This window comes from Leptosomus discolor, chromosome 1 (assembly GCF_034619465.1).
Source record: "Leptosomus discolor isolate bLepDis1 chromosome 1, bLepDis1.hap2, whole genome shotgun sequence".
In the NCBI taxonomy this organism is placed as follows: domain Eukaryota; kingdom Metazoa; phylum Chordata; class Aves; order Leptosomiformes; family Leptosomidae; genus Leptosomus; species Leptosomus discolor.
In genome coordinates this window covers 15,401,327-15,534,510 of record NC_141391.1, presented here as the reverse complement: position 1 = coordinate 15,534,510, position 133,184 = coordinate 15,401,327, and the positions used below count along the sequence as shown (strand labels likewise).

Below are 133,184 nucleotides of genomic sequence, written 5' to 3'. Positions count from 1 at the left end.
GCCCGCTCCTCCGCTCGGCCTCGCCGCCCGCCCGCCCGCCCGCTCGTTCGGGTAGCCGCGCGAAGGGGGGCAGGGCGGCCCCGGCCCCGTCAGCGGGGACGTTAGGTACTTTCCTCCCGGCCGGGGAAACCCGCCAGCAGAGCGTGCTTCCCCCGCGGCCGGCCCGGCCCGGCGCGGCCCAGGGCGGGGATTTCCAGGCGTCGTGCGGGGCTGGCGGGCGGCCCGGGCGGCCTGTGCTGCTACCGCCGGGAAGGGGGCGGCCGGAGGGGCCGCGGCCCGAGCCCACGGCCTTGCCTGCGGGACCTCGTCCTAGCGGTGGCGGGAGCCGGCGCGGCTGCTGCAGACGCGGGCCCTTCGGGTGCCGCGGATCGCAGCTCGGCTCTCGCAGGAACTGCTGTCCCCGCAGCGGTCGGCGACAGACACAGCCCGCTGGTACCGTTTTGCTGTCCTGAGGGGGTGGCGAGGACGGGACTTGCTTCAAGCGCCGCATTTTTACCTTTTCTCCTGGACACCGGCGTGAAACGCAGTTGCTTGGCCACATTTCCTAATATAGGCAGCTCTGCAGGCTGCAAGAGGGGAAACATCATCGATGGAAGACTTCAGTCATTGGAAGTCACAGGGGAAGAACAGGAGGAAGACCAAATACAATATAAATTTCCACTGGAGGGGTTTTAAACACTATCTCTGCATATAGAAATCTGAAAAACTTCCACAGCCAGTACCAGAACACGGACTGAAGCTCAAAATCTCCCAGCACAGTCATGGTCTGGCATTTCCTATAAAGAAACAGCAGGTACAAGATTCTAAAAAGCCCCATTTTGTGATGACAAAATGGTGGTAGGGTGTTTACACAACTGAGAACTGAAGAGTAAAAATAAAGGAAGCATGACTGAATAGAGCATTATGACACTAGCGGGTGATTTTTTGTAACAGAGTTCCAGTAAGATGAATTTGCAAGAGATTCATTCATATCTTTTCTAAAACTGTTTCAAATTTCCTGTCATATGTGATAACATTTATCATATATAACAATATAATCTGTCAAATATCGAACATCTAGCTGCAGTGGCAGCTAGTATAGTATAGCTACTACTGTAACGCCATTTAACTGCGTAATTATAGACTAGAAACATTTACTTTTCAGCAGTTGTACAAAAAAAAAAAAGTTAAAAACTCCTTTTAAGTTTAAATTGGTAATCAGATCGCTGATTTGTCATTTTAAGGAAGCTGCTGACATGGAGGAGACAAAGCTACAGGTTAAAAAATTGAGTCAGCTCTCCAAATACCCTAGCTGAAGAGTGATGGGGTGTGGGATTCAGAGTTTTATTTGACATAGGGAACTGTTTAATATCACATAAGGAACCAAGCTTTGTGTATGTACATGTGTGTGGCTTTAATTGCAACTGCTTAAAGATTTACAGAGCAAGCTGGCCGTGCTCCCAGGTTGGGGACTTGAGGCAGCACTCCCCAAATGAAGTTACGATGAATCTATTGTTAAGTTTCTTGACTTTTTAACCATACATTCTCCTGAGGCTCCCACGGCACTGGATTAATATCCAGTGTTCCTCCTTAACTCTCTGCAGCCTGCATCCCTCCCTCCCTTGTGCCACTCCACCCCCAGCCCCATATCTGCCCTTTGCCCCTCTGTACCCTTCATCCTCCTTCCAATCTAGCAACATAAGCTGCTCTTTCCTCCCCTCCCAGGCCTTCAGGCGAGCAGTTTCAGGCTCTCCCTTTCTGCTTGGCAAGCCTCGTGTTGCAATGAGGAGGAAGGGAGGGGAAGGAACAGAAAAGCAGGCTAAAATGCTGGTAATAACAGAAAAAGAGGTGTAGCTGCCCTGAGCTGCCAGGCTTTTTCTGCTTGCTTTGTCTCTTTGAGTGTTGTAGCAGCTCCCCCAGTGCTCCATTCCCAGCAATTTCTTTGCTTTTCAGAGAAAGAGGTAAGAGGGAACTTTCCCCACCCACTTAGCTGCAGTGAGGGATAGTCCTTTCCCCAAAGGACATGAAGTGAGGACATAACTAAAGGTTTCTTCTTAGGACTGAAATTCCTGAGGAACAGTGCATTATCATTAGCATCCTGAGTCTGGCTTCGACCTGCGGCCAAGGTAACGCTCCAGCAGCAGAGAGAGATGACAGTGGTGCTTAAGTCCTACCCAAGCTAAGTGAAGGCTTTGGCTTTGGTTCTCAGGCTGTGGCACATCACACTGGGACTGACCCTTATTCCAGCCCTTTCCACTGCTTCCAAGATCACAGTTTTGACCTCAAAACCAGTAGGACTGATAAATGGAAACCAGGCACTCTGCTTTGCAGACTCTTAGCTCTGGAGAGGGGTAAAGGCTGCATTCAGATAAAGCTGTCCTCACCGAAGGAAACTGCTTTCTTAATTAAGGACTCCCATCTAATCACAGAGGTCGAATGGCTAATAAGAGTGCAGCCGCCACATTACCAGTGCTTATGAAAATAAACCTATTGGCAGCACTGACTGAAACAGCAAAGGTGATACTGTGAATTTCTGGAGGTGGAACACAAGCCACCCTGCAGCGTGAGCGCATTATCAGTGCCAACATCAAGTAGCACAGACTGCCCTTGAGTACCTGATGTAACCCTGTGTCCAGGTGTCTTCTCCAAGAGGCCTGATGAATGTCAGCCTCCCCATGCTGTCACCCTTCTCTGATGCCTTCTCCAGTTTACCGTCTTCCACAGTTTTAAAACATCTGGCTTTAATGGCGCCTCTGTAACACACTCCCAAACATCTAAGAAGGGGAGAGAAGGAGAAAAGGCACTGTTACTTGCCTTTCCCTTGCTACTGCTTTTCTCCCCCATAAATTACAGGAAAAATGCTGTTACCCAGTTTCTCACCACCATAAGGGACTGTCAGAGTATCTCGCTAGGATTTCAACCTTACGAATTAAGCACACACAACCTTAACAACCTGACATGCACAAATATTAACCATGAGTTTTATCTTAGATGTTTTCTGGAGATACAACCAGCTCAAAGTGGCAAATTCATCATGTCAGTGCTACGGAAGATAAGATACAACATAATCTGCAGTTTCAGTAATACTGCTCTGGCCGAGAACGTAGCCTGTAGCTGCTTTTTTGTCTTGGGGACAAGCATTCGGGTAGGTGAAGAAAAAGTTCTCCCTAGAATGTTAAATGTATTACTACAACTGTACCTACAGCCTGCCTGGCTGTTGATATACAGCAATAACAGAAACCTTCATTCCAAGCTGCTTTTAGGAGTGAGAACAAGGCATTTCTCCAAGGCCTCACGAGGCTTCGCTAGGGAGTCATGCAACTCAGCAAGTGAACTGAGATGGACAGAGACTCCTGTAGCCACTCTTCCACAAATCTAAACCCACCTATAAAACCTGTATTAATAAAAACAGTTATCACTGTCTAGCACCCACACTTTTCAGCTTCCCAAAGCTATCAAACACCTCTGTAGAACATGATCTGCTTATTTTGAACTTTGGAGTGTTAGCTTCATTGCGAGCATCAACCCCCTTTCCAGCAGTAAAGAGGTAGGTTTCATCTGTTAAACTGATCTAAGATGGCAATTAGCATTCCACAAAAAACTACAGACCAAATTTTGCTTAGAAGATGTGGCTTATCAACTGAGAGAAATAGGAAAAAAAACCTCTAGTTATTAAGGAAAACCTAGGAAAAGCCAGCCTGAGACAGAAAATACTAGCTGTAGATAAAGTTGCACTATCTATTTAATTTACAAATAAAGCCAAGAGCAGAGTAGTTCTGACATCCTGTAAACACGAGATCGGACAAACTACGTTTTGATAACCTAGGTGGATGCAAACTGCCCACTTTGTTTTGACTAAACACAGCAACAGGGCACCTACATGCCTAGACGAGCAATCACTATTACTTTATTTTTTTTAAATAAGACTTTTTAAATTGCATTTGGGCATATAGCAAAAAGATGGGTAAAAAGCTCACAAGGGGCAAATATCATATCTAGACATGACTCATTGTAATAACCTCAAATGTTCAAGAGAAAAAAAACAAAACCCAGAGCGTACGTCTTGCTGCTCCCTTGCTGAAGGTCAGAACATTCACAACCTGGAAAGTTTCCATTCCTTTTGCACCCAGACAGAGTTTTGTTTTCCACATCCTCCTACACAAAGGAACACAAGTACAAATGTTAAAGTTTGCCTAAATCTGTTGTGGGTTTTCTTTTCTCACATTTAGTGCTCAGATAAATTCTCCCACAAGCCATAAATAGTCTCAGGAACATATCAAAGCCACACTGAATAAGTTGAGGCTTTTAAGTCAATCAGAAACTCTCTTTCGTTGTTATTTAGTTGGGAGATAAAAGAGAGTTGGAGTGAGTTGCAGGAACATCTTGGTAAATGTTGAGTTCAATTTCCTTTTTAGATCTGAGAATCTGCTCGCTTTTCTAAGTTTTATTCTCTGCTTCTAGGGAGACAATTCAAGATAGTACAAAAAAAGTTACATTCAGCAGGAGATTGGAACATGAAGAATGCCAAAACAGAGATGGTTGGACTAAAATATGTCACATTTAGGTGGGAAGAGGACCACTTATATATCAAGGAAATCAAAAGGCTGGTGTTCAGTTGCATCAAATTGTATACATTCAGAGCTCCACGTCCCTGGTTCTTCCAAAGGAGTCATCTTTCTAAACAGCAGGCTGCCTGACTACAAGTCACTTCCTGCTGTCATAGTAAGAAAATTTATCTAGATCTTATTTCCCTCATTCATTCCCCATCACTTGTCTGCAAATTTTAGATCCTTCCTGGGGTGTTTAATTTGCTTTCATTGAACTAGCTGTTGTTATTCACATTCTTGAGGAATCTTTTATGTCAATACTCCTTCAATTGAAAGAGAATCAGATGTGGCACTGTTTGATTTCCTGAGGATTACACTGGAGGTTCACTACTAACACTAGTATTAGGTTCAAGGAAGATACAAGTGGTTTGTGAATCACGCTAAATGTGATTGCGTCACACTTTACCTAGGAACTGAGTCATTGCTGTAATGAACTCTTCCATTTAAAAGGCCAGATAGCTCAGAAATTAAATCATCCGTTCAGAGGTTACAGGTACGGTTTCAGATGGCACAGAAGCACATGGGCATTCACTGACTTCCAAAAACCTGTGTGCAAAACGAAGCCTAAGTCTTAACGTTGCCACATGCAAAACAAGGCCCTAATTCCGAAAGCAAAACCAGAAATCTGAGCTCTGTGCCTGAGTTCCTGATGCAGCTAATGGGGAACTGATCTGTGGTTTACAGCAAAACCAAAAAAAAACCCAACCCTGTGTGCAAACTGAACAAGCCATAAATCATGTCTGCTTGAACAATGGTGGCACGAACATTGGTAGCAGACACGGGATTCAATCACAGGAGCGGGGCTGCTTAGGTTAATCCTGCTGCCACATGGCAGTGAAACTACAGCCTGAGAGAAGCTGGGCTTTTCCTTTCTGTGTTCTGCTGCACAATACTGTGTTTCTTAAGGATATTTTGAGAAATAACAGGAATCATAGTTGTACTGAAAACCCTTTGTGTTTTTATCACTTACAGGAGTAAATAAATGAAAAGTAATCTACCGTGCACTACTGAAAAAAAAAAAAATCCTTTAGACTTTACATTAAATGTGTAATATTTTCATAGGAGTATGTTAGAAGGAAAAGCAGTGAAAACAGGAAGAAGAGTGATGATCTTTGGTAAGGGGCTAAGCAAGTGTTTTTTGGCTAGCAGCTACAAATTGAAAATTAACCAACATACCAATACCCATTGGATACACATAAGGGCGGGGGTGGAGAGGAAGAGACAGCAAGTGCTAATTGAGTGAATGTAAGTAGCTATTTAGTGGAAAGGTTAAAGGACTGGGTTTCCAGAGTTTGTTGTCAAATTTTGACAAATCTGCTGTTAAATTGGTTGAACACTTGAAAAGTTATTGGGGTAGAGTGGACAGACAGATACACTGTGGGTCACAACAACCCCATGCAATGCTACAGTCGTCTGAACATGAGCCAGCAGTGTGCCCAGGTGGCCAAGAAGGCCAACAGCATCCTGGCCTGTATCAGCAACAGTGTGGCCAGCAGGAGTAGGGAGGTGATCGTGCCCCTGTACTCAGCACTGGTGAGGCCGCACCTCGAATCCTGTGTGCAGTTTTGGGCCCCTCACTACAAGAAGGACATTGAGGTGCTGGAGCGTGTCCAGAGAAGGGCAACGAAGCTGGTGAAGGGTCTGGAGAACAGGTCTGGTGAGGAGCGGCTGAGGGAACTGGGTTTGTTTAGCCTGGAGAAGAGGAGGCTGAGGGGAGACCTGATCGCTCTCTACAACTACGTGAAAGGAGGTTGTAGCGAGGTGGGGGTTGGTCTCTTCTCCCAAGTAATAAGCGATAGTATGAAAGGAAATGGCCTCAAGTTGCACCAGGGGAGGTTTAGATTGGACATTAGGAAAAATTTCTTCACCAAAAGTGTTGTCAGAGTTGGAACAGGCTGCCCAGGGAAGTGGTGGAGTCACCATCCCTGTAGGTATTTGAAAGACATGTAGATGTGGTGCTGAGGGCCATGGTTTAGTGGTGGATTTAGCAGTGCTAGGTTAACGGTTAGACTTGATGATCTTAAAGGTCTTTTCCAACCTGAATGATTCTATGATTCTTATACAAAAAAAAAAAAAAAAAAAGATTGCATAAATGAGATACCAAAATCAGTCTAAAAACCACACATTAGATATCATGCTGAATACTCACATCTCTTTTTTTTTTTTTTTACTGGAATAGGAAAGAAAATTGCTCCGTTCCTGGCGCACTCATTCAGAAGGACCACCTCAGACTCGGAGAACAAAGAACATACTGGCAGGGCTTAATTTAGCATCAACCAGTGGCTGCACTGACCTAAAATCCATCTATCACAGTACCAGCCCGTACCAGACATCCCAGGTAGCAGATAATCTGTTTCTGTGATGGAAGCCATCTGGACCTCTAATACAATAATCTGGGCCTATTATCTGAAGTTCAATGTTACTAATTGTGATAATCCAAAAGGTCACTCAAGTCCTTATTTTATGAACAAAGTTTTTTTGGGGAAACAAAAAAAAAAAAGAAAAAAGTTTGCATCCAAATAGAAACATTCTTGGGCCAGAAATTTGGAGTGCCTGTGAGCACAGCTGGCTTGGGGAGCAGGAGCTAGATGTTGAGTTCATTACCCCATGGTGCTGCTGAGACAGAGGATACAGTAGCCTTGGAGGAGCAAAGGGTCCTTTGTTGAGTAATTTCAGCAGAGAGAGACCATTTTCAGCTGGAAAAGCACCAACCTAAAGATCACTGGGATCAAAGAACGTGAAGAGAAGAACAAAGTAAGATTCTTTGTTCCTTCCGTTATGCAAGATTAAAGAAACGAAACAAAGCACCCCGTTGCTAACACACAAAAGCAATGAGAGCGTGTTTTCAACAAAAAAGGAAAACCTGGTAAAATACGCTTGTACGGCATCTGAAAATGAAGCCCCAGCCTCTGAGGCTTTAAGAAGTCATTACTTTAGAAAACATTAATGTCGTAAGTAGACATGAGATGGATTTTATCCTGTTCTGAGAGTAAGGCACATATTTAAAAAAGGCAAGACCACCAGTTCTGAGATTCAAGGTGCTGTGCTCTCTTCAGGCTCTGGTAATAGTGGAGATTAAATTGCCATCTAAGGGCTGGCACAGAAGAAGTCCATGTGTCTCACTGTCAAATGTTTCAAAGCCTTAAGCACACAGCATCATTTCTAGCACCACCCGCAAATTGAGAAGCACAAATGCAACGGTCTGAATAAATTACCAACATCTTGGGGTTTGGTAGTGGCCTCTTGCCACTCCCTTATGACTTCCTTGCTTTTTTTTAGAGAAAGTTGACTTTTATCCTATCTTGAAGCTCTTCCTAATACGGTTTTGAATGGATATCTATCAATCAACCTCGTTTGTGTCTGAGCTTTGTCAAACATGTGCTGCAGGTCTCCAGAATGCTGTCTCCTTCACTTGCTCACTCAGTTATATGCATAAAATAAGCTACTGTGAGAACATATCCAAAATTAAGCAGGTTATCTTCCTCTGTAAGAATATACAGCAGTTTGGCATCGGCCCAGGACTGTAGGAGTTTCTCTCTTTTCTGCGGGTCTGTTTTTCTTGCTTGGAAACAATAGTGGTGTTCCTGCCTGGGCAGTTCTGAGGCTACCGCTTCTGAAGCTGCGTTTCTCAATATGCAGCAATTGCTATAAAAGATGCAGCGTACTTCAGACCTCGGCACACTCAGTGTTACCGCAGTGATTTCCCTTCTGCTGGCTCCTATGGAGTAATTAAAACATTAATTTGAAGTGAAACATTAAGTGTATGTATGAAGCTGCTCAGTCCTGCATCTGGACATGCAGACCTACGAGCCAAGGCTTTGTAGATTGAAATACATATACATTGTGAATGCTGTTCTTCTGTTTCTGTCCTTTCAAATCTCTCTTTCCCCATCCAGTCTTTCTAGCCAGTGCTAATCTTCTGCACACAGAAAATGACCACATTTATACAATATCTTGTTTTTCAAACGCCGTTTTGTCCCTTTAGTTGTTATACGGAAGTCCTCTTCAGCTGACAAGTTGTCAGCTACATTGTTTGCAGGTTGTCAGGCCTCCCACATTACAATATATTTGCCCAGCCCCAGCAAGAAAGACTATGGCTTTTTCATAGACAAAGGTAAGCTATAAAATTTATTGTAAACCAGTTTCTTCTGTTCAATAAATAGTAGAACAACAGACAAGCCTCTGCAAAGCAATGCAGGTTTATCTTCTGTCATATAACACGATGACAGGCGCTATGGAGCGCTATAGAAGGCAGGCATGCTACAGCAGCTCTGAGAACAAAAAGAGCTGCTGACCAACAAAACTCTTAGGAAACACCAAAAAAGGGTGCAGAATTTGAATGTCAGGCAAGAGAAGGACAAAGGTTACAATGATGCAATTAGCAAGAGAGAATCATCTAGTAAAACGTAGAAGAGTTGTAGTGTACATATATATATATACCCATACCTATATATATATATATGTGAGCTGGTCAGTATTTACAGTTGAATTAAAAGAAAAAGGTGGTTTTGGGATATGTTTTGTATTAAATCCTGAAATAGGCGTTTTAAATGACTTACATGCACCATTCTCAAGTGCCTTTTTCTCTCTGTTAATGGCTAAGGAGGTAAGAATGTTAAGTCACTAGCGAGGCTGTTCTAAGGCTATTAGGACAGATAACGAACAATCTGCTTTTAATCTCAAGTTTCTGTAACATCATAAGAGGCTAGTGTAGCTAAAATCAGTGGACGGGGGAAAATGATAAGTGAGTCAATGCTTCCTCCAAATCTACATGCTTTTCAGCGCGCAGTTTATGTATCAAAAGCAGGAACCCAATAGTTGTTCCCTCAAACCGGACCTGTGGTCTGGCTGGGGCACTCTGCTGACGTTGCTAGGAGCAGCAGAAGGTACAAGAAATTCCACAGCAGGAAATTATGGATAAATACAGGAGATCTTCAAATACCTTTGCCTTTTTGTTTCTGTCCATTTTCACTTTTGTTTTCTCGAGGACAGGAATTGATAGAGCTGCAGAGAAATGAAAACTGAAATGTTCCCTTCTGGAGCAGGAGATCAGAACCCATGAGCTGTTTTTTTTTTAAAATGCACTGCTTTGGGGTGGGTTTTTTTTTAGAAGATAATCAGGAAAGGGTCATTGTTTTACTGAGATAATTACACAGAATAAGCTATGACAATAATATATTCCTAGTATGACACTAAAAACTATCTGTAGATGTCCATTTGGCAGGCGTGAGCTCATAAAACACCAGACCAGAAGGCCGAGACTGGGTAGCCACATGCACTGGTCCCAAAGAGCCTCTGCTCAGCAGTGAGCATGTTCTCTCGGGTTGGGCTGCTCCTCCCTGCGGCTCAGGGCACCACTGTCCCCACTGCGACTTCTGACAATGAAAATCCAGGTACCCACCGGTCGTATAAGCTGCCTCTCGTGCGTTAGCAGCAGTTCTGCCATCTTGTCCTCATTCTGTATGTCCAGCAGTAGGTGGCTGCTCTTCGGGCGGCCAGAGAGGAGGAGAAAGCGTAGTGATAAACTGCTCATCGGGAGGGTGGTCTTGCAGGAGAGCACAACAGTGTGTTTCACACATCAAGATTTTGGAAAGCTGAGCAGTCTACGGGCGGGTTCAGACACTCAGAAACTTTTAGCTTTTGACACACAGAGTGTGGCATGGTGCCAAATTTCACAAGAGTAGTCAAGCTAATCAAAATCATCTGGCTGTTCCCACCAAGGGCTGTGTTTTCCAGAGTATGATCTGTCATGTGGCGTGACAGTGGGATTTTATTGCCAAAGAGGCTTCACTGGATTCCTCAGTGAGATTTCAGAATGATTTCTGGGGAACAAGCTTTCTGGAGGGGCAGGAAATTTGGCAAGATTACCCTCAAAGTTTGTGGGAATTGTCTTTAAGGCTGAAGAGATGTGAGAGTTCATAGACTAAAGATGGATCTCCCTCGCCCAAGGAGCCAAGGACTCAGAGGAGAGAGGCACGCCACTGCTGCAGAACAAGAGTGTGTCTGTGGTGCTCGTCTGCTTTTCCAGAAGAAGTGTTAAGTCCATCCCTGGGGTTCCTTGGGGTAGCTGCAGTCACCACAAGCACTACAGACCACACACCTCAATGGGAAGCTGCTGTGAAGAGAGGGCAGCGACACAGCCAGAGACTCGCTCCTTTGCCTTCACCTTGGCATTCCACTCGCCTGCAAAGCCCTCACCCCATCACCTCATGCACCCAGCCATCGTGGAGCCCGCGAGGCCACGCGTCCCCATCTGTGCCGCAAAAGGGAGCCACAACCAGCCATCTCTTTCCCTGAAAGAGGAGAAGTTAGGGGGTCTTGTTGACTCACAGCACAGGAGAAGCCAGGATTCAGGTAAACCCGTGTTTCCTGGGCAGCCTGTGAACTGGAAGAGGTCCAGCCCTGGCAGAGCACAGGCACTGCCCGACTCAGTGTTACCCACACGCATCTGGCGTGGTAGCTGGTGCAGAGGACAACCTGGTATGTGGCCACACTCCTGGAGCATGAGCTGGTTCTTGGGCTCTTCACACACAATTTAAGCATTTCAGAGGTCTGTGCACATCAGCAGGTCATAAGCTATAAATTAGCCATTAACCCTCATCACTGCTTCTGGTCACAGGAAGTTAATAAGGTAAAAGCTGGTATGAAGAGGGAGAACAAAGGACAGCATTGTCTGCAAGGGTTTAACCGCCTGAGTGCTGGGGATGCCTGAAGTTTTTTCATAAAACGAGTTCAGAGATACTATTGCAATTGTCCACACAGAGTTATAGCACAAGAATTGATACAATAAATGTAATTGCATCACAAGCCATATAGATTTTTCTCACCGATTTTAACTTCAAGGAATCCTCCCCTTCAGACATACTGAGCCACTTGCCATTTTGAGTGTTGACTCTGAGAATTAGGGTTAGGAAATGTTTCTGGCTGGATACTTCTTGCTGTGTGCTGCTCCACATGGGATGGGCTCTGGGCTGGATGCTGGGGCTCAGACTCGTCTCACACACTGGTTTGAAAGTAATTGAACCTGAAGAGAGTGTGTCACAGACTAAACATTGGTTGTTTCACTGATCTTTCTTGTATCGGTTGATTAACAGAAAAATTATTTTTCAGAAAGCCAACTGTATCCTGGGCTGCATCAAAAGCAGCATGGCCAGCAGGTGGAAGGAGGTGATTCTCCCCCTCTACTCTGCTCTGGTGAGACCCCACCTGCAGTGCTGTGTCCAGCTCTGGAGACCCCAGCACAAGACAGACATGGCCCTGCTCGAGTGGGTCCAGAGGAGGGCCATGAAGATGATCAGGGGGCTGGAGCACCTCCCTACGAGGACAGGCTGAGAGAGCTGGGGTTGTGCAGCCTGGAGAAGAGAAGGCTCCGGGGAGACCTTACAGCGTCCTTCCAGTACTTATAGGGGGCCTACAGAAAGGTGGGGAGGGACACTTGATCAGGGAGTGCAGTGATAGGACTAGGCGTAATGGTTTCAAACTGAAAGAGGGGAGATTTAGATTAGATATTAGGAAGAAATTTTTTACTGAGAGGATGGTGAGGCACTGGAACAAGTTGCCCAGAGAAGCTGTGCCTGCCCCCTCCCTGGCAGTGTTCAAGGCCAGGCTGGATGGGGCTTTGAGCAACCTGGTCTGGTGGAAGGTGTCCCTGCCATGGCAGGGGGGCTGGAACTCGATGATCTTTAAAGGTCCCTTCCAACCCAAACCATTCTGTGATTCTGTGATTTTTCCCACAGACTTTGCCTAGCAGCATGAATTCTTCTCTGTCAAAATCTTTTTGAAAATAAAAGTAGGTTTGGTAGTGATGTTACCCCATTTGCTTTTTCTCTGAAAACAACACAGAATCCCAAATTAATTAAATTATAATCAACATTAGAGAAAAAGATCTTGGGTTTGCTAATCTCTTCCTATGTAATTAGACATGACGAATCTTTTGTGTTCCATTGGAAACGAAGCACCAGGGTACAAAGGAGCAACCCAAGGAGCTAATTAGGTTTCCTGGCTATTGGATTTGCAGAGGTAGTTTTTTAAAGCAGTGACTTGAACACCCCCAAAGAGCACAGACACTCTCCCTGACACACGGCAGTGAGAAAATGCCAAAAAGGGCCGGTGTTGTTTTAGCACCACCGAGTGGACAAATAAGGGAAAAAAAGTTCATTTTTGAGTCTGGATGCGCACGGGTGTTGTGGGCAGGCCCCGGGCAGGTGACAGTCTCACCATGGGGCTGGAGCCCCGAGCAGATCTCCAGCCTCACCCATGTTCTTCTTCTTATCGACAGGTACCTCAGGGAGTTTTCATACACCTGGTCACCAAATCAGGCTTTTTTGTTACACTGCACGTGGTCCTGGAGTACGGAAATTCGCTCCAGAAAACATTAGATCAGTAAATACAAACATAGTATCTGTAGTAAATATAACTGTAACATAAAAAACAAACAAAAGCTGTAATTTTTAATACAGAATTTCAGTTGCCTCGGAAATAGCTCAGATGCTTCTCAGTATTTTCTGCCAGTTCTGTGCCTCCCTTGAAATCAATGCCGCGTTAGGTAAATGAGGGGGTTGTTCCCTAAATCACAGGAAAAAAAAACCCTTAATGTAATGTTTCAGTGTTTCTTACACCCCAACAGTTCTGTGGGGCTTTTGGACAGTAGCTCTTGTGGGTGGCTGGCCTTGGACGGCTTTTGATGCTGTTCACAGATCTGTTAAGACACGTAGCAGCTGTAGCTACATAAGAACTGCTTTCCCCTGGCACCAGATAAGATAGTTTGTTGAATTAGATAAAAGTGCACTCGCTCCCCTACCTATGTTCTCTGTGCTTTACTGGCATACTTCTGCCTAAAGCTTTGGCCAGCTCTGTTTCCTGTGACTTATCTGTTATGGATCTATTCTTCGGATTACACTACAGCCTAGAGAGCCCTTTGTGCTACTCTGCAAATGCACACGCTGTCTCTTTACTGAAGCGTTTACCGTTGGCCAAGATAAGCCAGGAGAAAATGAAAGCACGGGCCACTTTTTTGCAGCACCGTGGAGGGGGTCTCAGTGTCCTCCCTCACCGAGCTGGTGGAAAGCAGGCAGAGATGGCCCCTTTCCAAGAGGAGATCTGCACACTGGTGTGGGAGACAAGGAGAGGCAACGCCTGAAATACATGCTATAAAAGGTTAACACTTGGATGACTGGTGAGTATCCTTTGGGATACCTGACCACACTGCTGCAGCCAACAGAGCTCTCCTGGAACCAGTGCAGGGCAGACTACACTCACCCTCTCTGGAAATTCCACATTTAACACCATGATTGCTGCTTGCTTATCACATACAGCCTGCTTAAAATAGAAGCATCAGGGAAACAGCTGACATCTCAGGTCCTCTCAGCTTTGAATGAAGGAGGAAAATATGTCCTTCAGAGATTCAAAGGCTATAAACTCTAGTTATTGCTAACCTTTGTCACATACTTCTCCTCCTTCATCCCACCATCGCATCTCTGAAGGTCAAACTAATGCTCAGAGCCAGGTCTGGCAGTAGATTTCTCAGCTGTTTATAAGACATCAGAGCACCTAAGTCCAAAATAATGCAGCCAAAGGCAACTAGTCCTGGGTCAAAAGAAAGCAGGAACGAGCCTGACTACTATTTTACTTGTTAAGCTAGTTTGGTGGAGGAAAATTCACCTTCTACCTACCTGTCACTGTACCGAGACAGAGGAGACGCTCATGTCTTCAGCCCCAGCACTCTATAACCCTTGGCTGCTTAATAGTCTGAGCATCTATAGGAGGATCAGCAAATTGTGGCATTATTCCAAGTTATCTATAACCCAGACATGTTGGTTGTACTCATTTAACCCTTCAGAGTAAGGAATTCACAACAGGTCCTCCACATGCTGGGCGTATGAGATGTGCAGCAGGCTACTAGGTCAGGTGGGCTAGCATGATGGCCCAGATGCCAGGGCTGGGTCACGTTCTTCAGCTGATGGGTGTGATTTGCACTTACAAGAGCACAACTTCTCGATCCTGGGCACTGTGCAGCTCTTGGGACTGGAGACCTGAACACATGGGGACATAGAAATTACTCAAAAATCTTCAGGGACAGGGAATAAGCTTGTTAGATCTCATGCAATATGACCTATCACGATAACCTCAACCACCTTCTCTCTTCTAAAATAAGCTCGAGCCTTTCTTCCAGGAGAGAAAGGAATTGCAAAGACATCTGAGCTCAAGAAAAGCTTCCAAGCTATGGACCTTAGGTAAAGGAAGGCAATGAAAACTGTGAAAAGCAAAACTTTAACCCATGCTTGTCCCTAGAACTTCTTGCTGGTTCATTCCAAATAGCTGCCCAAGAAACAGCTTACTATCAGGTGGCTCTTGCTCTACATGTTGGCATTTTGGGTCCTTTTGAGATCATCTGAATCCTCCTAAATGTTGCATGCAGGGAAGGTGGGTTCCTAGTGCGGGGTCCAGCTTCCGTTCCACATGGGAAGCTCCTTAAAGTCCAGCTTTGCAACATTCAATTTGTAAGCACATAAATCATCTTTTACGTCTGGTTCTCAACATCTGGGAGATCTATTACCGAGCTTGTTTAGAAAGTACATTTGATCTCGGTTCTGGCTGGAGCAGAGTGTCTGCATTTTGTCTCTCCTCATTCTGCATTGCCCAGCTGTTTGTGTACCAGCTTTCTGTGTAAACAAACCTGCTCCTGCCTGATTCATTCAGCAGTTTCACAAGCCGGCATCTGTGACCTTGCAGTTCCCAGGCCTCCCTTGGAACAAGGCTGATTAAAGGAGAGCTTGTACTACCCCACAGCTGTCCCGGTACCTCACAGTAATGGGAAAAGGGATACAGAAACCTAGGACCATGTATGCATTTGAATACAATGAAGACATTGTTCCAGCTCACCCAGCTGTGGCAATGACATTAAGGAAACCAAAGAGTTTGTGCTCTGATTTTCATACTAGGAGTAGGAAGGCTTTAAAGAGCGCAGATACCATGTATTGCTTGGGTCTCTCTTACCCCTCTTGCCACATGGCTGGCTGAAACCCTCGGGCTGACTGACTTAGGGCAGTGCTGTTCGAAGATGTAGCAACGTGTTTTAGTTCCCAGCTGACCTTCGATAGAAAGGCAGCCAAGAGAGCTAAACCCAGCTGGCTCAGCAGCACCCATCATCTCTGCCTCTGGGGACTGGCTTCTCACCCTGTCCCCTCCTGACCCTCTCTGGGCTCTGATCCTCCCCAGGAGGCACCAATGGACAATTAACCATTCTCCTTATGAGCCTGTTTCTCACAAGCGCCATCCAGTAATTGGGTAACAGAAAACAGACTTGGAAAGGAAACAGGACGAGACCCAGCCGACAGCTCCCCACACCCCATGTGCATCACATCATCCTACCACACCACATCCCTCTAATCTGTGGTGCCACCTACCAAACCACCCAATTACATGTGCCTTCTCCAGAAGACAGTGAATGAAGAAAACAGAAAGGTAAAGCACGTAAAGAGAGTTTTGAATCATAAAACCCACAAATAAAGAAAAAAAACCCCCAAAACTCTGATTGTTCTGTCCCAGTCGCCTTTCCGGTGTCATCTGCAAACGGAGCAGGACTCAACAGCTGTGCAAAGGCAAACGCCTCCCCAGTGCAGAGTGCTCCCTTTGCTCCAAGTTTGTGGGAAAAGAGATTTTCAATAATAGAAAACCCAGGTAATTGCATCGATTAGTAGATTGTAAATTAGTTTAACAGCAAATTATGTAAACGAGCCAGCTATTGAAGTGTAATAGAATAGTTTCAAAACCAATGTTCCTTTTTAACATCTGCAGCTGGTGGAACAGTTCTCATCCCAGCGAGTTTTCCTGTTGGGTAACAGAGATGTCCATTAGTATGACTGTGATTAAACTGCTGGTGTTACCTCGCAGTTGGGTAACTCCACATCACAGGGATTCATCACCATTAAGGAGGCGCCAACTATTTAGTTACACCCATAGTTAACCTGAAAGCATTATAGATGCAAAACCTGGGGGCTCATAACTGCGGGATCAGTGTGTGAAGTACCTAGAGCTACCATAAAATTGTGCCTGGGCATTGCTTTTTCAAGACTATGGTCTAATTGAGTAAACATCAATTCAGAGAAGCCCCACAGCCTGTGTTATGCAAGACACCAGATTAGATAACAAACCTGTCTCCTGGATTTACAGCTGTGAAATGGCTGAATCCTTCTTACAACTGACTGGGCAGAATTTTAACCCTCTGTGAATCCAAGCAAGAGCTGGCCGAGCAAGCTGACCTGTGGGTAGTTTACCCTGCGTGGTTGGCAAGGAGCATACTCTTCTAAGTGTGCCACTTGTAGCTATTAGCTTATTTTTAAGCTTGTACCTGAAGAATATATAAATGAGATTCAAACAGCATCCACAGATGGGGTTATAGACTATCAAGTTCTTTAGCTGGCTTTATCTGAAGCTCATTCCTATGTTAAATTGAAGTTAATACTTCTTCCTTGCTTCTCACATGGAGATTTTTTGCAGCATTAGCAGTTTAAAAAAATCATTTAAAAATAGGCAGTGACTGAAAAGAGGCGTCTATTAATAGTTCTGATTTTGGGAAGAGACTAGATTTTACTAAAGGTGTCTTTTTAAGATGGAGCTAATTTAATCTAAGATGTCCATGGTTTTTCCCTGCTGATTTTTTGCCTTCTAATTTAAATAATGGTTCATGATCGGGAAATAGCTTTACATAAATTGCCCAGTGAAAGTCAGTATCATAAATGTTAATGTATTCAGGATTTTTACAATTCCTTTTAAAGCAAACCCCAAGTATTCTCAGCTGAGTTGAGTAAACCATTTCAGAGCTGAATATCAGCAGAATGAAGAGAACAGTAAGAGCAAAAGACAAGGGATCGCAGAGTTGATTAGAGAGTTGATAGAAGAATACAAGAATGCAGTTACAGATGTCAGGAACTTCAGAGAAGGAAGAGCACGACTGCGGGAAGCAATGAAGGGAAGCTAATGCTAGATGAAGTAGGATGAGAAACAGACACTCCAAGGCACGCATCCAGTTCTTCAGGTTATATAAAATGATCTTTACCGTTTATGCACTTCCGTCCTTTTCTGGGTGATCACAGTGCAGATAGGGTTGGTAGCACTGCTTGTAATTACCACCGCCTGACAGTTCTCATTACAAGCTCCTGCTTTCGGTTGCTGGTAAGTTTGTTAGATGTTACTCATCCAGGCTGAAATGTCTCCTGCCAAGGCTTGGCCTCAGGCTGATTCTTTCCCCCTTCATTTTCTTTTAGGAGGAGGAAAGGGGAGGGCAGTTTCAGTAAAAATGGTTCTGTGGTTTTCAGGGCAAGATTAGGCAACCGTTTATTTGAGCAAGAGCTTGAAATTTGGCAAAAGAGGGGGGAGGTGACCCCGATGCCAGAAGACGTAGCCAAGTTATAAATATGTTTTTAGAAAGTCTCAGCTCACGTACTTTAGCAGAGACTTGTCAGCTTGGCAGATGAATTGCAGAGGGTTGTGTCAGCACAGGGCATGCTGTGTCCCCTGCCAGCTTCCAGGCCCTGGCAGGACTGTGCCGGGCAGGCAGCAGAGCTGGGCACTGCCTGCACCCAGCGTGGCCACTGGCCCCAAGCAGGGGCAGCCACCGGCCCCTGGGCACCCAGGCTGCCACTGCGCTGGGAGGCTCGAGGCTGGGGTGGGTGTGAGCAGGGAAGTGGGGCTGAGGTAGCAAGGTAAAAAGGCGTTTGATTACAGACCAGTGCAAATAAAACTGAGATGACATAAGGAACTGGAAAGGTAAATAGCAGTGCCCCAGCCTAGCAAAGAGCCCAGGACCTGAAATGGGGTGATTGGCAGGACAAGAGGAGGAGAGTGGTCAGGAGGAGGAAGGAGAATCGAAGAGAGAGGGAAGAAAAACGTCTTGGTGATAGCTACTAAATCCTTTCCAGAGCCCAGAGCAGAGCTGAGGTCACCCCTTTCCTCTTTTACCAGCAGAAATCTGGAAGTCCACTAGCACGTGTGGTTCTTCCTGCTTGCAGAGGCTCCCTGTACTGGCTGAAAACCTGTTGCTCCTGTTCCTTGGTTAGGTCTAAAGCTTCAGTTCTCCACCAGAGATGCATTAGCAGTTCTCCCTGGTGAGGCACCTCAGCTTGGGATCAGGGCAGATTTCTTGGCCATCTGTCATGCACACTCACCCCTAATGCTGAGGGGGAGATGAGACGAGGTGCACAGCCAGACTAGCTGTCTGTGTTCCCTTCCTTGCTGCTTGGGGGCACGGGGGAGAAAAAGCAGCTGTTGCCAGGCTGGGCTGCACAGAGATGGTAAAAGGCCCTAATGCCACGTGTTGCTGCAGGCCCTGAAGCATAACACAGAGCAGTTACGAGGAAGAACTTGAAGAAAGGTGAGAAGCAATGGCCATTAACTGTATCCTTACTCATATGTCCTAATGATCCCTTTCTTCCCAGCTAAGTCGACAGCCAGTCTCCCCTCACGCCCCCACCAGCTCCTCACGCTAATACCTGCAATCCCTATAAAACTAAACCTCTTCCCTAGTCATGGCAGCATGTCTTCATTCTGCACCTCAGCATCTTCCCAATGCCATCGCCCCCAGTGCCTGTTATCCCTCAGGCCTCTTAGCCCCAGTATCATCTGAATATCCCAGCATCCTCCCGATAACACAAGCCCAGCAACAGCACCCTGGAGCCCTTCTAGCTCTTGCATTAAACCCCGTTACCCTGTAGCCTCTACACCCTCACAGCCCAGTCATCCCCTCGCCACCGATGACCCTGCTCACCTTCGGATTTGTCCGTACCCTCCCAAATCACTATTCCTACAACAACTCCCTCAGCCCTGGTGCTGCCCAAGTCTCCAAGGTCTAGTTCCCAGTGTCATCCCGAACACCTTCTCCAGCTGCCTCCTCCCTTCCATGTGATGGGACCTGGATGCAGAGACCTCCTCAGCAAAACACCACAATGCTTTCTTGTCTTTTCTAGATACAGTAGACTTCGTCCTGAGGGTTGGGGTTCTTCCCAGCTGACCTTAGACACCTGCATCCAATCAAGTGGGCATCACTTTCCTGTACAGTGAATGGAGATAACTGGACACTTTTAGGGCACTGATGGTCTAACTCAGTTTGGACATTTACTTTGGCTGCCCCAAAAGCACCGTTACCTCTCTAATCACTGTAAGTGGAGTCAAGGATTAGCTCAGTTTCGGTACGTCCCTTGTTGACTTATAAAATTTGTTGAGATGCTTACACCTCAAACCACTTTACATATTTACACCTATTTCTTAATTAGTGCTCAGCGATGATATTTTTATTTTCCTTCAAAACAGCATTTCAAGTTTCCTGCGTTGTGAGCTTGCCCAGCGAGGGGAGGCTCAGCAGCAGCACCCATGGCTGATCGATGCCATTAGCACACAGCCATCCCATCCCATCCCACACCACCTAGTGTTAAGAGCTTGGATCTCAAAGCATAGTATAGAAAAAAGTTCATAACGCAGTTGGGCACAGAAATGCCAGGGCAGTAAGTGTTATTGAAAAGCAATAAGGGGAAGTTCCAGGAATGGTTTTTCTACCATTTCCATCCTTGTTCCTAGAAAGCACTGCTCTCAGCTAGGTGCTGCTTAGAATACATTTAAGTGGTATCTTTTGTTAAGGTCAGTATGTTCCTGTTTGATCAGCTTGACCAGAATGGGTTGAAAGTTATAGAAACAAGAGAGTGGAGGAGATGACAACATTACGGACTTGAGAAATCCAGGGTGGGCTCATGTCTGGAAATCTCTGGGCAGTTTTCTCTATTGAACATGCAACAGTTTTTCATCTCAAAAATAGAGAGAACTAAAGAGAAAAAGATGAAAATATAATCAGGAAGAAAGTGAACAGGAAACTACTCCTCGCCCTCTCCTCTGTTACAAAAATCAGACAACATCAAAGGAAATTAGCAGGGACCAAGTTCAAGACAAGATGCAAGGGCTATTTGCACAACAGTTAATTAGGCAAAGAACTGTGTAACTCTTTGCCATATGTTGTAGTGAATACTGAAATGCTTACCGCCTGTCAGGAGAGCATTCGGGGCTTCTACACCGTACTCACAGTCTGTGATAATACTTCTATACTCTGGACTTCACACAGATATGTATATGTGTGTGTTTTCCTGTGCTTACAGCCTCTCTGCTGTTGGCCATGGCTGGCAATGGGGCACCTGCCTTGGCAGAGCTTTGCTGCAGGAAGTGAAGATGTTCCTAGGGAAAAAAATGATGTTTAAGTATGACATGAAACTCAGAAACAAAACCACAGTGTACGCAGATATAGCTAAATACACCTAAGATTTTTTTTCAGATGATCTTGAACAGTTGTTTTCAAAGTTTTACAATAGAAAAACTAAAAATTACTTTTTATTGTGCGTTGAAAGAAGAAAATCTGAAATAATATCATCTTTCAAAAATTACTCTTAGCTCCAAACTCCTTTTACATAGCATAGCTCATTCACTGGATATTTTCATTACGTGCTTCTGTAGGGAAGATGATTTCTAGACATATTTATTTGAAGACTATATTACAATGAATAAACATAAATAATGTATATGAGAAGGCAGGGTAGGATTGCCTGGCAGCTTTCAATCTGTCATTCCTATGCATGCTAACTTGGCAATCTTAACATAGCTCTTTGTGTGGGACAAATTATAAACCAAATAATCCTGAGGTAAGGCTTTCATTGCCTACACGGTGCTGAATGTATTTATTTTTCAGTTCTGTTCAAGTCCCAAGTGCTGTCAGAGTGCCAAAGTTTCAGTCAATATGATTTTTCATGCTGCAAATCTTTGTTTAGTTTAAAATGGAGCTGTCACATCTCTTGTGATAACTGGAGCAATGGTTTTTACAAAGATATCAAAAACTATTGAAACTTTTCAAGGTCTCTGGAAAATTTCCACAGGGAAACGAGGCCATTGAGGTGCACTGACTCACATCCAGCAACAGCCTCTCTGGAGGCTGGCAGAGGACCTTATCATCTCTTGACCCTTTCTCTTTCAGTCTGGTGGTTTCGTAGGTGACATGGTGCCCAACGACAGCTGCAATGAGCACCTCAGGCAGCCACGAGCCTCTGCAAAAGCATCACCTGAAAGCATGTGCTCTGCTGCTTCCCCTCAGCGTGCTTCGCCAGCAACACCACGCACAGTAACTCTTCATGGGTCACAGCATCGCCTTGTTGTGCTGGGGGGATGTTACCCCTGAATGCACACCGCCCGCCTCCAAGGTGCGTTCAAAGGCTTTTTCTCCCCTTCGTATACAGGCAGGCAGTGGTTTGCCTGGGAGTTGGGAGGGGAGCAGATCTCCTCAGGCTCTCCAGCAGTTCATTCCCTCCTTCTTCTTCATATACAAGTGAATATAGGGAGGGAAGGAGGAAATAACCCATTTCTGGGGAGGCAAGAGCTGAAGACCCAGTTTAAGCTGCCAGAGGGATTTCTTCTTTATTTACTACTGCAGAACAAAATACAATTACGAAGGATTTGGTTAATCTATCATTAAAAAAAACGATCGATCTAGAAGGCTGATGCTTTTCTTTATATCACTACAAATGACACATCCTTTTGCTGTTTCAGCACTGGTGGCATGAAAGTTTTAATAACTGAAAAAAAAAAAGCTAAAATAACCATGTTAAATTTGTAAGTAGGCACTGTGAACAAAATAAAGACAGTTTGGGATGCTAGAATCGTTCCAAAGCAAACACGACCTAAAAATAACGAAGCTAAAGTTAAATTTAACAAATCAAATATATTACAGTCCAGGAAAACTTAAGCTAAAAAAAAAAACCTGCCTTGCTCTGAATCTTTAAGAAGTTATTTCAGGATCACAAACACTATTTGGATTTTTACTGAGCTGGGATTTTTTTAATGTCTTATCTATTTATTTTCGTCTGTTTGAGGTTCTGGCCTTTACAAATGTTTAACATTGCGCATTTATGAAGCAATTAAGCATTTGGAAATGGACATTCTCAATTGACTGTTATGGCTAGAATATTTTTTAGGAGGCAAAGGATTGAGGACAAAGGAAATTCTTCAATTTAAGACATAATCAGTTCAAAAGTTGAGCACTGCTCTGCACAAGAGAATTTTGGTTGATTAGTGAAATTTTTAAAGAAAACCAAGAAATGTATACTGCCATTTACTTCACACTTGGTAAAAATATCATTCAAGCACACAATTAAACATAATCTTTGATGAGAATCTCTTCTGGTTTTCAGAACATCAGCAGGAAGATATTCAGATTATACGTTTTGGGTCCATGCTGATGTATTATGTTTTCAAAATGAGTGTGGTTGCTACCAAAACTCCTCTGAAAAGCCCCTGGGGGTCCATGGTGTGGTGGATGCATTAGCTAACACTGCTATGTAGCATACACTCTTTGTTATGTAGGCAGCTGGTGCAAACTCCATCTCTTTAAAAATTAGTTGTCAAGTATTTTCTTCTTTCCTGGGAGACAGTTTTTATTTATCTCAGTTTTCCATAAAGGTGTGTTGAGGGGGCCATTCTCTTTGGGAGAAGGAGGGGAAGCACTACTGCTGCATCCATTTCAAATTCCTTTGGTTTGGAAGAAGTACCAGAGCTCGGCCAGAAGAAAAAATGGAAGAGCCAAAAAGTGAAAAAAAAAAAAAAAATCAGTTATAATTTATAGACTGTTCATTTATTGTGAAGGAGGAGAAGAGATGAAGTCCTAACTTCTTCTGTCCATCAGTGAGTAACTGAGATTATCCCAGCTGGTAACACAGCAAAATTCACCCCAAGTGTGATGTTTATGAACTCTCTTCCCCAGACAGCCATGAACTTAAAAGCTGCTACTCACACAAATGCCATAGAGTAACGAGAGTCAGCTTCAGCTGGAGAGCAACCGCTCTCGGCCAGTTTCAACAGCCCTGGTGTTCTGAGGACCATCTCACCAGCAGGAGGTAGTTGGTGGCTTCTCCAAACGCATCAAGCCAAATGTCTCAGCGCACACGTCTTTTCAGATCTTCCTAAAGCTACACAGATATCTTAAAAAAAAGAATTTCCCTTGCCCAGATGCAGCACTACCACAGAAGACCAGTTTTTTGGGGGCATCCCTGTTGTTACCAGATTTAATCATTTAATCCCATCAGCACAGGATCCTTCAGATGTGGGTTTCCGAGGATTTTCTCAGGCAGGGATGCCGGGGCCTGAGTCACCGAATCACTGGTGGGACAGGAGAACCCAGGCTTTTATATATAGTCCCCTGTGTTTTGGGAGGTCTCTGCTGAGTACAACACACGGGGGCCTGTTGGAGTACTTGGCTCCCTGGCAGGAACTCGGATGGTTCAAAGCAGATCGCCTTTGTAGCATTTGGATTACGTTCCAGTTCCTCCCAGATCTTGTAACGCAAAGGTGGAATTTACACTGCAAAGGAAAGGTTAAAAACATGGAAGTATGCAGTTTGTTGGAGGTCCCGTACGCAGATCTGTGAGTTACTTCAGGCTGGAAGCAACGTTTAGAGTTCCCTGTCACATCTGTTAATTATGTTGCGCAGAGCTCCAAGCTTATTTAAAATCATAGCAGACAAGTATAATTTGCGTGTTTAAGATCAGCGTGATTCATTCAGCCACACAAAAACCCATGGCCTGCACTGGCAGGGGGACAGCTCAAGGTCTGCTGAGAGGGGGCTCTGCTGGTGTGAACTTCAGCCATTCTCTTAGGTTATTTAAAGCCAAAAACAAGGAGCAATTTGACAGTAATAGATGTAAATTAATTACTACTATAAATCAGGGGAAAAAAATCCAGCTAAATGGAGAAATCGCTTTCAGAGGATGCACCTCCTGCTGCCCCCTCAGCTGTGCTTCAAACTAATTTTTTTTTTTTCACCACACAGAAAAATAAAGTAGGGCCTAAAACAACAATTGCATTATTAATTTGCAATTTACAGCATAGCCACAGTTCTCCGAAAGGATGCTGGATTAGCTGGCTCTATGCTTTTGTCTATCCACATTCTGGAAGGATGCACTTAATTCAGTGTTCCTTAAGTTTTAACCACGGTCATGCTTTGATAATTGACTTACACCCTGGGACTGGGATTTATATACATTTCTGACACCGGCCATCGCCCCCTCTACTGAAGAATCATGGGAAAGGTAATCTAATGATTTTTTTTTGTAAATGATGTAGAGACTCTCTATACCTGCTGAATGGATGAATCAAGCAACTTACCTTTCAGCAAAAACATTTTAAGGTAGCTGTACAGGATTAGTTAAATTCATGGAAATAACAGATAAATGACTGTGCTCTCACCGAAGTAGTCATCCTGGGCATGACTGCACACTTACTTACTTTGCAATCATTTTTTTCAGTACTACAGATTTCTGTTCCCCTCATCTTGCTAGACAGAATAGCATTAATAGGTTTACACTGAACAACGAATGCAGTTGAAGAACATCCCAGGGAGAATTTTCCAGGGTCTGTACTACCTGTGATAACTCATTTCTACACCCATGACTTGACTCAGTAGCAGTTTGCTCCTGCTTTATGTTGAAAAAGCTGCACAGTACCTAAAGCACCACAGAGTCCAGGCACCCCCTGGTACAAACGAGAGATGCCAGGCTTGCCAGGGCAGTTTTCTGGCATGCCAGTGTTGTGTGGCAGATGCTAGTGTTGCCAAGCCTACAAAGGTAACACTGTTGATGAGCGAAGGCACTTGAAATACCTCTAGAGAACAGCAGGCCAAGGGCTCCCAAGGAAGCCTTTCTGGGCTAAGTTTTTGCACTTTCAGGAAATATTTGGGTAGTTCTTAACCCTACATTTTTTTCTGGATGCCTTTCAAGAACAACTTGTTAGCTTGCAAAAGGAAAAAAACCTTGAAATTATTTGATAAAGCACATTACTTTCATAGTGGCAAATTAACTATACCCATTTCACAGGTGAGGCATGTGAAGGGAGGAGGTTTGCCAGAAGCTTGTCCTCTATTACAGATCAGGGTTTGGCTTGTGATCCTGTGTGACATCCCATCCACTCACGAGTGACTACTTCACTGGTCAGAAGCATCAAATGACTGGTTTTGCTGTTTGCCTTTCCACACCAAGCAAACTCGAAAAGCTTGCTTGTATAAAATGACTATATTTTTACTCTCTTATTTTCCATATCAAGGAATCAAGAGAATCAGTGCATTTGGTAGATCAGGCACCTTGATGGCTGGGATCAGGTGCAGGCTGGGTATCACACAGTTAATAACCTCAGGAAGATGGTGGGTTGTCTTTTGTGCAAGACGGAAGCGCACCCCTGCTAAGGAGTTCTCTGCTAACTGGAGAAGGGAACAAAGCGTTCCCATCCCCCTATCCAAAAATAGAAGAGGGAGAGACAATAATTCTTCAGGCATTTGCCAAGATGATAAGGGAGATGAACAAAACCCACTCCCAGCTCCAAAGCTCTAGTTTAAGCTCACCAAAATGCTGCTTCACCTACTCCAGTGCTGACGTTGCTGAACCCAAACTCTCGAAAGTCCCATCCCTTCAACGTGGGGCAGAGAGAAACAGCAATACTGTCTTGTCTGCATTTTAAAATAAAATCATTTGGGGGGGGGGGGAAGCTAGTGAACTTCTGAAGGAAGTGACAGACTCTTTGATGGTATCACCTGAATTGGCATGCCCGGGCTTGAAACTCCACCTCTTGCATGTTGTTCGCTGTATGTTTAGTTCACTGAAGTACATCTTCAGGGAGGGGCTGTCTCCTGAAAGCTTCAAGCTACGTTGCTTCCTGTCTCCCTAATCAGCTGTGCAACAGGGTAAATTTAGAAACAAAAGGCAGCAGCACTGGCAAACGGGTTTAGTGCACATTAAAACCTGTTTTGGAAAAGTCAGAACAGGTCGTGCATGTCTCCAGCTCAGGCAGAGCTGGCAGGCTCTGAGAAAAGTAATAAATGACTTGCATGCATTCAGCACCTTTCATCCTGAGAGAGCCTGAAGTATTTTACATAATAGGAGTTATCACCGACCCACCCGTGAAACACGCACCTGTGGAAGGCAGGTGGCAGGAGCCAGGTGGGCCACGAGCGTTTTAAAGAGGGAAGTGAAGAGCATCATCTCCTCTATTCCAACATGCAGGAGGAATGTAGGTGGGCACATGAATTAGCCAGGTTGGAATTTAGCCAGGAAAAAGTGTATGAAATAGTCCTTGCTTGGCAATAAGTACAGTGGATTATTTAATGACCCTGAGCCAAACACAGAACATTTCATCTTAACTTACTGAAATTGCTCCAAACAGGTTTATATTCCAAAAAATTCTCTTTCAAGTCTCACGCAGGTTATTTATTCAAGGGCAGAATTGCAAACAGCAAAGTCAACTACAAGGAAGACCTTCCTCAGTAGGAAAAAAAAAAAGAAGAAAAAAGATATCATTAAGAGAAAGTTTTGAGGTGAAGGGGGTGGGAAATATGCCACTCCCTTAAGGGAAATATATCCTAGTAAACAAATGATGTGTAAGTCTGCAGGCCATCATTTTTACCACGCTGCTCTGCATCGGAGAACGTGCAAAAGACTGTTCCATTAGAAAAGACCACACACCACTTCTGCTGGATTTTTTCCCCTCTTACCCAGTTTGATGCTTTTGTTTTTGCCAAGACTGGTATCTGGGCTTAGCTTCAAGCTCATCAGTAGTTCCCTTAGAGTTCCAGCCAAAAATACATCTTTTCCACAAAGGCTGGATGATTTTCAGGATGATTTTAATTCTCCGCAGGAGGTTTTTCTCCTACTAAGTGGGAGCTGTGCTCAATCTATTGTATCTTGGCCACACTGGAACTCGACTAGCTGGGTTAATTCACAGACAAATTGAACACATGCAGTACATTTAGTCAGAAGACAGATAGCACTAAAGTGGCCTTTACCACAGTGGAAACATTTTGTCCAGTTTATTACAGCAGCTGAGCTTAATTCAAGCATGTAAATATTTTCAATAAAAGAAAAGAGCAGGTACTAAAGGACTTCTTAAGCAGAGAAAGAACCAATGTTTGGAAACCAAAACTGGACAGATATAAATAGCAACTAAGTTTTTTTTCTATTTTTACAGCATCAGTATGATAGTCCATCATAAGGAATGACTAGACAAAGCAGTAGAGTCAAAACTGCACCTTTTTGAGGTGTTTACCTTAGCTAACAACAAATCACAGAAGCAACAGGGGTTACTAGTTGAACCACAGATGGAAGGGGCCACTGATCTGAAAATCTAGGGGTGTTTCTAACCTAGTGCTTGAGCTCTAATAGCAGCCCAGTTCTTTGAGATGCCACCTGGGAGTGGACCTCAGAGGTCAGCTAGACTGCCCAGCCCAGCCACCCCAAGGCTGGGTCAGCTCTGTCCCGTTTCTGGGAGATGGTTATCTAACTTGTTCTTTGAATTCTCCCATGATAGAGCTACCACAGCCTCCTCGGGCACACCAACAAGGCACCCAGAAGAGTAAAAGAAGGTTTTCCTACCCTAAAGTTTACCTTACTGCAACATAACCAGTGACTTCTCATCCAGTGTTCCATGGATAATAGATTCATAGCAGCAGTTGCTTTTTACTTGAAAATCATCTTTAACTAATCATCTTTTCTCTAGGTAAATGGCCTAACTACTGTATTCTTCCTCTCACATTTTCCACATCATTACTCTCATCTGGACCATCTTCAGTCCATGTCTCTCATCAAATGCTGGGCCCAAAAGGCTGACCAGCACTCAAGCTGCTCACTGATATGAACCAGGGTATAATTGGTTTGTGTCTGTTGTATTTTCATTTGTGCAACTCATGAAAGCATACACATTTTTATAACAGCAAAAACCTGACAGATAAATCAATTTTGTGATGTTCTCCTGAGTCACAAAAGCAATCTTATCTACCAAGCTACCAGGTCCTAATTGTCAGTTCCTGTAGCTGACTGCTCCTGAGTACATACTTGTGTATTTGTCTTACTGGTTTTCCTCCAAACAAACACTTCGCTGTCTGATCTTGTCTTACAGCACACTCAGAGCCCCTCCAAATTCTGTGTGCATTTCTAAATACAATTCACAAATATATGCAAATATATTAAATCATATAAATGCATAAAATGTAAACATCCCTGCTGAAATCTGAGTATTTGAGTAACGTGGAACGTATAGCATACATTTTTACAGATGACACAATGGAAAAAAGACTAAAAAAAAAACCTGAGAGAGTGGCCACTGCAGTCTGTGCTAGAAGCAGTTAGAGCACTCAGTTTGCCTATTATGGGATATAAAAATCTCCTCTTTGTTCCAGTAGCAGACGAGGTCCTATGCAAGCACAGCACACAGTCCAAAGGGCTGATTCAACATCCAAGGTCAAAGACTTCTGACTTCAAAAGCACCCTGAATAGGCTTCAGATGCCCAGACATCAGTTTGTCATCTCATATTCCAGCGCTACTGTTCTACCAAAGAAATACCTCGCAGCAAAAGTCGTAGCACAGAAATAGTTATACTCAAGTGTGGAATAAATCCACATGTTAATACATTTTAAAACAGTCTAGGCCCACCCATGGAGACAGCTTAAATCTTCAAAGACAAAAGAAACCCCAGCAACTGTCATGGGATTGTGGGGATGGGGAAGTAATCCAAAAACATCTTAATCTCTATTTAAAAAGAATAACTCAAGCAAGCAGCATAGTATGTTCTATGTATTGGTGGAACACGGCACTCAGTTGTATTAGGCACCCATCAGGGGTTTAATCCCTGCCATGAATAAGCATTTTGCTCCATAATGTACCAGTTCTCCATCTCCTGAGCTGCACATACACATCTCTTTCTTTGTGTATGCACATACATGACTATGCAGTTACAGCACGTGCATATACTAAGATGCGCCACATAGATTAGGCATTAAACATGAAGGCAAACTTCAGTGCAGACAAATCATATCTGAAGCGAACTTCCCTTCTGTCACAGCTTAAAAGCAACAGATGCACTCTCACAGGAGGCAAGTGACTGGCAACTCATCTCTTACCTCGTCTCTTTGGTTTTGGGCTTTTTTTGTGTGCAAAGTGCCTTTAAGTCCCAAAACGCTAAACTTAACTTGCTACGACTACTCAAGACTGGTTTCTTGAGAGGCAGCACAGCTGAGCAACATGCGCATTCATTCTCTCTCATTATTCATTTTGGTTTTCTGTTTGAAATGCTCCTACATCACACCTAAAAACCTGAAGATTTAAAAATAAACAACAACCATGCAAACTTCATAACTGGGATGGCACTTGTATTAGTTGTTTTTTTTTTTCCTTATGAGCCTAGAGCAGATATAATGCTCATAAGAAGCTGAGTTGTCTTTAGGCAGGAAATTAGTGCTTATATATAGCGTGTCTATATATAGATACACATATAAATGCATGCAGCATTACTCTATGCAAACATATGCATAATGATGCAAGATTTCCCCCCCCCCCAGTTGTAATTACTCAATGTACTTTCACACCTTTTACACTTACTTTGGCTTCCCAGAAAGAAGTCTGGATAAAGCTCAACAGGAAAGCTGAATCTGAAAACCAGCTAAAAACCTGAGGACTTAGACACAAAAGTTTTCAGAGAAGGAAGAATTGGTGCACACGAACCTGCTAGTGGTAACTGTGCACTCTTGTTTTCCACCAAATACAAGGTAATTCAAGTTAACTGGTGAGCAGCCGAGGAGGGCCACCTTGAATCAGCTCACCCTTCCGACTGAGTGTCCACGTGCCAGTGAACACCACCATTTGACATGCAGTAACATATTGCCTTCCTGTAACACATCTGTGGGTTTAAGCTAGTACAATCAGATGCATGCCTTATTGCAAAAATCATATTCCTACGTGGTGGTGCCCCTCAGTGAAAGACCCTCAAAAGAGCACTGTTTGAGAATGAATGAACGAACAGGAAGCACTTAAATAACACTTTACGCTCCAAGCATTTTGCAGACGTTAACATTTCAGTGCTCCCAGGACACAAGTAAAACCCTGCCACACAGCTTTCCTGGGAAAGGGTAAAATGTCTGGCTTCAAGGCTAAGTGGAAAGTCAGATGTGCCATGCAAGGTGGGAGTCCTCCTTACCCAGGGCAATGCATTTCCAGCTGGAGTGTACCTGACTGCATTTTAAAAACATCTTTATCCTTTGTTTCAGTTGTCACCAATGCACCCACTTCAATAACACGGTCATCTGTTAGATGTTAGTGACATTAAAAATAAAATGTGAAGCCAGTTGCCACAGAGACAAGTCCACCAGATGTCTTCGTTAGAAGCGAGGCATTTCTAAGAGCAGCTACAAAACTCTGCCCTCATACAGCAGTGCAGGTCTGCTTCCGTCCCATTTTCAAGGACCTCACCAGACTTTGTTGTTTTATTTCAAGGTGATGGTAAAGCAAAATCCACATATCACAACAGTAAATTTCACTGGCAGAGATCACAGTTGTAAGGAACCTGAGCCTTACTGCAATCATGGATTTTCACGTAAACCCAGCTTATTTTCTGAGCCATGGCTAGCATACCAATGAGAACAACTTGGATACTGATATTACTGCCTGTGATGGGTTTTCTAGCATTCTTGCCACTAAGCTGCAAAGAGAAATCTCTATTTCTCAGTGTTCTATTGGTGCTTATCACATTCAGATTAATTCTTAGAGGAATCTATATCCATATAAAGGTTACCAGGTCCTGAAAGGCTCTTTACAGGAGCGAAGACCTTTAAAAGCAAAGTCATGTCTTAGGTGAAAAACAAAAATTAAGAAGCAAAGGAAGTCACACAGTTTATACATACTGGTGTATATAAAGCTAAACCCCAGGGCTTTAAAAGCAGGTGTTAGAGGCACCTGTGGGCAGGGATGAAGGCGGTGGCAGGTACAGGCAGCAGCAGCAGGGGAGCTTTAACAAGTCCAGCAGTTGGCACCTTTTGTAAGCACTGACTGTTTCCAGCAGCAGTCAGTCTCTCCCATACAAAAAGCGTACGGCTGCCACACAGGCTTTGCTTTTGCTAGCAACTTCTTGGACTAAACAGACATCCATGATAGCCCCTTGCAGCCTGCAGACCAGAAGCTGGAGGCTGTTGGTCTAACTAGAAGGCATCTCACAGTTACCGCCATTTGCTGTGAGATATCACCACCTCAATCGTGCAATTTCTTAGAAGCGTGGGTGTGGGATTTGGTCATACACACACACCAGCAGCATCTCATTTCAACTGTAGACTTTGAAAGTCCAGAATTACACCTGAACCTCTCAGAGCCCTCCAGGTCACACTCTCCAACAGCAGATGATGGGTATGAAAGGATCATACTGCTTGGTGAAGTCCAAAAATGGTCACTTGTCAGTCAAGAGAGCCGAGACAATTGTATTTGCATGCCTAACAATGGAAGGATGAGTGAAAGACTGAATAAAACTGTCAGCTGTATATATAGAAGAAGAAAGAGCATTTCAGGTGAGGTCTAACATGGTGTTTTTATGGAACTTGATCTTGTTGTTGCAGAACATTGAAGAAAAAGCCTCTTGGGCTGCTCCTGACACCCCTCACCTATTTTTTTTAATTATTTGCTAATAAAAAGACAGGAAAATCCAATAAAATTACTTGGCCTTTCATGTTCTAATAGAAGCCAGTTTAATACAGAAAATACTATCATCAGTGACCAGCTTCACTCCCATATAGAGAAAATAGTACCAGTCAGTAACAGCCCACATCAGTTATAACCTCTGCATTAGAGAGAGAGGAGTGTGTCAGGAAAAGCAAAAGTTGACTTTTCCACAAAAACCATTAGGCAGTTTGTCAGACACATTGGTATTTATACATTTCTTATTCAACATGTTTCCTCAGTCTTTTTTCATTAGAGAAAAACATACTGGCTTTTCTGTTCAAGAGACATGAAGTACTGGGTACAGTAGTAGCTACAAAGTTCTACACTCTATTCTAAAGACAATTTGCTTCTTCAGTTAGTGTTGGTTTTACCATTTCATGTCACCCAAGATTTCTCAGGCTGTACAGATGTCTTCCTATTCTGATGACATCTAAATCTGGAGGGTGTGGATAACTATTGTTAGCAGTCATAAGTGGTGATGACAAGGGGCAATAAGCACACCTTTACTCTTCAACAAGAGCACATAAACTATGGATGCCGGTACTGTAAATAAAATTGATGGCCCCACTTCATCTCTGAATGAACCTCCAGAACAGGAGGTGCTAAACAGATCATAGCCCGATCTCAAATAATTATTTTGTGAATGATCCTAGGTAAAAAACCCTTTTTCTTTGCTGTTAATTTGCACATTAGCATAATGAAGACTCAAAGCTTCCTTGGAAGTATACTGTTTCTGGCTTACTGAAGTTGTACTTTTTATTTTTAACTAAGTGCTGAAAACATTTAAAAAAAGAATTGCAAGCAGGCCTGTACCACCTGCACCAGATATCCTGCGTTGCTGTAACACTGTCTATTTAGGGCAGAAGGTCACTCGTACTTCAACTACTGCAACATGTCACCACCTTACAAACGGGAAAGAGTGAGACCAGCAAATAAAACCGGTGCCTTGTCACACCGTGGCACTGGCTTTCTACTCCCAGGTGCAAGGTGTGATGTAAATTAAAGGGATCTAAGTGACTAAATCTTGCTACGAACTTGGGAGTAAAAGACAAACTGATAGAAGCACCAAGCCCTGGACCTTTACCCAAGAAAACACACAACCACAGTGGGTTGAGGCACTTCAGCGCTGAACAGTAGTAACTCTAGAACTGCTAAAATGCAAATAGCGCATGACTTCAGCCATCACAAATGGCATTACATTAAAAAACCACCTTTCAGAATTTCTGTTTTACAGAAATTAATGAATCCTGTCAAGACTTTTTAAACTAAGATCTTCAGACACTTTCAAGGTATGTCATTACATATTTCACAATTCATAAGTCAAAACTTGGAAATGAAAATAGCGTGTCTTTATTGATAGTCTGCCACAAATTATTGTATAAACTTAAGAGTTAGCCAAAAATGTGTCTGCTATGTGGGAAGATCCTGAACATTGCAAGCGTATCTGCACAGCGTGGATGCTTTCTTACAGTAGGTAACAGATGCTGTTACCAGCTCTCACTGTAGCGCCATACGCCGTTGAAGTGCTGTTTTACACAAATGTACGAGGCTCTGTAGAGTCACTGTCTCTTCATTATTGCAAACACACAGAGATGTATATGTCAACGTTAAGCCTCCACTGACTTCAGTGGGACTCCTCTGTCTCTTAGGTGAGCTCGTACACAATGTTTGCAGGACTGGAGTTCACGACTACAGAAGCAGTGACAAGGGGGACGAGAACAGACATACTACAATAAGAATTCCAGCAATTCAACGCATCCATCTCACTGAAGGAAATCAGTATCTTTACACACTATTGAACGTTAAAAACAAACAAAGATGTTTAAGCACAAAGTATATATTTATACCAAATAAAACAATTGAAAAAGTATTACATAAAGAAAAATAATGTAACAGAACGTACTTAAGTACCTAACTTACAGTCATGCTCATACCTAAAAGTAACATTGGTAACTAATATATATAATTTTTGACAAGGGTGCATTTAAGAGTTCTCTAACATACAACATTCTAAATGTGGAGAGTATTTTTTCCAAGATACAGAAAACAAATTATTTTACACAGGCACACCTGTTAATTTGTATAAAAAACATGCTTGTAAGTGAAAAGGTCACTTTAGTACTAATTTACCAGCTGTGTGAAAGCTATGTAGTGTTAATCATGTTGAAATCGTCTCTTCTCCTTTTGCATTGGTGAGCGCCAACACTGAATGGTACAATATTTGATCCATACGGTTTACTGACACTGCAACCTGTTGCCAAGCAGTAGCCCTGCCCAGGTGTTAGCAGCACAGTACTGTACAGCCCCATCTGTCTGCATGTAGTGTAGTTGTAACTAAAAGCTATTACAATTATTACAATGATTTCTGTTTCAATATATACATCAGTATAAAACACTACCCAAAACACTTTTGCATTTCAAACAATTTTAACCACTTCATCAAACAATGCATTTGCAGAATTAAAAAAAAAAATCCAAATTAATGTTGATTGCCAACAGTACAGTATCTCTATGGTATGTTTCCTAATAAATGAGAGAACGGAAATGTATTAAAATCAATTAAAATAAGTATCACAAAACATAATTCATGTTAGAGCAGTTCAAGGATTCCCAGTTTGTCAGTATCTACCCTAAGCAGTGCTACCCAAATACAGTATAAGCCATTTAGTGTTTCTACAATGAGAAGAAAACATTCAAATATTAAAGCTGCGACAAACACACAAAAGCAAGGAAAGAAAATTTGTTCTGTACTCATCCCTGTTGTAGCAAGGTACGGCATGTCAGGAGTTTGCACTCAGTGCATCGTAGGTGCTGTACCTGGGTATAACTGTGTATGGAAGACAGCTGAAATGGAATCAACTCTGAATTTCCTTGCTGTTGTGGTTTTATGTCAGACCATTCAAGTTATAACAACTTAGTGTCTTTTTTTCCTGAAGGAAAGAAGAGAAAAGAATTCATAATGAAATTTTAAAAATGCTACTAAAATCCCTATCTTGGACACAACACACCGCTTTAGGAGCTACTGTGTCATTGCACAATACAAGTGGCCTATTAGTCGCTGAATTACTGGTGTAGCAGAATATATTTGTCACTGTGAATGTGTTTTGAAAATCGGTGTTTTGAAACTTGCCTGTATCCCATAACAAGCCACAAACAATTCTGTGTATTTCAAACACTAATATCCTTACGTAAAGTAGTACATTTATAGTGGCAAATTTAAAATCTCTGCCTCTGCTGCTTCAGTTTTTTAAAATGAGACTTTGTTCAGAGTTTTCGTTCTTTACATTATCCTAAACCAGAACTATTTCTGAAACATTAAAAAAAATCCAAATGATAACAACAACATGGGGTTGGCTTTTTTTGTTTTGCTTTGCTGATTCATTCCTAACTTGAAAAATAATCAATGTCTTTAAAAAACCCACAAAACAAAAATACCCCAAAAGTCTCTCCCCAGGACAAGTCCCTGCTAGCTGAGATTTTTTCCAAACCCAAGTTTCACGCTTACAGTATCTTTATAGTCATGTTATACACCCTTGAAAATAAAGGCTCACGTTGAGAATGGTGGCAGGCCCTTAATTATAGAGGTGTTAACTGGTGACACTATTTTTCATCAGAAAAAAAACAAAAGCCCCACAAAACTTCATAGCTTATACTGAATGTTTGATTCATGCTCATTTTGTTCATTTAAAAATACTCTTTGGAATCTGTGTCAACTCCTGCAGACAACTTAGTGATACATCTTTTCCTGTTAAAATAAAGATAATTCATATTCACCTCTACCCCATGCTAAGCTCTACGACTAATATACACTTCATTACCTGCTCATGTCACCATCTAACACATAGCTTTACGTTCTTCTACATATAGCGTCCAGGGCTTATTTTTCACCAAACAGAATTTGATAACTATTACACTTAGAAGTTTTTCTTGATGATTTTTTTCTTTTTTTTTTTTTTTGGTGTTCTAGCCTTTTCATTGCAACTTACAGTGATATTAATAGTTCAGATTTTGTCCATGCTAACTTAAGAGAAACTTTTCATAAAGTTTTTTCCTATTCAGGATTTTAAAATCTAAACTCGTTTAGACATCAAAACTGAAAACCAGAAGAGAGATTAGATACATCTGTCATTTTAAAATGGTTTCTGCTACTTTAAAATGCATTTAAAAATTGTACTTAGGATTCTAAGTTTTACATTGCTGCAATCAGATTCTAATTCAAAATCTTGCAAATAAACATGAAAAATAAGCCACTGGTCATGAATTCTAATGATTACATTCAAAGCTAGCCTTTAAAAAAAAATAAACAAGTTACAGGCAAAACATATTGGTTTATGTACTCACTAGCTTATCAGGCTACAATAGGCATGTTTTAAGTATAAAAAAGCAGACAATTCAGATTTAAATAAGACTATGTGAAATCAGAAAAAAACCTTAGATTTCACTATTTTTTTTTTTTAAAAAAAGAACACCTATAATTACTTCCCATCCTACAGCTACAGTTAAACCAACTAACAAAAATAATCAAGCTATTTTTGACAAACAAAAATTAGGCTAGAATATGTGGCAACAATCAAAGTTCATATATGTTTCTATGTAAAATGACTCATGATTTACTATAACATAGAATATGAACAAGAGCACTTTGTGACTAATGAAAGAGCTACTAGTAGAAACACTTAATGCCAAACAGTCTTCAGCCCTCCTTTAAGTTGTATCTCCAAATCAGTATTGACTTCTTTTGACCAGATACATCATTTTTGGCTTGTCACCCCAGTATGTCACGTTTCACCACTTGCCACAGGCAGGAGACAACTAGCTGAGCAAACTACAAGCAGTGACATGCAGAAATTACCTCTCAAATCTGAGTACTTAGATAAAATGATATGCAAGCGCACACTAGGACAAAAGGAATGGCATTCGTCATCCAAATAGGCTCATCACCCCTCCCCACCCCCCCGAACAGTAGTTGCAACAGCAATAGAAAAAGATCGAGAAGATGTCTGTTCTTCAGAGTCAACTGTGGAAAAAAGTCAGCAATATATAACAGCAGCGGTGGACAAGGAAGAGCAAAACGAAAGAATCTTGTTGAGTATTTGTTCATTTACTTTTTCTGAACACAAGCCAAAGTGTGCCACACTGGCTCGTTCTGAACTTCAGATACAGATGTCCTAATCTCCTTAGATCCTTCACAGATTTAGAATTCAGTCTCCCTGAGGCCCCTATAACCAAGTAAGAAAACTCTCTTTATCTAGCTTGGTGGCTGCCAAGACAGATTCCATGTCATTAAGGATGTCAGAGCTCAAAGCCTCTTGCAGACTTGGCATCAGTTCTTCTCCTTCTATATTCATCCCATCTCCTTCCAGTGTCCCAAGGTCCACATTTGTCCCTGGAATGGCTTCAAGGTAGTCTGGGAAACGGTTCTGATGGGACGGTATGTTACTTTGGCTGATACTGTCACCTAGTTATAACACAGAGCAAGATGGATATTCAATATACTGGAAGTACCAAACCCACAATTTATCATTTATCAGGACAACCGGTTAAAGGGTAATCCTGTCTCTCTTGCATCATACAAACAACACGATTCAAAGAAATCCATCACAAGAACCAAAGGTAACTCGGCCGCATGCAGATGTACAAAGAACATGCCTTTGTTTCAATCTCTTCACCTACTGACCCAAATCTCTACAGATCTTTGATGTCATTTAGCGTACTTTAATTTCTACACTTAAAGGAAAAAGACAGTACTGAGTCAAATATTGTTTTGGAGCAGTATTAAGAACACTATATTAGGTACCACTCTTAGCTCTGAACAAACAATATTGCTTAAAAAAACAAATGGACACTCAAATTCCATATAACAACAGGAGTGATACCATTTATGAGCAATCCCCCACCCTCTCAATACAGCCGATTAGAAGTGTGGTTTTTGCAAATCTAACTATAACGTTTCTATTACAGAAATAGAAAAACAACGCAAAAAGTATCATGACTTCTCAGAGTTGCTCGTTTTCATTGCAAATGGACACAAGTATGTTTGGAAAACATGCACTAAGGATGTACACAAACACAGACCTGTATCCATCTCATCAACACTGTTCAGGAAGTCATCGGGGGTTCTGGGTACACTATAACTGCTCATGCTAAGTCCACTATCTGTGCTTTCGTCTCTGGAGTGATATGTTCCACTGTAACAGAAGAAAGGGAGCAAAAAAAATGAGGCTAGAGTACTGAAGAAATTAAAATAAATGCTTGTTTTTGAACAAATTCAAGGACTTTGAAAACATTGCTGTCACGAGAAATGCTCTGTTCTAATAAAAAACTGAAACCTTTGTCTGTGTGAGACAACTGGGTTTTATTTTATGCAGACTCTTTCCAATTAAAACCACATTATTTAGATTCAAATTAACTTGATGAGAGCATACTTAAGCAGCTTTAAAAAGCTGCCTACCTGTGTTCTGCATAGTTTTAAACTGTTCACACCCACCCACAGCTAAAAAAACATGTGAAGCAATTCACAGATAGTCCATATTTCTAACTACTAACGTCCCCATGTTTAATCAACCACTGAAGTGTATTTTTAGGTCGCTGCTGTTATAAATAGGAGCTATAGCTGGAATTCCTCTAGTGATTCTTCAATTGCTTCCCACTGTTGCATTACTACTAGCTCAGTCACACATGTCATGGCAAGAGCACGCCCTAACATAAATCAAATACTGGTACAGAAGCCATTCTGTAAACAAACCCTGTTCAGAACCATCTTGTTGACAGAACAGTTAACGAGACAGTGATGGCACAGGGCCTTACACGCATACGCTGTCTTACTGCCAGTGGAGAGAGCAGGACCAAGAAAGTGGGATGGAGCAGGGCGGAGGGGCAGGTAGGCCAGTGTGTTGAGTTTACATAGCAAGGTTTTCACAGCAGGGGGGCTGCAGGAGTGGTCTCTGTGAGATGACATCAGGAGCTGACCTCATGTCAGACACAGCTGGTTCCAGTTGGCTCCAAAATGGTTGTGCTGCTGCCCAAAGCTAAGCCCATCAGTGACAGCAGTGGTACCTTTGTGATAACGTATCTAAGAAAGGGTAAAAAACCACGGTGCAGCAGCTGGGACAGAGGAGTGAGAACATGCAAGAGAACAACTCTGCAGACACCAAGGTCAGCGAAGAAGGAGGGGGAGGAGCTGCGCCAGGTGCCAGAGCAGAGATTCTCCTGCAGCCCATGGAGAAGATCGTGGTGACACAGGGTGTCTCCCTGCAGCCTGCAGAAAGCCCATACTGGAGCAGGTTCCTGGCAGGAACCGTGACCCACGGAGAGGGGCCCAAGCAGGAGCAGGTTTTTCTGGCAGGAATTGTGGCCTGCAAAAGCAGCTGTGGAAATATACCACTACCTTCCTCCCCCTGCATCTCCTAACATCCAAGTGTCACAAAGCATTTTCAAAATCTGTATTTCTTCAGGTTATGGTAGCATTCACTAAGAATCCTTACTGATTTTCCAGCTTGCATACTAAATGAAGATCAACTTGCCATGAATATATTAGATGTCATGAATACATCTTTGCCATACAAGAAACAAACCTAACATTTCTTTATAGTTAAATCATAAATATTTCTTTTTCCTAGATTGATTTAAAAATACTATCACCACACACTCCATAAGAATCCTAATAATTAAGCTATTTAAAACGTCTGCATAAAAAATACTGGTTTACTTTGTGGACAACACACTAAAACCAGAACTGAGACTATAACAACTTAAATCACTCTAGTTGAGAAGGCTTTTTGGCTGCAGCTCTCACTCTTGGATCACTCCTTAATACAGATTTCCTCTTTCTTCTACAAGGATTTCTTCATTTAGTAGTCACACCACTCAAAATTACCACATGTAACTAAACTGCATTACCCAAAATAGAGTGGATGCTTCTTCAACTAATTCTTCTTAAAATATATGTATACAAAGGAAGAAATACCAGTTTAGGAATTAAACAGAGAACTACTGTCACGATCAATGTAAACCTAATACATAAAAATATATAAACAGAGTGGCAAACTAAAATGTGAAATAGTCTAATAAAGTCTGCATTGCTGGATGTCCCACTCAAAAAATGAAATATATCACAATGACAGCAAGTACTGAAGACAGCAGGCAGAAGACTATGTAAATGAAAACACTGCTGTACATTTTCTCAAATTGCTCCAATGTAGCAATTATTTTCTGAGATTTTTTTTTTTTGATGTTCTAATTATGTAGGCAGTGGAAAATACCCAGCTACCTAAACTTTGGATATCATTTTGGTACCCTATAGTTAGGAGGACCGTCTCACCAGGAACCTTATATATACACCTTATAAAGACAGAAAGAAGCATTACTCCAAGTCTGAACTTTAACATAATGGACATCAAGGAGATCTTTGGGGCAAAACTGCTCTATCTAATTCAGAGATAGCAATGCATATCCATAAATGTGCTGTTTTAAAACCCCTCTTTCCCTTACCCATATGCCAGAATTAAGTACATAAATTTACCTAGACGGGGACAATGGTCAGACCAAAATGCAAATTAAGATATTCTGAACTCAAGTCAGGTACAGATTTTCAGTATTTTGCTGGGGTAAGGGCTACAAAAAAAAGCCCAGTTAAACATATTTGCAACTAGGCAAGTAGTATCTTTTTGCACTTTACGGTAAATAATCCTTGCTAATTATCAACCTGCCAAAAAACTACAAACAACACTGATTTGCCCTTTCCAGCTTCTTCCCTGTTTCTAATTAATGGTAAAGATCCATCATTTTGTATTTTATGTGTGTGGGCTCACAATGGACAAACTGCATTAGTTCACTGCCATGGCCAACTGAAACCTCTAGATGCATTTCTTTCAGGTCAGAAAACAGGTTTGGAAGATGTGAGGATTCTACATCATTTAAGAACAAATTTCAAATCATCTCAATGTATGATCGCAATAGTCTTCCCAAAATTCAAGCTAGTATGTTACTGTAACACATCAAGGCCATCATCTATCTACAAAGGCTTGTCAAGGGAAAGCCTTTTTATTGCTTGGGATAGGGCCAGCACAGTTAATGCTCACACCAGATCTGAGGATGAATTGCACAGAAGACAATCTCTCCCTCTAACAAAAAAATCAATTTTTCTAATCAGATCTGTCTGTGTAGGAGATAAGTATTTCTGAAGGGCTTACCCAAAACTTGGAAATACCACTTACTTCCTTAGGGAGTTTAGTGACAAAACACTGCGACTTTCTTCTCCACCTGCAAGGCTTGTTTTACTTTTTTTTTTTTTTAACTTGCTTTTCTCCCAATATATACAAAACACTGTGTACCTTGATAAAGAAACTTTTGTCCTGCTCTCACAGTAGCACACACAACACTAGCACAGACAATACTTCATGCAGAGGAGAAAAAGCTTAAGAGCAACAGATGTTATTTACATAACCTCAACTATATGAATGACAACAGATTCCACTGGCAAGACGGAGGGTATGTTCTTGCACCATATCCACCAAACTTTACTAATTTTGAGAATTAGATTGAAGATACAGTATATGAAATGATGGTGAAGTCTCCTGGAAAAGGCAGACAATGAAACAAACTTAAGCTAAGCTGATGGAATACGAGTAACTGGAAAAGCTACATACAATGACAGTACATCTTTAGGGATGAAGAATCTAAATGTGAGATATCAGCAACATTAAGTTATTGAAAAGAATACAGGAAGGTATTTATAATTGCAGCAAAGGTTTTAACAAGTTTCAGCATCTAAAATTACAGCAGTTATTTAAGCTTGCCTTAGTCCAAAATCATGCAGTTCTAACATGATGTGGACTTCTTACCTTACGAGTAGGTTTGAAACTGTATTGGTGGCAAAAAACATGGAAGCTAAGACTTACGTTGAAAGAATCAAGATTAATTTTATGGGATTTTCCACAAGTACAATATGTGCCAAAGAGAAGGACGAGCCTGTTGTTATACTTCATGAGCACTTACAGTAGCATCCTAAAGTTAAGCTAACATTTCAAGGTAACGCAGAAAAGTAGTGAACTCTGACAGAATACATAATTTTTCTTTTCTATTATAGGGGATACTGAGTTGATACCAGTTTAGAATGCTGACAAAATACAGACCAATGAAGAACTACGAATTAACCACTCCAACTTATGATCAACTACTTGATACTGCTGAAATGTTAGTAGATTTTTACTCCATTAATTAAATGTTTATGTGGCTTGGAGATTTGACTGTTTTACCATTTTCATCTTTTCTTTCCAGCATGCTAAGCAAAAAATACAGAAAAGACTTATCTCAAGCTGCAGCAGTTTCTCCAAATTCATAATGGTTAGTATGAAGCATTTACAAGCTCCAATCAGAACAGTGTTTCCAACAAAACAAACATTCCAACTCAGAGGGATTAAGGAAAAAGTTATATGAGAAAGACTAGTCTCTACTGTAAAATTCTATGTCTTGAAGTAAAAGACCCACTTCAAAATAACACAGCATTTAAAATGAAACATGCCACTATTTGCAGACTTAACATTAACGGAATAAAAATACTGCTAAATTCAATACCTGACGTGGAGAGGAGGGGTGAATGGGGAAACCTTAAAATGAACCTCAAGGTGTAGTTCTAAATGTTCCTCACAGTTCACTTGATCTCACAGCAAGTTATTCACAAATTCTTCTGAGTCAGTAATTTGAAATGACTGTTAGTCAACAGGTTATGCAGAGGCAAACATGTTATGACTTCGAATAAAAAAACCTTCCTACAAGTCTGAACAGACTACTTCCTCCCACAGGAGACAGCTTTTAATTCTCAACTTTTACTAGACTTGCCATTTAAGGAAGATTCATTTACAGCTGTGGCTTCTGGCACAGACAGATGTTCAAAATAAACTATTACATGTACCAAACAGAATTTTAAATTGATTTTTTTCCCCTCTAGTAGCTACTTCTACAAACCTGTTCAGAAAGGGATCAGAACTATTTGTAGTCATTGTTCTCAGTTCCTGAGACATTCCAGGAGATGACACAGGATTTTGAGATCCACCGTCTTGTTCCATTGTTGGAAGCTGGCTACGGAGAGCCAATTCCTAGAAGAGGGGGAGGGGGAGAAACAAATATCACATTAGGCTTTTGAATGCACTTTTCAGACACATAAAAACATGACACTATAGTTTCCAGTTACAAGATTTAAATGAAATTAAGTTTCTGAAGACAAAGCAAGAACCTTTACTGGCTTCAATGATAAGGAATGTTCCACCAGTCAATTCCAGTATTACAGACACTTCACTTTAAATGTATTTATGGATACAAATATCTGTATGTTTACATAAATCTTTTCTAGTTCACTTCAATATCCTTTTGCTAAGTCTGTCCTTAGGACCAAAAAAAGAATTGTTAGCAGACATAGCTTAGGAGTCAGATAGTGTTGACAAGCACTTTTCTCCCATTTCTTTTAAGTTTTGATTTAGTCCCTGGTTTCCTTTTTACATTGTTTGTTTTATTCAGCAAAGTTTAAGTCTTTCCTTACAAGTTCCCATTCACTCATCTTTTGAGGCATACATTCTGAAATTTCTGACTGATCAAATCAGTGATTTGTCCCACACATAAACCTTAAAATCCCTGGCAATTTCTTAGTCAAACTAAGACACTGCACTGCTGAAGTCATGAACCTAGATTACATACATATTTTTATGCATCCGACTGTGCACCAACTTGAATCAATCCATCCATAAAGCTTGTCATTACTATTTAATGAAAATAAGTTTTAACAGAAAATATACAAAATTAAAGGTGGGTGGAGATAAGCAGCATTTTATGTGATTTCCAGTGCCCCCTCTCTCCCTTTTTAAACGGGTAATCTATGAGTGTACACATGTGAAAAAAACAGTAATATTCTTCAAGCAGCTCTCCTAAAACATCATCACTGGCTTACCAAGTCTGTGCTTTGTTAGTGTAGAGACTGGTAAAGAAAATCTATCTTATTACTATTAGTAGTAGTATGGGTTTTCCAGGCTGTGCCTGGGAAGATAATCTCAGGCAAAACCAATCTTGTCAGTCTTGACAATACTTAATATTTCTCACTTGTAAAATCAGAGGTCTTCACCCATTCTCAATTATGAACCCAAGGACTACTGCAGACTTAATATATAAAAGTAATCTTTCTCCAATTCTTCCAAGTGATTTCTTTTAAAAAAAAAGTCTAAGGTTATTTTATTTTCCAGTAGATTGTGTCGGATATCAAATGCTTCCCTACCACCTGGTATTTCTCCTTTTCTGATCTGCATATGCTTCACTCCCATTCCTCTAAGTTGTTGTTATTATTATTATAATATATATTCCTTTAATACCAAGTTTCATGTCTTGTACTAGGTCTTCTCACTCCAGTTGATTAGACCTTTGCAGAAAGTGTACAAACACGCCATTGTTTTTTGTGTTTGTCACACCCACTTGCCTACTCCAAGTAAATCCAGTCCACTGCTCACCACCACCTACTTGGCCATTGTTCTAATAAATAATAATAATACTCCTTCTCCTCATTTTCACATCACAGGACAGTAGACACCTTTTAATAATTTCTATAGGCTTATTTTAATTTATTTATGTAACAAAACCAAGTGCAAAGACTTCATAATGAGGCCTTCACAGCTAAATTTACAAACTTCTATCAGTCACATCAGCCTTGATACAAGAAGGTTGATACACAGGTGGTCTCAATCTATTAAAAAAAAAATAAGGAGGCGGGGGGGGGCAGGGAAGGTTTTCTTTCCTGGAATGCTTCCCAAATGGTGATTTGAAGAAGGTAGAAGGTCTTAGAGCAGCCATACCAGAGATGGTTCAAGAACTGCTCACTCACATCACAACCTTTATGCCCTTCCTCTGGAATTCTTCCAAATGTCACCTGGAGCCCTCCCTTCTCTGGAGAAACTGCCTTTATGTGATGTAGCCACTTTTAACTAATTCTGTCTTGTTATTTGTCCAACGAAAAAGGAGGAAGGGAAAATAAAATTCACTTGATTTTGCACTACTATTCTAGAATCTTTCCAGCCTTAGGTTCATAGCTGGAATACAGCACACCTTCCTTCTCCACTCTGATAGCAGAGCTGTCAATCAGCGAGTGCTCCGCTCTTACTGAGCTGTAACTACCTGACTGTGGCAAGAATGCCCTGTCCTTTTCCTCTTCCCTCTTGCTTTGATCTGTGCCTTGCATTTTTTTTTTTTTTTAAATTTCCTTGGGCTGCAGTGCCTGACTAGGATGAAGAGGAGGGGCCCAAAGTGCCAGTAGCCAGCCCGTGGAAGAAGCTTAATCACGCACCAGTGTCCAAAAGAGTGATGACAAGGCAAAACCAACGCAGAGTCATTTCTGTATATAAAGCACTAAAGGGACATTATATCTTATTGGAAAGACCAGGCCTACCACACAATCGGCACTGCCTCCTGAGGAGGAGGGGAGGGAGGGAGAGCCATAAATCCATACAGATCCCCTTTTCAAGAGCTACTGACACCAGGAAAAAAAACCCCACAGATTTATCTCCTGTACAAAGGAATAAGCTATTTGGAAAAATAAGAATGTTACCTTTGTATTTTCAAAATCCTTAAAGGGTAGGTTTCATCAATATATGAACTTAAATAGTATGGTAAAAATAAACATAGCTCAGATACTACCCAGCTAAAAATTTCACTGAAGGACCACTAAAGAGAGATGTACTAAACCAGGAGAGAGGGCTGTACTTTGCCTATTCTTTGGCATGTACAACGTAGTGAAGTAAGTCTTTTTAATATTAGTACTACACTTTTATCCTTGTTTCAGCAACAACATTGCTAAAAGTGTAAAACTATTTTGCTAAAATCATAGAACTATTTTAAACTATTTATAAATAGCATTACTGCTAATTATTCAGGAGGCAGAACCACAGTATTTCCCCCTGGAAAGAATGTCACTCGATTACTCATTCAAGTAATAAATCTATGGCAATCTAGGAGTTCGAAAGAGAAAGGAATTACCAAAAAAGACCAGCTTTTCAGAAACGAATACGGATTAATTTTTAATCATCTCATAAGATAAGCAAAATTTTCTACACACCCTAAAGAGTGTACTAAGACTTTTTCCTAAAGATGCACGTAGAGGCAGCTGAAGTTGTGTTGCTTGAAGAATGGTCTCTTTTCATTTCTCCTTCCTTATAAAACTGGTTTGCAATTAAAAAAGTTACATGTTTCCTATACTTAAAAAAATGTATGGGAGTGTACAAGACTCTCCCAGCTCCAAATGCAGCAACATGAACTCTAGGCTTTTAGTTCATGCTTTAAAATATATCATTTATTAGAAGTATTTAAAGTCTGGAGGCAAAAATAAAACCATGACGAGATCTCGGCTTAGATTTCTATAACTTGGTCTTATCCTATTTTTATAAGTGCATCAAACTTTTTTTAAGTACCTCTGGGAAAATAAAAGCTTAGCATTTCTATTGTTAACACAAAAGCTGAATTTTGGTTAATACATAAAGGCCAAAATGATCTGTCATCTCCTTAAGCAAAGTAATTTTAAAAAGGTCGGCATTGTGTAATTTTTCATAATTGCATACAGATTGTTTTACATGAAGTTCCAGGTCATTCACACCATGTCCAAATTAACTTTATAAAATGACTCTCTTCAGAGCATTTCTATTTTTATCTGCATCGTGCTTTTGAGGAAAGGTAAAAGTCTCCCTCATGCAACTCATGTATCATATTCTTACCATATTAACATATGATACGCTACTCAACTTGAATCAATGTATCCTCATAATTGGGGAGTTTTGAGCAAATTTACTTTAAAAATACTGCTCACCTATCAAATGATCTATAGGCTTCACTGGGATGGGAGCTAAGCGTTAGGGGAAAGAGAAGACCATCACACTTATGGACAGACTTACAACAAGACTAAGTATTCATGTGCTTATTTGAGGGTCACAAAATTACAGCCTATGTACAAAAGAAACAGGGAAAACACATGGACAGATGAAGACAAATTCAGCAATGAGGAGTTACACAATTAGCGAAGAGTAAGGGTGAAGCATAAATCATTCAGTGTTGCAATCATGAAAAACAGCAAAATTAATTTAAGAGTTGATACTGATAGAGTGATAATTAAGTGTATTGTATACACTTGGCAAAGAACTCAATGCTACACAGACCATTGCAAGCACAGATAAGGTAGCATAAATTGAAATAGACGTTTGTAACTAGTCTGGCATCTCATCTGCTTTTGCAGTCCTTTGCTGTGCCACTGCTTCATACTCCTCTTGCTATCTGTCTGCCCATGGCTCCAGTACCACATCTGCCTAGCTGACGTGTCTCAGACCACCAGTAAGGCAGGTAACATGTCAGCAGAAATCAGCAATCATGAAGGCCATGCAGAGCTGGGTGGCCTCCCTCTACCAATTTTTGTTTGCTTGTAGCAAAAGCTGTTATTCATGGCCATCTCATACTCGGTCAACATGACTCACATCTTCTGCTGACCGATTGCTTTAGCAGTACTTCTGTGATTAACTGCAAGTAGCACCAGTGACTCCAGGAAATCCATTGCAGTGAGCTACAACTCTTATACAGACACAAAATGCATCCTGAAGCATAAAAACAGACAAAGGCAATGAATGCAGATCTGATTTACTCTATAAACTTTAAAACAGAGTATTTATCCATAAAGATCTAAATTCACAATCAAGCAATACAATTATTTTGTTAATCTGTAAATCTTAGGTGCTGCAAGTGGCATCTGAGCTTCTGCATTTTCAAGTTACTCATATAATACAAGCATCTTTCCTACTGCGTAACTTCTAACTACCGATGCTCAGCATTTCCCACTTAAACTAACAGAGAGTGTGAAACTCAAATTCTACAGCTCTCACCACACAAACTACTAAACAAAGTTTCACTTAGATCCAAGGTTTTCAATAAGGAATGAAGTTATACTATTTCAGAAGCCAAAGATTTACAGCACGTGGCTCCCAAGATGGCTCAACAACAGCAATGTTGCTTTTGCTAAGTAAAACTAGCTAAACTCCATGTTTTGTATATTTTGGTGGCAGCCAATGTATTCTTCCCCCCCATCCCAATCCAGCCAGCCAGGACTCCCTTTCCATAAGGCCTGTCTATTTATGTCTAATCACGTTTGTATTTTCTAGACAGTCTTTAAAGTAGTACCTTAGTGTACTGCTTATCAGAGATACCAATGACTTAAATAATAATTAGGTCAAGGGACATCTCTGTAATTTCTACAAGACATCCAACTCCAAGCTGAAATTCCTGATGCTTTGACAAAACTTTCTGTTTTACTTAATGGCGTTTAGAAGCAGCAGAGTTTGTTAGTCAGGGCAGAGAAAGACGTGTGCCCTGATCATTTAATCACTGTGGGTCACAACCCGGGTACAATTCCAAAGTGACTTTTTACTGATAGTTACAGATGGTCTTTGACAGTGTATTCTAAGCTGGAATTTGCATTAGTATGGCCATACACTAAAACAAGTCAGAAAACCAACCTAGCTGAAAAATTTTTCTGATAGATGAGGTGTCTGATCAGTCTTGCAGTATAGCCACACCAATGCTTCAGCTACTAGATTATGAAAAAACAATGTTAGACACATCCTGTTCTGCTGCTTTGTTACTAAGGGAATCTCTGGCAGACAGCTGAGTTTAATGTCTTAAACTGCTGCAGTTCAGTTTGCCAGAGCATGTCCGTCAGACCTCTCAGTCAGAAGTCATTCTATTAAGAAGCAAATATTTTGCTTGAAAATAACCACACATCTCCCCAGCTGCAGTCTTCAGCCCTGGCTTAGAATGGCTCTAGACAGCTGGTTAAGTCTTCTCCTGAATTAATTTCTCAAGTCATGGCACTGCATAGGTGTGCTGCCTTACCTGTAAGCCTCACGGTACTCTTCTAACAAAGCTCTCTGCAACTGATGCAGAGTAAATGACGGGTACTTGACAGATTATCTGAACTAACCTTTAGCTACCTAAAATACATGTGCTTTCCTAGAAATAGATGCCTACAGAGAGGCAATTTACTGCCACAGACTAAAGAAGTCAGTTCCTTAATTACAAAGATTTTTGGAAGATATTCCAGTGAATAACAACAGTTTCTTACCTAATGAAGTAACAATAACATATGAACAGTTCAATGAAAACTAAGATAAATGCATAAAAAATTGATTTCTGCCTACTTGGAATCTTCAAGTTACTTACGGTATTGTATATGCTGCTCAGCTCCCTTATCTGCATGATAGTTCTCCAGTAGTATTTTGTTATTGATTTTGGAGAGTAAGAAATCAGTAATAATTTCTGCTCACTGTGCAAAACAAACATCTAACAGAAAATTTAAACCATGAGGGACAAAGCAAAACTTTAAAAAGAGCTTTAAAAACTTTTAAAAAGAGCTATCAAGTGAGTAAAGCACAAGAAAAGGAAAGATACAATATTTACTTCTACTACCATGAGAAGTTTTAGGTATTATTTGTGACTTAATTAAAAGAAGTTCAATCAGCAGCAAAAATTTTGAATGGGAAAAAAAAAACCTGGTTGGAAAGACTCTTCACTGTGCCTTAGCTAGCCCTCCTCAAGATTTTGCATACAATGGATCTCTTCAGAGTAAGACGTATCACAGACCATTTTCCCTTTCAAATAACAAGCAATAAAGCAAAACCGAGGCAATTTGCTGCAAGTGACTTGTTATTTTCTTCCTTCATCTTTTGAAGGACATTTTCAAAAATGTTTCTGTACACCAGCTGTCATATCTTCACTGGTCAAAAAAGCCATGATCGAAGACCAAATGGCTAGCCTCAGTACCTTATCTCTGTTAAAAACAGACCATTGAACAAAACCAAGAAAACACCACCACCAACCCCCCCAACACGAACACCCTTGATGAAACCAAGACAAGTCATTTATCTCGTTCATCTAGGTCAGCTTCAGACAACACACAGAGGGATGGGAAACAAGAGATTCAAGGGACAACACTGGGATTCACTGAGAAACTAAAATAACTATCGCCCACCATTTCCACTAAGATTTGAACACAAGTATACCTTGTTGTTTAAAGACATATTACATGGAAGAGGAAAAAACCCAACAAAATAAACCAAAACCTAAGTCCTCAGTAAAACTTCCAGCTTCACTAACATCATGGAAGTTCAAGAGTATAGAATTCAAGACTGTACTATTTTTAACGATGCCTTCCTTAGTTTCTAGAAAATGTCACAAATCTGACAGTAACACAGCTTTGTATTGGTGCACATGCCAAGCGACTGAAAAAAATCTTTTTCTGAAAACCAGTAGTGTCCTAAGAAATTAAGATTTTCATGGAACACTGGAAATCTTCTTGAATAAACTGATGAAAGGTGCCAAACACCAACTAAGATGAACTCTTTTTTTTTTAAAAAAAGGAATTATAGGAAACTACAATAATATTTCAAACCCAGTAATTATTCAGTACTGTAAGTGCTTGTATTTTACACGGTAAGAGCAAATATGAAAAAATATGAAACAAAACGCAATTCAGCAAACAGTGACAGACTGGCTGTATGTCTGTGCCAATTTTTCACTAAGTAAGGGAATTTCCAGAATGTCAGTCAAAAGTTGATAAGAAGTAAGTCTGGGGCAACTGGACAGAGAATATGAGAGGTTCTTAATAAAACATAAAGGACAAAAGAATGGAGACAATGACTAGAGAGCACATTCCAGGTATGAGGAACTACCAAGAAAGCAGTGCAGAGATAATGGAAAGGTAAGCTGGAAAGCACAACTGAGCGGAGTAGCAAGAAAGCAGGGGTCTATCTGGTTCTCAGACAAGGATCTCCATTCAGTGCTAGAAACAAGCAGCAGATAGGGAATGAGCAAGCATAAACAGAAGAACCTATCACGTAAACGGCTGTGTAGTATGCTGATCTTACTAGCAAATACCTTAACGTTAGTGGCAAACAAGTAAGAAATCTTCCAGTCTTATCGCAAGAAAGTGGTCTGCACAACATCCAAGAATAATGCTATCAGTACCTCGACATTATTTGCCTCTATCTCTTTCCATTGTATACCAGAAGGCAAGAAATCTGTTACCTAATATCTAGCCAATTTTATGATTTATATAAAAGTTGACTGACATCCATTTTAACTGAGACACTGTTGACAACCAGATACTAATTACAGGAAAATGGAAGGAGAGCTACTGGGGATGGAGAGAAAGTCAAGTCACTCAAGCTCTTAACTAAGGTAGGCATCTTTAAGGCGTTCACAGATGGATAATTGATGATGATGAGCATAACTAACTAGACAGATGCTTGGTGTTTTCAAATTCCCTGGATGTATCAATAGCTCTTGTTTACACACAGTAAATATGGAAGTTGTAATTTTTGCTTCAGATACCTTTGACTTGGACATTTTTAGAATTATAACAAAACACATCTTCATTCAAACAAGAAGCGTCTTTTACAGTACTTGCTACAAGAGATGAAGCTGAGAAATTGTTTAATCTTTCCAGGACCTATTTAAGCGCTAAGGCCTCCATACATAACACTTTGTGTTAGTGCCACTACAGGATACTACAGTATCATGGCAGAGACCCAAAAACTGGCAAGGACATAGTGTTCACTCAGTACTAAAAAAACCTGACCAAAGGTATCAGTACAATCATGGCACTGTATCCAGGTTACGTGGACAAAAATGTCAAGGAGGAAGAGTAGGTTGGGCTGGATGCAGGATGTTTGACTAGTTGACCTCCATCAGTCCCTTCCAACCCATTTGATTCTGTGATTAAGAAAAGCTCAGAGATCTAGTTAGAAGTTAAGGAACATTTCTTAGGTTTTTTTAATCCATATGAAAGAGATACTTCAGGAGAGGCAAACTTCAAGAATGTGGGTGTCATAATTTCTTTACAAACAGAAGACCTTGACAACTCTTCTCTAAAACAGTCTTAGTCTTCCCGGAATTAAAAGCACTGAACATATGAAGATTTTCCATATTCCTTAAAAGAACATCTAAAATTTAGCAAGAGAAGCCATTATTCTTCCCCCGAGCACAGGTTTATCATCACGAAAGCAGAGAATTCCTCTAAACCTCATTAATTTTATTCACAAAGAAAAGAAAGGATCTGTCAAAAAGTTGACAGAAGAAATGCTCGTTCTTTCTATAGATTTTTCACAGATTCAGTAGGTTGACTACGACCTGACAGGATGTACAGGCTGGGACTTCAATAGCAGCACCATTGGAGAAGGCAGACAATATTTGTCTCTATAGTACCAGGCCTCAAGAAGCATTTAGAGAACAATTTCCAGGAGCAGTTCTCTATGCACCTTCTTCCACATGTGGCTGCTCACTACATTACTGAAGTGACACCCAAAAACACTACAAATACATTTAGATGACACAAAATGAATATTCTAGTATTATAGAACTTTTAAGCTGACGCGATTGCCTACTCTTCTACCCATCAATCACTCAAACGCTCAAGCTTGACCCATTAGCAAGTGCAGACTGATAAAACTGATCCCAGGCAGGTGAACATACAGGTGAGCCTGGCACAATGTCAGTTTAAATGTAACTGGAATCCTGATTTTTGCATAAATCCTTTCATCAGTTGCCATCCCAAACAAAGCAGAGTGACCACTACATATACATTTAATGAATTATCAATAAAGTCCCTTTGAGGTTTTGCAGCTTTTTAGTGTTTTAAGCCAGAATTTCAAGAAGTTCCAAAAATCTGATCTTATTAAGTACGAAACTGATCCCAAAGTTCTCCATTTGCTGCATATTTCTGAGTTGGCAACAGGAAGAAGTTACTGTGGAAGAGTGAACAGTTGTATGACAGGGCTTCAGGAATACACTTTTGGCATTCAGTAAGAAAAATATCCCTTCTGAATGACCTAATTGTGGCAGAAGATAAGGTGTTTCCAACTGATGTGGAGGAGTGTGCTTCTCAGTTTATTCCCTTGTAAACCAGCAGTTCTTAAGGAATTTTTTTCTCCTCCATAATAGGATCTAATATTGATCAACGAGATCATTATGTGGTTAATGCTCTGTAAATAAATCAAATTATTACATCTCAATTAAAATGCTTCAGTTTTAGAGCTGTACTAATATTGACTAACAAGAAAGTTTTTTTCCCAGGGTGTCAGTAGTGTTTCTAAGGTCAGAGGTTCCCGTTTTGAAGATGATCTTCTCAGGTGAACTAGTAATATACAAATTTTGTGGTACTCTTCAGAACGCGATAGTACACCAGTACTTATGGCTTCCAAACACAGGATACTTTCTTTTATTCTGTTTTTCTTGCCTAGGGCATATAGCGTTTTTTTCTTAGAAAAACAAAGTACAATACAAGCCAATATAAATATTATCTTAAGAGCTGGTGATTAAGAGCACTGTTAGCAACAGCAAGCATGAAGCTCTCTCAATATAGCCATAAATCCACCCTTTCAGAGATTCATTCCATATTCAACTTGTTAAGAGCCTAAGAGAAGTCTGCATTAAACTGTTTATTATGCTTCACATTTTGACCAATTTTCTTTTGGTCTGAGAGCTTGAGAGGCTTTTCAGAGCTGTTTCCTATATAGAAAATGTATCTGTGCAGGAGCCTGTTAAATGTCAAAATGGCATAATTACGTATTATAACCCCAGAGCAATTATTTTGATAGTCTAATCTATTAAATAATTCTAATAATTCTGTTAAACTGTACATGCTTAAAAGTCATAAATATTTCAAGTCACTTTTTATTAACTGATTACAGATATCCTTTTTTAAGATCAGACCTGTTCAAACAAACTGATAAGAACATTTATATGAACCGTACTTAAAAGTCACAAACTACTACCTTAGATATAATGTGAGGTTTGCTTTAAATACACATCTTGATGACATCAGGACTGGAACAGAAGTATCCTCAAGAATGCTAAACAAGAAGGTTGTTTTCAATGCAGAAAAATGTCCAATGAATTCCTCATTCGCTTTTAAATATTGATATAAAGTTGTGGTAATGCAGCACTTAAAAACAATGTTAGGGTCATGACCAAAGAAGTGGCTCAAAAATGTGTATGGCAGAGTTTGTTTGGTTTTGGTTTTGTGGTTTTTTTTTTTTTTTTAATTTTCTTTTTTAGAATGCCTTCATGTAGCAAAAAGTTCCCCTGCTAACCTAATTTAAAGCTTTCATTTTTCTAGTTATGCTGAAACATCAGTTAAGAGCCTACCTGATGTTTTGAAGAATTTGCTGTGCTGGGATTGATATTCCGCAATGCCTAAGAGTAAAAATAAGATGGATAAAAATTACTTTAGCTGCATGGTTTGCCTATGCAGTCTGTCTTACAAACACCATCTTGCAATATCAAGCCCCCAAGACAGGCCAGATGAGACAGGATAAGGGAGTTAAGAAACTATGAAAATCACGACACAGTGAAACAGAACTCACAGATTTACCAAGGATGCGTATTTGACAGACAAGCTTAACGACCAGGGAGAACAACATGAAAGGAACTGGCTGTGACCTGGTCCAAAGTTAGTCAGGCTCTCAATGCCAACTGAGGCAAGAAGACAATTAGAAGGCCTACCTAGAAGCATGCTAGCACAGAGTAAAATGGTTGTTGGTGGATTAATTGCAAAGCAGGAACAGCAGAAGCCCAGGTGCTTAAGCGGAGAGAAAGTCCTGATGCCACCTTTGCGATGTATTCTTACCTAGAGTACTACAAAAAGTAATGGCTGTAAAGATGACCCATCTTACACCAAGAGATGCTGAAGATTCCTACAAAACAGGCCTTGACTACAAAGGGGATAACGGGAGTCAGGTTCCACGACACAGTACTGCAGGTGATGTAGAAAGAGAAAAGCTGTCTTTGAGGACATTAAGATACTATCCTCTCCTGATACAAGGCCCATCACCCAAAGTGAAAAGGGAACAAGGTAAGATTTTAGAAGGTTTTCCTCAAAGAAAAGATTAGTGCTTTCTCTGGCAGTGTCAAAACCCCAAAGAATATCCTAAGTATCTAGCACAGATGGCAGTAACTCTTTAAAACATTCAGATGGAAAAACCAAAGCAGAAGGCTTAGAGTCAAAAGAAAGTGAAGCCAGAATTAAAAACCCAGAGATTCCAACGTCCAGTCCTACACTTCAACAATTGCTACAGCTATATTCATACAGTAGAAAAATACTGAAAGGACTAGCTTGCAGCCTAATTATGAAGTTCAAAATTCTTCAGCATAAGAAAACCACAAGTTCAAAATGCAGTAGGGGTGATTCAGTTGTTCCATGCTCCATTCCACTGTTTAACAGATGAGATTTTAGCAACAAGGCATCTCCTTAATGTATTTTACATAAACTTTAAAAGTGCTTTGAAATACTACAGATTGCAACAAGTTCTAAAAGTGACTTTCCTCCACTTAAAAGGGAGAATTTAAGCAGCTGTGGGAACCAACTTCATGCTTTTTTGCATGACTCAGAACTCAACGAATACGAAATATATTCTCAAGAAGAATACCCAATCAGATCAACAGTCCATGATGTCATCACAATAGTAAAGAAGCCTGTTCTTGGAGAGTTTTGTTAGAGACGAACAAGGGAGGAAAGCAAAATCCTTCAGTCTGGTAAGTCAGATGCTTTCCCTACCAAGCTGCTATCAGTAACAGAACGAATTCAAACCTTTTCAGATCTCAAAGCTTTTTGTACAGTCACTGATCTTTAAGACTCACTGAAACAACTTAGCCAAAACAAGACATAACATACAAGAGAAAGAGTGGAAGTAGGTGTCTAACCTGTGGCCTCACCTGCCGAAGCAGTTCTTGATGCTTCAGTCTCAGCCTTTCCTTCTCCATCTGTAGCTGCTGAAGTCTCATCTGCTGTTGCTGATTGGAGCTGCTCCCGCCCATCACACCACCTTGGGGACTCTGAGGAGCCAGAGGGGGTGGCTGTTTCACTGGAGCACTTTGGCTGATTCGCTGATTCATGGCTAAGGAACCAAAACAAGCAGCATTTAAAAATTATATTCAAACAAATACATGCAAGGAAAGTATTATCCCTAGAAGGTATATATTAAAAACTTTATAAAGTTACAAGCCATGACTGTACAAAACATGCAGCTGCACTGATGTTCAGAGTGTGAAGTGTATGCTCATGTGTGATTCCTGTGAAATCAATGCAACAGTCTCATACTTATTAAGAGTACATACTTGTTCTAAAACCTTCTGAACACAGTTAAATGTGCAAGTTGGTGACAAATTCAAAAGCGGTAGTAAAATATTTAAAGTTTTGTGAGAAGGATCTCTCTCTCTTCTTCCTAATAAACTATACTGAATTTAGACACATAATACAAAATTACTTTTTGTATTCCTGTGAAATCTTACAGTTGTTAAACTTGAGAGCACATAGAACGACAAAACAGATCCTCATTTTTGCCCCACATGAGACCAATTCGGTTAGTTAGCTGAGGCACTGGAGTTCCCATAATGAAACAGAGGGCTGGGAAAGGCTGGGTGTATTAAAAGAGCACCATTTTCAGGGACTTTTAGTTTTGGAATTAGTTCTCCATCTTGTTGTCTGGCACAGCCCGACTGTTAACACTGACAATATGCTGCAGAATGCATTTGCCGAAGGAGTGATGGGAGAGTGGTAGGGTATTGTGTATTTTTTTGGGGGGGGGGGGGGGGGAAATAAGGACTATGGTTTATGGAAACTAAGAAAAAAAAAAAAAGGAGTGAGCTTCTTTTAGGATGACAGGCTGATTTGGTGCAAAGAAAACCATCTGTTTATTAGTTTGAACTAATGTTTTCATCATATATAGAGGATTCCTGGAACACTAACACTTCTAACTATCATAACAAAGCATAATTATCTCAAAGAATCCGTATCATCTTTTCTTTGAAAAGTCCTTCCATCTCCACTGTCTTTTGAGTATTCAACTTAAGGTTCAGAAGTGCTGTTCTTCTGTTCCAAGAAAGCCTAATTAAATAAATTGATCTCATAATAGCAGTAAAAACGGCTGCTGCTTCACAGCCTTGCTCCCTTTTCCCCTTGCCATGGCTCATCTTTCCATTGAGAGATAACATAGGAAGAAGAAATGCCATATGCTCACTGGAATGAGAAAATGAAAAAAAAAAAGTACCTAGTTACAAACTCCACTCTCTAGTCTACCCTTCCAGCTATTCCACAGGTCCAGCAGAGTCAACAGTCTAATGGACAGGTGGGTCACATTTTCATGAGTCAAGTCAAAATAAAATGAAGTGTTATAGCTTGAAGCAATTTGAAATAACCTTTTATGCAGTTACTTGTGAGAAAGCTTCATACATATGATCACGATTAAGATAAAACTTCCTGTAAAGGTAAGTGAACAGGTGAAGCAGGAATAGAAACTGACTCCCAGTACCAAGGAGAAACAAGAGCGAATACAGAGGGCTGGAGGTTCAACTCCAACCTGCAAGCCCCATCCTGACCCAGCAGGCAAAAAAAAAAAATAGTGGGAAGAAGACGTTGCTGTGGATTAAAGCTTAAAATCAAGCAGTTGAGACATCCAGCACCACTTTACCATCAAAACTGAACTTTTGGAAGAATGTGACCAGGATGAGCCCATCAATCTGCTTTGCAACATGAGCTGTGGTCCCTAGGCCAGCAACAGGAAGAGACAGGACAGCTTGTTCCTCTGCTAAACAGACACAGAAGGTTCATATGCCCCGAGACTTATTGTAGTGGGGTTGGACTAGATGACCTTTAGAGGTCCCTTCCAACCCAACATATTCTATGACTCTAAGGCACCAGAAACTGTTAAGCAAAAGTTTCAACAGCACGAACAGCTATCCTACAAGGATGTGACCAGTGAGCTGTAATTACAAGCTCCAGGACCTCCACTGGGCAATCTCTGCTGGAAGAATGACAGCAATTAGACTACCTACACTTACCAAATTAGGGCAAAGTTGAAACTAGAGAGAGCAATGCAGAAAGAAAGGAAGCCCACCTAGCAGCTCTAGACAACATACATGACACTGCTGGAGTGGGGAATATATCTCTTCCTTTTTCTCTTTTTACTCATAATGGTATCAAGTCCAGAACCAGGACCATGCCTTTTGCTTTTTATATCTTCACAGAATCGCAGAACGTTAGGGGTTGGAAGGTACCTCGAAAGATCATCTAGTCCAACCTCCCTGCCAGAGCAGGACCACCTAGAGTAGAGCACACAGGAACGCAACCAGGCGGGTTTTGAATGTCTCCAGAGAAGGAGACTCCACAACCTCCCTGAGCAGCCTGTTCCAGTGCTCTGTCACCCTCACAGGAAAAAAGTTTTTCTTTATGTTAATGTGGAACCTCCTGTGCTCCAGCTTGCACCCGTTGCCCCTTGTCCTGTCATTGGCCATCACCGAGAACAGCCCGGCTCCATCCTCCTGACACTCGCCCTTTACTCATTTATAAACATTAATGAGGTCACCCCTCAGTCTCCTCTTCTCCAAGCTCAAGAGACCCAGCTCCCTCAGCCTTTCATCAGAAGGGAGATGTTCCACCCCCTTAACCATCTTTGTGGCTCTGCGCTGGACTCTTTCAAGCAGTTCCCTGCCCTTCTTGAACTGAGGGGCCCAGAACTGGACATACTATTCCAGATGTGGTCTCACCAGGGCAGAGGAGAGGGGGAGGAGAACCTCTCTCGACCTACTGACCACACCCCTTCTAATCCACCTCAGGATGCCATTGGCCTTCTTGGCCAGGAGGGCACATTGCTGGCTCAAGGTCATCCTGCTGTCCACCAGGACCCCCAGGTCCCTGTCCCCTACGCTACTCTCTAACAGTTCAGTCCCCAACCTGTACTGGTCCATGGGGTTGTTCTTTCAACAACCAGATGTTGTTCATCTTACCCTCTTTCACCTTAAAAGCAGACAATGAAGGGGTTAGGAGGGGACAACTGTAAACAACAGCCTTCTCTTGCTGTTAGCTTACTCTGCAACTCAAGCAGAAGCTCGTGCTATCCTTCAGAAGTTCTAGGATTCAAACCCCATTACTAAACAAGATGGAAGGTCAGTTACAGCGGAAAGAGGGACAATGGTTAGAAAATTACTATCACCTGAAAGAAGCACATCTATGCTAAATGCAAACTACCTAGCTTGTAAAAATGAAGTACCCGAAGTTGAAGAATGTCAACTTTCTTTGGTTAAAAAGGCCGCCTTTATGGTCTAGTCTCCAGTTATATATCATGGTTTCAGAGTCCCTGTCTCATGCTGTTCACAGCAAAGTCACGTTACAGATAATCTAAGTTTCTAACCTTAGTTGAACACTTAAGTGCAGTATCACTAACATCCCGTCAACATGTTATGAACTTGGTTGTCTTGCATGCACCATACAAGTATTCCTTCTATAGGTCTCTCTTCCACTAATATACAGCTTTGGAAATAATTTCCTTTTCATGACAAATTCTTCATATTTTATATACCTGTATCCTTCTGACAGTTGCTTGCATTATTCCTGTTCTCTGATCACACTTTTCTCCGTTCTTCCCATCTACTGACTTAGCAATTAAAACTGTAAGAAATGAATCGTGTTTGTCTGATTTTTTAATTTTATTCCCTCATCCTAGAGCTGTGAAATGCCTTCTAATGTCCATTTTGAAAGTAATGTTTCTAACTAAAATTGTACCTAAAACAGGAATATCATAAGATGTTCAGACTTCAGTGTATGCTTAATATTAATCAATAAATATTGGGGGAAAAATTTAATTATACAATTTGGTAACTCTTCAGAAACTGAACCTAAAAATCTAGTCTCTAAATTCTTATTCAGGTATCCATTAAAAGGATTTTTTGTAACATTTTATTATTTCAAGAATGCAAGTACAAAAGACTTCAAACTGACAAGATTTTAAACTGTCCTCAGAACAGACCATGGGGACGTTTTTCATGTAAGGGAACTATTTTTAACTTTGAAATTAAACTAAAAGTTCAGATATTAAACGAAGATGCTGCTAACTGAATTTTACTGACTTAACAACATACCCAAGCAAAGAACCAGTGAAAAAAACCCAACAGTAATAACACTGAATGATTTTCTGACATCTTGGCTGATTACACAAGTGGGTTATCTTCAAGGAAAGCAAAGAATGTACTTTTCTGTAATTTCCAACACAATATTTAATGAAAAAAGGGAAAACATCACCTTTCAAGTGACAGGAAAAACCAGAGGGTTTTAAAGTTTTTTCGTGGGTTTGGTTTTTTGTGGGTTTTTTTTTTTAATTCTCAATTCTCCATTATTTGCAGAGGGCGTGACTGCAGAAATCAATGTGATCTCAGATAAGCACATTTTATTTTTTCCACACCTCATGGGTTTGTGATGATCCTGACAGGCACAGCTCTTTTTAAGTGCCTTGAATTCAAAGGCAAAGAGCTTCATTTATCTATTAGAGTCAGAGCAGTTTCCTACTGCATCCAGTTCCTTACCTTCCATGGTTATGGAAAGCATTTAAATCAGGGGCTCTGCACCCACACAGCAGAGGCTGCAGAGACCTCACAGGCAGACAAGGAACAAACACGTCTTTGTTTCTAGAAGAGAGGGAGGATTTGAGGGAGGAGGAGGAGGGGCAGACAAGTTAAAAAACAGAGGCAACTTAAGACAATAAAAAAAGATTTTTCCTGTCCTATAGTATGGCTTAGCTTCACTATCTCCAGAATACAGTCAATTGTAATAGCTGCAATATGCTTTTGAGAACTCAGAATTAGTGGTCTTCAAATGTTACACATTAAATGTTCCGCTGTCCAAACTCAACAGCAAAATGCCTGTTCTGTACTGTAGCAGATAATACTTGACAGTTACCGAAAAATGTTTAGACTCCTGTCTACAACCTTAAGGGAAAAAAAACCAAACCAAACCAAAACGAAACCAAAAGAGAAACAATTACCAGTCATCATACTAGAGAGAAAAGGCCAGCAGATTGTTAACAACTCAAACATAAAAGGCTAATTCTCTCCCAAGATCCTATGCCAATTTAAATCACACCTCCCAGGGCACTGACAGATGCAGTAACACAGTACCTTTCCCCTACGCAGAATTACACGCAAAGACTGCTGCAGAGTACCCTTAATGATTAACAGACACAGCTGAATGTTTGATGGTTTTTCTTTTGTATTTACCATTTCACCCTTCAAAACTGAAACTAATTTTAATGTGCCAATTTAAAGATGTTACTTATTTGAACAAATGACAACAAAAAAGCTCAGGATCTGAGCATACTATAACTTACTGTTCTTCATAACGAGAATCAATGTTTTCATTGAGGGAACTGAAAAAAGAATACTTGTCCCCTTCAGCTTCATTTGGAAACTAGACAGGTTTTGTTCATCAATTTGGCTATGGCCAGGTTTTTGAATGGTGCTAGTTTGCAGCACTGCAACAAAGGCAAAAATCCTCTTTGATTAAATTGAAAAGAGCTGTGAAGAAAAAAAAATACCAGCAGGATTTGGAAGAATGAGACTCGGAAGTAATAAAAACTTGTTCCAATTGGCTTTTTTAGAGAGACTTGGTACAACAATTTGTTGTTTAATCAGGATACAAGTCATGTTTCTGGATTGCGTTCCTTATAATGCATTGCTATATTACTTTAAGGAAATCCCAGTTGCAATTTCATAATGCTGCTGTTATAAAACAACCTAAAAATTAGCACAATAAGATATTCCACTGTTTTCAATCACCGATTAATCTGAGAATCCTGGAGTTTAAGAATAAAGGGCAAACCTGGAATAGACTTTTCTCCAGGCTCAGTTTGCTGTCTCAAGTGTACAAACAAATCTTAGTGTCTTAGGTAAAAAGAAATAGTCACACACTCCTGAGCTAGACCTTGGTTAGAACAAGACATACCCAATAAAAATACGATCTATTACAGAACTATGTCCAAATTACAGATTGATTGCTTTATCAATTACTTGTATTCAAATGAAATTATTATTTTTCTTTTTGGTCTTCTATCAGTACAACAGCTATTGATTTAAACAATATAAATTAATTTAAACAGTTCTTTGGTGTTTTTGATAAAGCTGACATTGTTTTTAAAAGTCCTTCTGCATCCCAAAATGCAGAGGTGCAACAGCTGGATTGATTGACCACTATTAAGACTCTATAGCATCCACAGACTCACTCTTAACACACGGGAAACTAGACTGGAGTAAAATGCTGTTGCAGTTCATGGATCTAACTTTTTTCCCCACAGAAGTCAACAGCTATATTTGTAAAGCACTTTAACTCAATATATGCCAGTTTTGTAAGAACTGAAATATTCTGGCCAGCCAGAAAAACAAATATAAATGAGATTCAGCAGTAATGTAAACACCTATAAGAAACTCCTGCTCAGTGAACACATATAAACCAAAACATTTTCCATTCTTTAAAAAGAAATAAATTTTATTTGTGGAAGTCTAAACAATTGTTAAAATATTTTACTTTATTTTTAAATCTTCATACAGACTGGAACTGACAGTGCAAGTATTACTACTACAGGAGAACTATGGAGGACACACTGCACAGGACACATAAGAAACCTCAACTAACGTCATCTAAGTTTAAATTGTATGTATGAAATACTGACGACTACAGAAAGTGTGGGACTCTGAGCTCATCCAGGCCCCGTGTCTGTCCACTAAATATCTGGCAAAATACATTTAATCAATCTAGTCCACATTTTAGACCAAAATATAATCAGCAAAGAGTCTACATAAGGTATTAGTTACAAATAGTTTTACTGCTTAATCACCACATAATACTTCCTGGGTTAATTAGGCCAAAAGACAAACGTCTGTATAATTTCTTATAAAATAATACCAAAACTTTTTTTTTTAATGTAGGTTTCCTCCAATTTATTTGAGGGGAACAAATTCTGTGTACACGCATGTGCACATTCGCATCTTTTTTTAATCTGTCATAAGCTCACTAGAAATGATTAAACATGAATTACAAAATCCAGTAAAAACTGATAGAATAAAAAAAATTTAAAAGTATATTGTCAAGAAATGGAGCAAAACTCCATTTTGTTTCAACATGACTGAATTCAAGGAGGAAAAAAGCTGATGCTTCTTCGCACTTTAGATTATATATGATTAGATATAGAGTATATAATTATTGCATGTGTATATATATAGATTACAGATAATGAATGATACGTTCAAAATGCTGCATCTTCCATTTTTAACACAGTATGCTCATTAACAGAGACATGCAAGCTGTGGTGTTAGAAGGATATGGTGGAAAAAATGGCCCTATTAGGAGTGCAGTTTTCTTTCACCATCACAGCTGTTCTAGTACAACATTGGAAATACGCATTGTTTTTACTGGCATAAAGACATCATTACCAACAAATCTCCTTTCACAAACAGGATTAAATTATTCTGAAAACAAAACAAACCCCAAAACGGGTATAAACTTACATAAACCTACTGCCCTGACAAATCCTTAATAAAAGTGGGGGGGGGGGTGTCCCATTTTATTAGCACACAAATATTCTACATAAAGTAGATAACTGCATCCTTACACAATACTTGTGGACAGATTTAACAGTTTCTTCAGTGACCTCTGTTCAGTAAAGAGGTCCAAATACATCTTACTTCGTTTGAAATTAAGATTTCACTTTCTGATATGATGATCAACAACTAAGAAGCATTTATTGTCACTGCCATAAGGGCAGCCTCCCCTATTACAAAGGGATGCATACCAATGAGATTTCATGGAATCATAGAATAGTTTGGGTTGGAAGGACCTTTAAAGGCCATCTAGTCCAACCCCCTGGCAGTAAGCAGGGACATCTTCAACTAGATCAGGTTGCTCAAGAGCCCCATCCCACCTGACCTTGAATGTTTCCAGGGATGGGGCTTCTACCACCTCTCTGGACAGCCTGTGCCAGTATTTCACAACCCTCATTGTAAAGAATTTCTTCCTTATACCTGATGCCTGATACCAGGTGCCCACCAAAGCCACTCTATCACTCCCCCTCCTCAGATGTCCAGCTTTTCATCCACCAGCAACCCCAAGTCCTTCTCTGCAGGGCTGCTCTCAATTCACTCATCAACCAGCCTGTACTGATACCGGGGATTGCCTCAACCCAGGTGCAGGATCTTGCACTTGGCCTTGTTGAACCTCATGAGGTTCACGCAGGCCCACTGCTCAAGCTTGTCCAGGTCCCTCTGGATGGCATCCCGTCCCTCCGGCATGTCAACTGCACCACTCACATTGGTGTTGTCTGCAAACTTGCTGAGAGTGCACTCAATGCCACTGTCTATGTCATTAATGAAGATATTAAACAACACTGGTCCCAGTATGGACCCCTGAGGGATACCACTTGTCACTGATCTCCATCTGTTCATTGAGCCATTGACCACTCCTCTCCAGATGCGACCATCCGACCAATGCCTCACCCACCGAATAGTCCACCCATCAAATCCATATCTCTCCAATTTAGAGAGAAGGATGCTGTGGGGGACCATGTCAAAGGCCTTACAAAAGTCCAGCTAGATGACATCCATAGCTCTTCCCTTGCCCACTGATGTAGTCACTCCATTGTAGAAGGTCATGAGGTTGGTCATGCTTGCCCATGGTGAAGCCATGCTGGCTGTCTCGAATGACCTCCCTGTCCTCCGTATGCCTTAGCAGAGCTTCTAGGAGGGTCTGTTCCACGATCTTCCCAGGCACAGCGGTGAGGCTCCCACGTTGGTAGTTCCCAGGCTCCTCCTTTCTACCCTTTTTAAAAATGGGTGTCATGTTGCCCTTTTTCCAGTCACTGGGGACCTCACCTGACTGCCATGACTTTTCAAATATCATGGAGAATGGCTTGGCAACTGCATCGGCCAGTTCCCTCAGGACTATGGGATGCATCTCATCGGGTCCCACAGACTTGTGTATGTCCAGGGTTCTCAGGTAGTCAAATTCCATCTGCCTCTGCAGATTTGCAACAAGCTCACTTTGACACAAGTCACTAGTTCACTGAAAACTGATGCTGCTCCAGCTGTACATATTCCCTGACAGAAATACCAAAACACATAAGCCTCTTCCCCATCCTAAGTGATCTCTTGAAATTGTTCTTCTGGAAAAGCAGAGACAGGGAAGTGAAAAATCTAATACCAACTGACTTTTCAGATGAGTCAAATCCACTTTGTTTTAGAGAGCAGGTAAAGAGGATATGCCATCACATTTGCAGATCAAAACCAACTGTGGTTCATGCTCTGCTTTTGTGCAAAAATGGAAGGCAGATCTGGAACTTAAAAAATCTGAAACACCACTGTGACCAGACATAAGGTCTCAGGGTTTTTTTTGACCAAAGGCCAAAAACAAGTTTTCCAGTCTAGTGTTTTAGTTTTATCTTGTCCACAAATCTGTCTCCGGCAAGGCTCCTACAAACTAATTTGAAGAAACACATAATTAAACAAAGTGCCAGACAGGTAAGGGATAAGAAAACAACACTATGGATATTTCCTTTTAATTTCTGATACCTAAAAAAAAAAAATCAGCAGATGCTCTGAAGCTTAAACTTTTAAGTGCATTTCAAGTTTATTGCGTAGTTGGTTGGTGTTGGTTTTTCTTTAAATGGGAATGATATACACGTTTCAATGAAATCTATAGGTGCATATTACTTCAGTGTTTCTGAACAAGCCCTTTTCATTGTTTCAAAGGTATAATATTCTTATATTACAAAGAAAGGAAGCAGAAAATCCTGATGTGCATTCTCTATACTACTGTTATCATCATCCTTATTCCCTTTCCTACTTGTGTAGTTCAAGCAGCAGAGCCCCTATGGCACTTTCCATAATGATATTAAATACTGCCTTGCCTTGCCTTCCCCCTCATCCAAAATTCATACAGACCTTCCAAAAACATTAACATAACCTCTGAGTGGGAGTGATAAAAATAAAGTTGTGGCAATGCCTTCAATCTGAGGTCACATCTTTTGCTTCTTCCCCATATGGCAGCTGCAACATTTGAAAGAACAGAAGGAAAAAATCTGGGCATGTACAACACCGGTATGATCACCAGTAACAAACCTAATTTGAAGTCTGGAATAAAATAACAGGAAAACCGAAACACTACCTTGTTTTACTCCAATTCCTGCAGAGAGACTTGTCTGACTACTCTAATGGAGTATCACTGTTTAAACACAAGACTTATATTAACCCAACAGGGAAAGAGAAATGAACTGCCAGTTTCTGGTATTTTTCTACTTCAAGTTCACTGTCTCATCTTTGAATTTAACAAATTAAGTATCCTCAAAAAGCAAATTATTTTAAGTTGCATTTCAAAAACAAGTCCTATAATCCACAAACTTAAATAACAGTTAAAATCCCTTTAATGGTATTTGATACAAAAGCCAATTCTTGGAAACTTGTAGCGATAAAGTTGAACAATTCCAAACTTCAACTGGTTCTAGGAAATTTAATTTTATAGAAAAAGCAGATGATGTTCTACTTCACCAACTCCAGCCACTCAGAACGCATAGCTGACCTGCTTCCTACCCAACGTTCTTTGACTATCAGGAAAACATATTAACTTATCTGGAAGGCTTAGGAAAAACAGTAGGATCTCTGAAGAATGACTAATAGACAACAGCAGAAGCTACTAGAAGACAAAACAGTCCAAAACACCAGTTAAACCTGACAGTCCAATTACCTTAAAGAAATAGCCTTCTTATAAAATAAAAAGTACTTTGAAGCCCCTTACTACAAGCGCAAAGGCACTGAGAAGGTAGGGCAGCATGTTTGCACCAGATGCTCCACTAGACAAAAATCCTGCTGACACAGGCCTAAGGACCCCGCTCCCATCCCCATTCCTTTGATCCCATGTCATCTTTTATGACTGCCTGTGCTTGACATGAGAAGACCGTCCTTTCATACTTAGTTCTTTCCTAGATTTTTAAAGTTTGTGAACTTCCCTAACGCAAAACTGTTCTAAAGTCAAATACACAGGCTTGGAGGATCAACATCTGAGCCGCAAGACTTCACTGCCATTTAAGTGGTGTAGCTGAAGACCACAAGACCACTTCAAAGATGACAGATCTGAGTCTTGGAACAAAGTTCTTATCTCAGAGCACTCAGGTTTTAGACCCAACCTACTCCACAGCCGGGTATTCTAACAGGGACTCTTATCTGATGCATTAGTCTTAAAAGCTCCAAGAAAGAATCCATATTAACTGCATCCTTTTATTTTCTGTTTAAAAGAATGAATGCAATACCCAAATTCCTCTTACCAAGTAAGTCAGTAGGTGTGTCTGCCTAAAACAATTTCTTCAAATTGATCCTCCTTCCTCTCTCTTTTCTAGCCACAGTAATGGAAAATTCCCAGCACTACTTAAAGAAGTATATGCACACCTACTAGAAAATAAAGATGAATGCAAAGCTTTCATCCAATGAGGAACATATAGAGACATTAAGGGCTGTCTCTCTGGAAGCTGGGAATTCAGAAGCAATAAAGGCAAAGACTGTTCAAACCTTCTGTTTCTGAATACTGGAACAGAAGAGTGTGTTTGCACATACCATTCAACAGCTTTATTGTTTTCAATGGTTCTTCAGATTGGTGAAAGTGGCAGTATCAAGAAAGAAGTGAATTTCTCCTTCATTTTCAATCAACATTATCACTGCAATAATCAAAAGCTTCAACATTACAAAGATGAATTCACCTAGGATTGCTTCTGAACGTGTTAGTAGTCAAAAAAAAAAATGAAAACCAAGCCCTTATATTAAAACAAAGCAATATAAAAGAATATGGCGATCTTCAGGGGAAACAAAAAACAACCAGGATTTTCAACCTATATTAAGCACAGAAAGGTAAACTTCTGAGTCATTCGCATGCTATTTAGGGTCACAGCACACATTTGTTGAGGATCTCCACATGATAAATAAATGCAAAGCTCAGTAAGTCAGCTCTGTCAAACAGATTTTTTTCTTCTTTACTGGAGTGACTTAAGCAGGTCACAAGTGAGAAAGCAACAGGAATAAGATTTTGTATTTTCTTGGCTCAAGTGATAAAAACATAAACCACAATATAACGTGCACAACTTAAGATTTCAAGGAAAACTCCTTCAAGCTCAACAGCAGCTAGCAGCTTGTCTCTATTTGCCATCACTCTAGATCAGAAGAGACCACATGTGCGCTTTTTTTTTTTTTCCTCCTTTCCTGCCCCTTTCAGTTACACTTGAGCTCTTTGACTGAAAAGGTCTGGAACAGATTAAAAGTCCGACCACAAAATAAAGAGCCTTGGCATGTACTCAAGCCTGTCTGGGATACACATACGCAGTGGGCCCAAAAAGGGAAGCTATGCAGCAAGAAACCCTTATGCAGTCTTTTGGACATTTCTAACTTCTTTCAGTTTAACTGCACAGTCTCAACATTTGATGGCGTTTCAGTATGCACAAGACAAGTAGCTTTTGCCCTTACAGTTAGATCATACTATTTACAGGAGTACAAAATAGTTCTGGGAAGCAAGATTCATCTCACTCATGAGCCCTGTCAATTAAAGCCTTTTCCACATGGCTTTTTAATTTCAGCTCATCACTGGAAACTATAAAGTAATGAAAGAAAAGAAAAATACATACCCTGCAAGATTACTTAAGTAAATATAATTGACCTGCCTCTTAACTGCAAAAGGCAATGCTGATTTTCAAAATGACTGCTTCCTTTTCAGCCTTATTCACATATTAAGTAATTGTGAAGTTGCAAATTACCCACACACTCCTCTTGCAACACACAAACAGGTCTGCAGCTCTGGCTGCTGTTAAAGCCAGCATGGACATTTGCCAGAGCTGACAACCTTAAATATATGCCCCACCTTTGGGCTCAAGTTGCACAGTGGTTCAACCTGTCTACACACTGGTGAGCAGTTTATAAACAAAGTGTGACAATCTGGTGTTCTCCATAAGAGCAAACGGATGTTTAGAAGTAAGCACTCCAGCCTACAAAACAAAAATGCTGAAATTTCTAACAGCCATTTCGGAAAAACAAAACAGAACAGAGACTGTTGAGTTTTGCAGCTCTGTGTTTATATGGCATTCATGGAGTTAATGCCTCTCCCAAAAGGGGCCCACAGTTGTTGTTAGGTCAACCCCTGTAAAGCTTCAAAGGCTTTGTATCCCCTCGGCCTGACCTACTCAGTGATCTGCACACTGTTTTCATTTAGTTGTATCAAGTCCAAAACTAAAGCCTGAAAACCACAACGGTCTCTTCTTTTTTTTTACCCCTACTGTTTTTTCCGCGGGTCTGGAAAAATAACTAAAATCCAAAGGAGTTGAAAATAGTAAGTTATTGGGAAAACAAATCAAGAGCAAATTAATCAAGCTAATAAAGCTTACACACACAGGTCACGGCTTTATACAAAAACCGAAGTTGTAATACCACCTTAAATACATCAGAACAATCACTTGGACAATCTAAGAAGCTAGTTTAGAATCTCGTAATATTATATGCTATTGCTATTCATAGCCATCGGTGCCAAAATTTTATTGAAATGTTTGCAGCTCTGCTCTTCATATAGATCAAAAACATTACAAAAAATGAGTTATCGGTTCTATTCTGTTAATTTTTTTACATCTAGGCCTTGTGATCCCTAATTTAAGTTACTATTTCTATTTCCAATATTGCGTAGTCTTTACCCCACAAAGAGATAATTTGAAGTAGAAACAACAAAAGTAATAATTTCTCTCCATATTGTTTAAAATAAAGTTTTGTCATGATCATCACTGTGACAAGCTCGAATTATAAGCTGGTATATGTTTCAAGAGTATTTAAACAGCATAAATTATTATTTAACAATGCCCCCTAAGTGTGAAGGAAAGTTAAGTATTTGTTTGGGAATTAAAGATTCTTCTGTGGTAAAGTTTTGCAATTTTAAAAGGGAAGAGTGAGCTTGGCTGAAACTGTCTCTAGGTAAGTAATTTCTGAATGCCATCAACGGGAACTGTACGGATCATATGGCAAAATACGAACCCCTAACATAAGAAACTGTGGTGACACACACTTCTAAAGGATATATGCTAATCTTTTTTTTTTTAAATAATGATTGAAATGAAGTCTCTGTAATTCAAATTAAAATGTATTTTAATCGTACTATAAAAAGTTTTCAAAATATGCAAAAATTAAAGCTGAGTGAACTGAAGCGAATCAAAAATTCTGAAGTGAGATGAACTTTTACCAAAGCGTGGGTCAAGCCTTGGGTCTAGCCAAGATGTGGTCTTGTTCTTATGGTTTATGTAGTAAATTTCTCCATCCTGGGTCATAGCTTGTTCCCATCCATCGGGGAGTGGGCCTGCAATATAGAAGGAAGGAGTTGATGGCGGGCTCTTGTTTGCTCCAGCTGAAATTGATCTAAAAAAATTCCAACATTTTACATATATAACAGTACATGAAACAGAAGAGTTTCAAGCTCATGTCTGACATTCCTGTGATAAGGGCAAAGAAGTGGCGGGTGGGAAACTGAAGAACAGAAAACACTTCTATCATTTTGATTGAGGATTTGGAGTATAATTTTATAACTTGCTTGCATTCTTTCATATGCTTATGACACTCCCTTTTGCTATAGCATTATAGTACAAAACCAGCAATAAGTCAAGCCTGCCAGAATGAAACCAGCATGAGCACCAGGAAAAAGAACAAGTGTAGAGATATTCTACCTCTCATGGGAAAGTTCATCTAGTGATTAAGTTCCAGCAGCAGCAACAAGGTAACACTGATGAGATCCTGAAACATTATTCCGTCTTTCACAAACAATTAAAAAAGAGTGACAAAACTAATTTTCCTTTTATCTCATACCATAGCTTTCTGTGACAGCGTTAAAGACTTAAGCAAGCAAAAACACAAACCTGAGGAACAGGAGGCAAACGAGCAGTGACAAAGCAAAGATAAGAAAACACCAGGAGCAGACAGAGACACACAGTGCTACGAACGGCAGTGCTACGCCTCTATGAGCGGGAAAGCACAGGCAGGGAAAGCTACATTTAGGAAATGGTAAAATGGAGGTAGGTGATGATGTTCTGGAGTCCATAGCTAATGTCTGAACACAGCGTCCTGAGGCGTGTTTACCTTACGTTCCAAATAGCAGCTTTTGAGAAAACCACCCTTCATCACTATACAGTTCATAAACCACTCATTCCCATCTCTGTATGATCATATACATTCATCTGTACATATTTTGCTCAGACTGAAAGCTACTCTTAAAGGTACATTCATCTCATCTTATCTGGCAGGTGCTTTACAAATGTGTTTCTACTCACACAGATATGGGCTTTTAAAAACATCTAAATTAGATACAGGAAGACCTTGCCTGTATTCTTTAGATTTAAGTACAATCCTAAGACGATATAGCAAAAGATCCACTACAAATGTTAAGAATGTAAAAGAAATTAGAACAAGATCTGCTTCAGGAACTCATCATATTTCAACCTCTCCTTCCACTCTTCCTCAGTGTAATATAGTAATACACTAGCAAAAGCCATCTGGCTGGTAGGCTTAGACTAACAGACCATTCTGTATAATGTAAGATACATTAAGTATGCACAAACATCATCATTTCACACAAGATATTCAGATATACAGACAAAAATACATATCTGAAATGACTGAAGTATTTACTACATCCATGTTCAAACTACACTAGCTCTTTGCCTGTCATTTTGTCCTAAAGTCATGCCTCTGCTGAAGGATTCATTGTCTAAAGCTAGCGGGGGAGAGGGGGGTGAAAGGATATATTTGTTTGCTTAATCTTAAAAGATACTCTTGGAGAAACACAAAAACAGTAAAATAATAATTTGATTGCATACCAGTAATATCACAAGGCATAACTAGGACAAGAATTTCTTACTGTGGTCTTTGAAGGTCCCCTGCAAACTACACTTCTAATTTAAACTCTTTCTTTTTGGTTCAGAGAACTATGCCTTCCTTTAGCAACCTCACTATACCACTAGAGATACAGATTTTCGAGTGAGGAAAAACAGTGATCTAACCATTGGACATTTCCTTCCCATCCTCAATGCTCACAAGCTTTAAATGCTGCATACAAGTAACAGGAGTACCTCAGCTTTTACTAGGGGCTAGTGAACAAAACAGTCAAGAAAGAGTGACAACACTGTAAAACATTCATAAATCCTAACATATTCACAGTATAATAGCACTTCAACACAGAACTGAAAGCTCAAGTGCAGACCCCTGTACTTTGTTACCATAGCCAAAGACCATCCAGCTAATCGGCGAGATGCTATTTTATAAGACTGGGGCAACTGGAGCACATCGACACGTCCCACATCATCCAAGTGTAGAAGCCAATGAAGAACACAAAACATTCCCTGACTGCTAAGCCAACACGCTAGCCATGTGAGCAGACCTTCTCACTACCATTCTCCTCAGAGTCCTTCTAAACCACACATCCCTCGGAGATGAAAATCAGCAAGAAATTATCTTTTGAACTGCAAAGCCAAAAAACCCAGCCGGCTCTAGGAAAAACAAAACTAGGCTTGGGGTGTCAGTCCTGCTGAACATTGAGTAAGGTGTATACTGGGCCAGCATGCTCCTTTGTAGTAAATAAGAATAAACGCCTTTGAAGCGTGATGCCAGGAGCTGATCAGTCCACCTACCTCGTGGAACAATACTGTTTGAGATTCAGTGATCTGATGAGTACTAGGTTACTAGAGACAAACTTGGGCAAGGTTCTCTTTCTAAATAAAATGCACAGCTGTGGACAGGACAGGAAAGGTCTGTCTGCTCACCCAGCTGTCAGAGCAGCAAGCCTTCCTTGCTAAGTGCCACCAAACAGAATTCTTCCCTCTAGAAACTTCTGGCATTAATCACGATGTTGCTGTACTTCTCGGCCAGTAAACTGCTCTCATGTTTCTGCCGTCATCTCTACATGTTGAAATGGTAGTTTAAAAATTGATTAGTACTGCTTTCTGTAATTCCTATTCGGTTTTGTGAGCAGTTGTGAAACCAGAAGACTGTCAGGTCTGATTTTGTAACTGGCTGTCTGAAACTCTGTATTAGATAGAAGAGGCAAAGGAAAAACGGAAAACCACGGTGAAGAACAGCAGACACATTCACTCAGAGCATCTAGGAAAATTCCTCTGCAATTACACGTCACTCTTCCCCCAAAAGGCTCAATAGGAACAGAATTCCCAGAACTAATTTATATTTTTAAGTGACTTGAGCTATATAAGCTCTATATTACTGCTCTACAGACCTTCTCACGAAAATTTCCATAGTTACTGTAGCCCATGCTGTATAAAACCAGCCATGCTGGGTCTGACCAAAGGTCCATTCAGCCCAAGCACCTAACCTGGAGTGATGGACAGATCTTGTTGCTGAAAGCAGCCTGTTTAGTGACTGTCACACTCTATAAACTTTTAAATAAAGCACTGAATATACATATAGACCCAGAAAGTATAGTGGCTATGAATAGTCACTTGGCCTCCAAGTACCTGAGGTGATTTCTTGAGCCAGCTTGTCTACTCAAGAGGTGCCAAAAGATCTCTCTCTCAAGTATTTTTCAAGTCTCCTCTTGAATCTTTGTAAACATTTAGCACCAACAATCCCTGTGGCACCGTCTCCTACTAGCTCTGTTTGGTGCCTCCTAGGTCAATTGAACACAATCACAAACATAAGTTTACAATTCTATCAAATTATTTGCACAGGGAGAGACAACTTTTCTAGGAATCTCACCGTTTACTGTGGTACTTTTTAAGACAACGTTATCCAAAAAATGAGATTCCAATTTCCAAATGTAAGCCATCCTTATAGAACTCTGATAAGGCATACCGCTGTAACTAAGTATTTATATAATGGTGTAACCTCACATAAATACCAGTAATTTTCAAAGTCTGTGTACACGTTTGTTTGGTACGTGTCTCCTTTTTGTGAGTTTTTAGTTTCTCGTATACCATGAAACGCAGTCCTGAACACAAAGCAGAGCTCACTGCTGGCAGATAGAAAGCAACAGGAAGAGTAACAAAAGCAAAAATATAGCAGAGATTCAAGCTATGCTGGGATACAAAGCAAATCTTCAAAAGTTCCTACAGTTTCTGATATTTAACCGTAAAATAAATGTAAATAAAGCTGTGTTTTATCAAAAGGTTAATGAATACTAGAGGGCATCTGTATCTAGATATTAAAAGAATATTCATGGACAAGCTAGGAACAGAAACACCTATGTTCAACAGCAGGAATCATCTTCACCCAATACAAACACTGAACTCTAAGAACCTACCTAATATTTCTCTGTGAACACTGAAATTTTTTCCCTTCAATCACTGTCACTGTGATTGCAAAACTTTTTAAAAATTATATCGAAGTCCATAAAGTTTACCTGAAGTCCACATTTATTCTGTCAAACCAGTAAAACTTACAAAAAGACACTATTTAAAAAAGGGGCATTTTTTGCAGATGAAGGAAGAATTGAACATGACTGTCATGCAGATACTTAGAAACTCGAGTTTCACAACAAGTCATATGCAGTGCTGCTGGTACACAAAGCAGAATCTGTAGTATGTCTGGTTACAGATGAGATACCTGCAACTGAAGTAAGCAAGAATCTAAGAGAAGAGCTAGACCTTGTTTTACTTATTGGCATATTTCTCTTTGCCCTCCTGCCGCACAAGGGGTAGAACAACCTCAAGAGTTAGGAATTCGAGTGTCCATTTTCCTACCAACCTTTAACATGGCATTACAGCCTCACCCTAAGAGGCCACAGAATTACAGCAGGTCTACAAACTTTCACCAGGAAGCCCAACTCAAAACTGCAATGTAAGAGAGAAGACTAAAGAGGACAAAGACAGATAATCTGCTCCAAAGCTAATTATCTAATGTCTATGTGCAAGCAGAAGAGGCTGAAGTAAGCACTGCTGTCAAGCATGATTCAGGAAGTAAAGGTATCTGAAGAACCAAAGTATATAAATACAATTACTATCCCATCTCTGTTGTATCAACTGTAATTGTGCAAGAAACAGGCATTGTTTACTTTCAAATTTATAACTTTACCTCAGTAAGAAATGTAGGAGGAGAGGTTCCTCAGAAGAACAATGTACTGTTTTACTACCTTTTTTTTTTTTTTTTTTAGATCAAGTCAGAAGAACATAGTTTTCCTGTAATACCTTTAGGGAAAAAATGGTTAGAATCACACACACAATAAATCACAACAGGCAAGACTAATTTTTATATATATGTTGCATATTTAGAAGTTACAGGCTTGTTTTCTTTCCATTATTGATGTGAAGATGCAATCCTGTTTCATAGAAGATTAACCAACAAACGCCATCTAAGAGCACTGTGTTTCTCTGCATACATATGGCCCAAACCATTTTAGTTGAGTACATGTAGCAAGCTAAGTTCAGCAAGACTGAGACAAAAAAGCATCAAAGAACCAAAACAAGCAGAACAAAACAGTTCATTCACAAAATCATTGCCTTCACCCTTACCACACCTTCTAGTTTTGCTTTCTTCCCATTTTCCCTGAGCTCCACTTATCCTTTTTATCCAGAGAAGACAACAGCTTCATGTTAAATATGTAGAAAGCAGCTTCCCCAGTTCTGTTCTCTCTCTCTCTACCTGTTCAGTTTGTTTTCCTGATCTTAATTCTAGATAATGGCTAGAATTCTAATTCTGGCTAAAAGGCTAAAGCTTCTAATGGCTTTCAATATAGCTCCTAAAAATCTCTCTTGCATTTTACCACAACAACTTTACTCACAAGCTCCTATGGCAATCTGTAATTAAATATACTGAAACTCAGACAGTAATTTCTGATTAAGGGCTACAATTAATGAGCGCTATACAAGGATGAAGCATACAGAAAGGAAAACAACCTCCCTTGTGACATTTAGGACATTTTTTTGCAAGTCAGTGACCTCCAGCTGTCACAATACTTACATTTGGTTTTTCCCAATATCCTTCATGAAAGGCTCTCAAAGCACTAGGGCAAGTTTCATTGCCAGCAGTATTTCATAACAGGAAACTTCTGTCTTAAAGGTCTCAACTTTATTTCCCAGTTCTTGAAGATGAGTATCCAAATTTGAACATTAAGTAGTCTTATATTTATGATGTTAGCACTCTGATCTAAGTTCCACTGTGCTGAAGTGGTACATAGTTACTTGACTTTTCCATTTCTCTCCAAGATTCTTTACAAGGCCACCAAGGAAGTTGGTTACTAAATAAGTTACCATGAACTCAGCAATAAAAAGCAACAGAACCAGATATAAGAGACTTCAGTAAAAACAAATATACAGTCATAATTTAAAGTTGGTACATAATGATTTGTCAAATCAGGTATCAGAAACAAAATCATATCCAATAAATGCAGGCTCAGTATTATTTAATGCAAACCAGACTTTTGTCAAATGCAAGTAAGTTAAGGGTAAGCAGGTGCATCCAAGGAGACAGTTCCAAGTCATACTACCTTAACTGCTTTAAGTTAAAAAAAAAAAAAAGCAACGCCATGCAAACATGTAACTCAATATACACCGAAGTTCTGATTTCTTCAGACACTTTATCAAATTCAGAGCACTGGGGGAAAAAAACTTCACAAGATCACAGAATCACAGAATGTTAGGGGTTGGAAGGGACCGCAAAATACCATCTAGTCCAACCCCCCTGCAAGAGCAGGACCACCTAGAGCAGAGCACACAGGAACACGTCCAGGAAGGAGACCCCACAACCTCTCTGAGCAGCCTGTTCCAGTGCTCTGTCACCCTCACAGGAAAAAAAGTTTTTCCTTATGTTAATGTGGAACTTCCTATGCTCCAGCTTGCACCCGTTGCCCCTTGTCCTGTCATTGGACATCACAGAGAAGAGCCTGGCTCCATCCTCCTGACACTCGCCCTTTACTCTTTTATAAACATTGATGAGGTCACCCCTCAGTCTCCTCTTCTCCAAGCTCAAGAGACCCAGCTCCCTCAGCCTTTCATCATAAGGGAGATGTTCTACCCCCTTAACCATCTTTGTGGCTCTGCGCTGGACTCTTCCAAGCAGTTCCCTGCCCTTCTTGAACTGAGGGTCCCAGAACTGGACACTCTATTCCAGATGTGGTCTCATCAGGGCAGAGTAGAGGGGGAGGAGAAAGAAAAGGATATTTTATTTTAAGTTCATGTTCAATACAGTATGATCTGTGAAATTAAAAATAAATGTTCAATGAACTTGTACTCAATGAAGTCACAAGACAATCCACTTAAATGTCTCAAATCTTTATTGCATAAGCAACAGTATCTATGCAGGATCACTTGCTCATACACTTATATCAGTCAGTGACATAAAAATTCTTGGTTTTCTTAAAACAATCCTCATGTACTGATTGCTAGATTCTCTTTTAGATTTTTACCCCTTACAACTAAACAGTTTATTTTCTTGCTAAGGACTCTTTTTTCTTTATAACTACATAAAGTGACTGCTACTTCACTATCAAAATTTTTTTCCCGTTAATTCTTGGCATATCAGAAGGTTTGAGGAGTTATCTTAACACACAGAATTTGTATCAATATTCAAACAGCAAGCATCTAGTTCTAGCACAAATAAGATAAGCCAAAAGGTAAGAGAGACCAAAGGAATTGTTTCCTTTCTCCCACTGGAATAGGCTGCCCAGGGAGGTGGTTGAGTCACCACCCCTTAATGTGTTTAAAGGTCGTTTAGATGTGGTGCTTGGAGATATGGTTTAGGGGTGTGCTTGGTAGAGTAGGGTTGATGGTTGGACTCAATCATCTCAAAGGTCTTTTCCAACTTGAATGATTCTATGCGTCTATGATTATCTATGCTTCAAAAGTGCCCCTGCAAAAACATGTCACCTCTATTGTTTCCGGTTTCCTGGGATATACTTACAGCAAAAATAATCACAGATATTATATTTTCACATCAGAGCCTGAAGATCTTAATTGCTCCGAACAATGACTTCCTGAATTTGAACAGGGCTCTCATTTGTTTCAGGGTAATCCAACCTCTTGGCCTAGCCAGCAAAAAGTTTGATTAGCTCCCCCTCTAATACTCAGTCATGAACAGCACAGTTTGGTCATGCCTGTTAATCTTTTGGTATTGTCTGCAGCATATGAATCGCAGCATGAAACAAAGCTGTCTAAACGGACAACAAAAAGCAGCACTAGAGAATAACCTTTGTGAAATACGGGAACAGACATACACAAAATACAATCACACTGTGAGAAAAGAAATAAAACATGAACCTCAGTGACAGACAGAAGGTGACAAAGCATAGGGAAGAGCACAGCAGTCAATCTAGCATGGCACCAAATTTATCTACTTGTTCCCTGTATCATCAGATGCATCTGAAAACATACGGCAGATCCCATAGCAGGAACAAGCATGCTTTACTGCTGTCTAGTGACAGCCTCCCCAGACTAGCTGAAAAACAATTCGATATTGCAGGAAAAGATACCGGATTTCCTCAGCTAGCAGAATAATCATCATGATACAGGATTTTGGAAATGATAGGAAAACAAAAAGGAAAACCAAAATGTCTTTGCTTCTAAACAAGATTTTCCAGGTCTTTGCTTCATTCATTTAGGGAAGACAGGAAAAATGAGATGTTCCTAACAATTACAGGAAATGGAAATGAATGCGAGTATACCAAGTCTAGTAAGTGAGCAAGGGAAGGCAGAAGAACACCGCAGAAGCACAACAGCTTTAATGTAAATTTAGTGGAAATTCTGGTCTTCATCAATTTAACAGCATTTTCAGTCAGAAGAAATTAGCCAAAAATTCTGCGTCTTTAAATGTTTGAATCATCCATTTGAGATATGAAAACACAAACCAAAGAACTACAGGATACTTCCTGTTGACATTATAAATATTACACAAATTCTCTTACCTCAAGTATCAGCCCCTTGCTTGATTCACCAGGCATCAACAAATTTAGAGTTTAAAACCAGGATAACTAGGACAACTGTGAGATTTGGACTCCCTCCTCCCTGAATTAAAATCACTAGTGGTATCTTCATTTGTATGGTCTTTTTCATAAACACAAATTTCGCTTACCTGATGCAGAGTTCATGATGTTCTGCTGCACGGAAGGACTGGTGGGAGCTGTAACGTTCATCTGGGAAAGCATGGCCTTCCTAGGATCTTGCCATGTTGTTGTTTGATCAATGTGACTAAGACAAAACAAAGCGAGAGTTAGGACAGTCACGCATTCACAAGAATGACCTGCTAGTACAGAAAGTTTAACAACAAAAGGTTAAGCCTGCCAACAACAGCCACATTCAAAACCAAGCAAGTTTTGGATTCTTTCCAAGCATCATGGTATGTCAGATTCTCAGGCCCTTACTCTGGCCACCACCACTTTCCCAACAAACAGCTGTAGCGATCAGACCTACAGCAACGGTGAGATAAGGCTTAACAGGAATACCACCATCTAGACTGTTGTACCGTAACTAGATTTTGTACCCCTGAACTAAACATTCTCTTCCTTTTCTCGTTGATTAGTTACTTTGTCAGTTTTAAATGTGACTTAGGGTCTTTCAAGCCAAGCCAGTTACATCTGGAATCTCAAGCACAGTACAGCAACTTGGTACGATGAGTTCATATTCAGTGCCTAGGGAGTTGTAACGAACTGGCTAGTGAGTCATCACTAGTCTTCCTAACCTTTCTGTGCACAGATCACATCCTCAGATTATTTGATGGACTACTGCCCACACCACTGACAACTGAACAATCTCTCCATGGTAATTTAAGTAACCAGTCATACTTGAGCAGTAATATGCAAGTGATGTGCAGCTGTCTGTCAACTTCAGGTGAAAAGATGAGGAGAGCTGGACTGCCAAGTAACCCAACTAGCCCTCTGCAGAACCTAATTAGAGAACCTTGGGAGCTTAGTTTTATCTGTTTTGAAAAAATGGAAAGTACATTCAGCACTGTCATTCACTAAAGTATTCAACAAAAATACAAAAGGGTAGTGAATGATAACTTCACATTTTGAGCATGTGATTAGCATGTTTTGCTAATTAATAACAAATGCAGGCTTTTCGTAACATTCAACAACGTTATCTTGATGCCATTAACCAACACTGCTCCAAGAAGTACACTGTGGACAAAAATAAAACTACTGATACACACTGAGTCTTGACAACAAAGTTTGTTATCGATTAATTTAGAACTGGCCAAAACTCATATTCAAACAGTTTAGAATCCAATGCATCATTAACTTGGTACCATTCCTTCCTTACATTGATAATTCTTAAAGTTACTTTTTTCTGGATTACATGGAATGCCCATTTTCACTTACTTCAGCAAAACCACAACATTTAAATCTGCAATATAAATTCTGTTGGTGATCTAAATCCAAAACTAGGCACTCTAACTCATACCTCTGTCTTGCACCCATGTCTTGCATTGGTTTGTACGTGTCTTGGTGCATCAATGTGCATTTGTACTGAACTATCAATCAGGCTGTAAATTTTCCATCTTTTTGTTGGGATTAATAATTGTGCAGCAACTGTTGCTAATTCACAGTTTCTCTTATTTTAAAGCATATTCAAGTTTAGGAGCTGGTACTGTATTATTTTAGACATTCTAAAGGGATAAATAATTCAGATTTGTCACCTCAACGTGAGCATCTTTGTGGACACAGACATCTGACCTTGTCACCCTGCTCTTGACCAATGAGAAAGGAACCTACATAAACACTGTTCGTATAGAATTCATTTGATCAATTTAAGGAATGCACTGAAGGTGAATTTTCTCCTTCAAGAAGAGAGCCTAAGTCAATTAGGTCAAATACAGGGACATTAGAAGAGATGAATCCTAAACTCCATTTATGCATTTGCATGACCACAACATCCAAGAGCTCTGGTCATAAAGACCTCACTGTAGGTCAAACTCGACAAACAAACGAGAATATTTTCTTTCTGCCTTAAGCAACTAATTGCTATCCCTAGAAACTCCAATTAATAAAAATGTGCACTGCTGAATTATTAAAACATTTTAACATGTTCTTTGATGTTCAAGAAGTTGGTATTTTCCCCCAAAACCCTACATTTTGTAACTACTTCATCATTTCAAACAAGTGAGAATGAATAGATACAAATTGAGAAGATCATGAAATAGGGCAGTAGTCACCAATTTATTTATGTAGAATTATTTATCACATTCTAATCATTGAAAGGACTTTCTGTCACAAGGTAGAAGGTATCATAAAGCATCTTTTAAAGTTTTAAGTATATTTTACCCTCTCTAAACATGTACACGAACAATTCCAGGTCAGAGTTACAGACACACTGTAGCAGCATCACAAAATAAGCGGGAATCTTACTTGTACAAAAATATAATAGTAAACAAAGCTCTACTTTGTCTGCATGTGGCAATGACTGCCCAGTTTTCCCTTGTGTACAAGAAACCCCCACGTTACTACAGCGTTAATTAAAATGGTGTTGCTGCCATGTTAGTTTCCACAATACAGCTCATTTAACACAAGTACTACTAAGCACACTGCGTCTTTGGTTGCATATGTTTTCCAATATTCAACTCCACTAAGAAATATGCCACATGAAGCAAGATGATTTTATTTCCTTTTTAGCATATTTATTTATAAAACAGGCACAACATGGTAAAGACTGCCCGATCTACACTGGACTACACATAGACCTTCATACTGGAGAACATTTTTTCACTTTTCTGCTGGTCAATTTTGCAAAGCAACGAAAGCAGGTAAAGATAATACAGATGTAAAAACACTGCACAGTAATGCTTCACAGACCGTGTGTTTAAATTACAGTACCAGTATGTGCTACTCCTCCCCTCTATTTCTGATTTGTTATATTTGCTGAACTCACTTCTGGGAACAGTGGAAACAAGGAAAACACCACTGCACCCATGCTAACACATTCATTTATTTCCATTGAACTCCTAGAAAAATCCATGTAACTTCATGAACTTCATGTTCCTATTTTATAGCCTTCGTTTTTACATGCTATTTGATTGTAGAGTAAGGAACAGAAGAAAGTTCTCACTGCATTACAGAACCATTTTTGCAGTTAACTGTAGAAACACAATTGAATGAAACAACATTCCACCAGTTCTTCCAGACATATCTGAATGTGGGATAGATGAACAGACTATGGAGGAAGCAATTTTAAAAGTACCTCCAATTTTCATAGAATCATAAGGTTGGAAAAGACCTTCAAGATCATCAAGTCCAACCATCAACCACTATGCCCACTAAAACATGTCCTGAAGTGCCACATCTACACATTTTTTGAACACCTCAATACAAGAAGGACATGACCTGTTGGAGCAGGTCCAGAGGAGGGCCACAAAAATGATCAGGGGGCTGGAGCACCTCCCCTATGAAGATAGGCTGAGAGTTGGAGTTGTTCAGCCTGGAGAAGAGAAGGCTCCAGGGAGACCTTATATCGGCCTTCCAGTACCTAAGGGGGGGCCTAGAAGAAAGCTGGGGAGGGACTGTTTACAAGGGCACATAGCGATAGGACGAGGGGCAATGGTTTTAAACTAGAAATGGGTAGATTCAAATTGGATATTAGGAAGAAGTTCTTTACCATAAAGGTGGTAAAGCACTGGAACAGTTTGCCCAGAGACGTGGTAGAGGCCCTGTCCCTGGAGACGTTCAAGATCAGGCTTGATGGGGCTCTGGGCAACCTGGTCTAGCTAAAGATGTACCTGCTCACTGCAGGGGGGTTGGACTAGATGACCTTTGGGGGTCCCTTCCAGCTCAATGTATTCCATGATTCTATGGTGACTCCACCACTTTCCTGGGCAGCCTGTTCCAATACTTGACCACTCTTTTGGCAAAGAAATTCTTCCTGATGTCCAATCTAAACCTCCCCTGGTGCAATCTGAGGCCGTTTCCTCTCATCCTGTCACTTGTTACTTGGTAGAAGAGACCAACATCCACCTCACTACACACCCACGACTTCTTTCAGGTAGTTGGAGAGAGCGATAAGGTCCCCCCTCAGCCTCTTCCCTTTGAGCACAAGGACACCATTATGGATGCCTCAAGACTACTTAAGCATACCACACAAATTATAGTTAATGTTCATATGAAGTTAACATGGATAGATATTCTAGGCAACAGCAGCTTCCAACTTTTCCCTATCTGACTATCACTTGAGAAAAGTCAGCATGTTCCTTACTTGACCAATTAAACTCCAACCAGTAGTCAGCTTAAGAGTAAAGAGCCACAGAAGAAAAGTCTCAAAGTAAGCAAGCTGATTACATTAAAATCGTATTAACCATAAGGCTGGTTCAATAAGGCAACACTTTGTCTCCTCCCACTAAGCTCTGTGCCTCCTGACCCACCTATCCATCTCCCCCACACCTTCCCTCAACACCTTTCTCTTCAACCTCCATCAAACCACAGTCATTACATGTGTCTTACCTGCTCCATATCCCGAGAAACCACTCAAAACAAAACACATCACAACAGATCAGTTCTTTTCCATGACTTCCAAATTATGCTCATCAACTTATAGCAGGCAAACCTCTACTTACATGGATGAAATGGTTAAATAAATCCTAATTCCAGGAAGGAATACAGGTCTTCACTTTGTTCAATATCTGCAGCATGTGCACCAGGGTAACTTACTATAAACACTATGTATTTCTCATTATCAGGTTAAGTGTGGAAACATGACATTCTCCACAAGTAAAGATCTTTCCTTCTGTTTTGAATATCAGTGCAGGAAAGGTCTAAATGGACGTAACAAGGACTCTGACTTCAACATCAAATATCTTTTCTTGCACTAAACAGATTTTTTCCATAGTAGGTGCATGAAAACTGCCCCAATCCTTACACTCGGTATCTTCTACTTTACATGAACTGAACCATATCTTGATAAAGCACTACTGTCAACTTCTATTTTTAAAAAAAAAAAAATTAGCAAATTACATCAAACCAATGAAACCTATAAATCAGCCAGTAGAGTGTTATTAAACTTAAATTCTACCTATTCATGAACTGGAATCACAGCTCTGTACTGTGTGCACAGAATGAAATGAGTAAATATTCTTGGAATAAAAATCAACATCTCTAATACAATCAAGGAATGCAAGACATTTTAGTTCATAGAGTAAATTCTCAAATCCAACATCTAGCTATCTGACACTATCTATTACTGTTCATTTATGTCTAGGTGAAGCAAATCAGACAAATGTTGTATAAACTAAGGAAATAACTTCATTTTGGCGAAGAAAGAGTGTACCATAAATGTGGGTCTATGGTAACAGGTCTTAGAAAAACAAAGCTAAAACATGCAGAGGACACTAAACATTTGTTAGCAAACATGTCAATTCTGGTATCAAGAGTGAGTGTTCCAAGCCACACCAGCGCCCCCCCCCCCCAAGAAAGGCACTTAGAAAGTGCTACGCGCTATGAAGAGAATCAGGCTGCCTCTCCCTACCCATCCCCAGCTTTCACAGTCATATACTAATTATTTACATATCCACAAGAACAACTTTAAAGACAACTGTTCTTATTTTGTGCACACAAAGCATTTCTGCAGTTACTAAGAACTGGAATTTCTAATTGAAATAAATCTTTACTAGTATTAAACACTATCACATGCCTGAAGATTTGTCAGATTCAATTTCTAACCTAATTTTAAAGTGTTCCCAGTTTGGGTTGTGTTTGGGGTTTTTTTTGTTGGGGTTTGGAGGAGGGAGGGGGTGGGGGCAGGTTGGGTGTGGTTTTTTGTTTGGTTGTTGGTTGGTTTTGCAGGTTTTTTTAAAGTACAACCAAAAAGAAGCAGGAGATCCAGAAACAACAAAAAATCATATTTGTTACTTTTTAGTGATAATAACCTTTAGATGCTAATAGACTAATAAAATAAAACCATTCCTAAAACCAGAGAACTGATCTGCCTTTGCACGAAGAGCGATACACCTTCACATTTGTACTCCAATTGTTGCACTGAAGAGACATGAACTGTATTATTAAAAGTCATGTCAGAAATTAACAAACACACAAAGGAAACTCAAAAAGTTACTTCAATCCTTTGAGAAAGTCTTACCTAAGAGACCTTCAGTTTTGATATTCCATAGTATTTACTGCAACTACAGTGTCCCTGTTGGCAGGTACACTTTTCAAGGGTTGGCTGAGACTCCATTTGTATAACAGAATCCTCAGTCATTACAAAACCACGACTCTTTCTTCCTCTTTTTTTTGCCGTTATTAGCATAAAGTCACCTTATATATAGTGCACATCTGCTACATCATTTGCAGTGAGAACATTCCTTTCATAAGAAAGGATCTTCTCAGAAAAGATATTAACACAAGCAGGTTGCAAATTCCCAGATTATTTTACTAAAATGTGTAATAGAAATGCACCATTAGGAGGAAAAGCAAAAGATAGTGAACAGATATTTCAATATTAGGTACCAGATGAACATACTACATGAAATTTCTGCAACAGCAAAAAAAAATGATGAAGAAGTCTGAGCTACACACAAAAGAAGACAAACAAGGCAGAATAAATCACCCGTGGCTTCTTTCCATTTGGACATTATTCTTCATAAAAGGACATTTCAAAAAAAGTCACAAACATTCAGAAAAACAAGTTGTTCTTCAGTATAAAACGATCACCACAAAAGACTACACGAGCATCTCTCAAAGTAATGCCCCTGTTTTGCAATGCAGACAAGACTTACATTTCATGTATGTGAAAAAATTATTTCCAGTCTCTAGCGAAGCTGAGAGGACTAACTTGGATTTTGGTTTCCAGATTTTCGGTACTGCTTTAGGAATTCACTGGAAATTCTATTTTATTAAAAAACAACACACATGCACACACCACTGACCACATCATGACAGATCTACCAAAACTGTCAACTCTGCATTGTGTACTTTTTGTATTGACGATGGACAGGAAAGTCTCTTGTGTAACCCAAGCAAGTGCACAAATGAAGTTAAACCTAATTATTTTCTAAACTTGGTGTGAAATTAACTTTTCATTATATCCCAAATGCGAACTGCTCCATTGACAAGTGTCACCTACAACTGTTTCACCTTAAATGACTGAGCTACAGATTCTACTCTTTCAATATTTTTTCCTTTGTCTTTCTAAATAGCTGGTTTCCTCAATCCACATAATGCATGACTTTCAGAAAGGTTTTCCCTTTTAACTTCTTTTCATCTAAGAACTTTAAAGATCCGAGGAAACATGACCAGAGTAAGCGTCGCCTCATAAACGCCATTTCTGAATTAAAGCTATCACCAGTACATTTTAGTACACTGGGACTTGATGTATACACTGAAAGTCAGTTTTCCTGGTGGCGCCATGAGAAACTAAGTATTTCTGCTCTTAAAACTACCATAAATTGGCTCAAAAATAAAAAGTCAACTTCAAACTAATCCCTTTGCCAAATCTTATACAAATTTGTCCTGTGCATTAAGCAGTGTAGGCTACCTGCAAGATACCCACCAGGATATCTACTTCCGCAGAGGCATAACCTCTACAGAAGAATCACAAATGAGGTGGTCTGACTGTAGGGCAGCTGTGAAAGTGACAGTATCTACTAATTCAAGAACAGAGCTAGATGCAAATTCCTAAGAAGGGTGGCATAGCTAGAAGGCTAACATCAGTCTGACGTGACAGATGGGCTAGGGGACCCCACAGGTGATTTTTCCACAGTTCAGTTTAGAAATGGGATGAAAAAAAAAAGTTTAGATTAGAAAGCACCTCAGCATGAACAGCTCTGATTACCACTCTCAAACTGGAGTGTAGCATGCAGAGATTTCTGGGTTATGGCTCATTATGCTCTTAGGATATTACACACAATGGAGCGGATTCAGGTTTGCCTGAGGGTAGAAGCTGTGACATTGTTTACCCACCCTTTTTTCCACCCTATTCAGGGGATTTCAAGAATTGGAAAAGATTAAAAATACGAAACTAAGTCTTCAGTTATATGGGCCATTTTTAATTAGGTGTGGCTAACAAATGAAGTACACTTCTTTGCAAATGGTGTACCAAAGTTACAGATTTATACCTTAAGTAGCATTAATACATTGTTTGAGATGACACAAATTTCAATTCCAAGCAGCAACAGTAAAGAGAAACGACTGAAGGGGAAATGAGACAGCTCTGTTAGCTATTACCTCTACCAATTCAGTCCTCCATAAACACTCCCCTAAATTTGCACCATTATTAAACAAGGACACACACTTAAAAGTGGCCTAAGATCCTTTAAGGACTTTCCAGCTGTCTTTATAAATAACAAATCCAACAAAAGGAAAAGCTGTTGATCACAAAGCAATGAAAATCTCATCTCCTGAGAGATGATATTCCACCCACTGCTTGGGAAAGCACTGTGTTTCCACATTTTAGCTTTCAATATTTCCTTAGGTTTCAGGATTATTGCAGACTAGGATATATAAAAGCACACAGCAGTAAAATTCATAACTTCTTAATCTGTTTCCCAAAAAGGTCAGAAAAAAAGCCGCTAAAATTCATAACACGGTTTGTCTCTTAAGGACATTAACATCTCCAGGCATGGCCTAATTGCCCCAAAGAAACAGAAACATAGGTGAAATTTTCTGAATATTGATGCAATACAAATGGCTGTATTTTTGAATTTTCCATATTCTTTCTTCTGCTTGACAGGTCTTTACACATTAACTAAACAAAACTTGTGTTGGACTATTCCATCTATACTACAGATGGTGTCCTCACCAAACCATAGCACAGGCATACGATAATAGAGAGCATACTGGTGATACGCCAATAGACAGCTCTATCGTACTCTCAGCTTGCGAAAGCATACCTTAAAATCAACATGCAATTGTTCAGTGTGCAATCACGTGTTGTGCCACAACTATGATCCCATTAACTTTGCAACAGAACCCCAGCAAAATGTATGAAAACGGTGGGCATGAACATCCTGTTGTCTGGGTGGGAAGAGAGCCTGTCAGAGCACCAACCCCTTACTCAAACTATGAAATAAGAACCATATATGCTAGCCCACATAATTAGTCTTAGGCAGCAGAAATTCATTCAGCAAATCAATGGTTTGAATATGAACTAGAACAATGCAGTAAGGGGAGCTTAAATAAATGCCTTAAATGTCTCTGACCAAAGTCCAATTGGTGCAGAAGTAGATTTTGCACACCGTCACTAAGAGTCAGGCAAGTTCTTCTACAAATCCCTCTGGAATCTATTCCTAAAGTGGTTGCAACTTGCAAGATGCTAAGAGCTACCAGAAATTCCTGAGAGCATGGCCTATAAAGCTGTGCGCACCAATTCAAAACAGAGTTTTTAGAGATACACAAAACGGTACTTTCACGATATACATGACAGCCTTCATTAGCATTGGCCTGCATGCAGACAGGGCACAACACGTACACCAAGGACGTAATACTAACCTTACTGTTCTGATTATAAACATCTCGCTGATCTGAAGTCGCAGAACAGAACTGCCCTTCTTAGGAAAGCACTGACAGGAAGGTCCTCACTTCAATGTATAACACCAAAATGGACGGTGGGCAGTAGGCAGTCTAACCATACGTGCATGACTAATAGAAGAGAAGGCATGATATGGTCTTCAAAGGTTTACTGAGGTAGCACCTCTTTTATTATCGTGTACTCTTGAAACAACTGCCATTTGTCAAAGCAAAAATGGAAGCAATAACATGCTTATTTTTGCATTTATCATTCCTTTTCCTCCCGTCCCTCCTCCTGCCCTGCACTCAAGGACCTCATCTAGAAATATGGGGCTAGTATCACAATGCTTAGAAGTATTTTAAATGGACTCTGAAAAATATGCTTCTCTGATTCCTCTGCGGATTTTCCAAATAAAACAAGATTACTTTCTGAGTTTCAGGGGAAAAAAAAAGGAGTATGAGGGTATTTTCATTTCCAGGCCTCTTTCCATTACTTTGAAAACTCTAAGAAACAGCAGTATTACAGAGGCGTCTTAAGAAGATAAGTCCTTGCCCTTGCAGTCCTTGTAGCAGTTCAATCCTTTCCAAAACTCCACAAGGGAGTAAATGCTGTGATCACATTCTGTATCACCAGATCTATCTAATTTTAAACTTACCCTCTAATCCCACAGCAGAAAGCAGAAAAAGAGGCTATATTTAAAGAACACCCCCACCTTCTCTCCACCCATCCCCGAAGTTAAGAAGTTTGCTTCCTGTGGATAAGTCACTCACATCTTTCTCTCCTTAGGTCTAAATGAAAGAGATAAAGATATATCACCAAGGAAAGCAAATCTAAGGAAGGACTGTCTCTGGTGCTATTTCAAGTGAAAGTACTGGATTCATTTAACTTTACAGATACTCCCCTACACCCTTGCTTAGCAAGTGCGGAGAAGACCTTCTCAAGATGCAACCAATTCTGTCTTCTGTAATACTAAAGACAAGATTACACAAGTGCTAGCTTTTATGGGAAGGCAGACTATTTTCAGAAGTGATGGGCCATACAGTCCTTTATCACTTTCTTGTCATTTTATCTCTGAGATTCCATCTCATTTCTCTCTCCCTAGTTAGCTCTTAAAAGGAAACAAAGAAAGCAAGTGGGAAATCAACTGCCTCTTTTGCACGAACAGGAGCCAGGCAATTTTATGCCCCTTTCTGTATACCCTGGTTTTGGTTGCCTGAAGGTTTTCAAGTCAGAGGCTTGCCTAAGCATGCTGCAATAAAAGCTGCAATAGCCAGCTGCCTTAGTATCTAAAGGGGGTTCCTAGCAATCCTGTTGAATAACCCTGAGGCTAACCACCACCAAGGAAAACAAAATATTAAGATAAAAAGATTCTTTAGGTTGTTTCCTTATTGCTCTAAGTAGGAAGTCTCAGAGGGCAGTTCAAACTGGTTGCTTGAGTGTTCAGGCAACGATCACTCCCAGATGGCCCTGACAGGATGAGCTGACTCTGAGAAACCATTAGGAAGGACCCACTGGAAAGGAATGCATAGCGCTCTGCTACAAGGCTAATCTATGTTTCTTGCCATTAAAATCATTAATACTGAGAATTATTTTTAATGAACACTTCAGAACTGACACTTCATACCTTAAATCGATCAGTTGTTTATATGTTCTCAGTTTTAGTCATATAAATAGCTGTATGGACTATCTTTTCCCTCATCTTAAACGCAGCCTAGCAAAAATACAACTCCTATTTCCTTTCTCTATGCTTACATGATTTTTTTATGTTTTCCTTTATTTTTTTTTTCTTTTTCACTTCCACTTCCAATATTACAGGGTTTTTTTCATCCCTTTTTGACTCCTCCTTATGACCATGTCTCAGGGAGACCTTTTAACTTTTACAATTCAGATGAACACTACGTGCTGCTGAGCTTGAAGGCCACTATTCTTGTCCTTGAAGACTCTGCAGATTGCCACGTAAAACAAAGAAAAAAAATCTTCCAACAGCAAGTCACTGCCTGAGTCAGACTTGTAAGCTACCTGCTCAGTCAACTCTAGGCAATCTTGCACACCCTGTGTTTTGCCAGCAGATTATTTTTTTTCATCCCCCACGCTTCAAGCCCCTGGAGACAGATTTCCCAAGCTGCAATGCACCAGAAGTAATAGATTTCTCGGCACCCAGATACAACACATTGTCTAAAGGCTACGCTTTGAAAAGTTATTTTTATTTACCCATTTAACCTAGACTAGCAAAGACAATACAGAGTAAAAGCATGAGAAGAAATTAAGCTACTTAGATTATACCATTTAAAATGATAGCTAAAATAATTAAATGTCTAGTATACTTAAATATAAAAGCTATTATATTCATTTTTAAAAGTGACCTAAGATGTTTTCAACCTGAGGATTTTCGAGTACCAGGTTCTATGTTTCTCTTCACCAAAGAGTTTAAAGAGCATCAGTTTAAAAAGTATTTCAGAAGTCCACTATTAAATAAATAATGAAAAGTAAAGCTAATTTTGAACTTAAATTTCATTGTAAATTTCAGAAGCTATCAAATGGAAATTTTAATTTCTATTTTGTTTTATTATGAAGAATTTGGGGGAGTAACAGAGAAACTTTGACAGTAAAATCATCATCAGCAAAACAAACTCTACCTTCTTTCTAGAAACACAAAATAAAGACCCATGCATTCTTTAGAAGAGGTCTCAAGTTTTAATTTATTCCATTAAATCAACATAATAAATACCAATAACTCAGCTTTTATGTATTTGATCTGCTTTCTGGGTACCTTTCAGTACAGAGGGAATTAAAAAATGTTAATATAAATTATTAACAGTTCTCAAAGTACAAGTTTCATTTAGAGACATGTAACGGTTTAGTCTTTGCCAAAATTAGCAACTACCACGTTTTATCAATAAACATAGTGACGTACTTATTTAGAAAGTGTTCAACCCTACTGTTAGATGAAAAACAGATCACAAAAAAAATCACAGATCTCCAACTTTCACTAAATTTCAGCAGGAGATTTATAACAGGAGCTGAAGTTCTCAATAAATACTAAATAACTTAAAATTATCACCTTAACTTAGTATAAGTTAATTCCAAATTTAGAATCCCTGCAGTCTTCATCTACTAGTTATAAAAATCAGCATTCAGCCATTGGGGTGGGGGGTGCTGCTGCAGTGGGAGAAGGGGGAAGAACATATTTACTTATTGGCATGCATTCTTAAAAACATGTACTCATAAAATCTACGTCTAGCATTTAAAATCATGCTAGACCTCTCTAATACAATAAAGATATTAACACATCCTACCCACATAAGAGATCAGAATAGAGGTCACACCACAATTTAACTGTGTGCCCTTTTTAATGGCCAAGAACATCATTATAACCAAGCACAGTTGCTCCCCACTTTCTAACAGTCCCGCTTAGAGACTTCCCCAACTCAAACTTTATGCTTGAACAGTATGGGGCTTATTTTCCTTTCAGGAAGTGAGGCCAGTTCTTAACACAAGAACTCCCTCCCTTACAGTGTTTGCTGGACGTTAGTCAGCACTTCCCTGTGACCCATCCCTTTCCTCCACTCCTTTTCAGTTCCAAATGCTGCCATTATCAACTTCCAGCTTTTCCGTTTTTTGCTTGCAAAATTCACAAATTGTTTTAGAAATTGCCTTGATGGTGAAGAAGCTTTTTTCAGCCACCATTAAGTCACTCTGAACTGCTGGACAAACCTGAGTTTCTTAAGCCACTTCTCTAAGATAGGCTTTCTATAGCCAAAAGCCTTCTTATCACCACCCTACAGGACTACTTGTGCCCACCAACCAGGTGGCCAAAATTGTTATAAACCCTTCAGTTCAAACAAAATTGTTAGTACAAGCTCAGAAGGTTGTTTAGGTTTGTCTGTTTCCTTGGCTTTAACTCATTCAGAAGCTAGCATATAAAATTCCGGAGACAAAACATCTATTTGTTTCATAAAGTGTGCTTGGAAGATACACTGCTACTGATCTCCGAAGTACCACTACATACTATCACATATCAGGAAGTTCAGCAGCTGAGTAATAGGACACAACTGTTCTGAATTTTAAGCAGTAAATTAGAGAACACAGTTAATGGAACAATATTCATCCCAATTCCATGTCAACTTCTCACAAAGCAAGCCTTTACATAGGCTACCCCACACACACCTGCCAGGACAAGCTGCGAGAACTGCAAATAAACACGGTTACAACATGGATCCATCACAGGGACTCACTGTCACTGCAAATTTCAGAATATACCCACTCTTGCCCTTTAAACTCAGTAATCTAGATTGTACTCTTCAGATCAGATGTAAACCAGCACCTGCAGGCAAAAAAAGAAGCATATATAGAGAGGAGAATGAGACCCCCAATATATTTAATTAATATTCCTTCACAGTCATCCACAATCACCCTGCTAAAACCTACCACTGAGCTAATATAATCCCTTCGGTCTGCCCTGCTCCAGTAATTTTCAACAGTCTCGTAAAACGTCTGATCTGTATTTAGTGATCTAGTGCTTCTACTCACCACATACTGAAAGCTTTTTAAAACAGACATCATTTTTTTTCACATCAATTTTGTATTCAGAATTATGGAAGAAGGAAACAAACCACTCTGCTCTTCAGCTCCCAATTTCCTAGTTTTTTACTGAGAGGCTTGAATAAGCCAAAGAAGTAAACATTCACTTGGCTAATGCTTTCTGAGCTGTGGTTTAACACTTCATAGTTCCAGGTACTTACCTAGCAACTTGCTTCCAGAATTTATCACTCCAAGTTCAGTAGCAAACATGCACTGTTTAGTGTTATCTTTAAAATTTATTCTGCAATCAGTTTATATCACTACACAGGTCATAATTTCAAACTTTATCTCAAAACCTTTTAAAAGTAAACTGTACATTAAAAAGAAATAAATCTATTTCTAGATACCATGACTCTAGCTCTATAAATTGGCACATTACACCTTCTAGTTACTCTTCTCTGATACCTTGTAATCCTTTAAATATATTTTCAGAAATCTATTTAGTCAGAAAATTCTTACAAAATATTTATGTTCAGATCAGAACTGGAAAGGACTGTTACAGATCTGACAATGTCATGTTCTTTACAAGAAACCTACTTGCATTTTCAGGTATATCAAGAAGAACAAAATGTAGCAGCATAACAAGGGGAAAGAATATGCTGCAGGAGACAGACAAAATATCCAGTATGAAATGGAGAAAGTGGACAAGGCCCTGGAGCTAAGTGGCTCTATTTCAGAGTCCCCATTTCGTTGCGCTCCATTTCTCCTCATCTCCGACTTGACTACTTATATTCCGAGCTCTTCAGGATGGCAGTCGTACTCGACTAACTAAACGGCCCTTGACTGCAGTAGCCCTGTAACCACCCACTCTACTACAGGGAACAGCAGCTTGGACAGTGAGCATCATCCAACCAGCCAAATCCCACCTTCTGTGCTGGAGCATGCACAGAGCTGGCTGGAAGCTGCTGCTGCCAGCACTGCTTCCACAGGAGAGAGGAGCAGGAGGGCCTGGAGGCACACTCCTCCTGCTCACAGAGCGGGCTGGGAACTGCTCTTTGATGATTTTGTCAATGCAACCAACAGGTGAGGCAGTAGGCAGATGTTGGATTTTCCCCTTAAATACAGTAACTGCAGTGAGACCGTATCACACCATCAGTACACACACAACAAACGAATCTGCTGACAGACTCATTCTGCTACAAGTTACTTAGAAGTTCACTGGTGGTGAGGGACTTCAACCAAATCAATTCCTGGACATCTTCATCAGATGCTAAAGTATGTTATCTGAAAATCACTGTATATGTTGGAGTAACAGATGTCCTGCAGGCGAAAGCTGCTGAAGAACAGTTTGCACACACAAAAAAAATCATGTCCATGGAAAATTAATTTGCATCCTGTCCAGAACTATGCAAGGATCTAATAAACTGTTTAATTCCTGAAAACCTGTAGCTATTTTGTGAGACAATTTAACTAATTTAAATTTCTGCACTTTCATAAAATCAAAGGGCACTACACTCCAAAACAACACAGATCTGAAAACACCTGGCTCCAAAACTGTGGAGCTGATTATTTATTTTCAGCCATGTAATAAAAAAAAAAAAAAAAAAAAAATCACTGTGACCCACTTTAGCACAGTACTCGGGGTGATTAATTAGGGAGTGGCAAAGGAAAGCATGAAACATCTAAAGAAAGAGAATAGTGGAAGTCTAAAAAAAGGAGGATGACTTGCAGAGGAATCTGTCAATCTGGTAATATCAACATCTGCTAAGGAGCCAAGCTTCATGAAGAGAAGCTGAAGTAGCCAAGGAAGGAGGTTGAAATCTGCAAGCTTTCAAACCACAGGACGAATTCTTGCTGAGAATGAAAGAACTGTTGAGTTCACTGCACAGAAATATATTGGTCTGGGAGGTTAAACTGGGAGGCAGACTCTCACTAGAATGGAAGGAAGTACTGAATAAAATCATTACGAACCCTCTCCTACTCTCAGGCAGAGGAAGAATACAGAGCACTTCAGCTCAGGCTGAAGTAGTAACTCAATTTGTTGAGCAGAAAACTATCACAGAGGAGGAATGCAACATCTCAGAGAGACTAGGAACTGTAACAGAGACTAGCAACTGTAAAAGAAGGATACAGCTGCATTTGAAGATCAGCAGCTGAAGAACAGTAAAAAGAACATAATGAAGGAGAAGCTAAAAGCTGATACAAAATTCTCCCAATGTAAGAACAGATTTTGTTTTTAAATCTGTATACAAGTCAAAGCAAAACCACTGTTCCTTCTATTAAGCATCTGAAATGCATTGTAGGCATCAACTGAGAAACAGAAAAATATCATCAAAACCTGCAAAGCAATTAAGTTTTACAATAACAAAAATATATACCAGTGGCATACAAGAAACGTCCACTTCTCAATGCTAGAAATATTCTTTAATGTGTCGGGCGATTCCTTCTTCTCTTCTGAAAATCTTGCCCCCCAAAAATAATACAGAAAAAGTTTCCTGACACTCGCATTGCAAATTACTAGATGAAACACTTTCACTTCACCATAACTGATAACAACCAAGATTCTCCCTTAGTTTTGAACAGAACGATTCCCTAAAACTACGCAACAAATATCCCAAGACCCTACAGAAAAGTGCATGTATTTGTGTAAGGTGGTACCCCTGTTCTCAGCAGAGAAAAGCCAGCACTGACTTAGCAGTTTTGTGCACAAAGCTGCCCATTTGCTCCTTGCTCTCCTTGTTTTTGCTTTGCTGATCAAAGGAGTTGCCAAGTTTTTTCTTTACCATTACAAGGCAGGAAAAATGGCTCTCCTCGGAGAGGCCCCTTGTGAAGGTCACAAAGGTTAGCTCCACAAGCCCTGGAGTCTGCTCTGATGCAGGAGTGATTGGCTGGCTTCCCTGCAGTTACCCTGCATTTCCCCTCCTTCACAATAGTGCACTGGTTATGGAAACTAAATATGAAAGAACGTGGTGGGGGAGGAAAGAATTTCTATGGAGACACAGTCAAAAACACTCATATGTTCTACTTGTTTGAAAACCTACCATTCTCACACATTTGATTTCTTTCTAGAAAACAAAATTAAAATTTCAGCATGCACTCCTCCCTTACAAAAATCTGAAAGGGGGGCGAGGGGGGGGGGGGGGTGGAAAGACCGTTTGCTTTTTCTTAGAATACAAACAAATGCATGCTGGTCTGCCCTGGTCTGGAAAAAGTTATTTCTTAAGACACTTACTTGCCTCATCCCTGGGCTTAATCAACTGGAACCCACAGGTCACACCCCCTTAATGAAGACTGAAATATAGCCAACTAATTATGAATCGGATTTGTAGCAACTTCCAGCTTGTGAGCAGTACCACATCAGAGATGTTTCTAAAATCTTACTGAATATATGCGAGTTTGTTTATAGGCATGAGATGCCAATTACTTTTAGGTCCTAAAGTTAAGTAATGAAGATATCTTGGAACACCCAGTAACAGAATTGTTACATTTCAGATGGTTAAATACACTCCCTATTTTCAAATTCAAACCTACCAATCCACAGGCAGCCACAACTATTCAGGTTTTTCTTAAATATAAAAAATTTAACCTGTAGCAGATATACTGACAGCTCTAGCAACTTCAAAGCACCTCCTTCTAAGAAACAGATTCAAAGTTGGTCTAAATAGGGGAAAGTAGCATCAATTTTGTATGTGGAAGGAGCAGCTTTTTGAGGCTTCATATTTTGGGGGAGACAATTTCCTATCACTTTACAAACTTTGATTCTCAGCATTGCTCAAAAAACTTTCTTGCCACCCTGGAAGTCAAGCCAGGCTCCTTCCTCTCTGTATAACTGTAGGTGTCAAGTTCTGCCTCCAATGCCATCACCCCTATGTTTGGACAGGCGAAGCCAATTAAAACTCAGCCATCAGCATGTCTAATGCTGAACCCACCCCTGCAGCTGTTTTGAGTTCATTGTTACCAGGAGTCAAAAGTACTTCCAGAAGTAGTCAAGTTGTACAGCCTCACTAACCAGGTATTTCAATCTGTTTAAGTTCTCTCAAGATTTAACAATATCCAGTAACAGAGAGGCTCACATTACAACTTTTTCTTCCAAGGAGGAATCAAGAGGCTTCCTCTTCCTACCCAGTCACCTCTGTTCACAAAATACCAATGAAAACAAACTCTCTGTATTGGGAGACACCAATAAATGACTGACTATGCCAGAATCCTAAGGAAACTAAACTGAAAACAACGAAATACATCATTAGAGGAGTATCACAGTTCATATAAAAGCACAGAAATCTAAGTGGGATATTGACCCACTTACTTTCATCTATTCACCTGTAAAAATGTATGACAAAAAGTATGGACACCTCAAGCGGTCTCCCGAACTGCTTCATCTCCAAGTCCAGATTCAAATGCAGAATAATCAGGAGAACAGGGAGGAAACCCGTGCAATAGCCGTATCATAACAAAAAGCAAAATAAATATATATGAAAGACATGCACCTGATCATCATTAATATTTACTGGAGAAAGCTGGCTGGACGCGTTCCTGTGTGACCTACTCTTGGTGGTCCTGCTCTAGCAGGGGGGTTGGACTACATGATCTTTCGAGGTCCCTTCCAATCCCTAACATTCTGTGATTCTGTGAATGTGCTGGCCAGAAGCAGACAGGGTCACCAGATTACCTGAAACATTTACAATGACATCAGATCACTTATCTTTCAAACTAAAACTGAAGAATTGAGTAGAGAGTCAGTAACACATGCTATTTTGCTAGCAGGCACATCTTTGACCATCTTGGTATGGGACAAAAATTCTTATCCTTCTGGCTGATGTTGCTATGTAGGCAAAAAGTCTCCTATGGTATACGCTGTGCCAAGATCAAGGCACTTCTGGCTCTGCCTTTGCTACCCAGATGATACAAGTACAAGGCAAAAAACTCCCTTTTGTCGTCACCTACTGAATCCACACTAGGGGGCTCTGCTGATGTAATCACATTTTCTGAGAAGTACTTCATGACCACATTAACTCACTCCTACCTAAGGAATTAAATTCAGTATCTGGAAAAGGTGAAGCAACATCACCTTACTGCAGCTCCTGTGTTCTTACAGATACTACAGCTAAGAGCAAGGAAAAAAACCAAACCAAACAAAAAAAAAATCCAAGAGTATCAAAAGCAACAGAAGACACTAATAAATGAACAAAACCCCCTCCATAAGTAGCAAGACCAAGACCCCACCCAAACCTGTAACATGGGAGTAGGCTAAAGTTTAGGACTATGGTTTTGTAAGTTTTTATGTTAAAGGTTCAGATTGCTGTAATTCTTTAACGATGACACAACTGGGCCAAGGAACAGACACAGTGTAACCAGCCTCTTCTTTCTGCTGTATGTAATGCAGGAGGAACTTCCAAGACAGCTTCGGAAAGCAGCGCCCCCCCCCCCCCCCCCCCGCCTTATAAAAGGCATTTTAAGAAAATGCTGAGTAATTCCCTGATACAAGACTCAAGCAATACAAGAATCTCTCAAGCGAATACCAAGTGCCCATCAATCCTGAAACTGTACAAAAGAAAGCTGTCCAGAGCTACTGCCTTTTTTTTGAGCAAGTTAAAATGACAGGAAAATTACTAAAAACAGCCTAGACACTGATCTTTCTCAAAATTTTAATTAAAAAGTTTTGTGTATGGCAAGAGGCTTAAACATTTTATTGGATCCCTCACTGTCTTTTAGTTTTATGACTTACGATGTAACCACAGGTCAATAAGATCATAATTTCTAAATTAACAAAAAAATTACATAAATTGATCACATGGAACATGAAAGGAGAAGAGTAAGGACAAAAACAAGGATGCAGATCAAAATCAGCTAGTTTCACACTTTGTATTCAGCAATATGGACGGCTCAAACCATCAAATATCACACCTGACCTCCAAAGTTAGGTGTTTAGCTTAAACTATGGCAGGCTTTATTTTATGTATTAAGCCTATAAACTCCAGTAAATCTAGCATTATGTTGTTCACAAGTGGCCAGCATTTCTTGGAAATGTCAATTCTGACATCATATAAAAGTGCAACCCCTGAAATTTTTACACCAGAACTGAATTCAAAGCAATCTCACTGCAATTCAGTTGCTCACATCAGACAACCTCATGTAAGCCCATGGAAGTAAACCTGACAACTAAAAACAAAACTGCAAAATGCTTTGTTCCCAATGTTTTCAAGTTATATGATAATACAGAGGTTTTCCAATAGGAAGTGGAAGCAGGACAAAGAACCCAACAAAAACACACATGACAAAATGCTTGTTACAAGATAGCTTAGACCAGTGGTCTCCAAACTTTTTTGGCCACAAACCCTATCAATAAAAAATTTTTGAGTATGCACCCCTAATATATGTATATTTATAAAATATGTACATGTACTATAAATTATGTACATTATAAACTATAGACAAAAATAGGAAGTAAAAAAGGATGAGCTAAAGATGAACTAAACACTAATTTATTAACAGTACTAAATACATTTTCTTCCCACACCCCAGTAGACTGCCATGCACACCACTTGGGATGCACACATTGCACGCTGGAGACCACTGGCTTAAACTGTCTGTAAGGTGAACGTCATCCTTCTGAAATGCACTCAATTTCAGAACTTGGAATATGATTTCCCCTAAAGCAGACAAAAAAACAACTGAATTGTTTTTAAAATAAATTATGCTGGTTGACCACACTGCTCTTACATGTTTGCTGTACAACTATTGGAAAGGCTAGTGAGAGCTATACTTTAAGTCAAGGCTAAAAACATATTTTGTTTCTAACAGACTTTTATTTTTAACAGGGATCATATTTGTTACATTCCACCAAAAATTGCTAAGACTTCTAGAGGTATAGCGAAGACATAAGGCAAAGTAGCATTTAAGACTGCAAAATATTATTTTACAAGAGATTACATAGTTTCATCTTTCCAACTGGGAAATCCGTTTAGGCACATTACGAATGCTACCCAAAATTAGTTGCTTCACACTGAAAGCTACTGGAATTTCTGTTGCCTTTCTATTTTCATAAACACAAAGAGAAATCTGACCTGGAGTTCATGCTGAAGGAGATCAAGTCCTAATAATTCTCCACCAAATATAAAGGATTCGGACAAGGGGTGAAGGGGGGGGGGGGAAAGGTTTTTATAAAACAAAGCCAAGTCCAAACGCAGAAGACAAAACAAAAATCACAGCCAGCAACGAAGCCAGACCTGACATAAAAGGCACAAGCTACTACAAAGACACGGTTTCCCCCATTCACTGCTTGCTGCAGAGAAGGAATCCTTTAGCTTGCCACAATTTTAATATCAACTCACATCTGAAAGGTGACCAGCTAGTCATTGATCACCTTTTGGAAACTACTGCCTCAGAGGAGCTGACTTTAGCTTAAAGGATGCTCTATGAAGAAAATAGAACCATGACAATCTATACAGGTATTTATTTCTTCTAAATGTTAATACTTCTTGCTACATCAAACAATTAGGTGTTCAGAATGTATTTGACGTAATGAGAAGTGGAAGAGGTTGGAGATTCAGAACTACTCTTAAGAATCTTTGAGTCACTGGGACACAAGGTTCCATCCCTACATATGGATAAACAGAAAAGAAAACCACATGGCCCAGGAAACCAAAAAGAGAGACAACACTTAATTCAGCCTTCTTTTGATCCAACACTTCCCAAGCACATAGTAGTAGCACCCCAACACAGTCATCAGAAAGACTCATATTCTTCATCAGTACAGTTGACTCAAAAAAGCCTGGTAAACTGGCAGGGGAAATTATGGCCCACTTACTAAGCCTACATTTGTTATGTGAGAGTGCTATTTATAATGTCACATGCTGGAACTTGTTCCCAAGCTAGCTAAACCTACATGCTTAATTGACTCAATAGACAATGCTGCATTGTCAAGACTAATCTTTTCCTACAGGCTACAGTTTCTAAACCATGAAAGCTTTTATACATTTTAATTTTCTTAGCAGTTTCAAAATCAAATAACATCAAAATACACACACACATATATATACACACAGAGTATGTATTTGGGTATCTACTATATTGACTACCACTAAAATTCACATATCCATATGCAAATTGAGTCATCAGAAAGTCCAAGCATTTTAAAGAATGCAGGAGCCAGCAGGTTCTTTAAGTTCCTATTTCAGACATCCAAGATGGCAGGGACTAAGGAAGAAAAAAGCCTAGAAACAGGTTCATGTCACAAATATACACTATGTGATACACAGAGCAGCAGCTCTCACATCACACCAGATTTTGACTGAGCCACCTTATGAAGTATTTGTTTCAAGTTACTTCCCAAGAGCAATGTTTTTAGAAGAAAGAAATCAATTTCTAATCAGTTTGAAGTCTGAGAACTTGTCAATTAAGAACTAATTTAAACAGATTACCCTGAATGCTGCAGACCGACTGGACTGCCAACTCCTGCAGACTACTTTTTATTCATATCAATGAAAAATGCTTTCAGGCAAAAAAAAACCCCACATGGAGGGAAAAAAAGTTAAGATTTCAGAAGATAGGAAGTATTGCACAGTAAAGAAGTTTCATGAAGCAGTTTAACAGTGAAATGGAACTTATGTTTTTCAACATTTGTATACTAACTAGCAAAATAACTGCTGAATTTCAGGAATTGAAGTGATTCAATTGCTATTTATTTAAAACCAGCAAACTAGTTCAATCTCTTCTACAACCAGCTCCAGAAAGCTGAAGATCAATACCTTAGGATCCACCAACAATTTATTTTTTTTTAATATTCCTCCTGCCTCCTCCACAATTGATGAAAAGAAACACCTTAGAGAACAATACTATTAAATCTCACAATCTCTTGAGCAGCTTTAGGAAAAAATAACAAATAAAGAAGAAAAAATAATCAAACTTTGCCTTCTCAAACTATTGCCAGATGTAAGCAACTAGCAGAACTGAAGTCTTTGTAATACTGCCAAGCAACTCTGATAGGGGCACTTGAGTTCTTTAAGAAGCTGAAAGTCAATTGTGACCAGCCAGCCTAAACGCCTATAAACCACACAACTAAATACACCAAACAGTTACCAAAACCACAGACACTGAAAGTCAAGCTAAACATCACAGACAACCATGTATGAATGTACATATATTTTTCTGTACGGACTGGCTGTTTCAGAAGTTTACATTTCAAGTTTTTGTAGTTAAAATAATGAAGATTGTATGTGAATTCACTCTTCTTGTTTCTGGTATCTCAACAACAAAAACAGTCTTCCCCTTTTAAATGGCAATGCCTCACTGTAAGGGCAGCCTTCAAAAGGATGTATTCAAGTACATGCAACATTTCTTGAATGCAGCAGTCATGAGTGACATTGCTGAGCATGTTACATCCAGCACACTGCTGATAAAACCTGTTTCAGATAGTCTGCCATATCTCGTGCTTCATTAACTCAAGCTGAAAACAACCTTCTAAAACAAAGGAGGGTTAAATTCACAGCCACCATGTTTTTCCTCTGTAATTCACCTCCAGCCATCAGGTTTATACTGTAGGAGGATAAAACAGCTTTGCAAAAACAATGTATTACTCCCTTTAATAACATGCTGAAGGGCATCTGGTCCCATTTGCTTCACTATTTTTCTGATCTTCACAAAAACACCATTATTCAATCTGACTACAAAAATTAAAAGAAAAAGTTGTAGACAGAAAACTGCTAAATTACTTAAAGCATAAAAAATGGACTCCAAAAAGCCAAGCCATGTTGGAAAGAGGTTCTTTCAACTGCCACAGGGTCTAATGATATTTTGACAAGACTGCAATTATGCTTCTGTTACAAGAACAGATCTCGTTCTCCATGTCTTGCCAGGATAATACTGCTTTTAATTAATGCTTTTGTTGTGAAGTGTACCCTCAGGCAGTAATAAGTTTTATAATAATTTCAGTATGTAGCATGCATTTCCCCACACCATTTATTCAAAATTTCTCGTCGTTCGGCCTCATAGATAATGCCCAAGCCCTTACTTCCCAGAATTCTTCAAAACATGGCCAAACACTATTGTACCGAGCAAGACACTGTTAAAACATGTCCTCGTATAATTGTTTTCCTCTGCTTCCCTCCAGAAGAAAGCAACATTATTATGTGCCTATCAGACTGGCACAACCACAAAAGAACCAAATTTCCTTTTAAACACCAGTCCCAGTTTCACTTCCAGGAATCGGCACACATGCCTGTCTTCTTTCAAATAGTTCATACGTGCTTTTAGTGCATTATCTTTTAAACAGACTTATAACCACTGCCAAAGTGTCATAAGGTGCTATCTTCAATTACTGATCGCTAAACCTGGTTAAAAAAACCCCACAAGTTCAGCTTTTATTCTTACACTCCACTGCACAGCCCACCTTCAAATTTGAAAAGTCGCGCTAAAGGAAGTTACAAACCAGAGCTTCAGCAAACAACCAGGCAATTACTGAAGCCACAGAAATCTAGACACATACTTATCCGAAGCCTGACACAAGTAAAGTACTGTGTGGGAAATGTTATGAAATCCCTGTCAAGAAAACTAGGCCTCAAATTTAAGCCACTGCCTCTCTCTACCACAAACAGCTGTAAAGTAACTAACTTGTTTTTTGTTTAAATGTTATTAATTAATAAAACACGACTGTCTAATTAACTCCACAAGAAGGTGGGAAGTTTCAAACCAATTCTTATATGCCAATTAAAATTGGCTTTACAATGTGTTTGGATAGATTGCATTGACTCCGAAAACTAAAGTCAATATGCAAGCTGCTGCCTTCACAGATGGCAGGGACCCATTTTTATGTCCCACATGTTCTCTGACCATATTCAATAGAAGAAATTAAAATTCTAAATCTCACTTTCAAGCTTTTTTTTTTTTTAATTAAAGTGGTGTCTATATTTTAGTAGACTCAGTCCTCCAAAGTGATCGAGCACTAAAAGCAATAGTAAGTTTATACCTTCAACAGAGGGAGGAGTTAACATTAAAAAAAAAATGTAAAATAAATGGAAATAATGTTTATTTCTCTAATAAAACAAATCCATTATTCTGCCTGATCTCTCAAAAGATAAATTAATTGCAGAATCCTATCCCCATTTTATGCAGAAACAATCTTCAGTTTCTCCTGATGGTCTTTGCATGCCTTCACTGAAAGTAAACATTTAAATAGACAGTATTTGGTAAGAATAAACGTATGTATTGTCAACAGCGAAATTCATGCATTACATTATCTGGCATTTATCGAGAAGGTCAAACTAGGTTGACAGCCATCTCTGGTGTTTCCAGATTCTCTTGCTGTTGCTGGAAGGTGCCATCTGTCTGAAAGGGCACCACCTGAATTTTTTTGCCAGGTCAGACTTGTTCGTGCAGCTTAAAATCTGATGAACCAGTAAAAACAACAGCAGGTTGAACTCCAAGCTCTGTGGTTTTGATTTGCAAAAGCAACCAGAAGAGTCCTAAGGCTTGCAACATCACAGAAGATGAAGCTATTAAGTATGAACTCTATTTAAACAGCTTAACAGACACAAGACCACTCACACACAGACACAAAAAATGGCAATGTGCATATGGAATTATTTTTAGACTCAAACCTACCACAACTTTGAACTTTTGCAATCTTAACTGCAAGTTTCTTCTACACCACTGACATATTTGCCCAGGAAATAACTACTGATGGACTTAAGCAAAGAGGTCAAAGCCAAACCGAAAATAAAGACGTTAAGCACACAGGCTTTCCTTACATGAAGTGGATAAATTGCCACAATCAATAGAAATCCACTGGTTGCCTCTGAACAGCATGCTATAAGCATCGATTAAAGAAATTATCCTTTTGACCCTTACCCTTTTCTTAAAGGGGAAGCTTTACTGTGTTACTCAGTTCCCAGTATGTTTCTCAGAATGACACAAAAAATAACCTTGGAATGAAAATGGACTCCTAAAAGACTGAATAAAGAGTTAACATACTGATATCTGGTAATCAATCTTAATACTGTTAATACTAAATCATTCACTACAGAAGGAAATATTCAGTCTCTAAAGATCTGTAAATTGGCTTCAATTAATTGTACAATCAAACAGCTTACATCTTGATACAGAGCAGTACTAAAGGGGAAATTAAAGTCATTAATTTTTACTGTCTCTCTCCTGTTGTTACCAGGTGACATTACCAGCAATGGCATATCTAGCGCTACTAGAATGAAAAAACATGTCAGATCTAGAGTACAAAAAAAGTGCCTAACTCACAACCAAGATTTCTTCCCTCTCTTTATGATTACTGTCACACTGGCTAAGCTGCATAAAGTTACTCTGTAAAGACTATTAAAACCCACATGAAGTAACTTCAAATACAAAAATTTCCTGAATCATAACTGCAACCTTTAGATCTCAGGCAGACCTGATAATTTCAAGCTATACAGAGTCCTTGACTGAATTTGCACAAATCTAACACTGCTATACCTTTTCATTCCAAGGATGTGCCAATCATTGAAATTCTGTATTGAACAGAGAACTGAGGGATTGAAAAGGCAATTGTTTTTTAAAACGTGTTTGTGTTAGAATTCTGACTTTTGATTAGAATAACATTATATACCTTTTGATTTCTGTATCTGATCGTATACATATGGGCGAATAAAAGGTTCTCAGACAAGTTGAATACATCCTTCTGTAATGAACACATAGGTTGAAACTATTTGCTCTATCATCATATAGTACGAAAGTTAATTAAAACATTCAAAGTTTACTTTAGTTTTACACAGCACAGCAGTTACACAAGCTGGTCAACTGGAAGAACAAGTCATAAATCAAAAAGGAGCTGTGTGCAGCAAGGAATAATTTCATTTTTTGCTCTTGTGTTTGAGATGAACCGTAACTGCAGTAACTATTTACATAGGGAAAAGAGATTTTTTTTTAAAAAAGCATTGAACTTCAGAAAGTTCATAAAATACTGATTTATTCACACTTTTAAATGTCTAGTAGAATATCTGAATGGTACAGACAATGGTAGAGGCTTGAATTCTTTGTTAGTATCAGTTCCTCCAAGAATAAACCATGACAGATTCCTTTACTAGCAGACCTGCACCTACATGTTTCTTGTTTTCTTGTTTCCCCACATCAACTCCCGTTGGTCAGACACTCAGTATTCTTCATCATCCTGCTTTGCCTACGGCAAACAGAACAGCCACCTGTATTTCCTGACCAAAAAACACAGCACGAAACAAGCCTCTTATTCCTCTCAGGCTTCTGTATCAAGCCTAACCTGGCTATAAGAAATAAAAGCAGTAGCAAGCTAGCTTTCTCAGTGAAAAGCACAACATACCATACTGTACTGTGTAGGCATGTAACTATCAGTTCAAACTGTCATTACTACTTAAAACTAAGCTAAATCATTACCTGTTTTATTGCTTTTGTGGAAAAAATTTGCATCAACACAAGGGAGAAATTAAGAAACGCCAATTCGGCATTATTTTTCAGTTCCTTTCTATTCCAGTCTCCCCATAAGCCTTCCCTCACATTACCTGCTGTATGAATTTGTACCTTGCTCTACAATTCAATTTTCCTGGTAGATGTGCTTCAAGAACTTGCAAGTTGTTCAACAAGAACAACAGCTCCCCATGTGAGAGGAAAAAAAAAAAGAAAAAAGCAAAACCATGTTGTGGATCCAGTTATGAACAAAATTATGTGATTAGCCTTTTCTCAATAAAGCTTGCACTTTTTATGATTTATTCTACTGATGTAGATCATCAGAACATCTGAAATTTTTGCTTGCACAGGTGTACTTGCAAGAGTTTTGAGGATGGACAAGCACTTATTCTGATTTTACCTGGACCAGTCACAGTCACAACAGACCAACAACTTAAGAGTTTTGCCACCTAAGTACACTAGTTTCGGTGTTAAATATCCCACTTAAAAATCGAACAACTCAGAATATCAATACCCCACTTTAGATCCAAACCACTTTGCTTTTGTAAAAGTGGGCTGGGTTTTGCTCCATTTTATTTTTAGCATGTTTTGATCAAATTATTACTGAGAATGGGTTTGTGCCAAGAAGGCAGATACTGTGGTGGGAGTCTGTTATAGACCACTCAACCAGGATGAAGAGGCAGACAAAATATTCTATAAGCAGCCAGGAGAAGTCTCACAACTGCTAGTCCTTGTTCTTGTGAGAGACTTCAACCTACTAGATGTCTGCTGAAAATACAACACAGTGGAGGGAAAACAGTCCAGGAGGCTCGTGGAGCGTGTGGAAGAGAACTGCCTGACACAGCTGGCAAGAGAGTCAACTAGGGAAGGCACCCCACTGGACCTGTTGTTTTGTGATCAGAGAAGGACTTGTGGGTGATGCGACAGGAGACTGTCTTGGGCACAGCAATCACGAAACGACAGAGTTTTCGATTCTTGGAGAAGTAAGGAGGGGGTCAGCTAGACTTATGGAGGGCAGACATTGACCTGTTTAGGAGCCTGGATGACAGGGTCCCTTGAGAGGCAGTTCTGAAGGGCAAAGGAGCCCAGGAAGGCTGGACATGCTTCAAGAAAGAACTCTTAAAGGTGGAGGAGCAGGCTGTCCCAATGTGTTGAAAGATGAGCCAGTGGGGAAGGAGACCAGCCTGCCTAAACAGAGAGCTTTGGCTGGAACTCAGGGAGGGGGGTGGGGGAAGGAGTTTATGACCTTTGGAAGAAGGAGCAGCAAACTCAGGAGGACTACAAGGATGTTGTGAGGTTATGCAGGGAGAAAATGAGAAGGACCAAAGCAAACTAGAACTTAACCTGGCTGCTGCCATAAAAGACGTAAAAAATGTTTCTATAAATACATCAACAAAAGGAGGGCTAAAGAGAATCTCCATCCTTTATTGGATGTTGCAGGAAACATAGTGACCAAGGATGCGGAAAAGGCTGAGGTACTTAATGCCTTCTTTGCCTCAGTCTTTAATAGTAAGACCAAGTTGTTCTCTGGGTACCCAGCCCCCTGAGCTGTAAGACAGGGATAGGGAGCAGAATGAAGCCCCCGTAATGCAAGGGCAAAGGATCAGCGACCTGCTACACCACTTAGATACACACAAGTCTATGAGGCCAGATGGGATCACCCAAAGGTACTGAGGGAGCTGGTGGAAGCACTCACCAAGCCACTTTCCATCATTTACCAGCATCCTGGCTAGCTGAGGAGGTCCCAGGTGACTGGAGGTTAGCAAGTGTGACACCCAACTGTAAGAAGGGGCCAGAAGGAGGATCTGAGGAACTACAGGCTTCTCAGTCTGACCTGAGTGCCAGGGAAGGTTATGGAGCAGATCATCTTCAGTGCCATTACACGGCATGTACAGGACAACCAGCTGATCAGGCCCAGTCAGCATGGGTTTATGAAAGGCAGGTCCTGCTTGACTAACCTGATCTCCTATGAGAAGGTGACTTGCTTAGTGGAGAAAAGAAAGGCTGTGCATGTTGTCTACCTGGCCTTTGACACCATTTCCCCACAGCATCCTCCTGGAGAAACTGGCTGCTCATGGCCTGGACAGGCATACCCTTTGCTGGGTTAAAAACTGGCTGGACAGCTGGGCCCAAAGAGTTGTGGTGAATGGAGCTAAATCCAGCTGACAGCCAGTCACAAGCGGTGCTCCCCAGAGCTCAGTATTGGGGCCAGTTCTGTTTAATATCTTTGTCAATGACATGGACAAGGGGATAGAGCGTACCCTCAGTAAGACTGCAGACGACACCAAGTTGGGCAGGAGTGTTGATTTGCTCGAGGGTAGGAAGGCTCTAAGAGGGACCTGGACAGGCCGGATCGATGGGCTGAGGCCAATGCTATGAGGTTCAACAAAGCCAAGTGCTGGGTCCTGCACTTGGGTCACAACAACCCCATGCAGCCCTACAGGCTTAGGGATGAGTGGCTGGAAAGCTGCCCGGTGGAAAAGGACCTGGGGATGGTGGTCCACAGCTGGCTGAACTTGAGTCAGCAGTGTGCCCAGGTGCCCAAGAAGGCCAACAGCATCCTGGCCTGTGTCAGCAATAGAGTGACCAGCAGGAGTAGGGAAGGGATCGTTCCCCTGTACTCGGCACTGGTGGGGCCGCACCTCGAATCCTGTGTGCAGTTTTGGGCCCCTCACTACAAGAAAGACATTGAGGGGCTGGAGCGTGTCCAAAGAAGGGCAACAAAGCTGGTGAAGGGTCTGGAGAACAGGTCTGATGAGGAGCGGCTGAAGGAACTGGGGTTGTTTAGTCTGGAGAAAAGAAGGCTGAGGGGAGACCTTAATGCTCTCTACAACTACCTGAAAGGAGGTTGTAGTGAGGTGGGGGTTGGTCTCTTCTCCCAAGTAACAAGTGATAGGACAAGAGGAAATGGCCTCAAGCTGTGCCAGGGGAGGATTAGATTGGATATTAGGAAAAATTTCTTCACCAAAAGGGTTGTCAAACATTGGAACAGGCTGTGCAGGGAAGTGGTGGAGTCACCAACCCTGGAGGTCTTTAAAAGATGTGTAGATGTGGTGCTTAGGGACATGCTTTAGCTGTGGACTTGGCAGGTTAACAGTTGGACTCCATGATCTTAAAAGTTCTTTTCCAACCTAAATGATTCTATGATTAAAAGTCACTTGCAGGTCAATCATTAGTTGAGCTCAGTATGTTTTTCTTGTAGTAACTTTTGAATACCAGATGTACAAAATTTATACTGTTAATAAACTAAAATTAATATTCTAATCTCTTATTAAAAGTTATCTATGCTAAGATGTTGATTTCTGCAGATTTTAAACCCTGTTACATGCTTGAACAGGCTGAAGCTCTGTTGAGGGCTTGTAGGCTTGAAAATTAAACAGTTATATGCAATGACAAAAAATCCAAGCTGTCTTCCTCTGAAAACTCCTCCCAAAATGCACAGTATTTCCAGTTTAGCTAGAGGCTTTTCACTCTGATAAATTACAAGAAAATAAAAGATTCTATACAAAGCCAACAAAATTTGGTTTTGTAACAGCTATATTAGCATATTATCCATGATAGCATAACATATCATATTGGCTAACAGCTCAACTCAATGCCCAAGACAGATTTTTTTTTTTAATAAAAAGAAAAATCAAAATAAAACAAAAATCCAACCACAAAACCAGCACACAGACATACACCTTGCTGACTTCACCTGAATTTAGTTCACTCATCAAATTTGTTACAACAGCAAAGCCAAGTTTACACATATTGTTAGAATATAACCAAGCTCAGACCTCAGAGTATCAGCTATGGAATGCATATCGGACTACAGTCAAGTATTATACTTATTCAGCATTGAAGTATGTCTTTTTTCCTGTTTGGTTTGTTGTTGTTGTTTTTTAATTGCCAGTCCTAACTAACCAAGATGTATATTGATAGGATTGGAAGAACCATTGTGTCACCCTAGTTCAGCTTCTATGCAACTGGAAGGTGGTAACTCTACACAGATGTCTGCAATAAAACTTCTTTAGTTTCAGTTTACAAGCTAGACAAACACCAATGCTTTTTATTTTCCTCCATATGGCTCATTAAGAACTGCTTTTCCCTATTATTTTATAGGCTGGTTTTGAAGTTCGTATTAAGCTACACAGTAATGCATATTTTATTTACTAAAAAACAATCAGACATAAAAAATCCAACAAAACCAAAAAAATAATTCAAACCAATGATTTGTTCCACCAACTTATCTGTACTACTTCCACTGTACCCCATTGATGTACCACATATTTCTAGCAGAAGACTGACATTTTCTCTTAAAGACACTGAAATAGACCATTTTACTCCATGGTTCAGATACTCCATTCAATAAAATCTGTGCTTCCATAAACATCAGGAATGCAAATTCCACAACAGGAGCTCAAACAAAAGTTTTTTGTTTTGGTTTAGTTTTTAAACAAATATCTCAAAATAAAATTGTAAGACTGAAATTTTATAGACTTAAGCTCATTTTCTGGAGGACTGCAGTCAATCAGCTCTCTGAAATTTAGATTATTAGCAGCTAATTTTGTTGAGCATTGCCATAGCTATGATGTGGGTAGAGATTAACTGAAAAACCAAAAGGACCTCTTTTCTGGAGGTTCATAATAGAATCTGGATCCAAGGAAGACAAGAATAAATGTTATGTCTCATTAATGGCTTACTCTTAGAATGACTGTGTTTAATATTCACAACGAATTTGTTTGCAGCTAGCAACAGAAGAACAGTCCTTAGAAACCCGAGTCAAGAATTAAAAAGTAACACTTCAATACAGCTTTTTAAAAATATTTATATAATCTCTCCTGCAAATGTAGTTCTATCATTCAACTCAGCCACTGTAAGGTTGATCAAAATATTATTTCAGTCAGTCACACAGTAAAAGGGAATAAAATCAGACTAAGTTAAATCTAAAAAATATTTATTGCAGACAATACGAATGGATCAAATCCTGTCTAAAGCTGCCCAGGGTAGAGCAATGTAGATATGATTTTGCATTGCAAAGAATAGTACTGACAGCAATTCTAAAAAATAAGCAAACTAAGGAAAAAAAAAAAAAAAACCCACACAAAACACCCCAACAAACAGCCAGCCAAAGCCAACAAGCCCCTCCTCTAAACCCCCAAACCCATTCAGTACATCCCAAAGAGTAAATCACAACTGTTTTGCTGTCTCCAAAATTGTATTTGGTCTTCTACGAAAGTATCACTATAAATGTGGAAGTATAAATAAAGCACTTCTTTTAAATTTATTGCATCAACCATTCTACGATTCTATGATTCACTACAGTTCTGATGAAAGTCACCAACACTGTACAAATTATTTTAAAAGCTCAAAGAACATAAAATATTTGGTTTACGATTATATTGAATTTTAGATGGACAATACTAAAATCCATCAGCAATACTTTACGGAGTAATGGCTTGTTTTGACTAATAAGTAAAACTGGATTCCTACGTCAGACGGAATGACTCCACACACGTCTCCCTAGTGGCATCATTGAGTGATCACCTCTATTTCCTCCTCTAAGCAGCCTTACCATGAACTGGATCAGAGAATGGATCCAGTTGGAAAAAAAAAAATCATCACAGAAAAAAAATTGGTGTATGGCTCATGATACAGCTACACAAGTAACTATGCCAGCACATCAACAGCTATGAAACTCAGGGGACGCTGCCTCAAAGTCTACAAAGCTTGCTTTCACTCTCCAAACCCAATGCATTCTAAGAACATCTTTAACCTCATTATACTCTGCTGTATTCTTGTGACTTTCCTTATTCCCATCCTGTGCGCCATGACAAGTTCTCCAACAACTGACTTGCAGGGAAAGATGAAGAGTAACTGTAGCAATAAGAACCAGGGAGTAGGACCCAAAATAGACCAAGTATCACTGCTGATAAAACAACCATATCTGTGTATAAATGCAGCCACCTTGCATTACAGCCACCTTGCATTACAGGAATCAGCTGTGAAGTTAGTGAAGACTTTTTTTTTTTTCCAAGATCAAACTACATCAAAAATAAAAGACACACTTTCCCAATCAAAGTAAGTTTTTCACTGTTCTATTTTTCTCTTCTCTGTTCTATCTGTCTTGTTCAGAAACCCGTAATTACAGAACACCAAAAGTACAAATATGGAGGATGATTTCAGAGACAAGCAGCAATTTCTTCTATTTTGCATAGGATTCCCTGCTATTATGACTTAACACACAGCATATAGTCATTTAAAAAGCCATGTCATGTGCTAGCTAAAATGTGATTACTGTATTACACATCCAGTAACCTGTCAGAGCTTCAAGCAAGTTAAATGGAATTGCATAAATACGATCAGTAAGCAACAGTAAGCAATAATCTAGAAAACTGATATACATCAACCAGGCATTCCAAGAAGGCAAATCCCTGTATGAATTACTGAACACCTACAAGACTGTAGAGTACAGCACAGTCATTTGGACAACTTATTTGAGGTAAGATGGGATGTGGGATATCACCACATATGACTATCTCATGTATATGAAACAGACTAAGTAAGTTTCTTAATTGCTCTCTTTTTTTAATTCTAAGAAAATCCTACTTGAAGCATGACATTTATTTTTTTGTTGTTGGCCAGCAGAGAAACTACAGCCCACTTAAAGTCATTAAGTGTGAGCTGTCCATCAGAAGCTACACTAGATGTTTTGCTCGGCTGCAGAGAACCATTTCTTGAAGGAACATATTAATACAGGGAAGGGAGGTTGTGGGATCTCCATCCTTGGAAGTTTTCCCAAGACTTACCCAAACAGTCACTTCTGACCTGATTTAGCTTTAGCAACAGTCATGCTTTCAGCAGAAGGCTGGATGGATGACCAACCTTCACTAAATACTAGGTTGGCTAGATAATAGTAAAAACACTAACAGCTGTGTCTGCAACTTTTGGGGAAAAATAACTCAAAAAAACAAAGCAACAAACATATCCAGATCACCTGGTAAATTTATGGCTCTTCAAACTTTCTAGTCAACTTAAGATCCTGACAACCCTGAAGCTCCTATGCAGAATTCTGGGATAACAAAGCTTCCGTCTGAATCACTCAAGGTTTTTTTTTTTTTAGACTTAGATAATTGTCATTTATTATCCAATTATTTCCTGATTGCCACATTTGAAACAACATGTTCAACATGACAAAATCAGTTACAGCTGGTTGATAATCTTAAACTCGCAAATTTGGAGAGCCAAATACTTTTCTTTTGGTTACTGAACTGTTGAGATACGTAGACATACTGCACAACACAGAAAAATATGGTGTAAGCATCTAGTACTGAGACACAAGGAAGTAAGGCACGATATTGACAGAAGCTCTTTTGTAACTAAACTTAAAAGTAGAACATGAAATGACAGTTCCAAAACAAGGTTGAGATTGACATTATTTCAGCATTGTTGGAACTCAGAATATGAAGAAACAGAACTTGTCTTCCAAATACCCCAGCATTGCTTGCTTCTCCAATGACATATCCATTCAATTAAGAACCTACATATATGTATAGTATCAGCCACAAGACATTTCACTCAAGAAATGAATCTCACTTGGGTATTTTTTTAAATGGCATACACAACATAATTTTATCACACCAGCATACTTCTGTTTTGTTGGAGCAGCTCCCAGACATAAGCCAGAAGTAAGTGCAGCTGACCTTTCCCTTTCAAGATGAAAGTACCAACAGAAGTATTTGCATCCTAAAGTTCATATGGAAGCCTCAACTTCTGGAGACACAGCAATCATAACAGGCATTAAGTTCCAGAAACCAATGACTAGAAGATCTGATTAAGAACAGCAAGTGTTGTTTCTCTAAAAAAAAAACCCCACCAAAAAAAAAAAACCCACCAAAACAAAAAACAAACAAACAAAAAACACACAAAAAAACAAAAACAAACCAAAACAAACCAAACCAAAAAAAAACAAACCAAAAACCAACCCACACAAAACAAAAAGCAGCTACAGGACAAGGATAGGTCCTGATATGACATGAACAGTTAGCAGTAAATAGTTAAAAAAAAACCCACACAAAAAAAAAACAGGAGGAAGGAATCAATCAGTGACTTTTGCACCAGAGGCAGGCCTCTGGTCAGCTTTCACTGTACACTAGGATCTATGCAAGGAAGAGCAGCAGCATCACAAAGGTTCTCAATAACACAAATTTACTCTTGGTCAACTGCTAACTGCAAAGAACTGAAAAAAGCGAGTATATAGAATGAAAGGAAGAAGGACTAAATCGAATTTTTTTAATTTTATTTTTTTTAGATAAACAGTTCAGAACGGGTGATGTTTAAAACTTCCTTAACCTTTCATCTGAAAAATAACAATTGGAAAAGACTTACAGCAGGGCTGCAGGGATCACTGAAAAAAGATTCTCTCCCAGGAACATCCAGCAAGTTAGGACTCTTCAAGTTTCAAAAGAGGTAATTTCCAGAGGAAAAGATATCAATCTTGAGCAGAATAAATATGCATCAACTGTTGTCACTTCCAAACTAAGAACTGGGTACCGCTGAATGAAGCTGCTGGGAGCCAAGCTTAAAACAGAATGAAGGCGTTTCTTCATGCAGTGCATAGACAAGCATTGAGATTCCTTGCCAAAGCATGCAACAGATGCAAAAAGTTTCTAAGGTCTCAAGGGGAGCCAGCACAAGTCTTGGAGGACAGTTGGAACCTGGGAGATTTCTCACAGAGAGTATCACATATGCTTGCCCTGTTCTTGATCTTTCCAAGAAATGTGCTCATGACCACTACTGGCAACAGGATACCAACGTGGACAGGCACTTGGTTTGAATCAATACGGACAGTTTAGAGAGATGCTGCTAACAGCTCTCTCACAAAAGCAAAGCTGGTAAGGCCCGGCAGTAGTTAGGTTTTAAAACTGAACTTTTTATCAAGCACAGCAGATGAAGACTCAGGGAGAACAGTACAGCTACTTCTACTGCCTCCCTACTGGCAGTATTCCTACTTTTTTTATATCCACCTCAACCACACATCATCTTCTGAATGTTTTCCTTCACTTAATCATTGTAAGTATACCTTAAATGTATGACACAAAAAGCTATCTACATGAAACAACACAATATGATCACCTGATTCTGAAGTTCAGCCCTGTTATGCATACCAAAAGCCAAATACTGGCTCTGTAGGACCCACTAGAGGGAATACAGCTAGGAAATTCTCAGCTAATCTGGGCGGAAGTGTGAGCTAAACAGACTAATGGCTTTGACAAGTAAACGGTTTTTTCTTTAGCAGAAATACTGCCTCAAACAGTATGCAACTGATACACTAATCTAAATGAAAAGCTACTAGTCCTAATGAAGCGCAAATGAGAAGACTGTTCTATGAAGCACAACATGACAGCACCAGTTGCTACTGCACTGCCGTCTGAGAGTCCTAGTTTTATTGAACTTTTTCTTTTTGGACTCATTTACTCAAAGTAAATGCTTACAAGAATTTGTATTTTTTCTATTTTTCTGCAGCTTGCAAAACAGACAAAAGATTTGTAGCTGCAAGTCAAGAACCGAACAGCATCCTATACAACAAAAGAACACATGCATCTACTTTCACAAAAGGCCTGTCTTGCAGTTTGAATGAAGAGAGACAAAGTATATACATATCTACCTACACATGGTATGTGGGGCTGGAATATTTTAATCAACAGTGGGTATATGTAACTGAATGGTTAGTATTCTGAGCTCTCATAACTATCACAACCGCAGGTAAGGACAATAATGATCAAATATATTTATACGTAGAAAATGGATAGAAGCTAGTTATTTCATGAAGTAAAAGCATCACGCATCAGCAAATTCTAAGTTTGCTTATATCTTTCACAAAGAATTTTACAAGTTTATAGGCCAATTATGCGCAGATCCTGGCAAAGCAAGAAGCGTCAGCACCAGAATCTCCTGTATTTCAAATAAATACCATACAAAGGAACTTGTCTGCAAGTACAAAACAAGAGCTCAAGGCTTCTTGTGAGGATAGAAGACTTCTTCCCATAAATTTATTTAACAAAATGTATCCATTACAAAAGTCATCAATTTTCACTTCATTGCAATTCCCCCAACTCTTTGGCAAGTTAGCTGTTACCTTGGCTTAGAAAGCACTTAAAATCCTCCCCCTTTGGTTTCACAGAGCAAGCATTCAAGTCCATTTTAAAAGGGCAAAACTTGGCACAGACCAGGGTCTACACTCCTGCTCCAACAGGACTGCAGACTGGAGGAATCAATTAAAGTTCACACACAATCTCCAAGTTGCTCACCATCACAGCATAAACAGGATTCAAATTGTAGCCCTGAGCAAAAGCCACACAAATAAGTTGCACCAGAAGACAAAAAAGTCCCCCTTCTGCTTCCCCCCTCCCTATTCCAATGCAACCTTAAAACCAGAAGTTGGAAAATGGGTACCGCAACTATGAAACTGAATTAAGGTCCATTTTTCCTGAAGACATTACCACATACAACTGACATTTAATTCATTAAGAAAACAATGAACTGTCCAAGATCCTCAACCAATCTCTGCAATACCAAGCTGATCATGTCAAGACCCATCTAACATAATAAGAAAAAATGGGCACATATTTGAATTGCAAACCATTTTTTAAAAGAATGTAATTAAGCCTTCCTTTGACCTTGTTAATAGGGATGCTAAAATGTTAATTCTTAACTAACTGTTCATGCTAAGGTCTGTTTCACATTTTCTCTTCCTTATGCCTAGCCAGTGACTAAATTATCAGGATATTGTGAAATAGCCAATAGATATTTTTTCCTCCATTATTAGTCATTACAGTAAAAAAAAAAAAAAAAAAGACAAAACCAAACAAACACACAGATTACAACAGTTCTCCTAATACTACAAATCTGAGAGTTCCTGTCCTCTATTGGTACCAATATCTTAGGTCTGCTTTAGAATAGTGTCAAAACAAGATTCTTGTAACAAGTGAAAACCTGAAAGACCAGTTATGAAAGGGAACACTTCAGTTCAAATGTTAAACTCACTGGCCAGAAGAGTTTCAGTGACATACACAGATGTAAGTTAAATGTGCATGTGTTTAGGAACAGAGGCAGGAAAATAAAACACAGTGCTACACTGATGGTAACGTATGTATAACTGTGTCAGCAGCAGCATAACAAAAAGCTCTCAAAAATCTAGCCATACACGAACTAGAACACAAGCAGTTTTCAGTTAGTCAGGCTCACACATACAAAGCCTTGTAACCATGGAATGTGCTATTAACTGTTCTCCCTGAAGACTGGAAGTATTTTAAACATTTTATTGCTAAACAAGTATAATTCATACTGACCCAAAGACCAGCACGGAAGTCAATTGACACCTAAGCTCCATTTAAAGCACAGTATTACTTTTTTCTACAAACATGTTTTTCCTGTACATACAAAAATTTGGGAATAGAACATCCTTCCAAGTCCTTTCACCTTTTCTTTGTAACAGCCTTTTTACACATCAGATCACTGCTTTTCAAGTATATCTCATTTGATATCCTTAACTCATGCAACACTGGTTACTCTGACAATGACAAAAAGTTTTGTAAATAAAAAAATAAAAATCACCACTGAATTATGTATGCATTGGATATTTAAGTCTACCAACTATATTAACTATACCATGAGCATAGTTAGTAAATACAGAAAGAAATTTCTCTTTTACTCTATTTCTCACCATTCTAAAGAGACTAAAAATGTTGGAATGAAAGTAACTGTAGGACTCACCGACCAAGCTTTTCAAATAGGAACAAATTAAAAAAAAATAAAATTTGAAAAACGAGATTCTGTGAGAAAACATACCCGTGAGTTGCACGTCTTCCCTTTACCCAAAGAACTCCATTTGCCTATACAACCTATGCTTGTTTGCTTTCAGGTAGTGTTTTATTATGTCACAAATGTCTAATTTTACAACACACATTGAAAAGACAAAAAGTTTACTTAGCATCTCAGTTACAACAGGTAATCGGAAAGGGAAAGGCATCCCTAAAGCAGTAACACTATTTAAATAAACCTGTGCAGTGCAGACAGACTTCTAACAAAGCTCTCCATAAACCAGAACCCACTGGAGATAAACCAGCAACAGCAAATGACCTTTACTTGACTTTCCTATAAAACAGTCCAGCAGAAAAAAACCTGGCTTCATAACCCAAATATAATAATCAGTAACCAAACTTAACCACTAAGACTGATCTAAGTTACCAAACACCATGTCAGAGACTCAACAAAAGGGATCTGGTCTTTCACCATGACACAGCAAAGTCTCATCAGTGAAATTAAAGCAAGTCCAAGACTGTTTTCGAGACAGCTTTGTTTCCTTAGCAACTGGCATGACTGACAGGCAGTATACTGGTTAAAGTCCTACTTTACAAGGCAGCTTTATATTATTAGCTTGACTTAACCAGCAATTTAGAAAACCTAGCTATACTTGCCTGAAACACAGCCTGAAGTAACTTAAGTCAAAAGCCAAATAAAACACCAGCAGAGTGAATCCCAGAAAACAGACTCCAAGAAGCACTTCAGGCGGCCATGGAACAGTGACACAGCTTAGTCAGGCCTTCCAAAAACACCTGTTCTCCAAATAAAACTCAAAAAAATAGCTATTAGGTATTATTTTCATAATAAAGACAAATTTCCCCCATGCTCTAGATTCCTATTTAAATGCTTAACAAAAAAAGAGTTTATCTGGTAAATTTCCCAATAGAGCCTTACACCAAAAATGAGGTTTGGCAAGCTGTTCCTGAGAGTACGTCTTGCTATAACACGGCGTCTATCTGTTAACATTCCAATACGCAGCCTCCTCCCAAGAATTTTCTTTCACATTGTGCTAACCCCCAGGCTGTCATATTTCCCCCACAGGCTGGCTTTCTCTTGGGTCAACGACATGGTATCCTGACCATGTCCTAGGGGCACCTGCCAGGACTGCTACTAACAGAAATCTCCTGTAATTTCCTGCATTCAGCCAAGTAAAATTTGCTTAGAATTTACAAGAAAAAAACGAGTCATTTATTAGGATTTACATAATCATGGATAGCTTGGTTGGGGGGGGGGGAGGGGGGGGGGCGGCAGGGAAGAAAATTAAAAGAAAGAAAAACACATACCTTAAAAGAGGGAGCAACATTTACACAAATAGTGAAAGACAGTGAGTTCTACCATTAACGAGTTTTACTGCACATGTATGTTTGGATTGTAGAAACAATAAATGCAAAATGTTGGAATTTATAAAAATACAAGGACACAAAATTAATAGGAGAACTGAGTAGCTATCAGTTTCAAAAGGTTAATCTAAATCTAGTTACATCATCTGAATTCGTTCCCAGCTATGAAGACAAACACATGCAGTGGTCTGGCCACATATAAAAAGAAGAGAAACATCTTTAGTTTTGGCTGACAGCTCTCCATAGCTGTTTACCTCATATTTGGGTTTTTCTTTGGTTGGCTGCAGGGGGAGGTGTCTAGTCTTAACCAAGAGCCTGAAAGAAATTGCTTGCAGTTAATATCAGACTAGTTTTAACAGTTAATCGTGTATCTCAACCCTGAGTAACATATCTTGCTCTCCTGGGCATCACCCAGTAACTGCTTATGTCTGATATGTGAAAATGTTTCTTTGGTAGGAAACTAAGAACTTTGCTTTAATTTTACATGTGACCCAATCTAGGTCCTGCAGTTAAACACTTCAGCATTCCCAGTACTTTCTCTGAAAGTCCACTGTAAAAATGGATAAACTGAGTGAAAAATCCACTTTGCTTGCTCTGTGTCAGCTTTTAAAGATTTGCAGCTGTTGTGTCACAATTGCAGAGAGAAACTGAGCAAACTATAAATGGAGGTTTTATATTTGGAATTCTAAAGCTACTGATTTTTTTAATTTCCAGAAGAGGAAAGATAAGAGAGTAAGAGATTAATCTGGCAAAAGGAGGTAGGATTTTACCGACATATGTCACTGAGCAGTTCAGTTGCATTTACCCATTAGAAGTATTTTCTGCAAACATTAGTAGGGTAGTGCGTGTGTTAACTTTCATGGGAACTTTCAAAGTAACATCCCCTTATTATTTTACTGCTTTCTATCGAGTAGGAATTTCCACAATGTGACTGATGGGTTACAGATTATTCTACACTACAAACCAGATGACTAGTAAAAAAACCCCACAACTATAATTCTCTGCCATCTTTAACACAGAGAAGAAGAAAGGCAAAAGGATAAGAGTCCAGAAGACACTCATCCCGATTTACATTAAATCCTTGCTTGTCTTTAGAAGAGGTCAAGACCTGAGAAAGCAGAAGTGGTTCCACAGAGGTGTAATCACTCTCCCAGAGCTTGATGCTACTACTTTTCACCAAATACAACCTGGCAAAACCTTAAAATAAGCAGAATTGCAGAAGCATCTTTTTTAAACCTGACATTCTGATTAAACCTGCATCAGAAGCCTCTTATTACTGATCAGAGAGATTCTAAGATTTCTCATTATAAAAGACTAATTAATAAAGATCTCAGTCACAATTATAGCTTTCAACCTAATACAGTTTTCAGACCACGGTAAAATAAAATTAATCTCAAATTTGATTCAAGAGATAGGAAAGCATTGCTATAAAACCATGTTAGGCATTTAAAGCACATATACAAAACTACACAAGCGTTCTCAACAGCTAAATCAGAAGTCATTTTGACCACTTCCATAAGGGAAGTTGAAAGGTTTAGTTTTATACGTTTGCTACTTGAAACAACTCTATTTTTCGTCCTTGACGAATACTGCGTTAATACAACCTTATTTTTCGAGTACGTCATTGCTTTCTCTCTCCATTGCATGTATACTCAGATCCTATTTAGACTTCTAAGAGTTATACTCGCGTTACATTTTCTACAGCTGGTGCACGCTCCCCTACAGTATTAGAAGCTCTCAGCAGAGATTAATCCAGTGCCTTTTAGAGTTTATGAAAAGATTTCAATAGGCACCAAACCAGACACTGCAAAGCACAAAGATTATTTTTGAGAGAGATATCAAAAGGCAAAACCTGTGGGAGGAAGAAAGGTAGTGATCAACAGTTGATTAAAAAAAAAAAGTGCTGAGATAATTTAATTTATAACTTACAACTAACTGCCACAGAGCTTCTGTTTTTCCCTGGCTCTATTTTCTTCTGAAGATAATAAATGCCAATATGCTTATAAAGAAAGGGAAAATACATCATTGAAAACCACGGGGCATGGTTTTGGTTCACCTGAAATGACATTTATTAAACTGTTTTTGGAACGGTCTTATAAAACCACCGTGTACAGCAGGGTATTGAATGCACGGATATCATCGTTTCCAATTTTTCTTAAGCAAAACAAACTTTAACACAAGAAAAGCACTGTGTGCCACTGCTTTCACTGATGCCCACCCACAAAGCTGGCTGCAGGTTCTCTGAATTCAGAGGGCTGAAGATGTGTTTTCCTCCTCCTCCCAGCAGTCTCAGTGCTAACACAAATAAGGCAGGCTTGCCCTTTTTCTTCCTCCGCCCTTCTAATAGTACAACTGTAAATTTAAAATAGTTTGTATCATTATTCTTTTGCAGGCCTCTTCAAGAGGTAGAAGGAAAGATATACACCTAGTAGTACTGTGACTGTCTTCAAGATAAAAAACAATCTTAAGTTGCCAAAAACATAACACAGAATGTTTTACTTCAAAAGTTTTTTAACTAATACTTCTTTCATCCAACTATGTTCTGAAACAGAGTATCCATTTGCCTCTGCACAAATTCCATTTTTTTTTAGATGAATCTCATTAATATTTTCATAAACTCTCAGAAAACATAAATATAAAAATCAAATTAGTTTGACATATTACAAATAAAATTTAGCAAACAAAAATCTTCAACTGCTTTTTAGCATAAAAAGCATGGAGAAGTGGACAAAGTCATCAAAAGCAGTGGTTGCAGTTTTGGTTTCCAACAATACAGCTTTTTTAATGACAAACCAGCCTGAACTATAGAACCATAAACACAAGAACTCACATTAACTGATGATGCTGAACAGGCATTTCCCCAGCAAATTAAGGTAGTCAATAAAACATGCAACTGTGCCAGAAGTTTTTCCAATAAACATCTTCTGCCCTGGAAGACTAAGATTACTTTGGTAGGATGGGGAGGAGAGGAGCAGATGATATTGGTGTAGCGGGTGGTTTCAGGCAGGGGCAAAAATCAGATGCAAGAGAAATTTAACAGAGTTGCTGGATATTTTTCATGTGTGATGTGAGGAGAATAAGAAAAAAAAGCATAGCAACAAACTTCCCTATTATCTTAAAACAAACTGGTTTCACAACATCCAAAGCCATACCTTTGTATAGAGCACATAAGAAATGTGTAACAGCAATCTATTTTTAAGTTTTCTGCCAGATGGGTAAACACCTCAAACACACCCACAGATACTAATGAAAACCACCTTGGCCTCCTTCAGGAAGTCATTCAACACTTCACAGAAAAAAAATAGGAAGTTGTTGATAAACTGCTTGCAAGAACTACTTCCTGGAGGAAAAATAATTACAGGACTTGTTTGCTGGACAATCAGTTAACTTTCCTCACACTACAAAATGAGAAGAGGTATTACACAAGCTTTGTAAGAATTAAAAGCATAACACTAAGTTAAAACAGTACAAGAGTAATTCTAAAGTTGAGCGAATTTTTTTTCTTCTTTCTGTGAGTTGTCTGCTACTCCCATGCACGTTATCTTTTGCCTAGAGAGCGATCCCCTATCCTTCCCCACAGTTCACTGAAATGTCAACCAGCAGCTGGCTAACAGGAAGTGGCTAAAAAGCAATGCAGTTGACATCACCACACAAACCAAGCAAGTCTCTTCTGCTGCATGTTTAAGAATGGGCTAAAGCATACTGCACAGCAATGCTGACTCAGATGTGACCACTTACTAACGAGGGAAGTCTTAACTTACGAGTTCTATTTATGTGGCAGTTTCAGTAGAAAACAGTATTAGTTTTACCAGCTGTATAGCAAGCATGTCCTAACTCACTGGCCAAAATAATCTGCATTTTCACTAACAGAAAATTGTACTCAGGAGTTCTACTCCTAACAGCTAGATGAATGCCAAAGAGCAGAATTCTGGCAAATCGCACGTTGGGCCCTCATACCTAAAGGGGTTCATTTATCTAGATGACAGACCGATTTACAGGAGTAGTTCTGGTTCAGACCATACATGGCCACTCTCACCCTCTTTTAGTACATATGGACACGTGTGGTGTGTATACAAAATATTTGGCCACACAACTCTGTGCACATATCTAGACATACAGACAAGTATTTTCTCTCCCATATACACTCTTTTCATTGCTTTGCACAAACTCCTATGCTTGCAGCGCTTGACCTGTTGATTAGTGGAAGTGACTACATTCCAGACCGTATCAAGTATGGCACTCAATTTTATATTACCCTGTTTGTGTTGTGGTATATTATGATAACTATAACCATAAGGCTTACTGACATCTGGAAAAAATCTAATACTGTTACCTATTCTGCAAAGATCTTTCTAGAGCCTGATTACCAGACTGTCCACGGAATGGCTACAGAACAGAGTAAATGGAAACAAAGACCAATGCAGCTAAACCAAAAGAAGTGCTGAATACTTGGAAGAGACACCAAAAATCTCCATATGGTAGAAGGAATCCCGTTAAACGTATTTAGCATCAGGAACCTTAGTACTCACACTTCGAGCAAACACTTCAGGTACAACTAGACAAGATGTGAATTTGAACGGGCTTGTAGTTACGAGATAGAACTTAACCACTCCACACTGAAACAGTTCTGAAATACAAGCTTGCTGCTCAAAAATAATTCTTACATTTCTTTGGATTTCCTAGACCTACAAAGCAAATGCTTTGCTAGTACCTGAAATGTTTTTTACAAATCTTCATGAACTCCAATGAAGCTGGTGGACCTCACCTGTAGATAGTATTAAACAACCTCTTAGGAACAACGAATGTTCTTCAAGTGTGAACAGAGCCTTCAGAACTGTCCTCATTAGACTCTCCCATACCACAGTATCACCCAAGGAAAGCCAAAAGAAAACAGCCCATTAAGCTGTTTAAAATCTCCCAAGGTCAGCATGTGACCCAACAGGGAGAGGTTCAAAAAGTACAGCCTTTATTTTTCTTCCTAACAACCCGGTTTGTTTCCACTCCTTTCCCCTTCAAGACACATCCTTCACAGCTAGCAGCTCTTTCAATCATTTACTTTGGATGTCTGCTTGAGAACAAACGATCTTGCTCATGCAGATGAGTTTGCCAGACTTGTGTGTACTTTCCAGTCTCAGGCTCTTTATTGTTCTTGCTGAAACCTGACCCTTTGAAATGGATACCAGGACACCAAGAAAGGACAAAAAAACTTGAGGAAAAAAAAAAAAAAAGAAGTTTTTTTTGTGGTAAAAATGAAACTACAGAAAAGCTTTCCAAGAACAAATCTTTCACTCTGATTTCACCTGAATGAGCATAACTGAAAAAATTGATTATAAGAGCATGAAGACATTTTTGCATCTCTTGAACTGTTCTACTTTCTGCAAAATTTAGTGTTATCTAAACCAAACACTTCTGACAGTAAAACTTAAAAATCAAATATCTGTTTTTCATGCTTCACAAGCTGCTCTTTAAGAGCTCTCACTACCACGGTCAAAACAAAGCTGTCTTTTCATTTCAAAACTCAGTCTGTGCTTTCCTCAAGGTCCAACGAGCTACAGCTCTAAAATGGCATAAACTTACACAGTTCCAAATAAATTCTATTTGTGCCCACTGAAGAGCTCACATTCTAGCATACGCTGACTTGTTAAACTTCACCAAAGAAAAGATCTTAATCTTCAAGATCCATAGCTAACGCTCATTTTTGCATTACTAACACAATTATTGTTTTCAAAAAGTAACCTTCACACTCAAATAATGTCTGACAACTGCTGTAACCTCTTTTTGGTTAAAAAAAGTGATGCTAATTTTCAGTGGTATGGAAACACCTTGGCTATAGGAACAATAAGCAGTTTTAAGAAGTTCTGCAAGTTCCATTTTCATTGCAGCCAATGTAAATTTGGTTTTGAAGCTACAAACTCAACTACTTCAATCAAACACACATATTAATGACAATGTTTTAGCAAGAAAGGTAGGGATAAAGATGTTTTTCTTGGCTGAATCAAGTTTTACATAAATAACACACTGTGCTGCCCCTCCCCTCTCCCAGCCCTGAAAATGACATATAATGGGTTATTTAGAGACTTGCAGTTAAATAAAGTGTTCAAAATATAGTCAAAATATTTGAAGGCAAATTATGTGTCTTGCTGGGCACACCTTCAGAAAGAAGGACAAGCTCCTGCTGTTTTAGAAAACTACTGCAGTATAAAACAAAATGCTCCCCGATGGATTAGGTGTCAGATGGGTGGCATGTGTAACCTCTCTTCAGTTACAGAAAAGGGGATACTAATTTCACTGTGTGAAAAAGCTACAGCTGTAAGAACAAGAAACAATGTTAGAAGTCTGCAATTTCCCTTTCACTGCAGGGAATGTGGATGAGTTAAGAGTTACAGACCCAAATGCTGCAATCAAATGCGGATATTAATTTCCTCATGAGCAGAGAGTAGGCAAATATGTTCTGACTGCATACTTACACAATTGTCCTTATTCAAAAAATAAGAAGTCCTGATGTATTCTCACTAAAGCTTCTAAAGTTATTCCGTATTTTTACCTCTGTATTATAAAACTGAGGTAAAACATTTTTTGACCTGCATGGGAACACTGGCAGGATTCAGCTAATCCAAAAGTCACATGGTTTAAGAAAATCACTATGCGCATTTCACTGATTTTTAGTATACAATATATGGATACAATATTATGGACAACATTCTTCAGCTAAGATTAGGATAGGATAAAAATTCACAGAGTACCATACAGTTTTCAGAAACAGCAGAGCTGAAGTGATAGGATCTCTTACTTAAAATCAGGAGCATTTTTAAAAATACGTATTTTTAGACACAAAAATTTACCAAAATCCAAAGACTGTTAAAAAAAATAAAAACAGCACCACCAAAAACCGCCAGAGATGTAGCTAACTGGAAACAACTTTTACTTACTTAAGAAAGTATCTCTGTCCAGATGGCGTCTTAGCCATCTCCCAACCTGGTGGCAAAGGTACATCATCAGGGATCTCAAACGAAGACTGGCGGAGATGTTGAGAAGATGGAGCTCCGGGTCCAGTCACTACTCCAGAAGGTGTAAGCGTCCCTGGAGAAACAGCTCCCAGCTGCAGCGATGCTGGAGAGGAATGAGCTCGGACATGCTGTGGGGTCAGGGCTCCTGCTGTCCCTGCATCAGTGCTGGCCTGCCAGGAGTGAAATTATTGCCATTAAGATTCTTGTATTTCAGCCGAAATGCAGCTGTCAGGAGACACTTCACTTTAAATAAGCCCTTTAGAAGAAATTCGTTAAGTTAGTCATTCTAAAATTCTGCTTATTTTCCAGTTGCTGCTGTTCAAGAGAGCCTCCAAGTAGGCTGGTTAATTAGCATCACAAAAGCCCTTGTGTAAGTAAAGACATTAACTGTAAGTATGTGCTAAATGCTTTTAGTTTTATTTTGAAAACTGAAATCCTTACTCCTTGGTGCCCGGTTAAGAAAAAAACCTACCCGCAGCCTGCAGACCTCATACTGCACATTGCACCGTCCATTACTGGACTGCACCCACCCATTACCATCGCACCCACTTTCTACTGGAGGAGTTAATCTCCCACGCTCCTTTTGAAATGGGGGTGTGGGGGTGCAAGGACACCCACACACACATCCTCCGCAGGGGTTTAAAAGATTACACAAGGAGAAAAGCAACAAAGAAACGCCGACTGACAGCAGCGAGTTCCAACGGAGAAAGACTCCAGAACCCAACCATGAAAAACCCTACACAACAAGGCCAAACACAGAACTTCCTAACCCGCACACAAACCGCGCTCCTAAGGGTATCGGGAGCTTACAAAGAGTCTGCCCGTGCTTCATCCAAAGCAAAGCTTCAGCAAACTGTTCAACCAGTCAATCAGAAATGACTCACAAAACCATTCACCAGAGTTACCAGTCATAAGCACACAGAACTTCCTTGCCAGCAGCAAATACGTGTCCACCGTGAAACAGAAAAAGCAGCTCTGAAAACTGGATTAAAGTAATATTGATTGTTTAAAATATATTTACCAATTGATCTTATAGATGCACCAGAACAAGACAGACACCTGTAATAAGGTGCATGTACCAACCAACCCTTGCCACACCTCTCCACACGAAGTGTTGCACCACACACGAGGCCCCACTTCCACACTCTCATGAAGACGGATGATTCTGTTTCACTATAGCTGTGTGCAAGCACACGCCAAGTTTCATATATTAAATGGGACACTAATTAGCTTAGGTTTACATTTAAACAAACTGTGCAAGTTGCAAATCAACTGAATTTGAAGCATTTTAATTCTTGAGAACCAGGCAGAATTACAGAAACTTAAAGACCTTTTTTCTGTTAAACAGAATATTTCAATGGCACAACTAAACACAAGAGAAAATTAAAACAGTCTTCTTTTGAAAGACAGTCCACAATGAAGCAAATGATTCTCTGACTTTAGCTGGATTTCAAGTTTATGTTTTAGGAACCACCGACTGGTACAAGGAACAGTGATCCAACTAAATATGCATTACAGATGAAGAGGAACATACACAAGAAAGATAAGGCTAAGCCTAAAAGTACAACTTGTATGGACGTCACACACGTTAAGTGCATATCAAATGCGATAGCTATTTAACTGCAGTTACTGTATTTAACAAGACACGGCACCAAGTGTTAGCTGAACATATACCAGTTCACATTCATGCACAATGGAACTGTGATAAGATTTGCAAAACTTAGAAAAAACTATGCCTAACAGCCTTTTTCCTCGCTGGATTTCAGTGTGTTATTAAAGGTCTGCAACTCAGAAGCAAGCAAAACTACAGAAGCAACCCAGCCCCACCCCTTTCTATTTTCTTTTCAGTCTTGCAATACGAAGGCCAGACTGATTTTTCGAGTATTTGGAAAATGAATTAACTCCTAGGCCGAGAGAGTACGTGTGCCAAGGTTCAGCCTGGAGTCAACTTCCGAAGCCAAGTTATAAATCCATCAAAACAGAAGTTTAATAATGGAAATGTTGACAGACCCTTAACAACAAGAGTACCAGGCACCAGTACACAGAGCAAGTTTCACTCCTGCTGGCTACACAGATAAAGTGACAATAGCCAATAATAAAACCTATTTTATAGCTTAGCAACAAAGTTCATTACTTAATAAAACACTCGAGTAGGCACAGCCTCCTTCCAAAAAGTCGGTAACAGCAGCCTAAACATTAACCTTCAGTCGTATTCGCACCAACACTTCGGTCTTGGCACGAAAGTCACTCTGCGGAAAGACCAAACGCTCCCGGAGGCCGAGCGGCGGCCCTGCCCCGCATACCCCCCCCGCCCCGCCCCGGGCCCACATCCCCCCTCGCCCCGGGCCGGCACCGCCGAGGCCCCGGCAGCCCCAGCCCCGCGCCCGGGCCCTCCCAGCCTTCCCACCGCTCCCGCCCAGGGTGCAGGCGCTGAACTCGGCGGACCCTCGACGCCGTCAGACCTGAAGGGCGGCTCGGGAATCAACTTCCGAAGAGTGTATGGGGGGGGTGTATGGGGGGGGTGTATGGTGGGGGGGTGTATGGGGGGGGGGGCGTTAATCCTACTCAACCCAGCGCAGTGATGAAATGGTGGAAAAGCTACATCCATATTGTTTGAAAGGGCGGGGGGGGGAGGGGGGGGGGAGTTTGGCACAACCCCATTGCTCCCCTCAACAGACGGGCAGCCCCAGGACGCGGGAGGATTAGCCCTCAAAAGTGAAATCCGCCCCGTCTTCCAAGCGCAGCGCTTTCACCCAAGTTTTAGAGGCCCCTCCGCCACCGCCGCCTTCCCAGCGAGGCGGAGAAAGCGGCCGCGGGTCTCGCCAAGGAGCGGATGTGGAGTCCGAGGCCCCGCCGGAGACCGGGCCGGGGCCAACGAGCGCCCGCCCGCCCGCCGCGCCGCCGGCTCCCCTCAGCGCTCTGCGGCGCGGGAGGAGAGGGGCCGCGCGGCGCCCCCGCCCCTGGGGAAGAATAAGCGGAGGAGGAGGAGGAGGGCGGGCTACCCCTCAAGGAGGGGGAGGAAGAAAGGCAGCGAGCACCCCGGCAGCCCCGGCCAGGCGCCCCCCTCCCCGCTCGGCCCCGCGGAGGGCGGATTCCCGCCCCAGCCCCCTCCCCCACACGCCTCCCCCGGAGCAGCTCGGCGGCGGGGAGGGAGCGGGAGCGCACGGCCGCGCCGGGCCGCCGCCCCCCGCCCGCCCGCGGCGCGGCGCCCCCCCCCCCCCCTCACCTGGCGGGAGTGGGCCTTGGGCTCGGGCGGCTTGAAGAAGGAGTCGGGCAGCTTCCGAAGCCGCATGGGCAGCGTGTGCGGCACGTTGGCGCCCTTGGGGTTCATCACGGCGTTGAACAGCGCCTCCAAGTCGGTCTCTGAGTCGCCCCGCACATGGACGATCTGGTGCCCCGCCGGAGGGGGCCCCGCGCCCGGGGGCTGCGCCGCGCCGGCCGGCGCCCCCGACACCGCGCCCGGGGGCTGCGGCGGCGGCGGCTGCTGCGAGGCCGGGGGCTGCGTTGCCTGCGGCGGCTGCTGCGGTTGAGGCTGCCCGGGATCCATGGCTCCGTCGGGACCCCCCGGCGCTTCCCTGGCGGGGCTCGGCGGCTCAGAGCCCGGATTCCCAGCCCCGCATGCCCCGCTCCCCGGGCCGCGGCTCGTCCTGCTGTCGCCGGTGCTTCTCTCCCCTCGGCAGGGAAACCGACCCGGCCGCAGCAACTGGCAAAACAACTCTGACCGTGCGGCGGTTCCCCGAGCCCGGCCCAGCCCGGCCGGCGCCTCTGTCCCGGCGGCGGAAACTAACTCACACAACACACCAAACAAAAGTTCGGAGTTACGCCCGCCCGAATCACTCTGCGCCGCCGGCTCCGCCCCTCCTGAGCCCGCCCGCACCGTATCCGACCGAAGCAGCCTCTGCCGCGAAGCCCTCCTGCGCGCGCCCGCCCGCACCGCCTCCCGCTCGGGGGGCGCCCGGCGCGGGGGGGCGCTGCCCGGCCCCCCCCGGCCCCCGGCCCGCAGTCGCCTCACGCCCGGGCTCGCCCGTCGCCCCGCTGCCCCTCCGCGGCCTCCCGCCCGCCCCGATCCCGGCTGTCGCCCGCCCGCCCTCGGCTACCACAGAACGGGGCCGCCAACCAGAACTTTTTTTTTTTTTCCCTCCCCGAACTTCTATCCCAACTTCCAGGCGGCCGCCGGGCGAGGGCGGGGGGGCGGCCGCGCTCCCCTTCCCCGCCGGGGGCCGCCGCCGGGCGGGGCTGCGCCCCCAGGCGCGTCCGGGCGCTGGGGACACTCGGCCCAAGACGCGCCCCCCGCTCCGCCAGCCGCTCCCGCAGCGAGGGCGGCCGCGGGGCCGAGGCGGTGGGGCCTGGCCCGCCCCGGGGGGAGGAGGAGGCTGGGCCCGGCCTGCCGGCCCTCGTCCCCCGCCTCACCTGGGCGGCGGCGGGGCGGCCGCGCCCCGGGCGGCACCGGCCTGGCGGGGCTGTTACCGCGCGGGACGGAGCGGGGGCTGGGGGAGCGGGGCGGGGGGGGGTCGGCGCGGGCCGGGCGGCCTGGCGCACTTTTTCCCCATTTCGCAGAGATTTCGCTGGCTCTGGAGCCTCCTCCTGCGCTTATGTGTCGCGGATCCGAAAAGCTGGTTCATAGAGACAGGACGTGTAGAGAAATCCCTTTTATTAGATCCAAGGGGTGAGGAAGGGGGGCACAGAACTGCCACGAACAGCTTCAAGAAGTTTTGCCTTGTAAAAACAGAAGAACTGACGTCACTGATGGCACAGTAACATCTACGTGAAGGTGTAGCCTCTCAGAGTGTGGAGTCAAGGAGCACGTCCTCCTTCGTGAGAAAAAAGGCCATTTCTGCCTGAATTAACGCAGAGAAGGGCACCACCATTACAGCGCTGGAGAGCATCCTGGTTTATAACTAGTCGGTAAATGAGCTTTCACCAAAACAGTGGTACAGGGTGTGCACATGTCGCTTGCAGGGGTCCACGACCAAGTAGGCAAAAGTCTGCTCGTGGCTTTTGCTCGAAGGGTAACACAGGCCGTTGCCATCCTGAGGGAAAGTGAAAAAACCCAACCAGTGTTAGCGACAACATGAGAGAACACATAAAATCTGAATGAAATGTATCGTTTTGTTCCAACTGTAACCGTTTACTTCATGGCAAAAGAGAACACATAGACCGTCGTTTCTTTAAGCAGCATTATGAGGATCCTGACACAACAAAATGCACAGTCGTTACGCCTGCCATCGTTCCAACAACCTTGAGGCAAATGTAATATTAATATAACATGTAAAATTAAACATGTAAGCTTGTGTTTGCACAACTAAAGCCTAAAATACAGATGATTAAACATACAATGGTCCAATCGCGTTTCCTTTGAAACAGAAAAACATTTAGGAGCTCAGTATCGATACATAAGGCTGTTCGATCAGTAATTCTTCCCTTAACATTTGCTAATGCATCTGTTCAGTTTCAAATATTTGCATTTAAGGAAAACCCTCATTACAGCTCTTATAAACCACTTTGAACTGTTACTGAAAACGTTTTGTGTGCCAGTCCTCAGGAAGGGTTTGAAGCGAATCTGGGCTCCCAGCTCCAGAATCCTCATGCTGAACCAATGCGTTCAGCTGACAGCCGCCACCGCGAGCGCGGGGCTCTTCAGTTTCCCACCCTACACCTGCCCACGTCAATAAAAGCATCAGCGCTGACAGGGCAGCATGGCCTGACACACACTTCAAAACTAGTTGGGGTCTGGAAACTAGGTGGGGGGTAGATTTTTTTTTAATATTCATTCAGTCTGGTAATGGATTATCTAAAAGTTCTACAAATACGCAGCTGATGCCGCCTCTCTTTTAAAACACATAACAGTTTCCCCCGACTCCCCAACACCTTTACATAACAGTCAAAGAGAGGCCGGTTCTGTTCCATTGTTTTGCCTCAGGGAAACTGCTGTATTGCATATATTGTCCATTTTCCCCATGAAAATTCTCCCAGACTACTCCCGATTGGAGACACGCCTCTCACTTCTGTTGTTGAAGCTCTCTTCCTCGGCATAAAATAAACCATCTTTTTTTTCGGACCAAGGAACTGTGAAAACTGTGGCCTCTCGCAGTGGGTACGGTAGTCGGCTTAGAAGGAAAAGGCCTGGGTTCCAATTTCTGCTTCAAGCGCTGTTTGTGAATTTTACCCAGTAGCTGTTACTGGCACCCCTTTTTCTCTCCTGGTATTTCAAAGAGGATGAAACCCCACTACATGCTCTGGAAATCTCTACTATATGTTCCAGTGTCTTCCTTTGGGGTGTTATGAAAGACCATAAATCTTAAGCGCCACCAGAAAAGCATTAAGACAAGTAGAGATCTGATGATGTTTATTCACGGCGTTTTCTGATGGCAGTGGAATGCCGCAAGCTAAAGCCAGCACTCTGTTTTTAAGCACCGCAGCGCACAAGCTCTGTACCTCCCTTGTTAGGACGGCTAGCGCTCTTCAGGTGTCTTAGGGGTACGTGCGTGTCAAACGCTGGATTCTCAACTGCAGCAAGGAGAGAAAGCACAATGCCTTCGGAGTTTGAACCAAAAATAACCTAAGCTCATGCTCGAAACTGAAAAGAAGGAAGAGGAAACCAACACCAAGATGTGATTGCTAGTTAAA

General features: G+C 40.5%; 2 protein-coding genes across 4 annotated transcripts in view; both read right to left on the bottom strand.

Annotated features, from left to right (window-relative positions):
- Positions 1–37,345: 37,345 nt before the first annotated feature.
- Positions 37,346–130,104, bottom strand: YAP1 (Yes1 associated transcriptional regulator). Of its 3 annotated transcripts, XM_086481753.1 has the most exons (9): positions 129,784–130,104; positions 126,480–126,727; positions 79,071–79,186; positions 70,255–70,368; positions 55,890–56,083; positions 54,336–54,383; positions 43,092–43,222; positions 38,202–38,314; positions 37,346–37,584 (listed from the first exon to the last, which is right to left on the bottom strand). In XM_086481753.1, exons 1-9 carry the CDS (start codon positions 130,102–130,104, stop codon positions 37,346–37,348), a joined length of 1,524 nt encoding a protein of 507 aa, XP_086337879.1. The 3 variants fall into 3 exon arrangements, with proteins under 3 accessions (XP_086337879.1, XP_086337882.1, XP_086337881.1); XM_086481756.1 differs by lacking the exon at positions 54,336–54,383 and having other exon boundaries at positions 55,902–56,083; positions 129,784–129,903; XM_086481755.1 differs by lacking the exons at positions 54,336–54,383; positions 70,255–70,368 and having other exon boundaries at positions 55,902–56,083.
- Positions 130,105–131,455: 1,351 nt separating this feature from the next.
- CFAP300 (cilia and flagella associated protein 300) overlaps positions 131,456–133,184 on the bottom strand; it is a 22,990-nt gene continuing 21,261 nt past the window's right edge. Inside the window, exon 7 of the mRNA XM_086481752.1 lies at positions 131,456–131,587. Within this exon, the coding sequence (XP_086337878.1) occupies positions 131,456–131,587 (132 nt within the window). The remainder of the gene's footprint in view (positions 131,588–133,184) is intronic.

Excerpts from the sequence above, each read along its gene's own strand:
- YAP1 (XM_086481753.1), bottom strand. The coding sequence starts at position 130,104 with ATGGATCCCGGGCAGCCTCAACCGCAGCAGCCGCCGCAGGCAACGCAG. Across the intron at positions 56,084-70,254 it reads AAGGCTTGACCCACGCTTTG|CCATGAATCAGCGAATCAGC; the intron begins GTAAAAGTTCAT and ends TTGGTTCCTTAG. Across the intron at positions 54,384-55,889 it reads TTCGGCAGGTGAGGCCACAG|GCATTGCGGAATATCAATCC; the intron begins GTTAGACACCTA and ends TTTTACTCTTAG.